Source organism: Salmo salar, chromosome ssa09, assembly GCF_905237065.1.
Source record: "Salmo salar chromosome ssa09, Ssal_v3.1, whole genome shotgun sequence".
Taxonomy (NCBI): Eukaryota; Metazoa; Chordata; class Actinopteri; order Salmoniformes; family Salmonidae; genus Salmo; species Salmo salar.
In genome coordinates, this window is record NC_059450.1 from 64,049,277 (window position 1) to 64,170,441 (window position 121,165).

Consider the following 121,165-nt stretch of genomic DNA (forward strand, 5'->3'; position numbering starts at 1 on the left):
TGGAGCCACTCGGGAAGTTTGTCTCGCAGGTAGCAGATCAGTGGCATGTTTTCCTCTTCTTTTAATAGAACACAATTATTCCTTCGCCCCCTGTTTTCTCTTCCAGATGCTCTATTTTCTTTGTAGCATATGCTATTGTTTCCATGGCATCTGTCAATAAGTTTTCCATGGATAGGATTCGCCCCTCTGCCTCAACCATAAACGCGGGGCGACTGGACATCTTGTTGTTGATGTCAGGCAAAGCATTTTCCAGGATTGTCACCTTGCCCCCTATCGCACTGAGCTGAGAGTTAATGGCATCTAATTTAATGTTGAGTTCTGTACGTTGGGATCTCAGCTCAGAAAGGATGTCTTCGACAGTGCGAGGTTGGCATTCGTTGGGCCTCGGGGGGGGAACGGGTCCTCTTGCTCCTGGCTAATGGTGCTAGCTTTTTCTGAAGCTAGCTGCTTCTTGGATGCTTTTTCCGTCGCTAATGCTTGAGTCCGGGTAAAAATGTCACCTGTAATGTCGCCTTTTGTAGCCGCCATGACTTTTTGACTAAAGCTAAAGGAGTTTAAACTTGAAGTGGAGGTAAGATTAGGAATTGGAAACTACTTGTGCGGAGCTCTTAGTTCATGCGGCCATCTCGTTCAAGGGTCACGTGATCCCCCCCCAAAACCTATTTTCTTACATTTCTCGATTACACAGTGATCATTCAAACAAATAATTTGCAACATCTGAAAGCCAGGCTGGCTCACCAAGCAGATACTCATGATTTTCCCAGTGTAGTCGTCAGGGGCGAAGATGGTCCCCATCACCATGGGATCCAGGTACTCTGTCACTACAGACCTGTCCGAGAACTGGGCTGGGTTCACTATGCTGATCTTCTCCTTCCCATGATCCTACAACACAATAGGAACTGAGTTATAACCTTTGATCACTGTTACCAAACAAGGGCAACCATATTTTAGGTTCACATGACACTATTCAGACCCGTTGACTTTTTCCACATTTTGTTACGTTATAACCTTATTCTAAAATTGATTAAATAAAAAATGTCCTTTACAATCTACACACAATACACCATAATGACAAAGGGAAGAGTTTTTAAAAACATTTCTTGGAAAAATGTGTTAAACAGAAATATTCAGACCCTTTGCTATGAGACTTGAAATTGAGCTCCGGTGCATCCTGTTTCTATTGATCATCCTTGAGATGTTTCTACAACTTGATTGGAGTCGACCTGTGGTAAATTCAATTGATTGGACATGATTTGGAAAGGCACACACTGAAATTGGTATGCCTCAAAAAGAAAACGAATGAAGAACATAAGTATCCTGTCAAGGTCAACCCTTCACCACTTGCATAGCTTTGAGTAGTGGATGAGAGATTAGATGATAATTTAGTTGGTATTGTTATGATATAACCTCCAGCCTTCTCCCAGTGCCAGACTGCTGTCCTTCTGCACATCAAACTGGAGTCGTTGAGTGTCAGTTTCTCCACAGCACTGCAGAGGGCACTGTAGTGTGACTGGTCAATAGAATACAACCCTGGATGTAGCACATTCGCGTCAGAATGCAGACACCTTCTACTACTGTATGTTTGTTTATAAAATACAGCTTATTGACGCTGTGTAAATGTTTTGTTTCAATTATTATGTTGATTTTTCAAGGTTGCTGCAGCACCCTCAACACCCCTATTTCCCGCAGCTATGGGGGTATTCATGGCACCTATCAAAACCAAGTGATGAGGTGAGCCATATCATACAACTAAATGCATGATTATCTGTGTGATCCATGGGTATGGATATGGCAGTGCACATGAGACCTGTAATTTCCAGAAGCCTGTCAGCCAAGGTGCTTTTCCTATGGTCAATGTGAGCAATGATGCTGACATTTCTGATCCTCTCCACTGGGAACTTTGACATATCTATGACATAACAAAGTTACTGTAGTTACAATAAAGGACAAGACTTTATAAAAGAATGGACACTGCATGCACGCTGTCCGTTTGCAATGTGGAGTGCCTTACTTTGTCAGCCTGTGTACTGAGCATATTGGTGGTGTTGTGTGTGCAGAAAACAGGTGCTCTCTAAATCCATCGTTGCCTGAACCCAACGTTGAATTGCAGAGAATTCTTCTTTGGGCAAGAAATTAGCGTTTGAATCAGTAACGTTTCCTCTCACCACCTCTAAAAGCCAGAAGGTTGAATAAAATAATATTTGTATGCACTTTACCGGTTGTCAGTGTTGTTGGTCCTTTTGGCGGTAGGAATGTAAGACAATATATCCACAGGAAAGTATAATTACAACACATTTTCAAAGCCATGTTTGTGCATTTCTCTGCGCACAAGTTAAAAATTACTTGCAGGAGACATGCATACTTGCCCAGTTCGTGATTACATGGATCCGCGCATGCTTCAGAGGATATGCATGAACAGTGCTTTGACAAGTTTATGTAATTATAATTTCCTGTGTATATATTGTCTCACATTTCTACCGCCAAAAGGACCAACAGCACGGACAACCAGTAAAGTACATATAAATATAATCGTATTCAACATTCTGGCTTGTTGAGGTCGTGAGAGTAAACTTTCCTGATTCAAACTCTAGTTTCTGCCGGAACGCCGGGTTTCTAGGCAACATACATCGGTGTCTAATGCCAGTGCAAGCTGCAAACTGTAACAGCTCTGGCTCCTTCATCTTGTTCGATTAAAGTCCCAAAATATGCCTTTGGAAAATCGTTCTATACCCTTCAGGATTTATTAGACAGTTGCATGTTAGTTACTGCTAGCTAATAAATTCGTTACAAAGCTGTAGTACATTGACATTTAACTAGCCAATTTCACGCCGCAGACCTAGTCTAATCGTGTCAACCTTAGCTACATTTCTTTACATTTCAATCACAATGTGGGAATTCTAAGCGGTGTGACGAAAAATCCGATATAAATAACTGTGCCTAACGGTGATCTTCAGCTAACAAAAAAAAACATGCACTGTAGACGGTCAGGGCATAGCAAAGTTGGGGTTTTAGGTTACTAACAATGCATCATGGGAAATGTAGTTTGGCACCTGTTGCTCTTAAAGGGGCCCTCTGGTGGTAGTGATTTTCAATATTGCAAAAACATGATTTGTGCTTTTATTATGAGAAAATTATAAAGAGTGGAAACAGCTTGAGTGGGATAGCACAAAAACAGGAACAATTTAGTTACACTCACTAACACACTAGATAGCATAAAACAATCTAGGTTATAACAACTGGGCCAGGGTCAGAATAAAATGTGCCCCCATTTCAGGAAGATTGCTTCATCCTCGTTGAAGAGCAAGAATGCCTTGTGGCTTTTCCGAGACTCTTTCAGGTTAGAGTTATGTCTTCACTGACCTGGATAAAGCCCTCAGCCTAAATTTCCACAGGAATATTTCAAACATGGTCATAAAGCCAGATAGGCGACTGGCACGTCTTGTGAAAACTGACAGTGTACCTTTCTTGTGTAGGGCCCACACATCTGACAGTTCCAATTATCCTCTGGGATGAGTTTGACACCTAATCAAAGCCTTAGAAAAACATCGAAATGCAACCCAGAAAAGGGGAGATGGCTGATTTGTCAACAGAAAATGGGGTATTTGTTGTTTATTTTTGTAACCAGTAGTGAACCTTGGTAGGAGCAGTCTATTATTGAGTTAAAGGGTGATGACAGATGTTCAAATATGCTCCTATACAGTATTGTGTAGCAGCCTATACTATGAATGGTGCTGTTCCTAGGCTATTCCATTATTTCCCACATGGTGGCCCCCTGCACAGATGACAAGAATAGGAGGGTGGAAAAATCATTGCCATGGCAACATAAGACAGCAGCCCACGCATACTGAGTAGGTCCCCAGAATAATGTTCAGATAAGAAATCAAATAAAATATCTGTCCACCGCCTTCATCTCTGACCAATATCCAATGAAACCACTTGAAGGCTGCGAGTGGTGCATGCGAATATGTGCGTGTGCCTCTTTCTCACGTTGACAACTCTATTACGAGTCTCCTTCCTTGTCAAGTGTGGATATATAAAGGCCAGTTGTACTGTGTTTTTCTTGGTATTCTACCAATATGAAAATGCTAAGCTTTTTCATAACCAGTTCATTTCCAACTCGTTAATTGTAATAATCAATTAGCTCAATGGGTTGCAGATGGATCCATGTTTTTCAGTGCCAGTACGCTCATTAAGATTTCGATTAATTTGATAAAATAACAAAATTATGCTTTAGACTACCTGTCACAAGTGAATTATTCTATATTTATTAATTTCCCATGCTTTATGAATGGACTCGTTTTAATTTGTTGGCCAACTGCCCAATAACTCAGTCAAGACACTGAGGTAACAATCTTATTTCACAAAGTTGGATTCAAACAAAGGTTCTGATCTCTAATGCAGTACCACCGACTAGACAGGACTGGGGGGAAAATGTGGTTGATTTACAGTACCAGTCAAAAACTTGGACTCACCTTCTCATTCAAGGTTTTTCTTTATTTTTACTATTTTCTACATTGTAAAATAATAGTGAAGTCATCAAAACTCTGAAATAACACATATGGAATTATGCAGTAACCAAAAAAGTGTTAATCAAATCCAAATATATTTTAGATTCTTCAAAGTAGCTGCCCTTTGCCTTGACGACAGCTTTGCACACACTTGGCATTCTCTCAACCAGCTTCATGAGGAATGCTTTTCCAACAGTCTTGAAGGAGTTCCCACATATGCTGAGCACTTGTTCGATGCTTTTCTTTCACTCTGCGGTTCAACTCATTCCAAACCATCTCAATTGGGTTGAGGTCGGGTGATTGTGGAGGCCAGGTCATCTGATGCAGCACTCCATCACTCTCCTTCTTGGTCAAATAGCCCTTACACAGCCTGGAGGTGTTTTGGGTCATTGTCCTGTTGAAAAACAAACAGTCCCACTAAGCGCAAACCAGATGGGATGGTGTATCACTGCAGTTTGCTGTGGTAGCCATGCTGGTTAAGAGTGCCTTGAATTCTAAATACATCACTGACATTGTCACCAGCAAAGCACCCCCACACCATCACACCTTCATGGTGGAAAACACACATGCGGAGATCATCCGTTCACCTACTCTGCGTCTCACAAAGACAGCTGTTGGAACCAAAAATCCTTTTAGTAGTGGTTTCCTTGCAGCAATTCGACCATGAAGGCCTGATTCATGCAGTGTCCTCTGAACAGTTGATGTTGAGATGTGTCTGTTACTTGAACTCTGTGAAGCATTTATTTGGCCTGCAATCTGAGGTGCAGTTAACTCTAATTAACTTATCCTCTGCAGCAAAGGTAACTCTGGGTTTTTCTTTCCTGTGGCGGTCCTCATGAGAGCCAGTTTCATCATAGCGCTTTTCATAGCGCTTGTCATCAAATGTATTTATAAAGCCCTTTTTACATCTGCAGATGTCACAAAGTGCTATACAGAAATCCAGCCTAAAACACCAAAAAGCAAGCAATGCAGATGTAGAAGCACGGTGGCTAGGAAAAACTCTAGAGAGGAACCAGTCTCTGAGGGGTGGCCAGTCCTCTTCTGGCTGTGCCGGGTGGAAATTATAAGAGTACATGGCCATCAAGGCCAGATTGTTGGCGACTGCACTTGAAGAAACATTCAAAGTTCTTGAAATGTTCCCTATTGACTGACCTTCAGGCCTTAAAGTAATGATGGGCTGTTGTTTCTCTTTGCTTATTTGAGCTGTTCTTGTCATAATATGAACTTGGTCTTTTACCAAATATGTCTATCTTCTGTGTACTACCCCTACCTTGTCACACCACAACTAGTTAGCTCAAACGCATTAAGAAGGAAAGAAATTCCCCAAGGCACCCCAGTTAATTGAAGTGCATTCCAGGTACCTCATGAAGCTGGTTGAGAGAATGCCAAGAGTGTGCAAAGCTGTCATCAAGGCAAAGGGTGGCTACTTTGAAGAATCTCAAATATAAAATATGTTTTGATTTGTTTAACTTCTTTTGGTTACTACATGATTCCATATGTGTTATTTCATAGTTTTGATGTCTTCACTAATTTCTACAATGTAGAAAATAGTACAAATAAAGAAAAACCCTTGAATGAGTAGGTGTGTCCTTTTGACTGGTACTGTATTTCATTCACACAACTAATAGCAGTTTAAAGCTACAGATGTATTTCCCAAGGCCACTGATGAGTCCTCATTGTAGACAGTCTCAACTCATTCTTGCCTCCAATAGTTTCAAAATATTGCCTCAATACTTTACAGTGATGTAGGACAGGACAGGATGAGATTTAATGTCTCCAAGGGGGAAATTCTCTTACAAAAGAGACACTGTACATTGCACACTCACCATAATATATACTGTATATTGCACATTACCCTTATCATTCACATTGTACACTTTCATATAGCCACATGCATAATACATTGCACTTTCCCTTATTCTTAGGTTTACTTATTGCTGTTTAGGTATTTGATGGACATGGGAATGAGGGAGCGCTTATACCTGTGTAATACCCTTGTTTGAACCAGGTATTGAGTTTATTTGTTATAATTAATTGGTATTATATTTAAAAGATGATTGAATTGCTCCTAAACTGTAATGTTGTTAATGCATTATGCTTTTTGAAGAAATATTTATTTAATGTATAAGTGAATAGTTTGTTTTACTTTGAAGTTTAAGTTTTGACCAATAAGGTCGCTTGTTAAGTTGTGGCCAATGGGAGTTGACCTGGCTAACGGGAGGCCTAGGAAAAAAGAGAGGGAAAAAAGACATTGATGAAAGGATGGACGTGTTATCTTGGGACGGTTGGTAAAGAAAAGTTATAAAAGAAGACGACAGAACTAGAACAAAACCCATACCTACTAAGACATGAAGGGAAATGCATGTTTTATTTTATAAAAGAGTTGTTATAATTTTGTTAAAACTTAGTAAAGACTGAAGCTACCGTCTCGTCGTGGAGGTATTTACCAGCCTAGAGGTTAGCCTAGCATCGAGTGACACCGGGAGATAATGGCTTGGGAAGCTTAACGAGTTCGTGTTCCCATGGGATAGCGGTTATGGCTAAGGAGTACTGTCTGCATGGGTAGCTGTGCTTGCCTTGGACTTTGTGAGGAAACCTGCATGGAACTGCCATACTTCGCTGAGGGAATATCGACCAAGCAGTGAGTAACCACAACGTGAGGTGCTTCTGGATGTTTTTGGGTGTCATCAATTTTTTGAGCTCCAACGCGCACCAACGGTTTATTTATTTAAGCAAACTTTAAATAATTTGGACACGTTGTGCACGACTCATTGGGGTTTATTCTTTTTTATTTCTTTTGATGTTGTGTCTGAACATGTATTTGTGTTTGAAAATGTTTTAATACACATATGGAACGTTATGTATGTTGCCTTGGTGGAGTCAATGCATGGGATGGTTTATCCTGATTCAATAACAGAAACCTATAATCATTTCATCTGAAGTTAATACCCTATTGTCATAACCCTAGATAGTTTACAATAGGAATTCTTATTGGAGATGTCCTTCTCACCTAACATCCCATGCTGCTGAGATACTCTGCATAAGTTAATATTGTGAGAGTCATTCGAGCCTGGTGAGAGGGTTACACCTGTTCAGCTTACATGTAGGGACTCTACAGGGTCTGTCTGAGGGGAGGAGGGACCCTATAGCGTCTGTCTGAGGGGAGGAGGGACCCTATAGCGTCTGTCTGAGAGGAGGAGGGACCCTATAGCGTCTGTCTGAGGGGAGGAGGGACCCTATAGCGTCTGTCTGAGAGGAGGAGGGACCCTATAGTGTCTGTCTGAGAGGAGGAGGGACCCTATAGTGTCTGTCTGAGGGGAGGAGGGACCCTATAGTGTCTGTCTGAGAGGAGGAGGGACCCTATAGCGTCTGTCTGAGAGGAGGAGGGACCCTATAGCGTCTGTCTGAGGGGATGAGGGACCCTATAGCGTCTGTCTGAGAGGAGGAGGGACCCTATAGCGTCTGTCTGAGGGGAGGAGGGACCCTATAGCGTCTGTCTGAGGGGAGGAGGGACCCTATAGCGTCTGTCTGAGAGGAGGAGGGACCCTATAGCGTCTGTCTGAGAGGAGGAGGGACCCTATAGTGTCTGTCTGAGGGGAGGAGGGACCCTATAGTGTCTGTCTGAGAGGAGGAGGGACCCTATAGCGTCTGTCTGAGGGGAGGAGGGACCCTATAGCGTCTGTCTGAGGGGAGGAGGGACCCTATAGCGTCTGTCTGAGAGGAGGAGGGACCCTATAGCGTCTGTCTGAGAGGAGGAGGGACCCTATAGTGTCTGTCTGAGGGGAGGAGGGACCCTATAGTGTCTGTCTGAGAGGAGGAGGGACCCTATAGCGTCTGTCTGAGAGGAGGAGGGACCCTATAGCGTCTGTCTGAGGGGAGGAGGGACCCTATAGCGTCTGTCTGAGAGGAGGAGGGACCCTATAGCGTCTGTCTGAGGGGAGGAGGGACCCTATAGCGTCTGTCTGAGAGGAGGAGGGACCCTATAGCGTCTGTCTGAGAGGAGGAGGGACCCTATAGCGTCTGTCTGAGGGGAGGAGGGACCCTATAGCGTCTGTCTGAGAGGAGGTACTGTTACTCAGAGTCAAGTACATGGGAGGGATCTGAAATTATTTTCTGTCTTGTCTGGTAACAGTTCATTCAAAAATAGCCTGCAGGGAAGGATGCTGCCTCACACCCATGACATTCATGGCAGTTTGTATCAGGTGGGCAATTTGAGATTTCAGTTGTACTGATAAATTGCCACACCAGACTGTGATGCCATATCTCAGGATAGTCTCTATGACCGCATGGTAAAACATGATCTTCTGGTGAACTCCAAAAACCCTGAGTCTACGTAGGAAATAGTTGGACTCTGGAGCAGACCTCCTCTACTTGGACCTTCCAGCATAGCACATTGTCCATTGTACAAATTGAACAGTGCTATGTTGGCATTGTGGTCAACTACAGACGCGTGTTCACCGACAGATTTGAGGTCAAACATCATCTCCTCTGTATTCTTTACATTAAGAATGAGATGGTGCCCATCACACCACTTGGCAAACTTTTGAATCTCTGACCTGTACACGGTCATATCAGCATCTTTATACATCAGACCAAGAATGCCAGTGTCATCAGAAAACTTGACAATATAATTATCCGAATTACTGCTGGTGCATTCATTTGTGTACAATGTGAATAAGATGGGTGCTGATGTCTCTAGACTCTGAGAGGGTACTGTTAACTCTAACCTGTTAAGTACAGCTAGTCAGGAATGAGTGGTACCACCTAATGGTGTAGGGCAGGGGTACTCAACTACTACTTGAGAAGGTCCTAGGTGGCAAAGGTCCTTATGGATATCGTCCTTTATCGGCGCTGTGGTACAGCGTAGTAACAAACATAGTCTTGTGCGACTACATCAGACCAAAGGACAAATTTCCACCAGTCTAATGTCCATTGCTCGTGTTTCTTGGCTCAAGCAAGTCTCTTCTTCTTATTGGTGTCCTTTAGTAGAGGTTTCTTTGCAGCAATTTGACCATGAAGGCCTGATTCACGCAGTCTCTTCTGAACAGTTGATGTTGAGATGTGTCTGTTACTTGAACTCTGTGAAGCATTTCTTTGGGCTGCAATTTCTGAGTCTGGTATCTCTAATGAACTTATCCTCTGCAGAGGTAACTCTGGGTCTGTCTTTCCTGTGGCGGTCCTCATGAGAGCCAGTTTCATCATAGCGCTTGATGGTTTTTGCGACTACACTTGAAGAAACTGTTGTGGTAATTATTCTAATCAAAGTAGAGAGACTTTAAGATTTCTTCAAAACAATTATAATTTATTATCGATTAATTACTGCAGTAATGGAGCTTGTCAACGACCCACCCGTAGGTGATCGGTTGAGAGCCCAACCAGCAGGACTAAGCCACAGCATTTTATAGCAAAGTCCATCCTCCTGGATGTTCATGACAAACAACAGATGAGAGAATTCTACAAAAGGTGCATTGTGATATCAAGCAACAGACAGCAAGATTTACATTGTGCCAGGTTTCTGTCTCTAGGTCATTTACTGTTTCATTTATGCAGAAATACTAATGTAACAGGACACAAGGTCCTTCCCTTAAATTATTATTAAGTCCAGTGTTCATCTTCCATATGGGATAAATAAACTGGAGATTGGGTCTACCTGGCACCGACAGACATGCACACAGACACTAATCATGGAATGGAATGTTGTCTTATCACCAAGCCATCATAAATCAACTGTCAGCGTTAAATCTCAGAGGCTCCTCTCAGTTCACACAGACAAGATAGTTCTAAGAACCCTATTCTGTTGCCTCTCAGAAAAACAGACAGTGTGAATGTACTAATGTAGGAATACATTCTAATATAAAAGTAATGTCATTAAAATAATGAAGTAATTCTACCACAAAACTTTTAAGTTCTTGAACTTTTCCGGATTGACGAATGATAGACGGTCCTTTCTCTTTGCTTATTTTTATTTATTTAACCTTTATCAAAACAGGGAGTCCCATTGAGATTAAAAATGTATTTTACAAGAGAGCCCTGTATATATATAAAAAAACAGAATAATAAATCAAACATACACATAATACAGTACCAGTCAAAAGTTTGGGCACACCTTATCATTCAAGGTTTTTTGTTTATTTTGACTATTTTCACAATTGTAGAATAATAGTCAAGACATCAAAACTATGAAATAACACATGGAATCATGTAGTAACCAAAAAAGTGTTAAACAAATCAAAATATATTTTATTTTTGAGATTCTTCAAAGGAGCCACCATTTGCCTTGATGACAGCTTTGCACACTCTTGGCATTCTCTCAACCAGCTTCATGAGGTAGTCACCTGGAATGCATTTCAATTAACAGGTGCGCCTGGTTAAAATGAACAAAAATGTATTTCTTTCCTTTTTAATGCATTTGAGCCAATCAGTTGTTGTGACAAGGTAGGTTCCAGCGCCTTCAGGTCCGCGGTCATCTGATCCGGATGATTCTTCTTCTGCCCGCGCTGTGTTTGCGCCTGGAGTTCTGATCCCCGTGATCTGTGGTGGCAGAGTTGGAGTTGGAAAAACCAAGAATAAAAATGGAGCTGTGCTAAAGGCTTCAAAAGCAAACAATAATGGTAAACGGCTAGCTACCATTTTAAATCTGGAGCTCAATGGTAAAGCAAGTGTCAATCCAAAATACACGCAGACTTTGTTTTCCAGGTGCTAAAGTCACCGACTTAATTGGAATTTTACCAGTAGTCAAAAAGCAGATTCCTGACAACAGTTGTGTTGCACGCTGGTTCAAATTACAGTATGGGAGTGAAGACTGAGGGACTCAGAAACAACTTCTTGTTGCTTGGAAACAGCTCAAAGCCATGCGGGAATAATCATTATTATTATTTTTACATTTAACCTTTATTTAACTAGGCAAGTCAGTTAAGAACAAATTCTTATTTACAATGACAGCCTACTGGGGAACAGTGGGTTAAGAGGCAGAATGACACATTTTTACCTTGTCAGCTTGGGGATTTGATCCAGCAATCTTTTGGTTACTGGCTCAACACTCTAACCACTAGGCTACCTGCCATTATCTTAGGACCAATCCCATCTCCTCGCTGTTGTGGGACTGAGAGTTTTAGTCGTATGTGGTCTTTTCATCTATGGCTCTATGGTCTTTCTAAAGACATGGGCACGTCATTTGTTGACAATAAAATGTAAGATAATACAGAAGATAGCCCTATTTGGTAAAAGACCAAGTCCATATTATGGCAAGAACAGCTCAAATAATCAAAGAGAAACACAGTCCATTCATTACTTTAAGACATGAAGGTCAGTCATTCTGGAAAACTTCAAGAACTTTGAAAGTTTCTTCAAGTGCAGTCCCAGAAACCATCCAAGCGCTATGATGAAACTGGCTCTCATGAGGACCGCCACAGGAAAGGAAGACACAGAGTTACCTCTGCTGCAGAGGATACGTTCATTAGAGTTAACTGCACCTCAGATTGCAGCGCAAATGAATGCTTCAGAGTTCAAGTAACAGACACATCTCACCATCAACTGTTCAGAGGAGACTGTGTGAATCAGACCTTAATGATCGAATGGCTGCAAGGAAACCACTACTAAAAGACACCAATAAGAAGAAGAGACTTGCTTGGTTCAAGAAACATGAGCAATGGACATTAGACCGGTGGAAATCTGTCCTTTGGTATGACAAGTCCAAATCTGAGATTTTTGATTCCAACCGCCGTGTCTTTATAAGACGAAGAGTAGGTGAGCAATGAATGGTGAATGATCTCTGCATGTGTGGTTCCCACCATGAAGCATGAAGGAGGAGGTGTGATGGTGTGCTTTGCTGGTGACACTGTCTGTGATTTATTTTTGAATTAATGGCACACTTAACCAGCATGGCTACCACAGCATCTGGTTTGCGCTTAGTGGGACTATCATTTGTTTTTCAACATGATAATGACTTAAAACACACCTCCAGGCGGTGTAAGGGCTATTTTACCAAGGAGAGTGATGGAGTGCTGCATCAGATGACCTGGCCTCCACAATCACCTGGCTTCAACCCAATTGAAATGGTTTGGGATGAGTTGGACCGCTGAGTGAAGGAAAAGCAGCCAACAAGTGCTCAGCATATGTGGGAACTCCTTCAAGACTGTTGGAAAAGCATTCCTCATGAAGCTGGTTGAGAGAATGCCAAGAGTGTGCAAAGCTGTCATCAAGGCAAAGGGTGGCTACATTGAAGAATCTAAAATGTATTTTGATTTAACACTTTTTTTGGTTACTACATGATTCCTTATGTGTTATTTAATAGTTTATGTCTTCACTATTATTTTACAATGTAGAAAATAGTACAAATAAAAACCCTTGAATGAGAAGGTGTGTCCAAACTTATGACTGGTCCTGATGTGTATAAAACAATATAATTCAGCACACAATAACAATAAAAGCAATCACATTCAATTATATAGAGGTCCTCAATCAATAATTTAAACTGCCTTAGTGTCACCAGTGAACTCTGCAGATTGTTCCACAAATTAGGTGCAAGGGTTTCAAAACAGAGGTTGCCGCATGCATGAAAACAATATCACCAAAATCCAATACAGGAAGAACCGTTGTTTGAACAATCTTTCTCCTATTTTCAAAACTGGAGGCAAGATTTATTTCAAAATAAAAACAACCTTGGATCTTAGCTTCTTAGTCAGTCTTTCTATATGCGTTACAAAGGATAACTTGTCATCAATCCAGACACCCAGGTACTTATATTGTAAAAAGCTCCATTTGTAGCGCAAATATGCAGGTCCTCAGGGTCAACATTTCGTGACCTAGAGAACAGCATGAGCTTGGTTTTTACTTGTATTTAACACTCAAAGTGATTTCTGTATTGAAATCAAAGTCATGCTGAAGTTCACGAATGGCCTGCTGCACTGAGGTGGCACAGGAATACAAAACTGTGTCATCTGCATAGAGATGAATGTTTCAAGTATTAACAGTGTTTCCTATGTCATTAATATACAAGGTGAACAATAATGGACCCATAATCGAAACCTGAGGAACACCTTTTTGAGTCTCAAGAAATTCAGATTTAACCCCATCTGTCAAGATGGCCTGAGTTCTGTCCAGAAGATAATTATTAAACCATAAACAGGCTGTATATCCCAGGCCTATTCTTGATAACTTGATAATCAACAGTGTCGAACACCTTTTGACAGGTCAATAAACATGGCAGCACAGCTCTTTTTAGCATCCAAGGAAATGACAAAATCAATACCTTTGAGCTGTTCTTGCCATAATATGGACTTGGTCTTTTACCAAATAGGGCAATCTTCTGTATACCACCTCTACTTTGTCACAACACAACTGATTGGCTCAAACGCATTAAGAAGGAAAGAAATTCCACAAATTAACTTTTAACAAGGCACACCTGTTAATTGAAATACATTCCAAGTGACTACCTCACGAAGCTGGTTGAGAGATCACCAAGAGTGTTGTAGGCAGATATTTTCTTTTCATGGCACGAGACACCTGTCTTATTCATGCCTGCCTCAGTGGACTAATCCATTGGGGTGGCTGCTGGGATCGCACACCAGTATCACCAGTGGTACATTTACCATTAATTCCCATAATTTGTAATCTATAATGTTTGTTTGGTTACGGTAATTTGTGTTATTGCATTCAATATAGTATTATTACAGTATTTTACTGTTCTCATTGTTGGAGTGGACACGTTGTTTGCAGACTGCACAATCTACGCTACACTTGTGAGGAACCAGTTTTGGTTTATTTCATTCCATTTAGGAGTTGTCAATTTATTCATTGATCAATTAATCAATGAAACAGGGGCGGAAATCGCGGGGGGGACGGGGGGGACACGACCCCCCCATCCTGGTAAAAATATGATTTGTCCCCCCCAATTGTTCACTGAAACATAACTATGTAATTTAAATAATATTAATAATACGCAATGAAAGCAATTGTGCTGATTATAGACACTTAATAGCGCGTTTTTAAGTTTCAAAAGATTGCGACCCCCCCCACCCTTTTCCTCACAATGGTTTGATCCACTGGCAAGGTAACAGAGGGGTCGTAGCCACTGTCTGAAAGGCACTCAATGAACGTAACTGACGTGAGGTTAATCCAGTCAATCGCGCACACACACTAGCTGAATATGCAGAGCTAGCGCGCAAATATGAACTATTAAGCTAGCTAGTACCTATTCCATTTATGTGGCCTCGTCAAAGATGGAATCTTTGCTATCGTCAATTTATTCCGAGATCAGCATGCAGATGATGTAAGTTAGTGCTTCAAAGTCCCTGTGATAAGGTTAGCGATAAACTGAAGTCCAAACTGAACAGAACTACACTCTCTTCTACCATTGTCTTAAATATATTTAATGGTCTCGTTGCAAAAGCTAAATTGTCACAAGGGAACTTTTATTTATTTATTTTATTTAACCCGGGTAGCAAAGATTATAGCAAACACCACTGAAACTGAATTGGTGCTCGCTAGCTTTGCAAATTCAGCTATTGTTGGAAGCCAGCCAATGTGAAACAAACTATTAAAATGACAAAAGGTTGCAGCATATGTTGTGTAAATGGTGAACTCATACAGCTGTCAACTCTTGTCATTTTAATCCGTTTCACATTTGCTAGCTACCTTTTTAGATCGAAGCCCAAATAGAATGATAAAAGATAAGATGATAGAAGCCCATCTCCTACTGTAAATAACCTACACACTGTGTGTGTGTGTAGCCAGCCAGCCAGGTAGAAAAATGGCAGAAAAATAAAAGACGGACATCAGAGTATTTTTCAGTACACCAAAACGCAAAGTAAGAACCCTAGTAGCCTAATATCTCAAAGACTAGTTGATAAAATGTTCATAAGAAAGAAATGAAATTCTAATGGAAATGTTTCACAATGATGTCATTAGGCAGAGCAGGCAACAGATGGCACACAGACAGCAGAGTTGGGGACAGATATGCAGGGACAGACTGGCAGAGACAGGGAGTCTCAGGTAAGTTTGTTGAGTCTTTGTTTGGCAACATTATGAAAGGTTCTCCATTTTTTTTACTTGTAAAATAGGAACATAATTGGAAAATGCCATGGATACCCCCACTCTCAACTTAAACTGGTGACTGAACTAAGATTTGTTAAAGGCAATGGTATTGCTGTTGTGATTAGTTGTGTAGTTTTGGGTACTGGTAGTTAGGAGTACGGTAAACACCTTATTTCTTTGGTTCCTCAATATACATTTACCATATTACAATGTAGGCTATGTGTTACAGCACTACTTTTGGTGTCCCCCTCAGGAATTGCTCTTGAGAAAATTTCATGTAATTGTCCCCCCCAAAGTTGATATCAGATTTTCGCCCCTGCAATGAAATGGATTCATAAAAGCCTTTTTACATCAGCAGATGTCACAAAGTGCTATACAGAAACCCAGCCTAAAACCACAAACAGCAAGCAATGCAGATTACATTACATTACATTTAAGTCATTTAGCAGACGCTCTTATCCAGAGCGACTTACAAATTGGTGCATTCACCTTATGATATCCAGTGGAACAACCACTTGTGCTTCCTCAGAGGTAGGGAGGCGAGCAGGCCAGAGGTGGATGAACGCAGTGCCCTTGTTTGGGTGTAGGGCCTGATCAGAGCCTGAAGGTACGGAGGTGCCGTTCCCCTCACAGCTCCGTAGGCAAGCACCATGGTCTTGTAGCAGATGCGAGCTTCAACTGGTTTTAGGTTTTCTGCCCCATTTTTGGACAAAAGGTTTCAGATTTTTGCAATGTCCTTGAAATATTCTTGATATGCTCGTCAAAAGAGAGATCAGGGTCCAGAGTAACACAGAGGTCCTTCAGTTTTATTTGAGACGATTGTACAACCATCAAGATGAATTGTCAGATCCAACAGAAGATCTCTTTGTTTCTTGGGATCTAGAACTAGCATCTCTGTTTTGTCCAAGTTTAAAATAAAAAAGAATGTGCTGCCATGTCTGAAACACAGGCTTCCAGTGTAGGCAATTTTGGGGCCTCACCATGTTTCATCGAAATGTACAGCTGTGTGTCGTCCGCATAGCAGTGAAAGTTGACATTGTGTTTCCGAATGACATCACCAAGAGGTAGAATATATAGTGAAAACAATAGTGGTCCTAAAACGGAACCTTGAGGAACGCCGAAACATACAATTGATTTGTCAGAGGACAAACCATCCACAGAGACAAACTGATATCTTTCCGACAGATGAGATCTAAACCAGGCAAGAACTTGTCCGTGTAGACCAATTAGGGTTTCTAATCACTCCAAAATAATGTGGTGATTGATGATGTCAAAAGCAGCACTAAGGTCTAGGAACACAAGGACAGATGCAGAGCCTTGGTCTGACGCCATTTAAAGGTCATTAAACCGCCTTCCCGAGTGCAGTCTCAGTGCTATGATGGGGTCTAAAACCAGACAAGCATTTCATATACATTATTTGTCTCCAGGAAGGCAGTGAGTTGCAGTGCAACAGCTTTTTCATTTTTTTGAGAGGAATGGGAGATTCGATATAGGCAATCGTTTTTTATTTTTAAACATTTTTTGAGTCAAGGTTTGTCTTTTTCAATAGATGTTTTATTACGGCCACTTTTTAGTGAGTTTGGTACACATCCTGTTGATAGGAAGCCATTTATTATGTTCAACATAGGAGGGCCAAGCACAGGAAGTACCACTTTCAGTAGTTTAGTTGGAATAGGGTCCCGTATGAAGCTTGACGGTTTAGAGGCCATGACTATTTTCATGAATGTGTCAAGAGATACAGGATTATAAAACTTGAGTGTCTCCATTGATCCTAGGTCCTGGCAGTTCTGTGCAGACTCAGGGCAGCTGAGCTTTGGAGAAATACACAGATTCAATGTGTAGACAAAAATTTGCTTTCTAATGATCATGATCTTTTCCTCAAAGAAGTTCATGAATTTATCACTGCTGAAGTGAAAGCTATCCTCTCTTGTTGAAGGCTGCTAGCTTTGCAACAGTATCAAAAATAAATGTTGGCTTGTTATTATTCTCCTCAATTAGGTTGGAAAAATAGGATGACCGAGCAGCAGTGAGGGCTCTTCGAAATTGCACTGTACTGTCTTTCTAAGCTAGTCGGAAGACTTCCAGTTGGTTGGAGCTCCATTTCCGTTCCAATTTTCTGGAAGCTTGCTTCAGGGCTCGGGTATTTTCTGTATACCAGGGAACAAATTTCTTGTGACAAATGTTTTTTTTGTTTTTAGGGGTGCGACTGCATCTAGGGTATTACACAAGGTTAAATTAAGATCCTAAGGTGGTTAACTGATTTTTGTACTCTGACGTCCTTGGGTAGGTGGAGGGAGTCTGGAAGGGCATCTAGAAATCTTTGGGTTGTCTGAAAATTTATAGCACAGCTTTTGATGATCCTTGGTTGGGGTCTGAGCAGATTATTTGTTGCGATTGCAAGCGTAATAAAATAGTGCTCCGATAGTCCAGGATTATGAGGAAAAAACATGTAGATTCTCTATATTTATTCCACAAGACAAAACTAGATCCAGGATATAACTGTGACAAGAGGTGGTCCGGAGACATGTTGGACAAAACCCTCTGAGTCGATGATGGCCCCGAAAGTCTTTTGGAATGGGTCTGTGGACTTTTCCATGTGAATATTGAAGTCACCAAAAATGTGAATATTATCTGCCATGACTACAAGGTCCGATATAGGAATTCAGGGAACTCGGTGAGGAACGCTGTATACGGCCCTGGAGGCCTGTAAACAGTAGCTATAAAAAGTGATTGAGTAGGTTGCATAGATGTTAGGAACACCTCTGCCTTTGCGGGATGATCGGGGGATATGGTCACTAGTGTAACCAGGATGAGAGGCCTCATTTAACACAGTAAATTCATCAGGCTTGAGCCATGTTTCAGTCAGGCCAATCACATCAAGATTATGATCAGTGATTAGTTAATTGACTATGACTGCCTTGGGAGTGGGGGATCTAACATTAAGTAACCCTATTTTGAGATGTGAGATATCACAATGTCTTTCAACAATGACAGGAATGAAGGTCTTTATTCCAGTGAGATTGCTAAGGCGAACACCGCCATGTTTTGTTTTGCTCCACCTAGATCGAGGCACAGACACGGTCTCAATGGGGATAGCTGAGCTGACCATTGAGTTGTGAGACTGCTGTAGAGCTCATCACTCCCTCTACTGTCTGTACTTACTGGGGACACAGACACTTTCATCCTTTCCTACACTTAAATTGCCCTTGCCTAACTATTGCATCTGCAGCTGTGCTTGCAACACGGCTATCCTCACCATTCGGTGATAGGCTTCCTGTATATTATGAGTACAGCGATTAGATGGCATAGTGTTAATGATACTACTTAGGTTTTTCGGCTGGTTAGGTCGTGTTGAACCATGAAAAAGTTCAATGAAAACAGTTGAGCGAGGAAAAAACTAAGCCATTGGTAAATGTATTAAAAGTAGAAACCAAAAGGTTTGTCAGATAGCCATTATCTTTCGATAACCACTCCGTGTGAAAGTGGGGAAAAATGTCATGCTCTGATCTGGTGGAATCATAAAATAGGCCTACCTGATTACTTCTTATCCCTTGCGCAAATAGCCTACAGCTATGTCTGTCAGGAGCTCACTGGAGCAGGAAAATCTGAGGCCCCAGAATATTTTATAAGTTTGCTAGAGCAAGCTTCAGGCCGGACCCAAGATAATAGTTGATACAATGTTTCAAGTTCCTTGCAGGCAGGCCATGCATAGCCAACGTGATATATAGGATATTTATTTTAAGTCAGAATATTTTCTACCTGCAGGCTGCAATGTTTTTATTTGTTGGCTTTATGTAGGCTATTTTTACATAGTTGGCAATGGAAGTTACTTTTAGAATTGTGATTAACCACATGATTGTGAGATATTAACCTCTCTAGGGTCGGCGGGACGAAATCGTTCCACCTACTCAACAGACAGTTGAATCCCGTGGCGCGTTATTCAAATACCTTAGAAATGCTATTACTTCAATTTCTCAAACATATGATTATTTTACACCATTTTAAAGACAAGACTCTCGTTAATCTAACCACACTGTCCGATTTCAAAAAGGCTTTACAACGAAAGCAAAACATTAGATTATGTCAGCAGAGTACCCAGCCAGAAATAATCAGACACCCATTTTTCAAGCTAGCATATAATGTCACATAAACCCAAACCACAGCTAAATGCAGCACTAACCTTTGATGATCTTCATCAGATGACAACCCTAGGACATTGTTATACAATACATGCATGTTTTGTTCAATCAAGTTCATATTTATATCAAAAAACAGCTTTTTACATTAGCATGTGACGTTCAGAACTAGCATACCCCCCGCAAACTTCCGGTGAATTTACTAAATTACTCACGATAAACGTTCACAAAAAACATAACAATTATTTTAAGAATTATAGATACAGAACTCCTCTATGCACTCGCTATGTCTGATTTTAAAATAGCTTTTCGGTGAAAGCACATTTTGCAATATTCTCAGTAGATAGCCCGGCATCACAGGGCTAGCTATTTAGACACCCACCAAGTTTAGCACTCACCAAAATCAGATTTACTATAAGAAAAATGTTATTACCTTTGCTGTCTTCGTCAGAATGCACTCCCAGGACTTCTACTTCAATAACAAATGTTGGTTTGGTTCAAAATAATCCATAGTTATGTTCAAATATCCTCTGTTTTGTTCATGCGTTCAAGACACTATCCGAATGGTAAAGAAGGGTGACGCGCACGACGCATTTCATGACAAAAAAATTCTAAATATTCCATTACCGTAATTCGAAGCATGTCAACCGCTGTTTAAAATCAATTTTTATGCCATTTTTCTCGTAAAAAAGCGATAATATTCCGACCGGGAATCTGTGTTTAGGTTCAAAGACGAAAGAAAATAAAAACATGGGGTCGACTCGTGCACGCGCCTCAGCCCATTGTCCTCTGATAGAGCACTTGCCAAAAGCGCTAATGTTTTCAGCCAGTGGCTGGAATTACATCATTCAGCTTTTTCCCGCCTTCTGAGAGCCTATGGGAGCCGTAGGAAGTTTCACGTTACAGCAAAGATCCTCAGTCTTCAATAAACAGAGTCAAGAAGCTCAAGGAATGGTCAGAGAGGGCACTTCCTGTACAGAATCTTCTCAGGTTTTTGCCTGCCATATGAGTTCTGTTATACTCACAGACACCATTCAAACAGTTTTAGAAACTTTAGGGTGTTTTCTATCCAAAGCCAATAAATATATGCATATTCTAGTTTCTGGGCAGTAGTAATAACCAGATTAAATCGGGTACGTTTTTTATCCGGCCGTGTAAATACTGCCCCCTACCCCCAACAGGTTAAAAGACTATAAATGAAAAGAAACTGTTACACGGAAATGTGCATATAAAAATCATAACTGGCATGCAGATCGGTAGAAATGGTAAGATAAATTGGCACTCCAAATGGAAAAGGTTGCCGACCCCTGGTGTAGCCTATTAGGAGCGTAACAGCAGGAGCATAACAGCAGAATCTGCTAATGCCAGCAGAAGCAGGAGGAAGAGGGTCGGGAACAGGTTTTTTCTTCTGCTTAGGCTCTCTCGATCTCTTTCTCCCTCAGTCGTTTGTGTGTCTTTATTTAATCACTGTGCTTAAAGCATCAGACAAACTCCGTAGCCTACATATAGTTCATTTTATTCAAACACAGGTTGTGTCTATATAGGGAAAAATACAAGTAAAAAAAATTCAACCAATCGATTGGTCGAACGAACAGATGACTCTAGGTCGACCAAGATTTTTAGTCGGGGACAGCCCTAAAAAGGTTGTACCCTACCTGGAGGCCATTTGACTGTATATTCTGTGTTTCTATTTCCAATTACTTTAATATGATTCTCTCCAATACTCTGGTATCTGGGTGCAAAGTGGCCCATCTGCCATGTTACTGCTCTGATAAGTTGTATGTGATTTCAGCATATGGCTCACATATAAATCTCAAAATCTATGAACCCAAAGTCATATTTTGCATATGTTGCACTACAAACCAACACAACCATGAAGTTGTGTTCTTATATTCGCCTTGGAACAATCTGTTCCTTTTAGCAAAGGCTCCAGTATTGTACAGACTGTGCTAAAAGCCTACTTGTTTATCAGGCAGTTGTACCATCTTTCAAGGCTACATACAGTACATACCTTATTAAATTCAAACCTTTCATTCAACAGCATTTCACTACTTGCATTAACATCTGCTAACCATGTGTATGTGACCAATAAAATTTGATTTGACATAGGGACAGCCTTTCAGTCGATAAGTAGAGATGAGGGGTGGAACTTTGATTGAAAACGAAACAAGCAAACACTACATCAGACTTCAAAATGTAGTCTATTGAATGAACAATGCTTGCCCTTTTTTTTATTACGCTGAATGCACTAGACTAGCAGGTTGTGAAGCTTGCCCTTTTAGTACCCTCTCGTATCCTGCAAAACTACTGCTATATTTTAGCAATAAGGCCCGAGGGATGTGGTATATGGCCAATATACCACAGCTAAGGGCTGTTCTTAGGCACGACACAACGCCCTTAGACGTGTCACGAACCGGCTTGAAGTCCGTAACAAAAAGAGAGACAACGTGGAGATTAGGAATAACAAAATATATTTATTAACTGAAATAACCTAAATACAATTAACAATGGTGTGTGTAGTCAGTAATCAGTAGTGTAAGTGAGTGGTTGCGTGCATGGATGTGATAATGAGGGGTGTTGAAAGGTGCCAAAGCAAACAGACAAAACTGCCACAACCAAAATCTAACAGTGTGTCTGCATGGAGAGAGTCTCCTCAATGAATGGGGAAGAGGTGTATTTATCCCGGGACACACCCGGGGCCAGGTGTGTCCCATGTTGCTGACGACCCCCCCCCCCATAAAACCGGGGACCAACAAGGACCCCGGAACATCATACCAGTCACACAAACAAATTCGACCCAGCCTGCGTCCCAAATTCGACCCAGTCTGCATCCCAAATTCATGAGGGGGAACGTGTTCACGCTTCCACTTGCCCCAGCCAACTTCGTCCTCCCCAGACCTCAGCAACCTTTGCGCACAGGAAGAGGAAAGAAGAAAATGAGCACAGAAGGGAACAGACAGGAGCGATAGAACAATACCAAACAAAATAAACAATGGTCAGTCACGTAGACATGCAGGAACAGGGAGCACAAGAGAGCGCATCAGCAACAAGCTCCAACAAAAATATCGTTTCAGGGTCCTTATTAAATTTTGGTAACAACCGTAAGTTTACAAAAATATCAAATGAGTCCGGGGCACGACCGAGAGGAGCGAACACTAGGTAATTCTGGATCACCGTCCTAGAGTAAACTCTCCCCTGAGAGCTGTCCTTCCCTAACCAACTGTAGCCGCTCTTGTTGCAACTTGATTTTTGCGCGCTCCAAATCCTGTTTAAATGCCAATTCATTTTCATACTTTACACGATCATGCTCTAGTTGTAACAGAAGCAGTTATTTCTGTTGTTCAAAAGACAGACTACTAGGTCTAACAGATGGGGCGGCCATTGTAACAAAACGGGGAGACGGTGAATGGTAACTTCAAGAATACCACTCCCCATCAGATTGGCTTTCAATATCAACATAACAGAATTTTTGACGTTTCACATATTTCAATCTTGTAGTGTTCAGCGATCTTCAACAGCTGTTCTTTAGTTCATAATTCTAACAGTTCCTCTGATGAAAAGCGAATTAACTCGTCTACATTAGATGCCATAGTCACAAGTAAATACAAAAAACAATCTCGCTCTTTCCCTCTGCTGAGCACACCAGACCACAAGAGAAATGACAATCACCCTGGGCACCACAGAAGATAGATATATATATGGAGCTTACCCAAAACCTACAATAACTCAACCCGAATCTTCGTGCGGATTTGCGGTGGGTAATTACACACTGTAGCCAGCTGGCAAGGAAACCCCCCCCCCCCCAAAAAAAAACACAGCAAGCAGGCAGATTCCCCCCAAGCCACGGATGTGCCCCCGAGACAACTGGTCAATCCACGGACACCACACAAAAATAACAAATAACCATGCCCAACGTATTCCAAAGTGAAACACGTCGCTAAGCCTAACAGGGGGAAAAGAAAGACTATAGCTCCGGGTAGCAAGTGTCACTGCCCTACCCAAATCTCCCACTGAGGTACACAGCCGATTGTACTCACCTCCTCGGACCGATGTCCTAATAGCGAGTACAGCAAGAGTCTCCAGCCTGGGCAGGGGCCTGGAAACTAACCAACATACTCTCTCCAATGCAGCACACAACCAACTATCCACTGCAGTGGCAAGTTTACCAAACAAACAAATGCAACCAATACTGGGACTACCAAATATTACAACTCAAAAGCTGTAACAAAAGATGCAAACAAAGCACCTACAGAGTTCTCAAATATTAACTCCACATTTTCTCCCAAACACAATACACATACTAGTAAGCCTAACGACACTAGTATTAGTCCTTCATAATGCAACAAAGTGCTATACGCCAAAATGTCCAGAAACCAACCTTATGATACCGGATGAGCCGCCACTTGTCACGAACCGGCTCGATGTCCGTAACAAAAAAGGAGACAACGTGGAGATTAGGAATAAAAAACATATTAACTGAAATAACCTAAATACAATTAACAATGGTGTGTGTAGTCAGTAATCAGTAGTGTAAGTTAGTGGTTGCTTGTCATAGGATGAAGGAGCGGACCAAAGCGCAGAGTGTGTATCATTCCACATTTTCTTTATTATAGACTCCGGACTGGGGGACGTCGCTGAAGACTCCGGACTGGGGGACGTCGCTGGAGACTCTGGACTGGGGGACGTCGCTGGAGGCTCCGGACTGTGGGCCCTCTCAGGAGGCTCCGGACTGTGGGCCCTCTCAGGAGGCTCCGGACTGTGGGCCCTCTCAGGAGGCTCCGGACTGTGGGCCCTCTCAGGAGGCTCCGGACTGTGGGCCCTCTCAGGAGGCTCCGGACTGTGGGCCCTCTCAGGAGGCTCCGGACTGTGGGCCCTCTCAGGAGGCTCCGGACTGTGGGCCCTCTCAGGAGGCTCCGGACTGTGGGCCCTCTCAGGAGGCTCCGGACTGTGGGCCCTCTCAGGAGGCTCCGGACTGTGGGCCCTCTCAGGAGGCTCCGGACTGGGCCCTCTCAGGAGGCTCCGGACTGTGGGCCCTCTCAGGAGGCTCCGGACTGTGGGCCCTCTCAGGAGGCTCCGGACTGTGGGCCCTCTCAGGAGGCTCCGGACTGTGGGCCGTCTCAGGAGGCTCCGGACTGTGGGCCGTCTCAGGAGGCTCCGGACTGTGGGCCGTCTCAGGAGGCTCCGGACTGTGGGCCCTCTCAGGAGGCTCCGGACTGTGGGCCCTCTCAGGAGGCTCCGGACTGTGGGCCGTCTCAGGAGGCTCCGGACTGTGGGCCGTCTCAGGAGGCTCCGGACTGTGGGCCGTCTCAGGAGGCTCCGGACTGTGGGCCGTCGCAGGAAGCTCCGGACTGGGAATGCACACTGGAGGCTTGATGCGTGGGGCTGGCACAGGTGGCGCCAGATTGGTGACACGCACCTCAGGGCAAGTGCGAGGAGCAGGCACAGGGTGTACCAGGCTGGATAGACTCACTGGAGTCCGGGTACGTGGGGCAGGCACAGGATATACTGGGCCGTGGAGGCATACTGGAGGTCTCGAGCGTAGAGCTGGCACAACCTGTCCTGGCTAGATGCTTACTGTCGCCCGGCAAATGCGTGGTGCTGGCACAGAGCGCACCGGGCTGTGAATGCGCACTGGCGACACAGTGCGCATCACCGCATAACACGGTGCTTGCTCGGTCACTCGCTCCCCACAGTAAGCACTGGGAGTTGGCTCAGATCTCCACCCTGTCTCTGCCAATCTCCCCGTGTGCCCCCCCAAAAAATTATTTTGGGGGCTGCCTCTCGTGCTTCCGTCGTTGCCGTGCTAGTTCCTCGTCTCGTCGCCGCTCTGCTCTCGCTGCCTCCACCTGTTCCCATGGGAGGCGATGCCATCCAACCTGGATCTCCTCCCACGTCCAGGATCCCTTGCCGTCCAGGATGTCTGCCCAGGTCCATTGCTCTAGACCATGCTGCTTGGTCCTTTGGTGGTGAGAGATTCTGTCACGGTTGTCATAGGATGAAGGAGCGGACCAAAGCGCAGCGTGTGTATCGTTCCACATTTTCTTTAACTGTGAAACTATGCAATACATACAAATAAACTGAATGAACAAAACAACAAACCGTGACGAAGAGTTACAACATACACTTACTCAAAAACAATCTCCCACAAACCCAGGTGGGAAAAACAACTACTTAAGTATGATCTCCAATTAGAGACAACGATGACCAGCTGCCTCTAATTGGAGATCATCCCAAACAAAGCCCAACATAGAAATACAAAACTAGAACATAACAACATAGAAAATCTAAACTAGAAAAAAACCCTGTCACGCCCTGACCTACTCTACCATAGAAAATAACAGCTTTCTATGGTCAGGATGTGACAATAGATGTGATAATGAGCAACCCAACCAACCCGGCTAACCCAGCCAGCCAGCCAGCCAGCCAGCCACAAAAATGCCACAACCAAAATCTAACACTGTGTCTGCATGGAGAGAGTCTCCTCAAGGAATGGGGAAGAGGAAAAGGTGTGTCCCATGTTGCTGACGATCCTCCCAGCTCCGTCCGCCGTTATCCTAATAAGGAAAACAAGAGCAAAGAGGAAGAATACGGCAGACAGAGTGGAAGGGTCGTCACAGCCGTGGTATAGTGGCCTTATACCACAAACCCCTGAGGTGCCTTATTGCTATTATAAACTGGCTACCAACGTAATTAGAGCAGTAAAAATAAATGTTTTGTTATACCCGTGATAAACGGTTTGATATGCCACGGCTATCAGCCAATCAACATTCAGGGCTCGAACCATCCAGTTTATAAATTCTCCTATATAGCCCAGGGCCGATCTCACACATCTATCTCACCCCATAGTCCATGTGCTTTGCCCTTTCTCTTACTCCTGCTGGGTAGAGCCTCATTCAAGTGGGCACACAAATTGAGAACATAGCAGACCAGGGGGAATATTGGCACAGTAGTGTATACTAGAGCTTGTGCTACATAACAGGGCGGGAGGTATCCTAGCACTTAGAGCGTTGGGCCAGTAACCGAAAGGTCGCTGGTTCAAATACCCAAGCCGACAAGGTGAAAAATATGTCTGATGTGCCCACTTAACCAGTGTTGTAGTACTTGAGTCCAGTCTCGAAACCACATATTGAGTGTCTCGGTGTCGGACTACTAATTTATTCCGGTGACCAGCAGCGGATTAAAAACTCAATGATCAGCTTCCATTCACTCAGCACATAAAACCGAGTCGCCAGGCCAAATATATACACTCCTTTCTTGAAACATTAATACAGTATCTTACTTCCCATTCCAACAAAAGAAAAACACGTTGTTTTTGCTCTGGTCTTGTGGTCTTTAATTTGCTCCAGGAGCCACGTACTACTATAGTTGAACATGAAAAACAACTAATTTCACTGCACCTATCCGGTGTATTTGACAATGAAGCATACAGTACCAGTCAAAAGTTTGGACACACCTACCCATAACATGGTTTTCTTTCATTTTACTATTTTTTACATTGTAGAATAATACGTTACATAAAAACTATGAAATAACACATATGGAATCATGTAGTAACCAACAAATCGAAATATGTTACTTTTTGAGATTCTTCAATGTAGCCACCCTTTGCCTTTACAGCTTTGCACACTCTTGTCATTCTCTCAACCAGCTTCATGAGGTAGTCACCTGGAATACATTTCAATTAACAGGTGTGCTGTGTTAAGTTAATTTGTGGAATTTCTTTCCTTCTTAATGTGTTTAAGCCAATCAGTTGTGTTGTGACAAGATAGGGGTGTGTTGTGTCTCTAGTATGACTAAATGAGATGACATGCTATTTTCAAATTGATTACCAAACGTTTAATTATTTGATTCAATTAATCAGGCACTAACTAACTCATTAGGAATCCAGGGCACCACGGAAGCATTAGCTTATATAGAGCGGTTATCTCCCGAATCCACTCTTATTAAAGACCTGAAGATCTTTTATATCAAAAGCAGTCAATCATAAAGTATTCTTTACCTTCTATCAGTCTCATCTGAATGTCCTAAAATTCTTGGTTATCTGCACAAACCCTAGCATAAATTACAAATCAGCGATATACAAACTGGCTTAATTATTTGTTTACTAACTAATCAAATCACAGAAATACATAGCAAACAAACAGTAGATATTATACATTGGGTTGCTAACAATGATACAAAGAAAAAGTCCCTAGCGGGCAAAACTGATATGACGGCTTGGTAGACAAAAGAAAAGGGATGTGCAGTTCAATAGCGGGAAACTCATAGAGGATTACTACACTCATAGAAATTGCTAATACTTTACCTGAACGACCGCTCATTCGAAAACAAATTGCAATTTATATTTATGCCCGAATGTAGTTGTCTTCTCTGTTGGAATCCGGTTCGTCTGCTGGAGAGAGTCGACAGAGTCTCTCTGGTTGCGTTTCCCCGAAAATCAAAGTATTTTGTGGTTGTTAGAATGGATACCTCAGAGTACCATTCAGAAATGTTTCTATAGAATAGTTGCTTTGGCGGTTGTCTGTATTCTCGTCCCAGGTTTACGTAATTTCTAGCTGCAGACTAGTAATTATATGTCTAAGATTTGCTCTTATTCTGTTGGGATCAATAGTCTCAGAGTTTAACCATTTCCAGCCGTGTAGCCAATGCTCCACGTGGTATAGTCTTGTCCTTTGCTGGAGTTGTAGTTTAAATGTCACCCGGCATGTTTCGGTCTTAGAAATTCAACCATTTGCAACCTTAGCTTACACCGGGGTTTGCATGGTCTGGTGTGAATTACATCAGGAGATGGGTTTTATGCGTTTCAGTAGAAAAGGGCGGTCCATGACGCCGATGTAATGTCTATGCTCATGTGGGCGTGACCCTATGTACGAGTTGTCAGCGACCGTGTTGTTATGAGAATGGCTGTAACCTTTCAACCAAATCTCCTGGTGTTTGTGCTTCAAAACGCTCAGTGGCTGTCGAGGCCTGTCAGTCACCACAGATTCTGCGTGTGGAAACGTCTTCACTACCTGCGGACTGAGACGAGGACATCTGTCTGTGATATCGCAAAGTGTTTCACCAGTGGGAGTCCTCGGGTCAGTTGTGGGACTGACGCCATTAGTGTCATTGTAAGGGGTGACAGTCCCCCACAAAGCGGAAGATGTACAGTTGAAGTCGGAAGTTTACGTACACTTAGGTTGGAGTCATTAAAACTCGTTTTTCAACCACTCCACAAATTTCTTGTTAACAAATTTTGGCAAGTCGGTTAGGACATCTACTTTGTGCATGACACAAGTTATTTTTCCAACAATTGTTTACAGACAGATTATTTCACTTATAATTCACTGTATCACAATTCTAGTGGGTCAGAAGTTTACATACACTAAGTTCACTGTGCCTTTAAACAGCTTGGAAAATTCCAGAAAATGATGTCATGGCTTTAGAAGCTTCTGATAGGCTAATTGACATCATTTGAGTCAATTGGAGGTCTACCCGTGGATGTATTTCAAGGCCTACCTTCAAACTCAATGCCTCTTTGGTTGACATCATGAGAAAATCAAAAGAACTCAGCCAAGACCTGAGAAAACAAATTGTAGATCTCCACAAGTTTGGTTCATCCTTGAGAGCAATTTCAAAACGCCTGAAGGTACCACGTTCATCTGTAAAAACAATAGTACGCAAGTATAAACACCATGGGACCACGCAGCCGTCATACCGCTCAGGAAGGAGATGTGTTTTGTCTCCTAGAGATGAATGTACTTTGGTGCGAAAAGTGCAAATCAATCCCAGAACAACAGCAAAGGACCTTGTGAAGATGCTGGAGGAAACAGGTACAAAAGTATCTATATCCACAGTAAAATGAGTCCTATGTCGACATAACCTGAAAGGCCGCTCAGCAAGGAAGAAGCCACTGCTCCAAAACCGCCATAAAAAAAGCCAGACTACGGTTTGCAACTGCACATGGGGACAAAGATCGTACTTTTTGGAGAAATGTCACTGGTCTGATGAAACAAAAATAGAACTGTTTGGCCCTAATTACCATCATTATGTTTGGAGGAAAAAGGGGGACGCTTGCAAGCCGAAGAACACCATCCCAACCGTGAAGCATGGGGGTGGCAGCATCATGCTGTGGGGGTGCTTTGCTGCAGGAGGGACTGGTGCACTTCACAAAATAGATGGCATCATGAGGCAGGAAAATGATGTGGATATATTGAAGCAACATCTCAAGACATTAGTCAGGAAGTTAAAGCTTGGTCACAAATGGGTCTTAGAAATGGACAATGACCCCAAGCATACTTCCAAAATTGTGGCAATATGGCTTAACTTTTTAGTGACGGGGCAGTATTCGGAAAATCGGATGAACGATGTGCCCAAAGTAAACTGCCTGTTACTCAGGCCCACAAGCTAGGATATGCATATACTTGGTAGCATTGGATAGAAAACACTCTGACGTTTCTAAAAATTTTAAAATAATGTCTGTGAGTATAACAGAACTGATATGTCAGGCGAAAACCCGAGGAAAATCCATCCAGGAAGTGGGATTTTTTTGATGCGAGTGGTTTTCCATTGAATGCCGATTGACTATGTAATGGGTTAGGGCCCAGATTGCAGTTCCTATGGCTTCCACTAGATGTCACCAGTCTTTAGACATGCTTTCAGGCTTGTTTTCTGAAAAACAACAGGGGCCTGGGGAATCATGCAGTACTGGTTTGCGCATGTGACTGTGTGCACGCCTTTCGTTCTTTTTCCTTTCTATTGAATACGCTTTTGTCCGGTTTAAATATTATCGATTATTTAGATAATTGACACCCCGAGGATTAGTTATATAAAACCTCTTTGGCCAAGGCAAATGGGTCTTCCAATTGGACAATGACCCCAAGCATACTTCCAAAGTTGTGGCAAAATGGCTTAAGGACAACAAAGTCAAGGTATTGGAGTGGCCATCACAAAGCCCTGACCTCAATCCTATAGAACATTGTGGGCAGAACTGAAAAAGCGTGTGCGAGCAAGGAAGCCTACAAACCTGACTCCGTTACACCAGCTCTGTCAGGAGGAATTGGCCAAAATTCACCCAACTTATTGTGGGAAGCTTGTGGAAGGCTACCCGTAACGTTTGACCCAAGTTAAACCATTTAAAGGCAATGGTAACAAATACTAATTGAGTGTATGTAAACTTCTGACCCACTGGGAATGTAATGAAAGAAATAAAAGCTTAAATAAATCATTCTCTGTACTATCATTGTCACGACACGGATGGTGGCGCCCCTCCTCGACCGGGCGGCGCTCGGCGGTCGTCGTCGTCGGCCTACTAGCTGCCATCGATCCTTTTTGTTTCACTTTCTGTTGGTTAGGTCTAGGTAGGCACGCAACTGTTTTGGTTTAGTTATTAGTAGGGGGGGTTATTTAGTCTAGCAAGGTATGTCTGTGTTTGTGCGTGATTATTTTCGTCAGGTTGTACGTCTGTGGAACAGGTGTTTTTTCCCTTCTGCCTGTGGGATTTGTGGCAGTGTGTTTTGGGCTGCGTCCCTACGCTGTGTTCAGGCTGTTTATGGGTATTTGTTTTACCTTGCCCTGCCCTACCTGTTTTTGGCAAGTGTGGATTGTTTATTAACCTGATATGGCTAGGGGGCAGTATTTTCACAGCTGGATAAAAAAACGTACCCGATTTAATCTGGTTACTACTCCTGCCCAGTAACTAGAATATGCATATAATTATTGGCTTTGGATAGAAAACACTCCAAAGTTTCTAAAACTGTTTGAATGGTGTCTGTGAGTATAACAGAACTCAAATGGCAGGTCAAAACCTGAGAGATTCCTTTACAGGAAGTGGCCTGTCTGACCATTTCTTGAACTTCTTTTCCATCTCTATCTTTTACAAAGGATCTCTGCTCTAACGTGACACTTCCTACGTCTTCCATGGGCGCTCAGAGCCCGGGAAAAACCTGAATGTCGTCATCCCAGCCCCAGGCTGAAACACATTATCGCCTTTCTCAAGTGGCCGATCAAGGGACTGTGGGCTTAGGCGCGTGCCCTGGCCGCCCCGTCTTTGTGATTTTTCCTCTGTTTGCCGAAAAGGAGATTCCCGGTCGGAATATTATCGCTTTTTACGAGATAAATTGCATAAAAATTGATTTTAAACAGCGGTTGACATGCTTCGAAGTACGGTAATGGAATATTTAGAATTTTTTTGTCACGAATTGCGCCATGCGCACGACCCTGATTTACCATTTCGGATAGTGTCTGGGACGCACGAACAAAACGCCGCTATTCGGATATAACGATGGATTATTTTGGACCAAACCAACATTTGTTATTGAAGTAGCAGTCCTGGGAGTGCATTCTGACGAAGACAACAAAAGGTAATCAAACTTTTATAATAGTAAATCTGATTTTGGTGAAGGCTAAACTTGCCGGGTGTCTAAATAGCTAGCCCGTGATGGCTGGGCTATGTACTTAGAATATTGCAAAATGTGCTTTCACCAAAAAGCTATTTTAAAATCGGACATATCGAGTGCATAGAGGAGTTCTGTATCTATAATTCTTAAAATAATTGTTATGCTTTTTGTGAACGTTTATCGTGAGTAATTTAGTAAATTGTTAGCAAATTCCCCGGAAGTTTGCGGGGGGTATGCTAGTTCTGAACGTCACATGCTAATGTAAAAAGCTGTTTTTTTATATAAATATGAACTTGATTGAATAAAACATGCATGTATTGTATAACATAATGTCCTAGGTGTGTCATCTGATGAAGATCATCAAAGGTTAGTGCTGCATTTAGCTGTCTTCTGGGTTTTTGTGACATTATATGCTAGCTTGAAAAATGGGTGTCTGATTATTTCTGGCTTGGTACTCTGCTGACATAATCTAATGTTTTGCTTTCGCTGTAAAGCCTTTTTGAAATCGGACAGTGTGGTTAGATAAAGGAGAGTCTTGTCTTTAAAATGCTGTGAAATACTCATATGTTTGAAAAATTGAAGTTTTTGTATTTTTGAGGAATTTGTAATTCGCGCCACGCCTATCATTGGATATTGGAGCAGGTGTTCCGCTAGCGGAACGTCTAGATGTAAGAGGTTAAAGACGAGTGTTCACGGACTTCTGACAGAATCACGCACCAACTGATGGAGTCAGCAGGAGCTTCAGCGCCAACCCCGTCCATGGAGGAAAGAGTTGCCCAACACTCCACCCTGCTCCACCGTCTGGGTACCGCCATGGATCAGGTGTTGGCGCGCATGGAGAGCTGGGACCGAAGCGCTCTCGGCCCCATGAACGCGGCAGGTCAACAGCCTGCGCCCCAACCAGCACCCACAGCACCCAGTACCAGTGGGGTGAAACTCGCTCCCCCCAGGGAGTACGATGGGACGGCCGCTGGGTGTAAGGGCTTCTTACTCCAGTTGGAGTTATACCTGGCGACCGTTCGTCCCTCTCCCTCGGAGGAGGAGAGCGTCAGCGTCCTCGTCTCCTGTCTCACGGGTAGGGCCCTGGAATGGGCAAATGCCGTGTGGGACAGTCCGGACTCAGCCAGGGACAACTACCCAGAGTTCAGCCGCCGTTTTCGGGCAGTGTTCGATCATCCCCGGAGGGGAGAGCGGCGGGTGAGCGGCTATTTCACCTGAGACAGGAGACGAGGAGCACGCAGGACTTTGCTCTCGAGTTCCGGACCCTGGCCGCGGGAGCTGGGTGGAATGAGAGGGCCCTTATAGATCACTACCGATGTAGTTTGAGGGAGGACGTCCGCCGGGAATTAGCCTGTCGGGACACGACCATCACCCTGGACCAACTGGTTGACCTGTCCATCCGACTGGACAATCTGCTGGCCGCCTGCGGACGTCCGACCCGGGCCCTGCTCATTCCACCCTCCAGCCCTCCTGCTCCCATGCCTATGGAGATAGGGGGGGCAGCAGCCAGGAAGACGGGAGGGGTAGTTCGCTACTGCACCTCATGTCGTCGCAGAGGGCACACTGTGGACCGGTGCTGGAGAGACTCACCCGGGAGTCCAGAAGGCAGGCAGAGCGCTCCTTTGACACCTCAGGTGAGTCAGCACCAGCCTCACCCAGAGCCCCCTGTCCGTCACATGTATGTGTCAGTGTCTTTTCCTTGTTTCTCCCCTCACTCCCGGCTTAAGGCGCTAGTCGATTCAGGCGCGGCGGGGAGTTTTATGGACCGTGGGGTCGCGGCTAAGTTAGGGATTCCTCTGGTTCAGTTGGACCAACCCTTCCCCGTGCAAGCCCTAGACAGTCGACCACTAGGGTCAGGGCTGGTCAGGGAGGTCACTGTGCCACTGGTCATGGTAATGCGGGGGGGTCATGAGGAGCGGATTAGTCTTTTCCTCATTGATTCCCCAGCGTTTCCAGTGGTTCTAGGGATTCCCTGGCTAGCCACTCACAACCCTAAGATTTCGTGGGGACAGAGGGCTCTTAAGGGGTCGTCAAATGAGTGCTCGGGCAGGTGCATAGGAGTTTCCATCGGTGCGACTACGGTGGAGACCAATTCTCCACCGTGCACATTCCCTCAGAGTATGCCGATTTGGCTATCGCCTTCAGTAAAACGAAGGCGACCCAATTACCACCTCATCGACGAGGAGACTGTGCGATAAACCTCCAGGTAGGCGCTGCACTTCCTCGTAGTCACGTTTATCCCCTGTCTCAGGAAGAAACAGCGGCTATGGAAACATACGTCACTAGGTCTTTGAGGCAGGGATACATTCGGCCATCTAACTCACCCGTCTCCTCGAGCTTCTTTTTTGTGAAGAAGAAGGAGGGAGGTCTGCGCCCGTGCATTGACTATAGAGGTCTAAATGCCATCACAGTGGGTTTCAGTTACCCACTACCTCTCATCGCATCGGCGATAGAGTCATTTCACGGGCGCGCTTCTTCACGAAATTGGATCTCAGGAGTGCATATAATTGGGTGCGTATCCGAGGAGGGGACGAGTGGAAAACTGCATTTAGTACCACATCTGGCCATTATGAGTACCTCGTCATGCCGTATGGGTTAAAGAATGCTCCCGCAGTCTTCCAATCCTTTGTGGACGAGATTCTCCGGGACCTGCTCGGTCAGGGTGTAGTGGTGTACATCGATGACATTCTGGTCTACTCCGCTACACACGCCGAGCATGTGTCTCTGGTGCGTGAAGTGCTTGGGCGACTGGTGGAGCATGACCTATACGTCAAGGCTGAGAAATGTGAGTTTTCCAAACCAGCCATCTCTTTCTTGGGGTATCGCATTTCCACATCAGGGGTAGTGATGGAATGTGACCGCATATCAGCCGTGCGTAATTGGCCGACTCCCACCACGGTGAAGGAGGTGCAGCGGTTTTTGGGATTTGCCAATTACTACCGGAGGTTTATCCGGGGCTTTGGGCAGGTGACGGCTCCCATTACCTCACTGATGAAGGGGGTCCCGGTGCGGTTGCGGTGGTCAGCGGAGGCGGACAGGGCCTTTAGTCGTCTGAAGGTTTTGTTCACCGACGCTCCAGTGCTGGCGCATCCGGATCCCTCTTTGCCCTTCTTAGTGGAGGTGGACCCGTCCGAGGCTGGGGAAGGAGCCGTGCTATCCCAGCTCTCGGGCACCCCCCCCAAGCTCCGCCCCTGCGCCTTCTTCTCTAGGAAGTTGAGTCCGGCGGAGCGTAACTATGATGTGGGGGTCAGGGAGTTGTTGGCTGTGGTCAGAGCCCTGAAGGTGTGGAGACATTGGCTTGAGGGGGCGCGTTACCCTTTTCTCATCTGGACTGACCACTGCAATCTGGAGTACATCCGGGCGGCGAGGAGACTGAACCCGCGTCAAGCCAGGTGGGCGATGGTCTTGACTAGATTTCAGTTTAACATCTCGTATATCCCAGGTTCCCGGAACACTAAGGCCGACGCACTGTCTCGTCTCCATGACGCCGAGGAACGCTCCACCGATCCCACTCCCATACTTCCAGCTTCCTGCCTGGTGGCACCGGTGGTCTGGGAGGTGGACGCGGACATCGAGTGGGCGTTACGGACGGTGCCTACTCCTCCTCAGTGTCCAGTGGGTCGTAAGTACGTTCCGCTCGGTGTTCGCGCACACGCTTCCCTCCTCGGGTCACCCAGGGGTTGAGCGGACAGTGTGTGGTCTTAGTGGTAGATACTGGTGGCCCACCTTGGTGAGGGACATGAGGCACTATGTCTCCTCCTGTTCGGTGTGCGCTCAGAGTAAGGCTCCCAGGTACCTGCCTAGAGGGAAATTACAGCCGCTCCCGGTTCCACAGCGACCATGGTCCCACCTGGCAGTGGATTTCCTGACGGATCTTCTGCCGTCTCAGGGCAACACCACGATCCTGGTCGTTGTGGACCGGTTCTCTAAGTCCTGCCGTCTGCTTCCTTTACCGGTCTTCCTACGGCCCTGCAGACCGCGGAAGCCTTATTCACCCAGGTCTTCCGACACTACGGGGTGCCCGAGGATATCGTCTCAGATCAAGGCCCCCAGTTCACGTCCCGAGTGTGGCGGGCGTTTATGGAGCGACTGGGGGTTTCGGTCAGTTTGACCTCAGGGTTTCACCCCGAAAGTAATGGGCAGGTAGAGAGGGTAAATCAGGAAGTGTGCAGGTTTCTGCGGTCCTACTGCCAGGACCGGCCAGGGGAGTGCACAAGGTTCGTGCCATGGGCCGAAATGGCTCAGAACTCTTTGCTCCACTCCTCTACCAACATGTCGCCGTTCCAATGTGTGTTGGGTAATCAGCCGGTCCTGGGGCCATGGCATCAGAGCCAGACGGAAGCCCCTGCGGTAGAGGAATGGGTTCAGCGCTCTAGGGAGACCTGGGACGCTGTTCAGGAATCCCTGGAACGAGCCAGGGAACGACAAAAGGTGAGCGCTGACCGGCGCCGCAGTGAGGCCCCCGTGTTTACCCCAGGGGAGAGAGTCTGGCTCTCGATCCGGAACCTGCCCCTCCGCCTGCCCTGCCGGAAGCTGGGTCCGCGGTTTGTGGGGCCATTTAAAGTCCTGAGGAGAATAAACGAGGTGTGTTACAGATTACAACTTCCTTCTTATTATCGCATTAACCCCTCGTTTCATGTGTCTCTCCTCAGGCCGGTGGTAGCTGGTCCGCTGCAGGAAAATGAGGTGCGGGAGGTCCCTCCACCCCCCCTGGACATCGGGGGGCCCCCAGCGTACACAGTCCGGTCCATCTTGGACTCCAGACGCCGGGCGAGGGGCCTGCAGTACCTTGTGGACTGGGAGGGGTACGGCCCGGAGGAGAGGTGCTGGGTACCGGTGGAGGACATATTGGACCCAGCGCTCATCCGGGAGTTCCACAGCCTCCATCCGGATAGTCCTCCGGGGCGTCCTCGAGGCCGGCGTTGGCGCGCTGCGGGAGCCGCGCGTCAGGGGGTGGAGTACTGTCACGACACCGACGGATGGTGGCGCCCCTCCTCGACCGGGCGGTGCTCGGCGGTCGTCGTCGCCGGCCTACTAGCTGCCATCGATCCTTTTTGTTTCACTTTCTGTTGGTTAGGTCTAGGTAGGCACGCAACTGTTTTGGTTTAGTTATTAGTAGGGGGGTTATTTAGTCTAGCAAGGTATGTCTGTGTTTGTGCGTGATTATTTTCGTCAGGTTGTACGTCTGGGGAACAGGTGTTTTTTCCCTTCTGCCTGTGGATTTTGTGGCAGTGTGTTTTGGGCTGTGTCCCTACGCTGTGTTCAGGCTGTTTATGGGTATTTGTTTTACCTTGCCCTGCCCTACCTGTTTTTGGCAAGTGTGGATTGTTTATTAAAGACGAGTGTTCACGGACTTGTGTGTCCTGCGCCTGACTTCAACCCTCCTGCTTCCTTGAGCATTCTGACAATCATTCTGACATTTTACATTTTTAAAATAAAGTGGTGATCCTAACTGACCTTAGACAGGGAATTGTTACTGGGATTAAATGTCAGGAATTGTGAAAAACTGAGTTTAAATGTAGTTGGCTAAGGTGTATGTAAACTTCCGACTTCAACTGTATGTGGGAACTCCTTCAAGACTGTTAGAAAAGTATTCCAAGTGAAGCTGGTTGAGAGAATGCCAAGAGTGTGCAAGCTGTCATCAAGGCAAAGGGTGGCTACTTTGAAGAATCTCAAATACAAAATAGATTTTCATTTGTTTAACACTTTTTTGGTTAAAACATGATTCCATATGTGTTATTTCATCGTTTTGATGTCTTCACTATTGTTATACAATGTGGAAAATAGTAAAAATAAAGAAACACTTGAATGAGTAGCTGTCTCCAAACTTTCGACTGGAACTGTGGATATAAAACAGAAACGTCCCTTTTTCAGGACCCTGTCTTTCAAAGATAATTCGTAAAAATCCAAATAACTTCAGAGGCCTGTACTCTGGAGCGGGTTCGATTTGGAGGTGGTGGGTCCGTCATGGTCTGGGGCGGGGTGTCACAGCATCATTGGACTGAGGTTGTCGTCATTGCAGGCAATCTCAATGCTGTGCATTACAGGGAAGGCATCCTCCTCCCTCATGTGGTACCCTTCCTGCAGGCTCATCCTGACATGACCCTCCAGCTTGACAATGCCACCAGCCATACTGCCGATCTCAATCTCATTGAGCACGTCTGAGACCTGTTGGATCGGAGGGTGAGAGCTAGGGCCATTCCCCCCAGAAATGTCCGGGAACTTGCAGGTGCCTTGGTGAAAGAGTAAGGTAACATCTCACAGCAAGAACTGGAAAATCTGGTGCAGTCCATGAGGAGGAGATGCACTGCAGTACTTAATGCAGCTGGTGGCCACACCAGATACTGTTACTTTTGATTTTGACCCCCTCTTTGTTCATGGACACATTATTTAATTTGTTAGTCACATGTCTGTGCAACTTGTTCAGTTCATGTCTCAGTATTTGAATCTTCTTATGTTCATACAAATATTTACATATGTGAAGTTTGCTGAAAATAAACACAGTTGACAGTGAGAGGACGTTTCTTTTTTTGTTTAGTTTATATACTTTTTATTTTTGTATGGCTAAAGTCAGCAACAACTATTTGTATTACCCAAACATTTTATATTTAAAGCCCTCTATGTTTTTGAGAGGTGAAAGTTGGTTCAGAGAAGCCACTTTTTAAAAAAAAAGTAAGTATTCCAACCAGTACAATGCTTCTTTAGAGAGAGAGAGAGAGATGTTTCAGAGAAGTGATTGCAGGGTCCTGCAACTGCCTAATGTTTTGAATAAATACCATTAGTTTCCCAGCCAACAAGTGTTTTCTTCCCTATCCCCTGACATTTGAACCCGGCTGGCCAGTGCCTAAAATCTTAAATTCAATCCCTGGTTCCATCCCTATTGAGACTTTGATGATTGCCTTGTTGAACAGCAGTGTACTACTATTGATCATTTCCAGCAATCAATTGTCTTACATAACTAATATCAAGCCATACTGATATTACTCATACATAGTATTTTACAGTTATGTAACCTAAGCATTAGATCCCACTGTAGCACCTAGTTTCACACGATGTGGTGATTCAGTCATCATCTGATCTCATCATATCAGTTTACCACAAGCAGATGTTGATAGTCATAGGTTCATTCTAATTATAGCCAGAAGACAATATTCTATCTAATCAGCATTGCTAGTTGAGCATTGCATGAAGAATTCATGATGCATACTTCAGTTTTACAACGAGGGTTCTATTTTTAGCTCAGGAGATACAGTAGTTGCCTCATTTGGAAGGATAATCAAAGCCATGATGATATTGGCTAGAAAACATGACATTTTCTTGGATATAAAGTCTTTGCCTTTGAATGGGAGAACTGGAATGTTACAAAAAGATGCAAAATCAATGAAAGACTTGTGTAGTTGCCTGTCTGGCATGAAATGGTAGCAATTATGCCATAGCGGTGTGCTTCTTTCCAAATTTGAGCTTTTTACATCTAACAGAATTTGATGTGTGTCGTGTTGAGGTAAATGCATGTCATTAACACAATGCTGTGGATGGAAAGCTGCGTGTCCACAGTAATCATACATTGGCATGGCGAGCTGTGACAGTGCTCTGTAATGACATTTTAATTAAAGCTGTAATGAATACTGATGGTCGCGGCTGACAGTGGATAACCGACACTGCTATCCAGAGACAGATCTTTGTCAAGATTACAGCCCCCCCATTCCATTATATCTCATTTTGAGCTATCCGCCATTTCTAATCCAGACTCTATCTAATAAACTGTGGATAAGAGATCTGCAGAGGAAAGAAAGTAATATAAGGGATGTGAATAGAAGTATAGAAGACAACTGGGAAGTGTTGTATTTCATCAGATGACAGTGTGTTTTATCTATCTATAGGTCGACTGTGGTATTCTGAGCACACATGGGATTTAGCCTACAGTTGGTAAAAACTTCAAACTCAGGCTAGAGATCAAGATGTTCATTTCCTCTTCAGCTTACATAAAAGGGCAATGCGCACACAGCTACTATTTGATTTCTGCCAAGTAGACCATGAAGTAATCTCTCTCCTCCAATGTCTGGAATGGATAGGCTCTGTATAATCACATTTATTGGAAGAAAAATAATAGTCTTGATTACAGGTTCCTGTTACCGGTGTCAACACAGCTGTGGATTAGATCTGGCTCTGTTGAGTGTGCACACCGTCTGCTGTTCATTTCTCAGTAATTGCTCAAGGGGAAACGTGCAGCTACAGACTGTGGTGTGACTGACAAGTTAAGAGGCAGAATGCTTAGTGCTTCATGACCCGTGCTGCTAAACATCTGCCACCATTGCACTATTGAAATATACATTAAATAGGTTTTTGTCAAATGCTCTAGTTATTCCACACAAGACTGACCCACATAGGGAATTTCAGCTCTTAATAATGGATGGTTTCTTCTAATTATAAACTAAATTCAAGAGATATTCTATATCTAGGTCTACATGTTCTCACTTATCATCCACTGGCAAATAGAATCGTGACCACGTAGCTCTGATTGGTGGGTTTCACCTCAGCTTCCTTCCTGAGAGAGTGACTCTAGGATCTTCTGAGTGACTGGAGCTCTTCTAAAGTGAAGTTGCACACTGTACTGTTGGCATGGCAACTGCCAGGCTTGTCAGTGACATGACTAGAATTACCCCTGTGGTTTACTAACCTGAGTTTTGGTTTTCTGTTCTAAGGGTTACTAAAACCCAAATAGGATAGGATATTAAATGTTTTGTGTGAGGAACTTCTACAAATCAACATACAATCAACAAATACAGTTTAAGTCAGAAGTTTACATACACCTTAGCCAACTACATTTAAACTAAATTTTTCACAATTCCTGACATTTAATCCCAGTAAAAATTCCCTGTCTTAGGTCAGTTAGGATCACCACTTAATTTTAAGAATGTGAAATGTCAGAATAATAGTAGAGAGAATGATTTATTTAAGCTTTTATTTATTTAATTACATTCCCAGTGGGTCAGAAGTTTACATACACTCAATTAGTATTTGGTAGCATTGCCTTTAAATGGTTTAACTTGGGTCAAATGTTTCGGGTAGCCTTTCACAAGCTTCCCACAATAAGTTGGGTGAATTTTGGCCCATTCCTCCCGACAGAGCTGGTGTAACTGAGTCAGGTTTGTAGGCCTCCTTGCTCGCACATGCTTTTTCAGTTCTGCCCACACATTTTCTATAGGATTGAGGTCAGGGCTTTGTGATGGCCACTCTAATACCTTGACTTTGCCACAACTTTGGAAGTATGCTTGGGGTCATTGTCCATTTGGAAGACCCATTTGCGACTCGTTTTACTGTGGATATAGATACTTTTGTACTTGTTTCCTCCAGCATGTTCACCAGGTCCTTTGCTGCTGTTCTTGGATTGATTTGCACTTTTTGCACCAAAGTACGTTCACCTCTAGGAGACAGAACGCGTCTCCTTCCTGAGTGGTATGAGGGCTGCGTGGTCCCATGGTGTTTATACTTGCATACTATTGTTTGTACAGATGAACGTGGTACCTTCAGGCGTTTGGAAATTGCTCCCAAGGATGAACCAGACTTGTGGAGGTCTACAATTTGTTTTCTGAGGGCTGAGTTCTTTTGATTTTCCCATGATTTCAAGCAAAGAGGCACTGAGTTTGAAGGTAGGCCTTGAAATACATCCACAGGTACACCTCCAATTGACTCAAATGATGTCAATTAGCCTATCAGAAGCTTCTAAAGCCATGACATTATTTTCTGGAATTTTCCAAGCTGTTTAAAGACACAGTCAACTTAGTGTATGTAAACTTCTGACCCACTGGAATTGTGATACGATGAATTATAAGTGAAATAATCTGTCTAAACAATTGTTGGAAAAATGACTTGTGTCATGCACAAAGTAGATGTCCTAACCGACTTGCCAAAGCTATAGTTCGTTAACAAGAAATTTGTGGAGTGGTTGAAAAACGTGTTTTAATGACTCCAACCTAAGTGTTTATTTAAACTTCCGACTTCAACTGTTCATACGCATATATCTATGTAGGCCTACTGATTATGGTTTAGGGAAAGGGAAAGTGGGATACCTAGTCAGTTGTCCAACTGAATGTGTTCAACTGAAATGTGTCTTCTGCATTTAACCAAACCCCTCTGAATCAGAGAGGTGCGGTGGGCTTTCTTAATCGACATCCACGTCTTCGGCGCCCGGGGAACAGTAGGTTAACTCAAAGAACTTAAGATAAGTCTGATCATATTCACTAGAATATGAATTGTAAAGCACTGACCACTTTGAAGTCACCTGTCTCATCAGTCCCTAATCTCAAACTCCATTAAGAACCAGAGTATGATATGAAGTATGTTGGACACCTGGCATCGGCAGGGAAATGGCCTCTGCTAGGATCCTGTTTGGCTCTTGTCAGACAGCTGAGCATAGGCCATCTGGACTGGCGTGGGCTTCAGAGCTAGACCCATATGGACAGATCATGCCATCCATGCAAGATGCCAAGTCCAAAGGCATGTCAGCGATCATAGTCTCTTATGACCTTGGTCTTTTAAATTTGACGAAGATCGGGCCATATTTACTTTTCCCTTTGTGAATGAATAGTTACATTTAAAATTATCCATCATTTTCATACATTAACAGTCGCACTGTCCTGTAATATTGCATTATTGTGCTGGTTAAAAAAATGTCTACCACAATTACCAAACAACAGCAATACAGTTAACTTTCAACAATAAGTGACTGAATGTGAATGAAATGATACCGTTTTGCACATGAAATGTGACCCATGTCAGTCTTGTCTTACAGCTATTTCAGACAATGAGGGATGCATACAGAGCTCAGAAAGTTTATTTACCCTTACAGCGACCACTATCAATATCTACTTGCATGATGACAACCAACTGCTTTGGTGTAGCAGACCTCAGTGGTCCTCTGCTCAGAACAACTTATTATGGTCACTGGTCAGTGACACAGTACTAAACTTGGCAAGGTTGCTTTGTTCTGTAATTATAAACGCATCATCTAACATCCATAGTGTAACATCTTAAGTATGGGTCAGAGTATTCATTTTCTACACTCTGCTGCTCCTCAAGGGCACATTTTGTACATTGGAAAGATTGCAGGGTATCATGATGTCGATGTCTTAAAAATGTCAGATGAAATATGAGTGATAAGAGGGCATTCGTTTTTGGTGAGACATGGTGCCATGTTTATTATTTCGTGGCACGGATACTCTTTGTCCAGACAAGGTCTTCTTAATTGTTCATATTCTTAGCCTTTGTACCATCATGGAAAGCTTAGCTGTTAAAAAAGGGAAATCCCTTCTTTCTATGGTTACCAAGGAAACTGTTTACAGAGGCTATTTTCTCCTCAAACATTTTTTCATAGAAAACACAGATTCAGAGTGCAGTGAATCAGCAAGCACAAACACACTGATTTGATTAATATTCTTACAAATCCATATAATGTTATTTTATAATAGTCAATTGAAACGTTGTATGATCTTATTTCCCTCTCAACCATACATAGAGTTTACAAAACATTAGGAACACCAGCTCGTTCCATGACATACCAGGTGAATCCAGGTGAAAGCCATTATCCCTTATTGATGTCACTTGTTAAATCCACTTCAATCAGTGTAGATGAAGGGGAGGATACAGGTTAATTAAGGATTTTTAAGCCTTGAGTCAATTGAGACATGGATTGTGTATGTGTGCCATTCAGAGGGTGAATGGGCATGACAAAAGAAAGTGCCTTTGAACGGGGTATGGTAGTAGGTGCTAGGCTCACCCGTTTGAGTGTGACAAGAACTGCAACGCTGCTGGGTTTTTCATGCTCATCAGTATCAAGAATGGTCCACCACTCAAAGGACAGTGTATAGTTCAATGAGGTTTATTTTTTGTGCCTTTTTATAATGTTTAGAAAAGGTGAAAATCAGTGATGGCAAGAAATACCTATCCATGTTTCCAGCTAGCATGTCACTGAAAAGTGTAGGTATAACTATGTGTTATTATTGTAAGTTAATTTCTATGGAAGTGCACCACCCAAGGAATGTCACACTGACAGTAAAGGGTCATATTTAAATGAGAAAGTGCCACAGCATGATATATGGGAAGTGTTTACATCATCTTTGATCAGAGTCCATGTCCACATTGAGAGATTGAGGAGCGCACTTTTTTTAGGTATTTTTTAGCCGAGACCTTTGACGTCACCTTTTATGACATCTGTTTAGCCTAGCTAAAGGATTGTAATGGCTAATATGATGCTCCATTAGCCGTTACAGGATAGGTAGGCGAGGCGTCATACCCATAGGGGGCATAGGTGCATGTGCCCCTCAGATTTTGTCCTGTAAAAAAAGTAACATATATACTGTATAACTTTTGACTGGTACTATATATATACAGTACGAGTCAACATTTTGGACACACCTACTCATTCAAGTTTTTTAAAATTGTTTTACTATTTTCTATATTGGAATGCAGTCTTAAAGGAGTTCCCACATATGCTGAGCACTTGTTGGCTGCTTTTCCTTCACACTGCGGTCCAACTCATCCCAAACCATCTCAATTGGGTTGAGGTAGGGTGATTGTGGAGGCCAGTTCATCTGATGCAGCACTCCATCACTCTCCTTCTTGGTCAAATAGCCCTTACACAGCCTGGAGGTGTGTTGGGACATTGTCCTGCTGAAAAAACAAATGATAGTCTGTAACGCCAGAGCCGCCCGCCTGTCCGGAGCCGCCAGAGCTGCCCGCCTGTCCGGAGCCGCCAGGGTCGCCCGCCAGTCCTCCGGCGCAGCCAGGGGCGCCACCTAAGTGGGCCAAGCCGAAGGTGGAGTGGGGCCCACGTTCCGCACCAGAGCCACCGCCGTAAGGAAGGCCCACCCGGACCCTCCCCTTTAGAGTCAGGTTTTGCGGCCGGAGTCCGCACATTTGGGGGGGTACTGTAACGCTCTGGCCATAGAGAGGGTTTTTTGTTCTCTATTTTTGGTTAGGCCAGGGTGTGACATGGGTGGGCATTCTATGTTCCGTTTTCTATGTTGGTGTATTACTTTGTTTCGGCCGTGTATGGCTCTCAATCAGGAACAGCTGTAGATCGTTGTTGCTGATTGAGAGTCATACATACATGTTTTTCCTTTGGGGTTTGTGGGTGAATATGTTTTCTGTTTAGTTTTCTAACCTGACAGAACTGTTGCTGGTCGTTTTTTGGTTTATTTTGTAAGTGTTCATTCGGTCCGCTGCACCTTGGTCTCATTTTGATGACAGCCGTTACAGATTCACCCACCGTAAACGGACCAAGCAGCGTGAGAGGAAGGAGCAGAGGGTTCAGGATTCCTGGACATGGGAGGAATTACTGGACGGAAAGGGACCATGGAGTCAAGCTGGGGAATATCGCCGCCCAAAAGAGGAGCTGGAGGCAGCGAAAGCTGAGAGGCGGTGGTATGAGGCAAGGGAGCGCAACAGGCATGAGAGGCAGCCCCCCCAAAACATTTGGGGGGGGCACACGGGAAGTGTGGCAGAGCCAGGATGGAATTCTGGGCCAACTTCCCGTGCTTACAGGAGGCAGCGTAGTACTGGTCAGGCACCGTGTTATGCGGTAAAGCGCACGGTGTCCCCAGTACGCCTTGATAGCCCGGAGCGCTACATGCCAGCCCCCCGCAAGTGCCATGTGAGAGTGGGCATCGAGCCAGGACGGATTGTGCCAGCTCAGCGCGTCTGGTCTCCAGTGCGCCGTTTCGGTCCAGGCTATCCTGCGCCGGCTTTGCGCACTGTGTCTCCAGGGCGCTGGGAGGGCTCAGTTCGTCCTATGCCTGCGCTCTGCCCTGCCGGGCTAGAGTGGCCATTCAGCCTGGAGTAGGGGTGTCAAGCCTACGCACCAGAACTCCAGTGTTCCCCCACAGCCCGGTCTATCCTGTGCCTCCTCCTCGGACCAGGCCTCCAGTGGGTCTCCCCAGCCTGGTCTATACTGTGCCTCCTCCTCGGACCAGGCCTCCAGTGGGTCTCCCCAGCCTGGTGAGTCCGGTGCCTGTGCCCAGAGCCAGGCCTCCTGCATGTCTCCCCAGCCTGGTGAATCCTGTGCCAGAGCCGCCCGCCAGTCCAGAGCCGCCAGAGCCGCCCGCCGCCCGCCTGTCCGGAGCCGCCAGAGCCGCCCGCCTGTCCGGAGCCACCAGAGTCGCCCGCCAGCCGGGCACAGCCAGAGTCGTCGGGCGCAGCCAGGGTCACCCGCCAGTCCTCCGGCGCAGCCAGGGGCACCACCTAAGTGGGCCAAGCCGAAGGTGGAGCGGGGCCCACGTTCCGCACCAGAGCCACCGCCGTAAGGAAGGCCCACCCGGACCCTCCCCTTTAGAGTCAGGTTTTGCGGCCGGAGTCCACACATTTGGGGTGGGGGGGGTACTGTAACGCTCTGGCCATAGAGAGGGTTTTTTGTTCTCTATTTTTGGTTAGGCCAGGGTGTGACATGGGTGGGCGTTCTATGTTCCGTTTTCTATGTTGGTGTATTACTTTGTTTCGGCCGTGTATGGCTCTCAATCAGGAACAGCTGTAGATCGTTGTTGCTGATTGAGAGTCATACATAGGCAGCCTGTTTTTCCTTTGGGGTTTGTGGGTGAATATGTGACAGAACTGTTGCTGGTCGTTTTTTGGTTTATTTTGTAAGTGTTCATTCGGTCCATAAAATCTTTCAAGATGAACACATCCTCCGCTGCACCTTGGTCTCATTTTGACGACAGCCGTTACATAGTCCCACTAAGAGCAAACCAGATGGGATGGCGTATCGCTGCAGAATACTGTGGTAGCCATGTTGGTTAAGTGTGCCTTGAGTTCTAAATAAATCACCAATAGTGTCACCAGCAAAGCACCATCACACCTCCTCCTCCATGCTTCACGGTGGGAACCACACATGCTGAGATCATCCATTAACCTACTCTGCGTCTCACAAAGACACAGCGTTTGGAACAGATTTCCACTGGTCTAATGTCCATTGCTCGTGTTTCTTGGCCCTAGAAAATCTCTTATTTTTATTGGTGTCCTTTAGTAGTGGTTTCTTTGCAGCAATTCAACCAGGAAGGCCTGATTCACGCAGTCTCATCTGAACAGTTGATGTTGAGATGTGTTTGTTACTTTAACTCTGTGAAGCATTTATTTGGGCTGCAATCTGAAGTGCAGTTAATTCTAACACAACTGATTGGCTGAACGCAATAAGAAGGAAAGAAATTCCACAAATTAACTTTTAAGAAGGCACACCTGTTAATTGAAATGCATTCCAGGTGACTACCTCATGAAGCTTCTTGAGAGAATGCCAGAAGTGTGCAAAGCTGTCATCAAGGCAAAGGGTGGCTACTTTGAAAAATCTCAAATATAAATTATCTTTTGATTTGTTTAACACTTTTTTTAGTTACAACACGATTCCATATGTGTTTTTTCATAATTGTGATGTCTTCACTATTATTCTACAATGTAGAAAATAGTAAAAATAAAGAAAAACCCTTGAATGAGTAGGTGTTCTAAAACTATTGACCGGTAGTGTATATATATGCATGTCTACATGCTTATGAACTGTATTATTTAATGTTGTTTCGCTGTAATACTACTAGCAATTTTATGAAGTTGCCTTTAGCTAGGCCATATAGGTTCCTAATCTCCCAACTTCATAACTAACTACAAAGAAGCCATTTCAGGCTATCAATGAAGTTAGAGTAGCTAGCTTGATTATTTTAGCTGACATGTCTTCTGGCATGTTTTTTTAGACTTTAGAAAAGCAAGTAATATCTAAATGTACTAAATAAGACTCACATTCCTTTAACTCTTAAAGATTAGCCACCTTTTTTCAATTTTCGCCTGAAATGACAAACATCTAACTGGCTTTAGCTCAGGCCATGAAGCAAGGATATGCATATTATTGGTACTATTTGAAAGGAAACACTTAAGTTTATGGAAATGTGAAAAGGATGTCGTAGAATATAACACAATAGATCTGGTAAAAGATAATACAAAGAAAAAAAAAACGTTATTTTGTATTTGTTTTTGTACCATCATCTTTGAAATGCAAGAGAAAGGCCATAATGTATTATTCCAACCCAGGTGCAATATAGATTTTGGCCACTATATGGCGTAAGTGTATGTGCAAAGTTTTAGACTGATCCAATGAATCATTTCATTTCTGTAAAAATGTTATATCAAGACCGCCCAAATGTGCCTAATTTGTTTATTAATAACTTTTGATGTTCAAAATTGTGCACTCTCCTCAAACAATAGCATGGTATTCTTTCACTGTAAAAGCTACTGTAAATTGGACAGTGCAGGTAGATTAACAGGAATTTAAGCTTTCTGCCAATATCAGATATGTCTATGTCCTGGGAAATGTTCTTGTTACTTACAACCTCTCAACCGTCCTGTGGAAGGGACACTGATCCCAAAGAAGAATATTTTACCCAGATTTTAACAGAGATGCAGAGAAACAAAATAAACACCATTCAGAAGGATACAGACAGCTCAGGGGGAATCCTTAGACATGCAGAAAAATTGAAAATGTTTTATTTACGTAGAATTAAGCATATTGACTATGGCTCTAAATTGCAGGGAAAAAGCTGTTTCATGTGTTTGAAAAATGCTAAATTCTCCAAACACCCCTAATCATCCTCATGTACTTTGTGCCTCTCAGATTTTTGGGGTGCATGACGCCCCTAATAGGTAAGCCTACTGTTTGTCGTAGCACAAATCATTTTAGATCAACCTTAATTTGGCGATGGATTTAATTTTTCAAAATGTATTTTAATAAGAGTCTTTTCTAAATTCAAATGGACCACCTGCAGCTGGACACTGACATTTTAGAAGATCCATCTATGGCCGAATCGAGAACGAAGATAGTATCGCCAAGTTAAGGTTGTGTGGAGCGCATTCTGCCTCAGAAATTCAATGTCTTTCCGGATATTGATATAAAAAAAAAAACTATTACTTAACTAGGCAAGTAAAGAACACATTTGTATTTTACAATGACGGCCTACCCCGGCCTAACCCGGACAACGCTGGGCCAATTGTGTGCCACCCTATGGGACTCCCGATCACAGCAGGCTGTGATACAGCCCGGTATCGAACCAGGGTCTGTAATGATGTCTCTAGTACTGAGATGCAATGCCTTAGACCACTGCGCCACTCGGGAGCCCGAGATATGAAGTCAGGACTTTCTTTGTCATTTCAGTCAAAGATACTACTACACCAAGAAATAGGTGAAAATGTCACCCTGAAGTTGCAATGTCATAGCTTTTTTATCATTATCCAAACTTTGGTAAATCATTCCTTAACGATTTTAGAAATGAAATGTCAAATGTCAAAGAGCAATTCTAGAAATGACATCTATTTGTAATGAATTTCAGGAAAATAAAACATTTCATTAACATTTTTGTAAAACTTTCCCCTACATCAAATGAACAAACCCAGTGGTGATTTGCATGATGGGAGAAACGGGTACTTCTAGAGAATCCCATCGAGCCACCAGGAGTCACTGAGGGCGGTAGCATGGGAGTATGACAATGAGAACCTGTCACTCATGATGAAGCTTGGGGGCTGTCACGTGCTAGGGGTCAGCTTTGTCTCACCAACGTCTCTAGCAAAGGGGAGACCCAGATGGGTAGGCAGCCACTGAGTGACAGTGTGCATCGGTAATCATATTCATGTGGACAAGAGCATCTTCTGAAAGATGAGGAATCCACCAGTATTCTCCATGGAACACACCTTAGTCACTGTGGTAAGCTTTATCCGGTGCAAAGGACAGCCTTTTCTGAAAGTCTTAAGGGTGCCACTATGCAGCATATAATTGACGAATTCAGGATTGCGCTGGATAAATTACTGGAATTAGTACACTTGATTGGGGAGAGAAGGGTCTTGTTGGGCTAAGTTTGTGTCCATGTGTTATTTCAAAGAGTCCCTCCCTTTTTAAGGTGGTTAAGGGGTGCTATTTAGGAACTTTTGTCTTTAGGCCAGATTGAGGTGGATAGTCAATCAATTTGTAACTCTTCTCCTGACATTGTAGATGTGGAAGTTCATTTTTAGCCTATTCTCTTTTTCCTCATGTATACACAATGGTGAAACTGAACTCCCCGAACAGGTTTACACAGAGTGATGTTTATTCTAGATGGCCAACACTTGAAAGCTATCAGCTAAAAGACTTTCCAGTTCCAATCCAATCTCCAACTCTGCCGTCTGTCTCGCTATCACTTGCCATCACCAGTGTTGGGGGAGTAGTGAACTACAGTGCATTTGGAAAGTATTGAGACCCCTTGACTTTTTCCACACTTTGTTACATTAGTCTTATTCTAAAATGACAAAGAAAAAAACATTTTTTAAATTTTTGCAAATGTATAAAAAAATACTTTTTAACATCCCATTTACATAAGTATTCAGACCCTTTAGTTAGTACTTAGTTGAAGCCTTGAATCTATTCTTGAATCTATTCTTCCGTGCCCAGAAACCTGCTCCTTTTACTCTCTGTTCCGAACGCACTAGATGACCAGTTCTTATACCCTTTAGCCGTACCCTCATCCTACTCCTCCTCTGTTCCTCTGGTGATGTAGAGGTTAATCCAGGCCCTGCAGTGCCTTGCTCCACTCCTATTCCCCAGGCGTACTCATTTGTTGACATCTGTAAATGCAAAAGCCTTGGTTTCATGCATGTAAACATTAGAAGCCTCCTCTCTAAGTTTGTTTTATTCACTGCTTTAGCACACTCTGCCAACCCAGGTGTCCTAGCCGTGTCTGAATCCTGGCTTAGGAAGGCCACCAAAATTTCCATCCCTAACTATAACATTTTCCGACAAGATAGAACTGCCTAAACTGGTACATGCTTAACACCCCGGCCATCCTACAATCTAAGCTAGATGTCCTCAATCTCACACAAATGATCAATGAACCTACCAGGTACAACCCCAAATCCGTAAACATGGGCACCCTCATAGATATCATCCTAACCAACCTGCCCTCCAAATACAACTCTGCTGTCTTCAATCAGGATCTCAGCGATCACTGCCTCATTGCCTGCATCCGTAATGGGTTTGCGGTCCAACGACCACCCCTCATCACTGTCAAACGCTCCCTAAAACACTTCAGCGAGCAGACCTTTCTAATAGACCTGGCCCGGGTATCATGGAAGGATATTGACCTCATTCCGTCAGTAGAGGATGCCTAGTTATTCTTTTAAAGTGCTTTCCTCACCATCTTAAATAAGCATGCCCCATTAAAAAAAATGTAGAACCAGGAACAGATATAGCCCTTGGTTCACTCCAGACCTGACTGCCCTTGACCAGCACAAAAACATCCTGTGGTGTACTGCATTAGCATCGAATAGCCCCCGCGATATACAACTTTTCAGGGAAGTTAGGAACCAATATACACAGGCAGTTAGGAAAGCAAAGGCTAGCTTTTTCAAACAGAACTTTGCATCCTGTAGCACAAACTCCAAAAAGGTCTGGGACACTGTAAAGTCCATGGAGAATAAGAGCACCTCCTCCCAGCTGCCCACTGCACTGAGGCTAGGAAACACTGTCACCACCGATAAATCCACGATTAATTGAGAATTTCAAAAAGCATTTTTATACAGCCGGCCATGCTTTCCACCTGGCTACCCCTACCCCGGTCTACAGCCCTGCACCCCCCACAGCAACTTGCCTAAGCCTCCCCCATTTCTCCTTCACCGAAATCCAGATAGCCGATGTTCTGAAAGAGCTACAAAGGTCCTGGGCGCTCTGGAGCAGGTTTTCATCAAGGATCTCTCTGTACTTTGCTCCATTCATCTTTAACTCGACCCTAACTAGTCTCCCAGTCCCTGCCACTGAAAATCTTCCCCACAGCATGATGCTGCCACCACCATACTTCACCGTAGGGATGGTGCCAGGTTTTCACGAGACGTGGTGCTTGGCATTCAGGCCGAAGAGTTCAATCTTGGTTTCATCAGACCAGAGAATCTTGTTTTTCATGGTCTAAGAGTCATTAGGTGCCTTTTGGCAAACTCCAAGCGGGATGTCATGTGCCTTTTACTGAGGAGTGGCTCCCGTCTGGCCACTCTACCATAAAGGCCTGATTGGTGGAGTGCTTCAATCTCCACAGAGGAACTCTGGAGCTCTATCAGAGTGACCATCGGGTTCTTGGTCACCTTCCTGACCAAGGCCCTTCTCCACTGATCGCTCAGTTTGGCCAGGTGGATAGTTCTAGGAAGGGTCCAAACTTCTTCCATTTAATAATGATGGAGGGCACTGTAATCTTGTGGACCTTCAATACTGCAGACATTTTTTGGTACCCTTTCCCAGATCTGTGCCTCTACACAATCCTGTCTCGGAGCTCTACAGACAATTATTTCGACCTCATGGCTTGTTTTTTTGCTCTGACATGCACTGTCAACTGTGGGGCCTTATATAGACAGGTGTGTGCCTTTCCAGATCATGTCCAATCAATTTCATTTACCACAGATGAACTCCAATCAAGTTGTAGAAATATCTCAAGGATGATTAATGGAAACAGGATGGATCTGAGCTCAATTTCGAGTCTCATAGCAAAGGGTCTGAATAATTATGTAAATAAGGTATTTCTGTTGTTTATTTGTAATACATTTTCAAAATTGTCCAAAAACCTGTTTTCGCTTTGTCATTATGGTGTATTGTGTGTGGATTGATGAGGATTTTTTTTATTTAATCCATTTTAGAACAAGGCTGTAACAAAATGTGGAAAAAGTCCAGGGGTCTGAATACTTTCCGAATGTACTGTATTGTATGTCATGTGAACTTAAAATATGGTAGCCCTTTTTGGTAACAGTGTTCACAAAGGTTATAACTCTCCTATTGTGTTGGAGGAAGGAGAAGATCAGCATAGTGAACCCAGCCTAGTTCTCGGACAGGTCTGTAGTGACAGAGTACCTGGATCCCATGGTGATGGGACTATCTTCTTACTTACGTAAATAAGGTATTTTATTTTTTGTTATTTATTCATAAATTTGCTACAATTTCTGAAAACCTGTTTTTGCTTAGTCATTATGGGTTATTGTGTGTAGATTGATGAGGATCACACAAATGTTCCATTTGCAGAAAAAGCTAATTTTTCAAAAATGTTCTGCACAAATTTCTTTACATCCCTGTTAGTGAGTATTTCTCCTTTGCCAAGAAAATCCATCCACCTGACAGGTGTGGTATATCAAGAAGCTGATTAAACGGCATGATCATTACACAGGTGCACCTTGTGCTGGGGAAAATAAAAGGCCACTCTAAAATGTGAAGTTTTGTCACACAACACAATTCCATAGATGTCTCAAGTTTTGAGGGATTATGCAATTGGTATGCTGACTGCAGGAATGTCCACCAGTGCTGTTGCCAGAGAATGTAATGTTCATTTCTCTACCATAAGCCGACGCCAATATTGTTTTAGAGAATTTGGTAGTACGTCCAACCGGCCTCACAACCGCAGACCACGTGTATGGCGTCGTGTGGGCGAGTGGTTTGCTGATGTCATCGTTGTGAACAATGTGCCCCATGGTGGCGGTGGGGTTATGGTATGAGCAGGCATAAGCTAAGGACAACCAACACAATTGCATTTTATTGATGGCAGTTTGAATGCTCAGAGATACCGTGACGAGATCCTGAGGTCCATTTTGAGGCCCATTTCTTTTAAAGTATCGGTGACCAACAGATGCATATCTGTATTCCCAGTCATGTGAAATCCATAGATTAGGGCCTAATGAATTTATTTGAATTGACTGATTTCCTCATATATGAACTGTAACTCAGTCAAATCTTAAAAATTGTTGCATGTTGCTTTTACATTTCTGTTCAGTATAATTCATCCATGACATCCCGATCAATGGAGAAGCAGTGGAGAGAAATCAAAAGACCCAAATGTATAATTCATTAATGGAATACTTTAATCAGATATTCTCTGTCTTTTTAGTTTGCCGCTATGGAAAGAATTACAATTGGAGTTTGTAGAAAATAGAAGCTGTTTGGGTAGGAATGTCAGGTGGATTTCTATGGGTATGTATACCGTCATATTCAAATACGTGAAAAAGATATTGGGGGTCAAAATGATTCCAAATTACCAGACCATTTGGAAAATTAGGGTAAAAAATGTATATATATATTTTTTTGATTCTACGTCAATGTATAACAATAGCTTATGGACAGTTAAGTACATTGAATACTGACGGCCCCATTGCATCTTTCACATCACTTTTCAAGTCAAACAATCCAGAGACTGTAGAATGGCAGTGTCATACAGACTATGGTGGTGAGACTACTCAAATAAATACATGACTATACAGTCTAAACTACTGTATAGTCACATATGAATAAATGAATTAACGCTGGTGCTTCTCAGCAGAGTATATTGGCACCCCCCTACAACACAACGTCAAACACTCGCATGCACCATCTTCCAAAGCACAAATACATTCCATATTTACACAATGTTGTGACAATTTCATCCGTAAATTTTTTTTTTATTGCTTTGACATTTCATCAGATGAACCATGAGGCGTCCTTATAAAGGCTAATATAATCTGAACAGCACATTACTCATTCTACCCCCATGTCCAATCTGATGAGTAAAACTGTTGGTAAACTGCAATGGTGCCAGGATCCCTTCTTTTGGCCATGAAGTCATGTTGCTGTAGCAAACACTGCGCATCGCATCCACACACTCATCCCAACATTTCTCAAGCAATTTGAACCGAGACTGAAGCTTCTTTTCACCTGTATGCATTAATGACATTTCATTTGACAGATCACAACATGCAAACGAATAAAAAAATAATAACAGTAAACTTGGATTCCCATGAGATATCACAGTGGAACATCTGTAATTAGATCGATATGACTTTTCAGACAAAGTTCTCAAATGATATGATATCAGCCTTTTAGATTTGATATTGGATTAGACTAGAGGTGATGACTGAGAGAGGAGTGCCGCATTGTATCACATAACACTCTTTCCTGAATGTGTGTTATAGGAAGATTTTTATAACACAATTTAGTGGTAATTTGTCAGACAAACTAAATAGCAAAACAATTGAAATTGTTGTCTACGGCACCAATTTTGGCAATAGTAGAAGTAAGTATTCATGAAAATGCTCACTTCAATAGTTAATAATACATGCAAAAAATCTCGAGACAGGCGATTTGTTAAGACTTCGTTTTACGTATAATGTCTATGCACAATATCTAACATTTGAAAAAAATTGTAACTGCAAGGTGAATAACAAACATACAGTATGTAAACATGAAATGTTGCATGTCAACATCTGTAACGATACGCATTCATAGCTAGTGCCCTAAGTTTTCCCTGACCATGTGACCGTGAAAGACTCCGGGCCTTATACAGTACATAACCATTGAAACAGTTGATGGTGAGCAAATTGGTAGAAAATGTACATTATTTAACACATAAACTTAGGAAACATAAACATGATATAACTTCATATAAATGTAAACAATTGTTATAATAATGTGTAGACACTGGTGCAATTTTATTTTGAAGCATTTGTGGGTGTTTGGTCCATAGGGTCTTTGATCAGCACCCAATTACCTGTGAAATATGGCTAAATTGATCTGAGGATTTAGAACAGGCTAGCACCATTGTAGCAATCAAACAACGCATCCTATTGATGCCACTTCATACAAAGCCTGTTCATGACAAAATAAGTTGCATTCATTTCTGGGTGCTCAATAATCTTCATCAACAAGGTCAGTGTGACAGTGTACATAACTAGCATAGATGTTGGGTGACATTTCTCTCTCTCGCAAACACGCCTGTATTTTTCTTGTGTTATTTAATTGACATAAGCTGTCTCCAATCAGTCAGTCAATGTCTGGTTGTGCGTGTGTGTTTGGTGGGGGGATCGCCTAAGCCAGGGGAGGCATAGCTCTGCGAATCTTAATCTCACAAAGCCTATTATTTGCCAGCGAATACTATTTGTAGATCAGTGATTATACACCTCACTTTGCTCAAGCTGATCCTCTCCAACGGACTCAGAAGTTGTAGCTAAACATTTGTAAATTAGGGACAGTTAAAGGGGAGAGTCAATGAAACCAGACATGGAAGTATACTGTAGCACCGACCGGGACTCAAACCTCAGTGAATGAAAAGCATGTAAATGTGCAACACATTTTAATGCTCTGATATACATGTATATCGTAAAATAATCTGCAGGAACACCCCCCCTCGAGCTTCCCAATGGTTCCGTCATGGACACCTCTTCATGCTTGTAGTAACTTTTGAATGTGGGTCAAAAGGAAAATGAAAGTATTATCAGAGTTTTTTCGCCCCCGCCTACTGGAGTCCTCCTTGCTAGCAAGCGGGAGCGACACCTGTAGGCAGTGTCCTTCGCTCTCGCCTGCTGAACACCTGCCCTCACCGTTCTTAACAGAACTGCGGGAAAACAGTGCCATTTGGCACAGCAGCAGACGGGAGGCTAGGGCGACACTGTGTGCTAGCTAACCAGCTAGCTTGCTAGTTAGCGACACTATGTGCTAGCTACCACACTGTGTCGCTCGCGCCTGCTGTGTACCGGAGAAAACCGTGCCCGACAGGCGTGGGGTAGGACACTGTCTACTGGTCATCCCTGCCACCCGCTAGCACAGCAGATGGGAGGCTAGGGTGACACTGTATACTAGCTAGCTTAATATTTAGCGACATCTTGTGCTAGCTAGCTAGCACACAGTGTCGCCCCCACCTCCCACCTGCTGTGTCCCGGAGTCCTCCTTAGGACTAGCTGGCTAAGCTAGCACACAATGTCCTTCGCTCCGGCCTGCTGAACACCTGACCTCGCCGTCGTTAACAGAACTGCGGGAAAACAGTGCCCTTCTTCTGGGGTTTATCGGCGGCTGGCATCCAACATTATTGTGCATTAACGCCACCTACTGTACTGGAGCTCCTCCGCCTTCCGCCTGTCCTAACTTAAAAATTGATGAATAGAAGTATAAAGGGGAAAAATTGCACTCTTCTTTTTTTGCACAGTTCAGAATGTTTTGCATGAGGAAAACGGCACCTGCCGCCAATGTAGAATGGACAATCATCCAAATATAATTTTATCAACTTGAAACACCCTTACACAGTGATGAGCAGAACAGAGAGAGGACTGCGATGGCTTGTCGAAGTGAAACACCAACTACTTCATACAGAAGTGTGGTGAGCTTTCAGCGCCTTTGTTGAAGCACCTTAGTCAGCGACAACAGCCTTGAGTCTTCTTGGGACATCTGTATTTGGGGAGTTTCTCCCATTCTTCTCTGCAGATCCTCTCAAGCTGTCACGCCCTGACTTTAGAGCCTTTTTATTCTATGTTTTGGTTAGGTCAGGGTGTGACTAGGGTTGGGTACTCTAGTTTTTGTATTTCTATGTTGGCCGGGTATGGTGTGACTAGGGTGGGTACTCTAGTTTTTGTATTTCTATGTCGGCTGGACATGGGACGGAATCACCTTTGGGGGGGGGGTGATGAAAGATGATGAACCCAAACCACGCTGCGCCTTGGTCCAACTATTCTTCCGATGACGTTTGTTACAGAAGATCCCACCACCCACGGACCAAGCAGCGTGCCCAGGAGGAGCAGGGATCCTGGGCCTGGGAGGTTAAGCCAGTAGTGGAGGACATCCTGGACATGTGACGAGATCATGGCAGGAGACAGAAGCCTGCCATGGAAGCAGGCGGAGGCAGCGAGGGAGCTACAACGACGAGACCGGGGTTCGCGGCCACGAAGGAAGCCCGAGAGGCAGCCTCAAAAAAAAAAATTGGGGGGGCCACACGGGGTGGTCGGCGGAGCAAAGGTGTGAACCAGAGCCAATCTGGGAGAGGAAGGTGAACTTGGAGGGGAGTGAATCAGAGACAGTTAAGGAGTTGATGGGGAAATTGGAGGAGAGAGTTATGAGAGAGCTGTTGTGTTGGTGCATGAGGCACGACATTCGCCCTAAGGAGCGTGTCCTCAGTTTAATGCCACCTGAGTCAGCTCTCTGTACTCGTCCTGAGGAACGTGCTAGCCGTCTGGTGAAGACTGTGCCGGCACCACGCACCAGGTCTCCAGTACGCCTCCCCAGCCCTGCACATCCTGTTCCAGATCTCCGCAGTCGCTTTGAGGAGAGTGTTATCGTTCCGGTACAATGTGTGCCGGTTCGACGCACCGTGTCTCCAGTGCGCCTCCACAGCCCGGTACGTCCTGTGCCAGCTCCCCGCACTTGCAGTGTGAAGGTTGTCATCTGTCCAGGACACATTGTGCCAGCTCTACGCTCCAGACCTCCAGTGCGCTTCCACAGCCCGGTACGTCCTGTGCCAGCTCCACGCACCAGGCCTCCTGTGCGTCTCCCCAGCCCAGGACGTCCTGTGCCAGCTCCACGCACCAAGCCTCCAGCGACGGTCGGCAGTCCAGAGCCTCCGGCGACGGTTACAATCGGCAGTCCAGAGCCTCCGGCGACAGTTTCCAGTCCAGAGCTTTCGGCAACAGTTCCCAGTCCAGAGCTTCCGGCGACAGTTCACAGTCCGGAACCTCCGGCGACGGTCCACAGTCCGGAACCTCCGGAGACGGTCCACAGTCCGGAACCTCCTGTGACGGTCCACAGTCCGGAACCTCCTGTGACGGTCCACAGTCCAGAGCCTCCAGCGGGGGTTCCCAGTCCGGAGCCTCCAGCGGGGGTTCCCAGTCCGGAGCCTCCAGCGGGGGTTCCCAGTCCGGAGCCTCCAGCGGGGGTTCCCAGTCCGGAGCCTCCGGCAACGATCCACGGTCAGGGGTCCTCGGCAACGATCCACGGTCAGGGGTCCTCCGCTGACGATCCACGGTCCGGAGTCCCCGGCAACGATCTACGGTCCGGTTCCTCCGGTGACGCTCCACGGTCCGGAGCCTCCGGCGATGATCCACGGTTCGGTTCCACGGAAGCGGAGGGATCCGCGAGCGGAGCGGGGTCTACGTCCCGAACCGGAGCTGCCACCGAGGCTAGATGCCCACCCGGACCCTCCCCCATAGAGTCAGGTTTTGCGGCCGGAGTCCGCACCTTTTGGGGGGGGGGGGGATACTGTCACACCCTGACCTTAGAGAGCCTTTTTATTATCTTTTTTGGTTAGGTCAGTGTGTGACTAGGGTGGGTACTCTAGCCGGGTATGGTTCCCAATCAGAGGCAATTGTCTATCGTTGTCTCTGATTGGGGATCATATTTAGGCAGCCTTTCCCACCTGTTGTTTGTGGGATCTTGACTTTGTATTGTTGCTTTTAAACCCTACAAGGCTGTACGTTTCGTTGGTTTCTGTTTTCTTGTTTTGTTGCTGGTTCACCTTAATAAAAGATGATGAACCCAAACCACTCTGCGCCTTGGTCCGACCATTCTTCCAACGACGTTCGTTACACAAGCTCTGTCAGGTTGGATGGGGAGCAGCTATTTTCTGGTCTCTCCAGAGATGTTCGATCTGTTTCAAGTCCGGGCTCTGGCTGGGCCACTCAAGGACATTCAGAGACTTGTCCCGAAGCCACTCCTGCTTGTCTTGCCTATGTGCTTAGGGTCGTTGTCCTGTTGGAAGGTGAAACTTCGCCCCAGTCTGAGGTCCTGGGTGCTCTGGAGCAGGTTTTCATCAAGGATCTCTCTGTACTTTGCTCCGTTCATCTTTCCCTCGATCCTGACTAGTCTCCCAGTCCCTGCCGCTGAAAAACATCCCCACAGCATGGTGCTGTCACCACCATGGGTCACATGGTGAAGGTTCTACAGTTGACATGCACTGACCTTTTATAGACAGGTGTGTGCCTTTCCAAATCATGTCCAATAAATTGAATTTACCACAGGTGGACTCCAATCGAGTTGCAGAAACATCTCTAGGATGATAAATGGAAACAGGATGTACCTGAGCTCAATTTCGAATCTCATAGCAAAGGTTCTGAATACTTATGTCAATAAGGTATTTTTGTTTTTTATTTTAATAAATGAGCAAAAATGTATAAAAATGTATTTTAGGGTATTGTGTGTAGATTGCTGAGGATGGGGTCTGAATACTTTTCGAAGGCACTGTACTTAGTCTGAGCCAAATGACTACACAGGACATCTGAGATGGTGAGATGCGTGGCTGAGGCTACGGACCTGTCCGTGTCTGACTGACTGTCAGACTTCCCTGTCTGCTACCATGATTCTCCCTCCACTGAGATCATTGATGCTCCCACCCTCCCTCAAACACTTCAATCAACCCCTTCATCCATTCCATTTTAAGGCTACACAATGGAAATAAGTCAGACCTTTTTGTGTTATCCCTGTCATGTTTTTAAATGTATGTACTGTGGGTAAATGTTTTTTTTTTTTTACTGGCAAATAAAATCAATTAATCAATCATTACACAGTATCGTAAATCAACACACAAAAAACATTGTTTGTTTTGCTTATGTTGATATTTTGTTTAACAAAATAATATACTACATTGCAATAAAACATAAGCATTTAAATATTTTCACCTTTTTTTGTATTGGCTTGTATAGAAAAAGATAACTTTATACATAATTGAGAAATACTGAGAAATATTACATACTTAGCCCACAAAAAAACAAAACAAAATAAGATGAAATATAAAAAAAATAAGATTTTCTAAAACTTTGACTAAAATAAACATCTCGAGGTTCCTTTTATAAACTTTTCAATGGTCAATAAAACATAAGCACACAAAATAAATGTATTGTTCACTGATTATATCACGAAACACACAAAAGTCATGATTATACATTTATGCTGTATTTACAAAGGCCAGTTCTTTCCAAAAGCACTGCAGAAAGTGGTGTAGAAAAAACAGGAAAGAGAGGGACACAAAGCAATCCAGGGCTTGTCTGTCTTGTACCAACGAACCAAGAGTTAGCAGATACCAGTCGTATTTGCTAAGTCTTTTAGTCCCGTAATTCGGATATATTACAATGCAGGAGGGAGAGGCCTCTAGGTTGAGGGCACCATATCCTTTATATAAGGTTCTCTGTTTAAGTATGTGGCCCAATAGACTAAGTTGAAGCTGCTAAACAGGACCGGGAACATAATCCTCGAAATCCTATCGATTTTGCTCACACTGTTGAAAGTCTTCTTTGGGTCTGCTTTGCCACCCACCTTGCCAACCGCCATGTTGGGGTCAGCAGCGCCGCCCTTGGCGATGGTGGACAACCCAGAGTCTTTGGTGATGTTGGGTGCATAGTTGGCCACCGCCACGGCGTACGCGTTGTTCTTCTTCATGGCGGAGGCCTTCTCTTTTTTCTGTGGAAAGAGCCAAAGTTAGTAGCTAGCAGTCATCAGACGGACCTGTCACTTCCGGCTAGCATGTGTTCCAGACAGACCTAGATGATGAATACACCCAGGGGAGGTTCTTAATAATAATTAATGGGATCTGGGATAGGGTAATGCATCAATCTAAATGCAGAGAAGTGGCAGAATGAATGCCAGCCGGGTCTTGGATGTGCTGTTGAGCACCATACTGTCAACATTTTAGCAGAGAATTACTATGTGACTAGCCTGGTTGCCGTCTCTGTTCAGCTATTACATTCCACTCCTTGCCACTCCTGTCATTTGCCAATAAGACTGGCCTTTCTGCAATCGTCAAATATGAACATTCTATCATTAATGAGCTCGAGGAGATCAGAGGATTTGATCCTGATTCGATAACCCTCACAGCTGTCATCCAATCACAATGTTTATGCAAATTAGACTGATAGGCAAAAGCTGTAACTTAATTCATACATTTGATTGGAAACCTTCTTACATTCTGATGTTATACATTTTATTGTAAACATAAACATTGGGCGCGGAGAGAATAGACGATTCGCGTTTGTTGCATTATTACCACCAGCCAATGTGATCACATCATACCAGAGAAGCTCTCGCCATTCAAACTTCTCTGCCAGTTCATTGTAAACACTGTAAAGGTTCTTCTTTCCTCTAATATATATATATAAACTATATTGCTACTTCTGGGACACTCATTGGGCTAGGCTACTGGTTCAAGAGCTATAAGCTTATGGAGAGAGATGCCAGTGGAGATGCCAGCGGAGATGCATAAACTGGCCAAGAAGAGAAGAGTGAAGACCGAGATGTGTAAATTAGAAGTTGGGCTATTAATCCACCATACGTATGTAAGCTTATATATTGGGTCTAGCCTAAACCTACTACATTGAATGTAAGTCAGAGACAAAACAATATTTTTGTCTGACGCACGTTTTGTGCCAATGAATTGAAGTTGAACATCGTTAAATGCGTCAGTTTAATGAAATGTGGAATAAAAAAGGATAGTGCCAAAGCCTATTTAATGAAACCCTGTCTGTTGACGTAGGCAACAGATTGCAAAGTAGGGAATCCCCGATTCCCCACTGAGTTCCTTTTTTGGAAATGGCAAGTTCACTTTCTCATCCATAAACGCATATGAAGTGCAAGTGCGCTGTCCAGCAGCACCACATCAGCAGGATGGAGGGCCTTTTTGTTAGGAGAGACGTCTAACGTGGAATCGCTAAAATAATGATTATGATCACATTTACTCAATTGAAATATGTGGCCTATAGGGACACATATACAGTACATTTTGGCAGCTAAGCACGAGTGATCAGTATCGTCTTATTGTCAAGACATGATGTAGAAATATCTTCACGCCAAAAATAAAAACCACCTAGCTTCCGTCATAGACTCAATTGAATGAAAAACAATTAAGAATTACAGGGGGCAGTTTGAATAAACTAATCCTGTGCAAATCTTCCTCTGGAATAAGGCACATACTACTATAATAATGACATAACCAACATCTCTAGTAGGCCTAAGGTCTCTCTCTCCCACCTTTAAACTTTACTTGTCAAATTCTAGGTTACATTATATTAGCATTATACTATAATGTAGCCTAGGCCTACTTTCTGAGAGACTACAGCCAAGATTTGAAGGTGAACCTAGGTTTAAATATGTTTTTAGAAAATGAGAAATGTGATTTGCGCTTTGATTGATGGGTCCTTTTAGTGCTGTGTGTGTGTGTGAGTTCGCTAATTCTCTCTGTCCATTCAGAAAGTTTCCTAAAGTAGCCTGTCTAGACTACATATATCAAAATTGTAAAAAGTGAAGCAAGTCATGATCAGCATCTGTGCAAGTAATAGGGCTGGGAAGTATGCCGTATTTGACTATTTGCAGCACATGCAACAATTTTATAAAAATAACATTTATTTCACCTTTATTTAACCAGGTAGGCCAGTTGAGAACAAGTTCTCATTTACAACTGCGACCTGGCCAAGATAGAGCAAAGCAGTGCGACACAAACAACACAAAGTTACACATGGGATAAACAAAAGTACAGTCAATATCACAATAGAAAAGTCTATATACCAGTGAAATATACCTGCTGGAGCGCGTGCTACGGGTGGGTGCTGCTATGGTGACCAGTGAGCTGAGATAAGGCGGGGCTTTACCTAGCAAAGACTTATAGATGACCTGGAGCCAGTGGGTTTGGCGACAAATATGAAGTGAGGGCCAGCCAACGAAAGCATACAGGTCGCAGTGGTGGGTAGCATATGGGGCTTTGGTGACAAAACGGATGGCACTGTGATAGACTACATCCAATTTGCTGAGTAGAGTGTTGGAGGCTATTTTGTAAAGTGCCCACTATTATCTTCTAACTATAGAATTTGAATAATCATGATTTTTCCATGATTCCAACAGTTCCAAGTGTTTTGATCTAAATTGCAAGTGAAATCGCAATTGCAACATTCGGTTAAAAATATGGCCTCGGAATTATCTCAAATGAGTGCATAAAATACATAATAATAATGTATGAAAATGCAGATTTTTGGAGGGGGTTAAAGTTGAATGAACAGTATAAAACAATCAGAATGGAGAGAGACGCATTGAAATCACTTAGAATGTATGACCATCCTAGGGTCATGCACTACTCATAAAGAAAATGTAGGACTTTTATTATTCAAAACCATAAAATACAGTCATACCGTGAAAAAATGTAAAAATACTGTGATATGATATTTTGGCCAGCACTAGTGAGGAATGATGACAGGTGCCAGTTTTGCGTTTCTTTCCTCATTAATGGGATGCAACTGAACCAAACGTAGCTTGATTGAATCTTGTAGGATAATATTTTCCACATCATTATTTCCTCTCTAGCTACTTTTAACAACATGATATTGCATTGACACTGCCTTCTCACAAAGAAATGGCTACAGCAGGCTGTAACTCAAACAGGAAGTACCAGTGTACCAGTGATGTGCTCAATACGGAAGTGGTCCGATGAAGCGGATGCTAAGCTACAGGACTGTTACGCTAGCACAGACTTGAATTTGTTCCGGGATTCATCCGATTACATTGAGGAGTTTACCACATCAGTCACCGGCTTCATTAATATCTGCATCGACGACATCGTCCCCACAATGACCCTACGTGCATATCTCAACCAGAAGCCATGGATTACAGGCAAGATCCGCACTGAGCTAAAGGCTAGAGCTGTTGCTTTCAAGGATCGGGACTCTGCCGACGAGCCATTAAACAGTCAAAACATCAATACAGGACTAAAATCAAATCCTACAAACTGGCTCTCACACTCGTCTGATGTAGCAGAGCTTGCAAACTTTCACGGATTACAAAGCGAAACCTATAGCCGTGAGCTGCCCAGAGCCTACCAGATGAGCTAAATTCCTGTGAGTAAGACCATTAAACAGGTTAACATTCACAAGGCTGTGGGGCCAGATGGATTACCAGGAAGCGTACTCCGAGTGTACTTTCAACCTCTCCCTGACCCAGTCTGTAATACCTACATGTTTGAAGCAAACCACAATAGTCCCTGTGCCCAAGAATGCCAAGGTAACCTGTCTAAAGAACTATCGCCCCGTAGCAGTCATATATATGTAGCCATGAAATGCTTTGAAAGACTGGTCATGGCTCACATCAACCCCATCATCCCAGACACCCTGGACCCACTCCAATGCGCATTCCACCCCAGCAGATCCACAGATGACGCAATCTTTATTGCACTCCACAATGCCCTCTCCCACCTGGAAAAGAGGAGCACCTACGTGAGAATGCTGTTCATTGACTATAGCTTAGCATTCAACACCATAGTGCCCTCCAAGCTCATCACTAAGCTCAGGACACTGGGACTGAAAACCTCCCTCTGCAACTGGATCCTGGACTTCCTGATGGGCTGCCCTCAGGTGATGAGGGTAGGGAACAATACATCCACCATTCTGACCCACAACACGGGGGCCCTCAGGGGTGCGTGCTTAGTCCCCTACTGTACTCCCTGTTCACCCACGACTGGGTGTTTGCGCATGACTCCAGCACCATCATTAAGTTTGCTGATGACACGATGGTGGTTGGCCTGATCACAGACGACGATGAGACAGCCTATAGGGAGGTGGTCAGTGACCTGGCAGTGTGGTGCCAGGACAACAATCTCCCCCTCAACATCAGCATAACAAAGGAGATGATTGCGGACGACAGGAAACAGAGGGCCGAGCCCGCCCCCATCCCCATCGACAGGGCTGTAGTGGAGCGGGTCGAGAACTTCAAGTTCCTCTGTGTCCACATCACTAAGGAATTATCATGGTCCACACATACCAACAGCACCCCACAAACAACACAAAAACAAAACACCCACTATACAACACATTCCCTAATGTGATCAACATATGTTTTCCAAATTTTGGCAAACAATTCTGTTTTTTGTTTACATTTATAATATACAAAATCCAACAGTATGCAGCTAGTTAGTTCAGTCCTCTAGTTTGTTATTGAGGGTGAATGATGACTATACATTATTTTTTACAGCAAAACATTATCGGATATTGATCACCAATATTTACATTTCCCAACAGACATAATCGTGGAAATGGATGGATATAAATTCCTAGACACAATGAAATGATAGCCCATATATCATCCCAAAATCGTGGCAGTTTATCACAGGACCACAGCATACAGAATGTAAAGGGTTCCTTTGTGCCTTATTTCATCTCTAACGGAGATGTGACATTTCTGGGTGCATTATATGCATTCTGGCAGGAGTGTAGTAAGTCCTATGAATTATCTTAAATTGCATTAGTTTATGTCTTAGGTTGTAGAGGCAGGTATGAACATTTTAACATATCTGTGACCAATGGTTCTCCTCAATTTCTTCCTTTAGATCTGTTTCCCATTTCTTTTCCTTATAGGTTCTGAACCATCAGGTAGAGTTTCAATCAACCCTTGATATAACTTGGCAATCAACTTCTCTGGCATAGCAGCTTCTTTCAGTATTTGTCTTAGGTTCATCCAGATTATGTTGAAGCGCTTGAACAAGATTTCTGAGTTGTAAGAATTTAAAGAAATCGTCCGTGGATAATCCAAATCGGTAGAGATCCCTCATAATACACATGCTCAAAATGTATGATGCCACTTTGGAACCACGACTTAAAGGTGTTGTCACATCTGGAGGTAAGGTGTGGTTATTCCAAATAGGGGTGCCTGGTGATATTTGTGCTTTCCACCTCATGAATTTGTGTAGATTTTCCCAAAAATGAATGGGATTGAGAATCATTGGATTGTCTGTTTTTGTCTTCAATGCCTTGGACCCGAAGTAGTGAGTATACAAAAATATAAAGGCAACATGCAACAATTTCAAAGATTTTACTGAGTTACTGTCACGGACTCCCCCGGTACTGCTGCTCATTCCGTGTACCAGCTCCGGAGGTCCAAGTCACCGGCCTCTAGGCGTCACTGAACTGTTTCATTATGCACACCTGGTTCCCATTCCCCCGGATTAGTAATTGTATATACTGTATGTGCCCTCTGTTCACCATTGTTTTGTCGGTTATTGATCCCATGTCCTTTAGTCTGTGAGTACCTGTGATTTGTTATTTCGGCTTTCGTGCTGCGTGTATTGTGCACTTGTTATTACGGGTCTCGTCCGTGTATGGTTGTGCATTTGTTATTATGGGTCTCACCCCATGCAGTGTATTGTGGGTCTCGTCCCGTGTATTTAATAGAGCTTTTATCTCGCTCTTTTGTTTGGGTTACATCCCTGTGTTTTTGTATACGTGTTTGTTTTGGGCTTCTTCTCTGTGCATTTTCATGGCATGTTGTATATTTTGGGTGGAGTATTAAAAACCCCCCTATTACGAATTCCTGCGCTTGTCTCCAATCATTTATACAACGTGACAGTTACCGTTCATTTAAGGGAATCAGTCAATTGAAATTAATTCATTAGGCCCTAATCTATGGAATTCATATGACTGGGAATACATATATGCATCTGTTGGTCACAGATACTTAAAAAAAAACGTAGGGGAGTGAGTATCTGGTGTGACCACCATTTGACTCATGCAGCGCGACAAATCTCCTCTGCATAGAGTTGATCAGGCTGTTGATTGTGGCCTGTGGAATGTTGTCCCACTCTTCAATGGCTGTGCGAAGTTCCTGGAACACACTGTCATATACGTCGATCCAGAGTATTCCAAACATGCTCAGTGGGTGACATGTCTGGTGAGTATGCAGGCCATGGAAGAACTAGGACATTTTCAGCTTCCAGGAATTGTGTACAGATCCTTGCGACATGGGGCTGTGCATTATAATGCTGAAACATGAGGTGATGGCGGCGGATGAATGGCATGACAATGGGCCTCAGGATCTCGTCACGGTATCTCTGTGCATTCAAACTGTTATCGCTAAAATGCAATTGTGTTCGTTGTCCGTAGCTTATGGCTGCCCATAGCTTAACTTCACTAGGGTAGGGAGCAGCATTCGGAATTCTGGATGAAAAGCTTGCCCAAATTAAACTGCCTGCTACTCAGGTCCAGACGCTAGGATATGCATATAATAGATTTGGATAGAAAACACTCTAAAGTTTCCAAAACTGTTAAAATAATGTCTGTGAGTATAACAGAACTGATATGGCAGCGAAAACCTGAGGAAAATCCATCCACGAAGTACTATTATTTTGAAAGGCTGTTTTTCCATTGAAAGCCTGTCCACCATACAAAGACCTAGGACCCAGTTCACGATCTCTATGGCTTCTTCTACATGTGGCCAGTCTTTAGGCATTGTTTCAGGCTTTTACTCTGAAAAATGAGGGAGATACAGCACTTTCAATGAGAGGACAGTGGAAATTTCCAGACATGAGTCCAGCACGTGATCGGGAGCGCGCCTTTCTTGTTTCTCCTTTTCTATTGACGAAGCTTTTGTCCGGTTGAAATATTATTGATTATTTATGACAAAAACAACCTGAGGATTGATTTCAAACATCGTTTGACATGTTTCTGCGAAACTGGATGTTGAGAGCGCGCTTTGTGCCTTTGGATTACTGAACTAAACACACCAACAAAACAGAGGTTTTTGGACATAATGAGGGATATTATCGTACAAAATGAACATTTATTGTGTAACATGGAGTCCTGGGAGTGCCACCAGATGAAGATCATCAAAGGTTAGTGATTAATTTAATCTCTATTTCTGACTTTTGTGAGTCCTCTCCTTGGCTGGAAAATGTCTGTATGGTTTCTTGTGGCTAGGTGCTGTCCTAACATAATCGCATAGTGTGCTTTCGCCATAAAGCCTTTTTGAAATCGGACACTGTGGTTGGATTAACAAGAAGTTTATCTTTAAAATGGTGTATAATACTTGTATGTTTGAGGAATTTTAATTATGGGATTTCTGTTGTTTGAATTTGGCGCCCTGCAATTTCACTGGCTGTTGTCGAGGTGGGACGCTAGCGTCCCAATGATACCAGAGAGGTTAACTCACCATTCATCCGTGAAGAGCACACTGCTCCAGAGTTCCAGTGGCCATCACAGGTGAGCATTTGCCCACTGAAGTCTGTTACGACGCTGAACTGCTGTCAGGTCAAGACTCTGGTGAGGACGACGAGCACGCAGATGAGCTTCCCTGAGACGGTTTCTGACAGTTTGTCCAGACATTTTTCGGTTGGCAAACACACAGTTTCATCAGCTGTCTGGGTGGCTGGTCTCAGACGATCCCGCAGGTGAAGAAGCCGGATGTGGAGGTCCTGGGCTGGTGTGGTTACACGGGGTCTGCAGTTGTGAGGCCGGTTGGACATACTGCCAAATTCTCTAAAACAACGTTGGAGGCGGCGTATGGTAGAGAAATGAATATTCAATTCTCTGGCAACCACACTGGTGGACATTCCTGCAGTCAGCATGCCAATTGCACACTCCCTCAAAACTTGAGACATCTGTGGCATTGTGTTGTGTGATAAAACTGCACATTTTAGAGTGGCCTTTTATTGTCCCCAGCACAAGGTGCACCTGTGCAATGATCATGCTGTTTAATCAGCTTCTTGATATGCCACACCTGTCAGGTGGATGGATTATCTTGGCAAAGGAGAAATGCTCACTAACAGGGCTGTCCCCAATAACAACAAAAATCTTGGTTGAAATGTTTAAACTTATCTTTCCATATATAGACAGACACACATGTGTTTGAATAAAACCAACTACATATGCACTGAGCTTGTTTGATGCTTGAAGCACACTGTTTGATTAAATAATTAAGACACAAATGACTCAAGAAAGAGCCCAATGTCGCAGCCGGCCGTGACCGGTAGACCCATGAGGCGGCGCACAATTGACTCAGCGTCGTCCGGGTTAGGGGAGGGTTTGGCCGGCCGGGATGTCCTTGTCCCATCACGCTCTAGCAACTCCTGTGGTGCGACATTGTGTCAAGAAGCAATGTGGCATGGCGTGGTCGTGTTTTGGAGGACGTACGGCTCTTGACCTTCGCCTCTCCCGAGTCCGTACAGGAGTTGCAGTGATGGGACAAGGCTGTAACTACCAATTGGATATCCCGAAAATTGGGGAGAACAAGGGGTAAAAAAAAAGAAAGAGCCCAATGGTTACACTGTGTTAACAAAAATTACAACAAGTGCCTGTGTGGTATGTTGTCTCGATCTCCACCCTACTGCAGCAAAAAGGCACCACAGCACAGCAAGTGTTTTATTGCGCTGTCTGCGCTGAAGCTGCATCATAATTTCATCCATTTAGAATCTTACTTGTTCTGACTGAAAAGTTCTGTTACCAAAATCCCTAATTTGTTTAGGAAAAACAGTCCCTATTCCCTCAACCCTTGCTCTCTCAACGTGAAACATGTAAGCATCGTATGCATGTGATCAATAGGGCCTGACCTATAGCGTATCATAATCACATCAATAAATTGGTTATGATAGCAAAATGGATGTGGAGGACTTGAAAAAGAAACTCGAAACGGGCGAATGTTACTGGTTGCTCAGGAGGGAAAGGGGAAGTCAGATCTGTGGAAGACATTGGAAACTACTGGAGATCAAGAAACAATAGGGTATTGGAGCAAGCATTGAGTGATTGAGTATTATGTGTGCCAAACAGTTGCTGTTAGATTACAATATTTAAAAAAATTCTGACCATTTGGAACAGCATAAACAACACTAAATAAATAAGTGTACCAGACAGTCTGTTCTATAGAAGAAGAAAAAAAAATATATAAAGCCTTTATTACAGCAGACTAAAAACAGTTGCATGCTTTCGTGAATTGCGTTTTATTGTTTAGGCTAATTATTCAAAGCTCCATTTGTTATTTTATTTTAAAACGAAAATTCTTGATTGTATTTCAATGCATCAATGTCTCCTATACTGTGTGATGGCATGAACGAATGAATGATTGATTGATACAGTAGCCTATATATTGAAATATAGGACAAAGTAAGGAGCTCTTAGGCCTACAGCTCAATGGTGGTTATACAAGATTACCATACAAAGCCTACTCATGATAACGACATGACTTATTGTTATAATGATGATCATAATAATAATAATTGTAATAATAACAAAATAAGGAGATTAAGAAAAAGGAGGGTATAGGAGTGAGAGTTGCGTGCATATGCATAATAAACAGGTGCTGTTAGATTACAATATTATTTTTTCTGCCTGTTTGTAACAGTGTAAACAACACTAAATGCATTATAAATTATTCCAGTCTGTTCTAATGGAAAACAATTCTAAAGCCTTTATTACAGCATAGCAAAGATTAAAAACAGCCAAATCTGTGAAATTACTTTATCTGATATTTTTCAGTTGCTTGAGGGTTGGTGCTCACGGGATCAGCAGGCTATTAAACACTCAAACAGGCAACATAAGCAAGATCTGTCTTATTTCTGTAGATATATATGGATGATTTATAAAGCCAGGCACATTTAACAGTTAGGCTATTGATTACAGACCTAATTAAGTTGGGGTTTGCTCTCTCCTCAATTTTCTTAGACAGTTAGGCTAAGCCCTATTCGCATGGGACTACTATTACTTGAGAACATTGGTTATGTATTTATTACCACAGACGTCCGTTATTCCAGAGGACGATTCGGAAGGGATTCGTTTTTTTACAGCCTCCTATAATTCTTTCTTTTTTTCCAATAAATTGACAGTTATGACGGAAACCTGGAGGTTTTTTTCTAGCCGTGAAAATATTTTAACACGTCCAGGCGATAGCAGGGCTACACTGATAACTTGAACTTGGTTCCCAAATTTCTAAACCATACCATCCATCTTTGGTATTGTGTAGCCATAATATTTGAATTGAGGAAGTGTGATCATAATCATTAGGATATTTTAGCAATCCGTAGTATACGTCCCAAATGCCTCCCAACCTTCAGATGTGAGCTAAACAGTGCACTTGCATTTGAGATGCGTTGTAAGGCTATTGATGCGCAAGTAAGTGTATGCTGTTTGCAATCTATTAACAGCAAGGGGTTACATTAAATAGGCGCAAAAAAATGTACTGATGCGTTTGGCAATATTCAATTCACACCCACGAAATATATGAACAAAAACATTCACTGTGAAAGTTGATACATGTAGGCCCTTCGTAGGCTATGCGCAGCACTTCATTCAATTTATCGAATCAGTTATTGTTTTCTTGCTCAAACCATGAGCATCACCTGTCAAACTCCAATATTTCTCTCAAAACACAGGGATGTCGATTCGCACGGTACTAGTATTATCAGAAGACCTTGGAGTTCGCCCCCAAAAAACTGTAGGTTATTCTGTCTGGAATTGTTACTCTCCTACCATCTCCTGACATGGCAGATTCGGACGTGACTAAAATGACAGATGTGGTGTTTAGCGCTTGTGCACATAATTGCATTACCTGACCACCCCCAGTAAATCTAATCCCGACGAATAGGGGTTAAAGCAAGGGCTGTTCCCTCGTCTCTACTGCTGTTGCCTCTGCCGCATTGTTGCCTCAATCCCAATGTACTGGTTCATTTTGCTATTATGAACATAGCAACATAGGGAAAGGCGCCAATTCTACGGCGCATTGAAGATTATGTTTCACAACCCCGGACAGCGACCATATCCAACACCGGATAAAGCGCATTTGTTATAAAATAATATTACATTTATTCGTGTTGCACCATTATTTTGACATAATACAACCATATACAATTTCAGTATCACGTTTTAGAGTGATGACCATGCCATCCCCGTGGCCTCCGCAATGGACTAGTCCACTGAGACGGGTGCGAATCAGACAGGTGTCTTGTGCACCATTAAAAAAATAATAATAATTGCGACTGCTCAACTAAAGAAATCTCGGTCGACCAACAGCCTATCGACCGGTGGACTAAATGGGGTCAACCCTAATTTGTTTACATCCCTGTTAGTGAGCAATGCTCCTTTGCCAAGATAACCCATCCATCTGACAGGTGTGGCATATCAAGAATCTGATTAAACCGCATTATCATTACACGGGTGCACCTTGTGTTTGGGACAATAAAAGGCCAATCTAAAATGTGCAGTTTTGTCACACAACACAATGCCACATATGTCTCAAGTTTAGAGGAAGCGTCCAATTGGCATGCTGACTTGCAGGAATGTACACCAGAGCTGTTGCCAGAGAATTTAACATTCATTTTTCTACCATAAGTCCAACCCTGAGTGGCACAGCGGTCTAAGGCACTGCATCTCAGTACGAGAGGCATCACTACAGACTCTGGTTTGATTCCAGGCTGTATCTCAACCGACCGTGATTGGGAGTCCCATAGGGCGGCGCACAATTGGCCCAGCATCGTCCGGGTTAGGGTTTGGCCGGGGTAGGCAGTCATTGTCAATAACAATTTGTTCTTAACTGACTTGCCTAGTTAAATAAAGCTTAAATTAAAAAAAACTCACAACTACAGACCACATGTACAGTTGAAGTTGGAAGTTTACATACACCTTAGCCAAATACATTTAAACTCAGTTTTTCACAATCCCTGTTTTAGGTCAGTTAGGATCACCACTTTATTTTAAGAATGTGAAATGTCAGAATAATAGTAGAGAGAATGATTTATTTCAGCTTTTATTTCTTTCATCACATTCCCAGTGGGTCAGAAATGTATATACACTCAATTAGTATTTGGTAGCATTGCCTTTAAATTGTCTAGTTTGGGTCAAATGTTTCGGGTAGCCTTTCACTAGCTTCCCACAATAAGTTGGATGAATTTTGGCCCATTCCTCCTGACAGAGCTGGTGTAACTGAATCAGGTTTGTAGGCCTCCTTATTCGCACATGCTTCTTCAGTTCTGCCCACAAATTTTCTATGGGATTGAGGTCAGGGCTTTGTGATGGCCACTCCAATACCTTGACTTTATTGTCCTTAAGCCATTTTTCCACAACTTTGGAAGTATGCTTGGGGTCATTGTCCATTTGGAAGACCCATTTGCGACCAAGCTTTAAATTCCTGACTGATGTCTTGAGATATTACGTAAATATATCCACATAATTTTCCTTGCTCATGATGCCATCTATTTTGTGAAGTGCACCAGTCCCTCCTGCAGCAAAGCACCCCCACAACATGATGCTGCCACCCCCGTGCTTCATGGTTAGGATGGTGTTCTTCAGCTTGCAAGCCCCCCCCTTTTTCCTCCAAACATAATGATGGTCTTGATAGTCAAACAGTTCTATTTTTGGTTCATCAGACCGGAGGATATTTCTCCAAAAAGTACGATCTTTGTCCCCATGTGCAGTTGCAAACCGTAGTCTGGCTTTTTTTATGGTGGTTTTGGAGCAGTGGCTTCTTCCTTGCTGAGTGGCCTTTCAGGTTATGTCGACATAGGACTCGCTTTACTGTGGATATAGATACTTTTGTACCTGTTTCCTCCGGCATCTTCACAAGGTCCTTTGCTATTGTTCTGGGATTGATTTGCACTTTTTGCACAAAAGTACGTTCATCTCTAGGAGACAGAACCCATCTCCTTCCTGAGCAGTATGACGGCTGCGTGTGTTTATACTTGCGTACTATTGTTTGTACAGATGAATGTGGTACCTTCAGGCGTTTGGAAATTGCTCCCAAGGATGAACCAGACTTGTGGAGGTCTACAATTTGTTTTCTGAGGTCTTGGCTGATTTCTTTTGATTTTCCCATGATGAGGTACTAAGTTTGAAGGTAGGCCTTGAAATACATCCAAAGTGATACAGTGAATTATAAGTGAAATAATCTGTCTGTAAACAATTGTTGGAAAAATGACTTGTGTCATGCACAAAGTAGATGTCCTAACCGAATTGCCAAAACCATAGTTTGTTAACAAGAAATTTGTGGAGTGGTTGAAAAACAAGTTTTAATGACTTCAACCTAAGTGTGTGTAAACTTCCAACTTTAACTGTATGGTGTTGTGTGGGCGAGCGGTTTGTTGATGTCAACGTTGTGAACAGAGTGCCCCATGGTGGCGGTGGGGTTATAGTATGGGCAGGCATAAGCTACGGAGAACAAACACAATTGCATTTTATCGATTGCAATTTGAATGCACAAAAATACCGTGATGAGATCCTGAGGCCCATTTTTTGTTGTTATCTGTGACCAACAGATGCATATCTGTATTCCCAATCGTGAAATCCATAGATTAGGGCCTAATGAATTCATTTCAATTGATTGATTTCCTCATATGAACTGTAACTCAGTAAAATCAATTAAATTGTTTAGGGCTGACCCCAATTAGTCGACTGGTCGATTGTTTGGTCATTAGGCTGTTGGTCGACAAAGATTGTTTTAGTCGAGCAGTAACAAATAAATATATATTTGCGCCCATCTCAGTAAACTAATTCATTGCTGAGGCGTAGACTAAAAGCCAATTTATGCCTGATTCTAAAATGTGGTCGCATATATTTGCGCTCCATATGGAGTGTGTGACGCAATTGCCAAATCAACCTCTGTACCTCATCACCATGTGCCTCCCAAATGTTGTAACAATGCGGAGGGCTCTGTATAGCTCCGCATTGACATGATTGTTTGACGGTAGGTGGAGGCGGTACATCCTGTATAAACACAAACTCACTTCCTTGACAACAGCCCTGCACTGCTCCGCGAAGCCAAAGAAGTATGAATGCCCTGACTTCAGCTGAGGCCATATCACTATAAATGCTGCATGGCCAATGCAGATGTCGGATTGACCGTGCGCCCAGATGCACAATGCACTTCTCTCTCCAGAATGCACTGTCTCCTGCCAATTTGTGCACATTCGCCGTTTCATAACTTAATTGTGTGGATTGTTTGTGTTTGATTGTTAGTGTATATCAATTTCCCATGACATGAGTAGTACATTTACCATTAATTCCTATAATTTCTAATGTACAATGTTTGTTACCTTGGTTACGGTTATTTATTTTAATACATTAAATATTATTATTCCAGTCTTCCTGTTCTCATTGTCTGAGTGCACACATTGTTTGCAGAGTGCATAACCTATACTACAGTTGTGAAAAACAAGTTTTGGTTTATTTAATTCCATTTACGAGTTCTGTCAATTTAGTCATTGTCTTTAGTTTGGAGCGCTCCTGTCAATGTTGTGTAAGGACGCGCATGCATAGAAGTAGACCCATAGGCTACCTGGCCTGCGCGCAAATGTAGGCATATAAATGTGTTCATTTGGGGATCTGATGGTGTGTCTGATTGGCTTAACGCACCACCACTAATGACCTGTGGAGCTTCTCAAAGTAATGTTTTCTTCACCGCGTTTTTACATCCATTGAGAATTATAATAGTTCCTCAATGTATTTGAAAAATCGTTCCAGCTCCCTCCCTTTCGATAACCACAGCATGAAAGGGAAAAATGTCATGCTCTGATCCAGTGGACACGTCATAAAATAGGCTTCTTATCAGTGCAAGACTTGGATTGAAATAGGTTTCGGTACTCATTTTGGGTGCTTATATTCTATAAGAGGAACAGGAGCTCAAGCAGTAGAACATTAGAGGTGCTGGTACTCAGCTCTGGTGAGCTCCTGCCCAAGCCAAGCACTGCTTCTTATCCCTTGCGCAAATAGCCTACAGCTGTGTCTGTCCCGAGCTCACTGGTGCAGGAAACTCTGAAGGTCCAGAATATTTCAAACAATGTTGCATGTTTTGATTAACCACATGACAATGATTTTGAGATATGAAGAGTTATTATGAATTAAATTCAACTGTTTCACGAAAATGTGCATATGAAAACCATAACTGGCACGCAGATCGGTAGAAATGGTGAGATAATGGGCCTCCCGAGTGGCACAGTGGTGTTCTATCCCAGGCTGTGTCACAGCTGGCTGTGACTGGGTGACCCATGAGGCGGTGCACAATTGGCCCAGTGTCGTTCGGGTTAGGGGAGGGTTTGGCCGCCGTGATTCCCTTGTCCCATCGCGCTCTAGCGAATCCTTGTGGTGAGCCGGTCGCCTGCAAGCTGATTTCGGTCGCTAGCTGGACGGTGTTTCCTCCGGAAGCAGTGTGTCGAGAAGCATTGTGGCTTGGCAGGGTCGTGTTTCGGAGGACGCATGGCTCTCGACCTCGCCTCTCCCGAGTACGTATGGGAAATTTCAGTGATGGGACAAGACTAACTACCAATTAGGGGAAAAAAGGGGTAAAAGTACAATACATTTTTCAAAATAAATGGTAAGATAAATTGCCATTCCACATGAGAAAGGCTGCGAACTCCTCAGGTAGCCTATTACCGGCAACTTCAGGGGATTAATGGCAGAATCTGCGAAAGCCAGCACAAGAGGGAGAAGTGTTGGGTCAGGTTAAGGTTATTTTTTAAATACATTTTTTATGGTTATCTAGATCTCTAGCGCCCTCTTGAGGCATCAAACTGTAAGCTTAAAGCATCAGACAAGCTCAATGCATTTAGTTCATTTTATTAAAACACAGGGTGTGTCTATATATGGAAAGATACACGTTTGAAAATGTCGAGCAATAGATTGCTCGAAACAACTTTTGGTCACCAAGATTTTTTTTTTTTGGGACAGAAACAATTGCCAAATCAACATTTGTATATTTTCAAAATTCATGTTGATCTTTTTCAATATTCCTACATGAATATAAAACAAAAGTTATTGAAATCAAAATACTACACATATTATGCATAATATGCTTTGTAGCACCTATGGAGTCTTAAAGCAGGCCAACTTTGATAATAATTTTTCAATTATGCTTTTAGATTCCAATGTCCAATATATGTCAACAATACTTCCTCTGAAGGACTCTTCTATATTTCGTGAAAATCTCAAAATCACGTTCTTTTTTTTGTTTAGGTTTCGTGAGGTCCCACTGGGCACACACTGGTTGAATCAACGTTGTTTCCACAACATTTCAGTGAAATGACGTTGAACCAACGTGGAATAGAAGTTGAATTGACGTATGTGCCCAGTTGGGAATCACTCACGAACTGCTGCTTTCCATTCTACCGACCTAGCCACTGTAATTTCCCAATCAATTCAGCTGTCATACTGAAGGTTAGCGGTAAATGGTTAGTGATTCTCTGATCAAAAGTATTATATGATAAGTATTTTCATTTACTTTTATTACTGAAATATCCAGTATATTTAAATATGCTTTTTAAAGATGAATATGGACATTCTGAGGGATGTATTCAAACTAAGCCCCAACCGTTCCACTTCACTTTTTAGAGTTTTTGTTGTGGTGTCTAACTAATGAACTGACGCAAAGTGTGTCACAGCAAATGTTTATTACCCCCACAAAGTCTGATTCATTTCAAACTGATCTTCCCACACAGATAGTATTTTTCACTGTATGACTCTTTCACAGTTTCCCTCTCCATATGTTATTTTCTGTAATCTCAACCCATTTATCTTGGCTATGCTTCATGGGGTCCCAATTTACTCTGCCTCCCTGAACATAAAGTAAAAAAAAGCCTGTGACCTTCTGTGTTTGTATCGCCATATTGTTTTCTCTGACCTGTTCGGTTGTAGGCAACTATATGTGTGTTTATACATTCATTACGTAAATCCGTTCATATGCACATGGTCTTCGATCTCCAGTATTGCCTATGGCTGTCGCACAGGGAACAACCTGAATGCTGATGCAAACACAACACATTCTGAGGCCCTCTGGTTGGAAATCATATGGAAATGGGTTGCCGCCATCAAAACAAAAAGATCACTATGGATTCTCTCTGAAAATGCTGCATGTCAGGCAATCGGAGGGGGATATGCTTCCATTACCTTGTCATTCACAATGCTCTTCCCATCCCAGGCCCAGCCGCGCTTTGTGAAGTAGTTGACTGTGGCAAACTCAATGAGGGCGGAGAAGACAAAGGCATAGCAGACAGCGATGAACCAGTCCATGGCCGTAGCGTAGGCCACCTTGGGGAGGGAGTTACGAGCACTTATACTCAGGGTGGTCATTGTCAGCACAGTGGTTACACCTAGGGGAACAGCAAACAGTTTCAGTTTGGTCAGTTTCCTTAGATTATAATTCAATCATTTTAAGTACCTTTATCGACAGATACCATGTACAGCCAAGTAATTACATTCTGGTTAGCAAAGAAGCGTAGGTGTATAGTAATAACATGGTATAACGGCGACTTAATATACAGTGTTACTATTTTATGTAACATATTGTACAAAAGGCTGTGGAGAAATAGTAGTTATCATAGTGCTGTAGAATAGATCGAAGTTCATCATATGTAGCTGTAGCTCCGCACACCTGTGAAGTGGAGCAGAGCATGCTGGGCGATCTCCAGCTCCTGTGTTTTCCTCACTAGTTAGCCAGTGTGCATCCTGGCTGATATGTAAATGTAGGTACATATTCGAGTCGCAACAAAATTGAATATAATGTTGCAGATATGGTTCCGAATGACACAATTTGTGACCTGTTTCAGGAAACTATGCGTATGTCGTGGGTCACTGCTTTACAGGAGAGCTGTTTGAACGTAAACCTTTCTTTTTTTATCAAAATGTGTTTTTTGGCAGAAATGCCTTTTCGAACATGTGAACTTTCATGTGCCTTAATAACAAACTTGTATGCCATCTGTACATAGGAATACACATTTTTAATTACGAGCCTCGTTGGTTTAGCCAAAGAAAAAGGCAACAACCTTCCCGCTAGCCATGATTGGCTGAGATAATGAGTGGGCTGGACATGCCGAGAGATGAGTTTGGATTGGTCTGCCATATAGCACGCTTCTGTCTATTTGAGCTGGTCAGTATGTCTAGGTAATTATGTCTAACGTATATTAAATCTGCATAAGTGTTGATCTCCAATTTAAGGACTGAGTTTTATCGAGAAGGAGATGGAGAAACCACCTGTCTCCGGATTACATCTTCAAACTAAGGGCAACGATGTCATCCGACAGGATACACGTCCAACCATGAATGATGTATGTATGTTTCTGATATTACATGTTTCTTATTTTGACAGAAACAGCCATTTGCTTGGCTTGGCCATTTGCTTGGCTAGCTATAGCCTAATGTTAGCAAGCTAACATTGAACCTGGTTGGTTAGCTACCTGCAGATTCATGCAGGGTAGTAATGTCATGAGTTGTCATTATGGTTCATTGTTTACCTAGTTAGCTAGCTAACGTTAGCTGGCTGGCTCGCTAGCTAACATTACGTGTATGACCTTATTATTCATATCTCAGAGCCATTTGCTTAGCTAGCTAAGATTGAACCTGGTTGGATAGCTACCTGCAGCTTCATTTTTATTTTTTATTTCACCTTTATTTAACCAGGTAGGCTAGTTGAGAACAAGTTCTCATTTACAACTGCAACCTGGCCAAGATAAAGCAAAGCAGTGCGACACAAACAACAGAGTTACACATGGAATAAACAAACATACAGTCAATAATTCAATAGAAAGAAAAGTCTATATACAGTGTGTGCAAATGAGGTAAGATAAGGCAATAAATAGGCTATAGCGGTGAAATAATTACAATTTAGCAATTAAACACTGGAGTGATAGATGTGCAGGAGATGAATGTGCATGTAGAGATACTGGGGTGCAAAGGAGCAAAACAGTTTTATGAGGGTATGTTTGGCAGAATGAGGATGCTTTGTTGCGAAACAGGAAGTCGATTCTAGATTTCATGCAGTGTAGTAACGTCATGAGTTGGGATTATGCTTCATTGTTAACATAGCTAGCTAGTTAGCTAGATTTCTTAACCTGTTGGGGGTAGGGGGCAGTATTGACACGGCCGGATAAAAAACGTACCCGATTTAATCTGGTTACTACTCCTGCCCAGTAACTAGAATATGCATATAATTATTGGCTTTGGATAGAAAACACCCTAAAGTTTCTAAAACTGTTTGAATGGTGTCTGTGAGTATAACAGAACTCATATGGCAGGCAAAAACCTGAGAAGATTCCTTACAGGAAGTGCCCTCTCTGACAAGATCTTGTTCTTCTTGTCTCTGTTTATTGAAGACTGAGGATCTTTGCTGTAACGTGACAATTCCTACGGCTCCCATAGGCTCTCAGAGCCCGGGAAAAAGCTGAATGATATCGAGGCAGCCCCAGGCTGAAACACATTTGCACTTTTGGCAAGTGGCCGATCAGAGGACAATGGGCTTAGGCGCGTGCACGAGTCGACCCCGTGCTTTATTTTCTTTCGTCTTTTTACCTAAACGCAGATTCCCGGTCGGAATATTATCGCTTTTTTACGAGAAAAATGGCATAAAAATTTATTTTAAACAGCGGTTGACATGCTTCGAAGTACGGTAATGGAATATTTAGAATTTTTTTGTCACGAAATGCGCCGTGCTCGTCACCCTTCTTAACCCTTTGGATAGTGTCTTGAACGCACGAACAAAACGCTGCTGTTTGGATATAACTATGGATTATTTGGGACCAAACCAACATTTGTTATTGAAGTAGAAGTCCTGGGAGTGCATTCTGACGAAGAACACCAAAGGTAATCAAACTTTTCTAATAGTAAATCGGAGTTTGGTGAAGGCTAAACTTGCTGGGTGTCTAAATAGCTAGCCCTGTGATGCCGGGCTATCTACTTAGAATATTGCAAAATGTGCTTTCACCAAAAAGCTATTTTAAAATCGGACATATCGAGTGCATAGAGGAGTTCTGTATCTATAATTCTTAAAATAATTGTTATGCTTTTTGTGAACGTTTATCGTGAGTAATTTAGTAAATTCCCCGGAAGTTTGCGGGGGGTATGCTAGTTCTGAACGTCACATGCTAATGTAAAAAGCTGGTTTTTGATATAAATATGAACTTGATTGAACAAAACATGCATGTATTGTATAACATAATGTCCTAGGTGTGTCATCTGATGAAGATCATCAAAGGTTAGTGCTGCATTTAGCTGTCTTCTGGGTTTTTGTGACATTATATGCTAGCTTGAAAAATGGGTGTCTGATTATTTCTGGCTTGGTACTCTGCTGACATAATCTAATGTTTTGCTTTCGCTGTAAAGCCTTTTTGAAATCGGACAGTGTGGTTAGATAAAGGAGAGTCTTGTCTTTAAAATGCTGTGAAATAGTCATATGTTTGAAAAATTGAAGTTTTTGTATTTTTGAGGAATTTGTCATTCGCGCCACGCCTATCATTGGATATTGGAGCAGGTGTTCCGCTAGCGGAACGTCTAGATGTAAGAGGCTAAACGACACCGTTGTAAATCAGTTTTCGCTCTCTTGCGCCTGACTTCTTTGCCGCCAGTACGCACCTCATTACACCAGCAGCACAGTTAGTCACCAACGCTCTGGATAACACGAAAACAGCCTAACCAGCTCTGCTATGGCGAGTAAAATGGTCAGAGTTGGGTGTTCTCTCAGTATGTGTCTGGAAGTAGCTAGCAAGCTAGCCAATGTTAGTCAGTTAGCTTGGGTGCTTGACTGCCGGATCAACGTTCGGATCAACACTACTCATCGGCCAGAGCATCCGGTGTGCGCTCTGAATGCGAAACACTCTGAATTTACGAACGGTCCATCTGACAGCACAGTTGCAGTCACCATTGCTCTGGATAACATAACAGCCTAACCAGCTCTGTTAGGGAGAGTAACGTTCAGTGAGCTGTTCTCTCTTACTTAGATGTCTGGAAGTAACTAGCAAGTTAACTTGCGTGCTTGACTGCTGTTAAGAGATGGGTGGGGCTAAAGCTTAAGAGGGTGTGAACAATGCTGAATGGGTGTAGACAAAGAATAGTTATTCAATAGTAGTACAAAAACATTCAAAGGCCATTTTCTCAAAAGTGAGTTTACAAGTTTATCAACTTTCGAAGCAAAATTCCTTTCACATTGTTCATCAACTGTAGAGTATGATATTCCATTTTGTAGCTCTATAAGTCTCTACTTTTATTCAATTAAAAAAACATAATTTTAAATGTTTCTACATAAGATGGTCGGTCACATTTCATGCGTACAACATCTAAAGACCTGCATCACTATACTGAGAGCTTTTCAATTTCTAAAAATATGTATTTGGGCGTTTTTGGAGCATTTGTTCAGGCTTTTTCACAGCCCCCTTACTGCACAGCGAGTATGAAAAAGTGAATCGGTGGTTTCTCAAAAACAAGTGAAATCGTAAAAAAAGTGTCTGGATGCCATTTACATCAAACATGAAGTAAAAACATTGTCTCTGCAAATAAGAGATGACACTGTATTTACTCAAATTGTATTTTTAGAACTAAGGTTGAGAATAAATGCTTGAATTTCTTTAACCAATTTTTTTTCTTATCTGTAGAAAAAACATGAATTCGCTGCCCACTTCGCCGATGGTATACTATCTGTGGCACTGAAATATGAGGAGACTTAAAGGGACATAGAGAGTAATAAACCAACCAACTCCCCCTTTTCAGAGCAAACCCAATCCTATCTAGAAATGTCCTGGTCCTTTAAAGCTGGTTACACAACTACGTCCAATTCTACCGTGAACACATCGGGATGGTTGTTGGCGGTGCTGCATACACACTAACATACAGTACTAACACCCTCAAAAGTGTATGCCAGGCTAGCACAGCCTCCATTCAGTGTTACCAAACCAATCTACCAGTAAAGCCTGGAACAGATATTCCACCATAAACGGGATAAAAAAAAGGTAACTTGTAAAAGGTCGTTATTACAAAACCTAAATTATTTGTATGTATAATTTGTATTAAGCGGAAAACATGATACTTATCATACAGTAACTGCTAAAATGAACCTATTTTTTCACTAGTTGGAGTTATGTGGCCTTTAGAGTCATACAGCTCCAGGGTACATTTTTAACTGCCATCTTCAGTCAAAAGTTGCTTGCTTTGTTTACATGATTCATTCAGAAAGGTTATTCACACCAGAAGTTGCTGACTTTATTGTGTAATGTGCTTATTCTTTATATAATATATTGTGTTTATCATGTGTGAATGGTAATCATCTCTGCAGTGATATGACTGTGCTGTGCATGTTTTCAAATGACCAAATAAAATCTGTCAATCAATGTCTGCCCATGTGTATAGAGCATATTTCTGCAGTCTATGTAGTCCGTGGGGGAATATTAACACAATGAGCCCCACCATTGTGCCAGCGTGATTTAGGACTTCTAACCCCTTTTAAACTTTGTATTTGAGCTACATTCTGGGTTGCACCATTGGATTTGTCTATTTCTTCTTATTAACGTGGAGCTGAACTCGAGCGGCGTTTGTGAGACGAGGGCGGATCCCGAAGGGGCTGGGTCTTTTTCACAAAATCGTCTGTAGCATCAGAATGGTTTGAGCTTCAAACTATTAAAAGCGAAGACTCTCACGAACACCCACTTGTAACATGTTTTGCTCTATGAAGCTCACAAGCTACACAGGAGTCATTAGAAGGTCAGGTGTTTTTCTACATAGAAGATCATAGGATATCCCGGGATAAAGTGTCTATAATACTGTAATAAGCTCACATAGTTGCTGTCACAAACTCCACACAGTTGTCACTGACAAGTTGAATATCAATTTCCCACTGATCAAACAATTTCTGTACTTAGAGAATTCATATAAATTCATTTTAATCAGGTTTTTGTTAACTTCATCGGGGTAGGGGGCAGTATTTTGACGTCCGGATGAAAAGCGTGCCCGTAGTAAACTGCCTGCTACTCAGGCTCAGAAGGTAGGATATGCATATTATTAGTAGATTTGGATAGACAACACTCTGAAGTTTCTAAAACTGTTTGAATGATGTCTGTGAGTATAACAGAACTCATATGGCAGGCAAAAACCTGAGAAGAAATCCAACCAGGAAGTGTGGAAATCTGAGGTTTGTGGTTTTTCAAGTGATTCCCTATCCAGTATACAGTGTCAATGGGGTCATTTTACACTTCCTAAGGCTTCCACTAGATGTCAACAGTCTTTAGAACGTTGTTTCATGCTTCTAATGTGAATGGGGGGAGAATAAGAGCCATTGGAATCAGATGACTGAGAAAATGGCATGAGCTCAATCGCGCGCACTCACATGAGAGTTCGCTTTGTTCCTTTTCATTTCTGAAGACAGAGGAATCGTCTGGTTGGAATATTATGGACGATTTATGATAAAAACATCCTAATGATTGATTCTATACATCGTTTGACATGTTTCTAAGAACTGTAATATAACTTTTTTGACTTTTTGTCTGAAATCACTGCGCAAGCACAGTGGATTTGGATTACTCGACTGAACGCACGAACAAAATGGAGGTATTTATTCTTGAACTGGGATTCCTGGGAGTGCATTCCGATGAAGATCATCAAAGGTAAGTGAATATTTATAACGTAATTTTTGTCATTTCTGTTGACTCCAAAATGGCGGGTATCTGTATGGCTTGTTTTGATATCCGAGCGCTGTACACAGATTATTGCAAAGTTTGCTTTCGCCGTAAAGCTTTTTTGAAATCTGACACAGCGGTTGCATTAAGGAGAAGTGTATCTATAATTCTTTGAATAACAGTTGAATATTTTATCAACGTTTATGATGAGTATTACTGTAAATTGATGTGCTCATTCACCGGAAGTTTTGGTAGGCAAAACATTTCTGAACATTACACGCCGATGTAAAATGGGTTTTGTGGATATAAATATGAACTTTATCGAGCAAAACATACATGTATTGTGTAACATGAAGTCCTATGAGTGCCATCTGATAAAGATCATTAATTTTAGCTGTATTTCTGTTTTTTGTGACGCCTCTCCTTGCTTGGAAAATGGCTGTGTGGTTTTTCTTGTCTAGGCGCTGTCCTAACATAATCTAATGTTATGTTTCGCCGTAAAGCCTTTTTGAAATCGGACAATGTGGTTGGATTAACGAGAAGTGTATCTTTAAAATGGGATATAATAGTTGTATGTTTGAGAAATTTGAATTATGAGATTTTTGTTGTTTTGAATTTGCCGCCCTGCTATTTCACTGGCTGTTGAATAGTGTGTCCCGCAGGTGGGACGCTAGCGTCCCACATACCCCAGAGAGGTTTTAAGGCAGGCCTTATTTCTTTTGACATTTGTCAATAAAACTCATGAATGCAACTGTTTATGTCAAATTGTTTTGTGTTCTACCTGTAGCCCTGGTTGTCCTGAAAAGAAAATGGTAAAACACTTCATTGTGAGGCTAAATATAAGGGCTGGACATGTAGATAAATGAAAGTCAGATAAATGAAAACGCCTATTTTCGCTGGGGTCTGGCATTGGCAACCAAACAACCCCCTGCTTTTCGTAAACAGGCTAAGTTCTCATCACACTATTAAGCTAGCCCTCCTCTTGGCCCCTAGCACTAAATTCAATTACCTTGCTATGGCAGAACAAACACTCACTTGGCTTTTCAGGCTGTCGCACAGGATCACATTGGAACAAGTGTTGCTCATTCATTACACAGTAATACAAACAGCTATACCGCAGAGTGGGTCGGAAAACAGGCAAACGGATACACAGGGCACATCTTCAAGGCTCCTGGCACCACAGAGCAACACTGAACTGCAATTAGGCGGTCTGCATGACATGATAACTTGCCACTACTATGTCACCAATGCAGGACCAAGCCAAAATAAGACCGGGAGGGAGAGAGAAAGAGATATAGTGAGACAGGGTAAGAAGAGGACCAATGCTTGGGTAAGTAAAAAAAATGGTGGGAGAAAGCAGGAGAGATATGGACAGAGCAAAAGGGTTACACAAATCCTCTCAAACTTTTGTGCATATCTCCCTTTGACATCAAAGCAGGATAGGTGGCCCTATACTCACCAAACACAGTCCTAGCTGGCACGGACTCTCTGTTCAGCCAGAAGGACACTTGGGAGAGGATGACAGTCATGATGCATGGTAGATAGGTCTGGATCACAAAGTAGCCAATCTTCCGCTTCAAATGGAAATGTGCCGTCATGACAGTGTATTCGCCTGCAGAGAGAATGAGTGCTTCATTAACTTATACTGCCCAAACTAGAGTACCACTCTTTAAAGGGTAGCCATATTCATTCACGTACAATTATATTTGTTTTTTCACCAGTTCACATTTATCACTAGGCGAATTCATAATAATATGGATGTGGACACCTTGGGTTTGATATGCAATGTTAGAAAAATGGTGTACTTTTCAGATTTCAAACAAGGCCAATTGAATTAAGCATTGCACATGGCAACTGTATAACCACATCTGAAAACTAAAGCGCATCCGAGGACATTAAATAATGCCAATGACGCAACAGCATACACAACTTGTAATGGGAGAATATCTAAAAAAGAATCCAAGATTAGAGATGAGTAGAGAAAGATGTGTGTTACCCATGGCAACAGAACAGAGACATATATCTCATTTGTTGTGATTCTGCAATAAAGGCCTTGATACTGCCACTTGGCAGAAGGAAAGCGTGATTTTTTTTCGGGCTAATCGCAAAATATTTTGTATCCCTGTTATTCAAGAGCACTTACAGTATTGCCTGCTTTAGACCCATTTAGAGGGAGTCTTAATGCTTTCCACAACAGGTGGAAAATGTGGGATCATATGGACCCTTGACTAAGTGCTTGAGGATCTGGCCTATGCAGGTGATCTCGCTATTCTTGCAACTTGACATGTGGACGTGCAGGAAAAAACTCAGAAGTTGGCAGACCGCACAAATGGCAGGACTCAACATCAACATTCAAAAGACAAAAACCATTATGGTGATCACCAAAACCAACATCAACAACCCTGCTGTGGAAGAGGTGGATGAGTTCATTTGTCTTGGGAGAAAGATGACCAAGGATGGCAATTCCATGAGCAACGTGATCACCATATTAAGACCAGTATGGAGAGCCAAGAACATCAGACTATCACTCAAAATCTGCATCTTCAAAAGCAATGTCCTCAGAGGTGGATGGAGGTATGTACGTAACCCTCCTGCCACAGCCAGGGTTGGCAGTGCCAGAGACATGGATCTCACCCTTCACCCCTGGCTGAAGATGAAGACCACAGATTGGGTTGTTGCTCTTCTGTCCAACAGGGGCGGGTGGAGGTGTGTGGACTTCACTACCTGGCCTCAGCTTGGGGAGGATATAAAGAAGCACAGCCGGATACTGATCCTGGGCCACCAAGGATGGGAAATACTGAAGATACAAATCTCACCCTCCAACTCCGGTGGTGGCCTGGAGACGGTGGTGGTGAGGGACTTGCAATGTTCTAAAGCGGCAGATGGGAGGTGGCTAGCCTGCCTTCCCCTATAGCTTGTTAAATCAGCCACATTTGATGGGGAATGGAGTAGACCAGGGGAAGGATGCCTTCCCAGCAGATGAGCAATACACTCTCATTACAGAATGAGGCAGGAGACATAGGGCAGCGCTGACATAGCCCTCTGTTGGTGTAAATGAAGATGGAGAGCCTGGTTCTAGATCGCTTCAGCCTCCTGTCGGCACTGATGATGCCAGCACGCCTCCACTTGAGATGCACATTTTCATGAATTCATTAAAATGTACAAATATGAACTTTGAGTTATTTTGTCATTTCCGGTCCACTCATTTGCTTTGGAAAACACCCCCGTCCTCTCTGTGACTCAATGTAAAAATACAACAAAATTAAATGATTTTCTAAAACAATTTAGCTGTTATGTTTGTGGCCCGATGCAAGATGTCCCTCACACTCAAGCCTCAGAATACAGTTAGTCGTGCCAAACGACCTAGTTTACCGCAACGGTACACTACACACTGACATGGTACTAATGAATGATTAATTTAAACACAATCAGCAAATATGTAGGGGATAGTAAAACGAAGGGATTCAGTGACGGGGGCTCCTCCGTATTTCACTTGGACAACGCTCTTAGTGGCACTTAAGCCCAGGAATTCAATCTTTTAAGCACTGCACTTTCAGACCAGTGGCATATGACTGAATCATTTAGTTGAGATCGTAGGGCTTTCTCCTCAATGAAAACAGATTACAAATTCCCATTGGATGTTAAAACACCCAACAGTAATTTTCTCTACATCGTTGGAATGTTGACTTATGGGTAGTAATGGATAGTGGCACTAAACCCGGGAGTGTGTGATGTCTAAGTGTCACGCCCTGACCATAGAGAGCCCTTGGTTCTCTATGGTGTAGTAGGTCAGGGCGTGACTAGGGGGTGTTCTAGTTTACATTTTCTATGTTGGTGTTTTTGTATGGTTCCAATTAGAGGCAGCTGGTAATCGTTGCCTCTAATTGGGGATCATATTGAGGTAGCCATTTCTCCCACTTGTGTTTGTAGGATATTGTGTGTTTGTGTTAGTGTGTTTGGGCACCACGTCTTCACGTTCTCTGTAAGTTTTGTGGTTTTGTTTCTAGTTTCACTTTGTATAAAAAAGATGTGGAACTCAATGCACGCTGCGCCTTGGTCCGCTCATTTTGAAGTGCGTGACAGAATATCCCACCACGCAAGGACCAAGCAGCGTGCCATGGAGGAGAAGGTGTTTTGGACATGGGAGGAAATCATGGGAGAACACGAGACCCTTCCTTGGTGGGAGTCGCCATGGAGCATGGAAGGACAGCGACAGATGCCGGGGACCACAGCCACAGAAACCCCAAGATTTCTTTTGGGGGGGGGGGCACATGGAACTGGTGGTCGAGCAGCGGAGAGTGCCAGAACCTGTTTGGGAGTCGGAGGAGGAATTCGATGAAAGATTACGGAGAGAGGTGGTAGCGATGAGAGTGTTGCAGCACAGTGCACCTCCCCAGTCTGGTACCTCCTGTGCCTGCTCCCCACACTCGCCCTGAAGTCCGTGTCACCAGTCCGGTGCCACCTGTGCCGGCTCCAGACACCAGGCCTCCGGTGCACCTCCCCAGTCCAGTACGTCCTGTGCCTGCTCCCCGCACTCGCCCTGAAATGCGTGTCATTAGTCCGGTGAAACCTGTGCCGGCTCCACGCACTAGGCCTCCAGTGCGCCTCCCCAGTCCAGAACCTCCGGCGACGGTCCACCGTCCGGAACCTCCAGCGTTGGTCCACGGTCCGGAACCTCCAGCGACGGTCCACGGTCCGGAACCTCCAGCGACGGTCCACGGTCCGGAACCTCCAGCGACGGTCCACGGTCCGGAGCCTTCTGTGACGGTCAACGGCCCGGAGCTTCCAGTGGCGGTGTCCAGTCCCGCTCCATGTCGGGAGCCTTCCTCTGCGCCGATGCCCAGTCCAGGCACGGCGTCCAGTCCAGCTCCAGGGCAGGAGCCTTCCTCTGCACCGGTGGCCAGTCCAGGCACGGCGTCCAGTCCCGCTCCAGGGCAGGAGCCTTCCTCTGCGCCGGTGGCCAGTCCAGGCACGGCATCCAGTCCCGCTCCATGGCAGGAGCCTTCCTCTGCGCCGGTGCCCAGTCCAGGCACGGCGTCCAACCCAGCTCCATGGCCGGAGCCCTCCTTTGCGCCGTGCCTGCTTCAGCACGGCGCGATGGCTGGATCCGGGGTCTGGGCGGGGGCTATGACCTGCACCGGAGCCGCCACCGACACTAATCACCCACCCTACCCTCCCCATTTGGTTTTAGGTTTTGCGGCCGGAGTCCGCACCTTTGGGGGGGGGTACTGTCATGCCCTGACCATAGAGAGCCCTTGGTTCTCTATGGTGTAGTTGGTCAGGGCGTGACTAGGGGGTGTTCTAGTATATTTTCTATGTTGGTGTTTTTGTATGGTTCCCAATTAGAGGCAGCTGGTAATCGTTGCCTCTAATTGGGGATCATATTTAGGTAGCCATTTCTCCCACTTGTGTTTGTGGGATATTGTGTGTTTGTGTTAGTGTGTTTGGGCACTACGTCTTCACGTTCTTTGTTTTTAGTTTCACTTTGTATTAAAAAGAGGTGGAACTCAATGCACACTGCGCCTTGGTCCGCTCATTTTGAAGTATGTGACACTAAGTGAAGGGGAAGAAGAAGAAGAAGGGAAGGAAGGAGGGGGGAAAGGAGGGATGACAGAGGAGGAGAATAGATCCACGCTGCATAGAACCAGACTGACCTGGTCATGAAGATCCTCGAGAGTGTTTCAAACATGTAATGACTTGTGTGACGAGAGTGCTCCCCAGAGACGCATGCAGAGACATGCAGAGGGAGGGCAGATACTAATCATTGAAGACCACTACATTGGCCACCGTATTGATCCGTTTTGCTGCCAAAGGTCATGGTGACAAGACAATCCATGCCATGCCACATAGCTGGAGCGTATCCCGCATTTCTCTGAGGTTTCTCTATGGCTTCTCTGTGGCTATAAATGACTATTATTCTGTATTTTCCTAGGAGCTTTTGGCATTTTTCAAAGCAGCCAACATCTCCCTAGTATATTTTGCTTTTATTTCAATGGTGGAGCTCAGTCAAGAAATGTAATGTAATAAAAAACATATAATTCCACGGTGCCTTCTGCTTTCCCTCAATATTACACATATTTTGTAACACCCCTAAAATCAGATGAAAAACTGCATTTCGAAAGGTCAAAATGCTCAATATTGACAAACAACCTGTTCGCCATACAGCTAAAACGAGCCTGTATGTCTCTTGGTGGAGTGTATGTGTCACTGTTGGATGGCTCTCCTTACGCTAAGGACTCCCCTCCAACCCCTTTGTTGACAGCTTTTTTTTCTCCATCTGTTCCTATACACAGACTTTTCCTTCCCTTTTTTACTGTGTGTTTGTTTCACAGCCCAGAACACAGCATTTCTTCCCCATTTATCGCTCTGGTGCACTTCTGTGAGACAAGGCTCCTCTTGTGTCTTACGATGGCTCCAAAATAAGACCAGCAGCAGCAGTACAGCTCAGGAATAAGGAGGCGGCCCTCCTTTCAGAACGGAGCTCCCCTGTGTGTCTGAGTGAATGGCAGCTCCTACAGCTGTGCTTCTGCTTCCTCTCCAACCGACAGAGTAGAACAGGAGTGTTCCCCTCTTGCCTCCCGTAGGAAGCTGTGCACCTGTGTCTCCGAAGCCTTTATAGTTCGATTGGTTCAAGGTAAAGTGAAGAGTCTCTTGATTCAACAGTCAAAGCAGAATCGGTTGTTGTTTTGTGCAGTTGGTTCCCTAGTCAGACTAGTCGCAGCTCTTACAAATAAGCTCATCAGACATGCAGTTACTGTATCTCCAGCTGAGAGGACTGTTTCAGTATGAGAGGACAGGGACTGAACATTCTTTCAGCCTCTGTTATCCACAGGCTGGGTCAACTAATAGTGTTTCGAAACCTGGGTTTCTAGTACTCTTGGGGAGACTTGGCCTATCCACAGTGGGGTCTTTGGAGGATTTCATAAGAATCTAGGCCTAGTCCTTAGTTGCAAAAGAGGGGGTTCTTTGGGATGAGTGAGATGTAATTGGGGGATTTAGTAACCAAAACGGGTTGAGAACCACTGAACAAACATATGCAGCCAGCAGTGACATGCACTAAACGTTGGCCAACTACAAAGTGATGTTGAATAAATTCCTATACATGCTCACTGTCCTTCACATGTACTCTGATTTAGTTTATTTTCACTTTGTTGCATTTTGTGGCAGAGATGGGATCCAGGCCTGCAGGGGGAGCATGTGCTTATCTAATTGAGTGAATAACCAAGTGAAATACCGTTTTTTCTTTTCTTTTTTCGCTTTGGTAGTCTTTTCACAAGAATGTGGGAAAATTTCACAACTCAGTACAAAACTCAAAACAGATTATCAAAAAGGCAATTTAAAAAAAACGTTAAGCACATTTCAAATCACTAAGTACAACACACAAAATCACACAGTAACTTTTTCAGCAAACCTAATCAGTGTTACATCTAGAAATACCTTTCATATAAAGTAATTGCCTTTCACAATGCAATGCTCACAATACTTTTTATATGATTCTCTTGTCATTTGTTTAAATACATTTGACCATCACTTAATCCATCTGCGCTTAATGGTTAATCACTTAACCGTTTGGTAAACCTATAGATTTTAAACTGGTTTGTCTACTATATATGGATTTTGAGAACTACAGACATAAAATATGTGTTTGTAAAGTATAAACATCTAAATGACATGTATGATACATGATAACCATACCTAATGACTACTTGTTATTGCTAATTGATTTCACATAGTGGTAACCACAATTGGTGACCATATAAAACGGTGTGTGTACACTTGCACTTTCTTTCAACATGGAGCAGGATAGACAGCAAGGGAGAGGAAGAAATCAAAGAGCTTATGGACAAGCGGCCCGTCAGAGCGGTGGGCATAGGTACCATCAAAGAGGTCAAAGAGGTGGGCATAGGCCCCATCAAAGGGGTCAAAGACATAGACATCAGAGAGAGCGAGGCAGAGAACAGGGAACTGTTGTGTCTAATGAAGTCCGGGCCATCATCGTTGACCATGTTGTAAACAGAGGCCTTACCACGGCAAAGGCTGCCAGATTAGTTCACCCCAATCTGAAAAGATTGACCGTCAATTTGATTATGAGAACATGTCGCCAAGAAAACGGTTAAGTCTGCAGGATATGTACTATGCTTTACCATTACATTTACAGTAAATTACATATTGTAATGCATGTAAATTCACAAAACATATTACAGTATTCTTACAGTGTGATCTACTGACAGTATACTCTGTTCTACCATCAGAATTGACAGAAAACCCCATAGTGGTGGCCGTGGCCGTGTGCTGACCGACCAGCAGGAGTGGGCAGTGGTGGAAATAGTGAGGGCCAGGAATGAAATAAGACTGTCTGAAATAAAGCAGGCCATTGAGGAGAACGATGACACCTTTGCCAATGTGGCATCCATCAGCCTACCAACAATCGCCTGCCTTTTGAAGAGGCACCAGGTATCTCTGAAACACATTTACTTGGTGCCTTTTGAGAGAAACAACGACTGGGTGAAACAATTGCGGGCCGAGTATGTTCAGGTACATCACTATATACTACTGTATTACTGTTACTATTAATGCACATGCTACTTCACAATATCATATTGGAACTATACTGTAAAAATAACTAACCAAAATATATTTTTAGAGGGTGATGGTGCTTGATGCTGCTGTGAACCATCACAAGTATATCTTTGTTGATGAAGCGGGCTTCAACCTGGCCAAAATTCGACGCTGTGAGTGGAACCTCATCGTCCAACGAGCGATCGTCCAAGTGCCTGGACAACGTGGGGGAAACATCTCCATGAGCGACACAATCTCTGAAGATGGTGTGGTAGGACGTAGGCCATTACTTGGATTCTACAACGCTGCACAACTCATTGTGTTTCTCAATTGAATTAAGCAGGTCTGTCACAGTGAAGGGGTCACCTATGTCATTGTCTGGGACAATGTCTGGTTCCATCATGCAGAGGTGGTTCAGGCATGGTTTCGGGCCCATCCCCAATTCCCCGATTCGTGACACTATACCTGCCCCCATACTCTCATTTGTTTTCAGCATGGTGGAAGGTGTACGAAAGCCATCCCCATGAGCGCGCCACTCTCCTTCTGGCCATGGATGAGGCATGCAACGACATCAATGCAAGCTTGGTGCATGAATAATGAGGACATTCATTGTGATGTGGATGAGATTTTATGGCCAAATGTTTAAGACAGGCTTGATGCAAATTAATGAGTGCTAAACATTGTTTTATTTTGATTCATTACATTTTTTAAATTGAATTTCTTATTCATTTTTTGTTGTTGCATGAACGATTGTAGAGGATGTCTTCGTTGATCACACCCTTGATTACACATCGGATAGATATTATGGGAAATATAGATTATCTGTACATTTTGTTGGGTAATTTAAGTGCATGTGAAAACTGTAATCTACTGTAATTTACAGTACTGTAGCATATTACTTTCAACACTTCTAAGGATGATTTCAAACACGTACTATCTTCCATTGTTTGCTTTTGGATTAACTTGTCGTTAAAACGACTAAATTGAAAAGATATCATTATGTTGTGTTTTGGGATTAAACCAATATTCTTATTACATTTCACAAACTTATATTTTGAATCAGTGGTTGTGTGGTGATGTTTACAATCCAAATTAATGCACACTGACAGGTTTAGAATGAAAGACTGGCTGCGTTACAAGTGTGACCAGTTTGGAGTTTTGTACTAAGAGTTGTGAAAATGTACCACATACGTGTGGAAATAGTACCAAAGCGATTTAAAAAAAAAACCGGTAATATCCTGAGTTTACCTGTGCTGGACTTGATGGTTTCTTGGCCTACTGTTTGGCCGAGCAGGTCGTACTGGTTCAAACGGGAGCTCTCTCCTTCCACCACCACAGAATCGGCAGGCTTACTGGTCCAAACATAAGTAACCTCTGACATTGTATAGGCATCTAAGATCACAAAAAGAGTAAGGGTAACACCATCAGTGTGGCATTTGAAAATAGGGCAGTGATTCATTGTCATTTCTGATCATTTAAGAGAAACGTGTATATTACGTCACTGAACTGTTTAAGGGTTGTATAATTTCCGACAAAAAATCTACTCCAGATGCTTATCTCAATGACTGTTGTACATTTTGTTCTCATTACATTTTGTTAGGCAACTGAAAGAAAATTACTATTGACTTAAGAAATTAACACCTAGTATAAATTATATAGGATCTAAATCACACCATATTAGTGTGTATATAATATACAGTACCAGTCAAAAGTTTAGACACCTGCTCATTCAAGAGTGTGCAAAGCTGTCATCAAGGCAAAGGGTGGCTACTTTGAATAATCTAAAATATTAAATATATTTTGATTTGTTTAACACTTTTTTGGTTACAACATGATTCCATACGTGTTAATTCACAGTTTTGATATCTCCACTGTTATTATACAATGCAGAAAATAGTAAATATAAAGAAAACCCCCTGAATAGGTAGGCGTGTCCAAACTTTAGATAGGTACTGTATATACTGAGTATACAAAACATTAAGAACACCTGCTCTTTTCATGACATTGACTGACCAGGTGAATCCAGGTGAAAGCTATGATCCCTTATTGATGTCACTTGTTCAGTCCACTTCAGTCAGTGTAGGTGAAGGGGAGGAGACAGGTTAAAAAAGGACTTGAGACAATTGAGACATGGATCGTGTATGTGTGCCATTCAGAGGGTGAATAGGCAAGACAAAATATTTAAGTGCTTTTGAACGGGGTATGTTAGTAGGTGTCAAGGTTCTGGTTTGTGTCAAGAACTGCAACGCTGCTTGACAGTTTCCCGTGTGTGTCAAGAATGGTCCACCACCCAAAGGACATCCAGCCAACTTGACACAACTGTGGGAAGCATTGGAGTCAACATGAGCCAGCATCCCTGTGGAACGCCTTCGATACCTTGAAGAGTCCATGCCCTGACAAATTGAGGTTGTTCTGAGGGCAAAAGGGGTTGCAACTCAATGTTAGGAAGGTGTACCTAATGTTTGGTATATATACTCAGTGTATATAGAAATGTCTTATCCTCTTGATATCTGTGTCTCTGTATAAAACACCCACGATAAGGAAGATGTGATGGTTTTGGCAGAAAGCCACTTCTGCCAAAGCCATCGCATCTTCCTAATCGTGGGTGTTTTATACAGAGACACAGATATCAAGAGGATAACACATTTCATATAGTAAACATTGACAAACAGTGAGTCATCAATGCCATTAGGGAATCATATTCTCTCCCTGCGAGTCTTGCTGCGCCATGAAAACACTTAACATATTAATTCATCTTGACATTTAAAGTAAGGCTTGTATTATTAATTGGTTATTGGCAATGGATGAGTTTCCCCCTATAGTCGATTGACGCAGCCATGCGTCAATCAATAAACATAATACAAAAATCCCCATCAAAATCCGTCTGTTTAAGTTAGAGATAGGTTCAATCCTGCACATCCGCCTATGTCGGCCTTCCACATCTGCAGTGGAAAGTGGCAGAGCTACAGTGCTGTTTGGCAGACTAAGAGGCATCCTGAAAATCGGTCTACTCACAAACAAACGTCTGCAGCGTCTGAACGGTTTGGCCCACAAGCCCCACGGGACTCGTCTTAAGTCAGTACCGCCGATTTGACAACTTCTGTCTATAGCATTCATTATGGAAAGGGGAGACACTCACAAACACAATGGTGTTCTACGAAACCCACAAGTGTATCAATGTAACTCAGTACTGGTTTCTAAAATGAATGGAAGTATGGACATACACTAAAAAACCTTCTTTATGATTTATTTTTTGACTGTCTGTTTTGCCATTTATGAATGTGTTATTCAATTCGTTTCTATGGCTACAGCAGTAAAAGACAAATTCAATATTGTATCAAATTGTATATTTTTTTTAAACCTGCATGGGGCCTAAAATAAAAAATAAAATAGCTAAATGATCCATGGTATGACCATCTTAAAACTATTTCATATGTTAGCTTAGTAGAACCCCCCCCTCCCACAGGCTTAGACTTTTAGCTTTTAGGGGTTAATAGGTCAAACATTTTACAGCCAGTGGATGGCTTGCAGTGTACTTCACAACATGCAATGTCACATACTGACTCACTAAGCTTTTTTTTTGTTGCTTTTAAGGGCTGAAGCATTTGGCCCCATTTCTTTGTTATGGTTATCGAAACGATTCAACACCCTCAGCGGTTATGCAATGATTATTGCTGTAACTGGTGGAAGTTTGTAGCAGCAGAAACCAAATCTATTCTTATCCTTGTGTCTTTCCTGGTCTTGATTCTCCTGTTTTGTTTGTTATGGTGTGGGATTTTATAAAGGGTTTAGGCTCAAATCAAATGAAGTAAAGAAATGATATTCTGCCTCTTGGAAATGACAAAATGTGATGGTGTTGTTGACATGGAGGAGAGCGAGGAGCAGCGCTGAATGACACCAAAAACAAAGGTCACAGTGGTGATTAATTCAAAGCTGGTGGCCGCAACTACAGTACCAGTCAAAAGTTTGGACACACCTACAGTACTCATTGCAAGGATTTTCTTTATTTTGACTATTTTCTACATTGTACAATAATAGTGAAGACATCAAAACTATGAAATAACACATATGGAATCATGTAGTAACCAAACAAGTGTTAAACAAATCAAAATATATTTTCTATTCGAGATTCTTCAAAGTAGCCACCCTTTGCCTTGATGACAGCATTGCACACGCTTAGCATTCTCTCAACCAGCTTCATGAGGTAGTCACCTGGAATGCATTCCAGGTAACAGGTGTGCCTTGTTAAAAGTGAATTTGTGGAATTTCTTTCCTTCTTAATGTGTTTGAGCCAATCAGTTGTGTTGTGACAAGGTATGGATGGTATACAGAAGATAGCCCTATTTTATAAAAGACCAAGTCCATATTATGGCAAGAACAGCTCAAATAAGCAAAGAGAAACAACAGTCCATTACTACCTTAAGACATGAAGGTCAGTCAATACAAAAAATGTCAAGAACTTTGAAAGTTTCTTCAAGTGCAGTCGCAAAAAACATCAAGCGCTATGATGAAACTGGCTCACAAGGACCGCCACAGGAAAGGAAGACCCAGAGTTACCACTACTGCAGCGGATATGTTCATTAGAGTTAACTGCACCTCAGATTGCAGCCCAAATAAATGCTTCACAGAGATCAAGTAACAGACACATCTCAACATCAACTGTTCAGAGGAGACTGCGTGAATCACGCCTTCATGGTCTAATTGCTGCAAAGAAACCACTACTAAAGGACACCAATAATAAGAAGAGACTTGCTTGGGCCAAGAAACACGAGCACTGGACATTAGAACGGTAAAAATCTGTCCTTTGGTCTGATGAGTCCAATTTTAGATTTTTGGTTCCAACCGCCGTGTCTTTGTAGGTGAACGGATGATCTCCGCATGCTGGTGATCATCCATTCTGGTGACACTGTCAGTGATTTATTTAGAATTCAAGGCAGACTTAACCAGCATGGCTACCACAGCATTCTGCAGCTATACGCCATCCCATCTGGTTTGCACTAGGTGGGACTGTCATTTGTTTTTCTACAGGATAATGACCCAACACACTTTCAGGCTGTGTAAGGGCTATTTGACCAAGAAGGAGAGTGATGGAGTGCTGCTTCAGATGACCTGGCCTCCACATTCACCCAACCTCAACCCAACTGAGATGGTTTGGGATGAGTTGGACCGCAGAATGAAGAAAAAGCAGCCAACAAGTGCTCCGCATATGTGGGAACTCCTTCAAGACTGTTGGAAAAGCATTCCAGGTGAAGCTAGTTGAGATAATGCCAAGATTGTGCAAAGTTGCTACTTTGAAGAATCTCAAATATAAAATATATTTTGATTTGTTTAACATTTTTGGTTACTACATGATTCCATATGTGTTATTTCATAGTTTTGATGTCTTCACTATTATTCTACAATGTAGACAATAGTATAAAGAAAGAAAACCCTGCAATGAGTAGGTGTGTCCAAACTTTTGACTGGTACTGTACATTTATGCTATTGATTTGAAATTCTGCAGGATCAAATCTCTTGAGATGCATCATCTCGTTTTCAAGTGTCCAAATGAAAAACACTAAACAAAAAAAACTATACTTAGTAACAAGAATAATATGGCAACTACTGTCTAATAATTATACAAATGAAATAATCATAATAAAAAAACTACAAATAGGCCTACAACTAATAAAAATACTGCTACAACTACTGATACAACTAATAAAATGAACTACTTATATACTGTATACATACATATATTCATACCCCTTGACTTATTCCACATTTTGTTGTGTCTCACCCATCGGCATACAATACCCCACTTATTGACATTGAAATCTCATTTACAGAAGTATTCACAACACTGAGTCAACACATGTTCGAATCACCTTTGGCAGCGATTACAGCTGTGAGTCTTTCTGGGTAAGTCTAAGAGCTTTGCGCGTCTGAATTGTACAATATTTGCACATTATTCTTTTTAAAATTCTTCAAGCTCTGTCAAGTTGGTTGTTGATCATTGCTAGTCAGCCATTTTCAAGTCTTGCCATAGATTTTCAAGCCAATTTAAGTCAAAACTGTAACTCGGTCACTCGGGGAACATTCAAAGTCATCTTGGTAATATAACGAGTGCGCTGAGAGTCGGGAAGCAAGTACAGGGAGTGAGTGTTTTAATAAATAAACAAAACAATAAACACGAAACACAAACAACGCAACGACATGAGTCAATAACACCTGAGGAAAGAACCAAGGGGAGTGACAGATATAGGTGTAAGGTTCTGCTTTTCTTTTCTTAGTCAACCTTGTGTTCTTTTTCTTTGTGTTCTTGAACGTAGCCCTGTTTCTTTGTGTTCTGGAACATAGCCCTGTCTTTCATTTTTGTTCATTAATTTCACCTGTGTTCGTTTCACACCTGGTCTCATCCGCTCCCTATTTAGTTCAGTTCTTTTTGTTTGTATGGTTGTGGGGTATTGTTTTCTGTAATGAATGCTCAGGGAGAAAAAGGTGTAGATTCACGCGCAGAGCGTGGCAGATGTTTATTAAGCCTTTGCAGAAGGCAGAAATCGTGGTCACAGGCAGGCAATGGTCAAACACAGGTAGGTAGTCAAAAACAAACATACCTCACAACCATAAAAAAAACCCAGAAAGAACTGAATAAGGAGCTGATGAGACCAGGTGTGAAACGAACACAGGTGAAATCAATGAACAAAAATGAAAGACAGGGCTAAGTTCAAGAACGCAAAAAAAAAAAACACAAGGTTGACTAAGAAAAGAAAAGCTGAACCTTACAATAGGGAAGATAATCAAGGAGGTGATGGAGTCCAGGTGAGTGTCATGAGGCTCTGGGGCGCTTGACGATGGTGACAGGTGTGCGGGATAATCAGCAGCCTGATGACCTAGAGGCTGGAGAGGGAGTATACGTGACAGGTAAGCTACTCCAGTCTATATTTGGCCATGTGTTTTAAGTTATTGTCCTGCTGAAAGGTGAATTTGTCTCCTAGTGTCTATTGGAAAGTAGACTGAACCAGGTTTTCCTTTAGGATTTTGCCTGTGCTTAGCTCTATTCCATTTGTTTTTATCCTAAAAAACAAATTAGTCTTTGCCGATGACAAGCATATCCTTAACATGATACAGCCACAAAAATATGGAGTGGGACATAAAGTTATTTTCTTTATCACATTTTTTTGCAGTTTTACTTTAGTGTCTTATTGCAAACATTTGGAATATTTTTGTATTCTGTACAGGCTTCCTTCTTTTCACTTGGTCATTGAGATTAGTATTGTGAAGTAACTACAATGTTGTTGACCCATCCTCGGCTTTCTCCTATCACGGCCATTAAACTCTGTTTTAACTGTTTTAATGTCACCATTGGCGGTGAAATCCTTGAGCGATTTCATTTCTCTCCAGCAACTGAGTTAGGAAGGACGCCTGTATCTTTGTAGTGACTAGGTGTATTGATACACCATCTAAAGTGTAATGAATAACTTCACCATGCTCAAAGGGACATTCAATGTTTTCTTTTTTTCTACCATCTACCAATAGGTGACCTTCTTTGTTAGTCATTGCAATTGTTTGAAATTCACTGCTCGACTGAGGGACCTTACAATTATTTGTATATGTGGAGTACAGAGATGAGGTAGCCATTCAAACACTATTTTTGAACACAGAATGAGTCCAACTTATTATTTAACTTAAGCAATTGTTTACTCCTGAACTTATTTAGGTTTTCCATAACAAAGGGGTTGAATACTTATTGACTCAAGATATTTCAGCTTTACATTTTTTATTAATTTGTAAACATTTCTAAAAACACAATTCCACTTTGACATTATTGAGGTATTGTGTGTAGGCCAGTGACACAAAATCTAAATTGAATCCATTTTAAATTTAGGCTGTTACACAACAAAGTGTGGAAAAGTTAAGGGGTGTAAATACATTCGGAAGGCTCTGTATTATCCATAGGAGGATGCTTTTGGATTTCTAGTTTTAGTTTTACTGGTGTTTCTTAATTTTCTGTAGGACTCCCAATCAATTGGATCTTTAGTTCTACGGTACTTAGCACAGGCTTTATCCCTTTCTCTCAACAGATCTATTAAGTCAGACCTGGCAACATATGACACATGACCTATTGAGCAACTCCAACTAGACATTTGATTCCTGCATGCATTTCAAATCACACTTCCTTTTCATGAGAGTCATACCCTGCCGCCCTCAGTGACCCTGTGTGTCTCTGCACTTGTCAATCATGCATTACTCACAGCTGCCAAACTTCAGGGGACATGAGTGGAAGTCCATGGGGAAATCTTCCAGATGCATAGGACACTCCGCGTGAACCGTCAACCTAGATACAACACACGCGGGGCACAATGCGTCACTGTAACATCCAAAAACACACGCACATTCGTGCCGACCAAACTGTGCAGGCATACACCCTTTTCACTTTGTTATTTTCTGCACTGTTCCATCAAATACGGTTGATGTGAACCAGTATGCAATAGTTACGGCTATTACATCGTGTTTGGTAGTGTCAGAATGAACAACCAATGGAGTTGTACAAAACAAGCATGAGAGCCTCTTTTTAATCTAAACTAAGGTGCAATCAGTAATAAACCAGAGTTGATGGAAACCAAAGCTATAGAGATAGAGAATGCTTATAGGGCACACATACTATGAGCATCCCCCAGATTTATAGTGGGCTATTTCTGAAATATATTGCACTGTGTGCAGTGGAGATGCTCTCTATCTATATCAGTTCCAGCCTAAAGGACCTGACAATGCTCTTTTCCTAAGTGATTCCATTCAAATGGCCTCTGACTGGGCAATGCTTTCATCTGTATTCTACAGGGACTCACTTGTCAAAATAATGTCCCCCGTCATTGGCACTGAGTGAGTCAAATATCGCAATAAATAACATAATTATTGATTTAGGGGGGTTACTGCGGCAAAGGGAGGCGTACACTGAGACTGGTTCGATGAGGAGAAACAAGGGGATACGTGCTACATGCAATGTGTGTCATGCATTCAAATGAAATTTGTTTGGGTTGAGGGTGACGTTGGGGGAGACTGGGTACGGTGGTCATACTTTTGACTGTGTGTTTTGGTTCCACATAAATTGAAAGAACAAGCTAAACCTGCTACAGTAATAATATTTCATTCAACTTCATTAATAATTTCTAACACTAATTCAAATAGTTTGGTTTGAGCTGTACTTGCCTCATGGTGTAAAGTAAGGTGCCGTCGTCTTGAATCCTCAGTAGTTTATTGGGCATGGTCATGTTGTGAGCTACCGACTTCTTCCCGTTATGGAAGAACGTGTCCGGAGTCCATATTTTACTGGCCATCAAGTTGTTCAGCCGCAGTATGTCCATTGGCCCGTCGAATTTCAACCTCTCGTCTTTCCAGCTTTGCCGGAAGAACACGTCTATCGTGTATTCCTGTGGGCAGAAGTAACATTGTTGTTGTCAACAATCAGCAATCATCCACAGGTGACGATTACAGACAATAAAACCCTGAACCGTAAGTTCACTTAAAAAAAAGATATATATAAAAATGTTTTATTGCAAATTATTTCTGCACTGTGAATATGAACCTTGCACCTTCACCTAAAAATGGCACAATATCTTCTGTTGTACCAACTGCCTTTCTGAACCTTCCTTAGCTGTCAGTCCATACTATATTACAATTGCCCTGAAAGTTTGCCTAGCCGTTTGTGTTGGGCCAGTAACCTTAATATCACTGGTTCAAATCCCCGAGCCGACGAGGTGAAAAATCTGTCGATGTGCCCTTGAGCAAGGGGTCTGTTAAATTATTCAAATGTAAACGGATAAATCACAAGCAGCACCTAGTGAGAGGCTGTGAAAACAGCCTGTAATGAAGCTTAGGTGGATGGCACCCTTTCTCTCTGTCTTATCCCCTCCAGACAATGCAGCCCCTATAACATCCATTACTGACTCACTGCTCCTCCTGCATACACTTGGGCCTGCCATTAATCCACACCGAATGGGAGTTTTATGTTTTTTCTTTAGAGCGGAGCAGCCTATACAAGGTGAGGTCCCTGGTGTTAGTGCCATGTACCTATCCTGCTTATCCAACCCCACTACTTGATCTAGCAGCCCTGGAGAAGTGGCGCCATGAGATACAGTGCTGATGTAGAACAATCTCTCTCTCTCTCTCCTCCTGCTTCTCCCTTCATTCTCCAAAGGATGCCTGGCTTGTTACAGCCTCCGGGGCAAAGGGTATTGAAAGAGGTGTGCATGTGTGCTTACTAGCTGTGTTCAAAATCATATGAGCTGGAATGAAAAACATGCCTTAGGTGTGAGCACATCACAGCTTATGAGACCACATGGGCAATGAAAACAGTCAATTCATCATTTTACCTTCAGCCACTAGCGATTTGATGGCAACAACAGATAACAATATTCTGTGCTTTATCAAAGTAGATTTGCACCTCATGTAGTCCACTGGACTCAGTATGGAAATCCCAAAGATTGCTATGTGGCGTTATCAATCATGTCTACAAGCTACCATCAACCATGCACACATTAAACGATCATACTGATCGTCTCCCTAGGTGTTTAAGGCATGGCTTTGCATCAAGACGATCGTACACATCTTAAGTTAACGCTCCTTACCACGACATGGGACACACTCGCCTAGTGAATACTTAATGGAAACTTATGCCTAATGTATAGGTTGCTTTTAGGGGTGATAGGTTTTGAATTCTGCATTGCTCTTCAAATATCATAATTGTTTCATAGATAACAGTTGATTCGTAGTTGTTGGAGCCAATTTGGGTGCATCTTATATTACGGTAATATTCAGGCAATTACACTCCCGGCCACACAGACAACATATACAGAACAAACACACAGGCCAAAACGGCTCCTACAATAATGTTCATTTAAAAAATGGCTCATGTGGGATATTGCCATTTTTAAAATGGGACTGTGAGTGTGGAATGAAAAATCGGTGTGTGTATTTTCTTGAATACAAGCCCAAGATAAATGAAGAAGTGACTTGAATAACGAGTCGATTTTTTTGTAATTTTTTTTATAATTCATAAGACAAAACTGTTGAAGGAATAGGCACGGCTCCGAGTGGAAAAAGAGAACACATCTCTCTCTATAGTAAGACTGCTAAAGGTGTTGCCGTGAAGAGAAAACGATGTATAGGGATGAGCTCCAGGGAAGAAGAAAGAAGGGACAATTCTGCCTTTGAAAAGAAACTAAGAAAACAACATCAAAAGAAGAGAATGAAAGGAGTCCAGACAGTGAAATAGCACTCAGGATGAAGAAGGGTAGAACAATGTAGCAAAGGTAGCAACACAATGGGAATAAATCACATGTGCGCCTTATCGCTCCTTTTCTCTCTCCCTCATTCTTCCAGAACCTGACTTAAACATGTCCCTTGAACAGTGAAATTGAATAGGGGATGCAAGCTGGAGCATTGGCTACAGAGATCTTAAGTCTGCTGTGGAGGAAAGCGAAGGGGAAAGATTTTGAGGTTTTGAAAGGTAACAAGGTGTGATGCCTAGCCAGAGAAGAGAAAGAGAGGAGCGGATGGATTGTCCGGGGGAAGAGAGAGGGAGAGAGGGGTCTCTTGGCTATGTTTGAAGCCAGGGCCCTTTGAAGACGATCAGGGGAGCCCTAATCTTAAGGCGTCAGTGTTAGGGGGGGCTTTGGTGCTCCACTAGAGCCAGGCAAAGCTGCTTGGAACAAACACCAGGGTCCTATTCATTTGGCACCAAACTGAAGAAAATGGACGGAAACAGAAAGGGGCAAATGGAATCCATCCAATGAGAAATGCTTGTTTTCATTTTCAGTTGCAAAATGTTTTGATATGGTGTGCCCTAATGAATACGACCAGGACTAAGAGATCCAAATAAGCGACAGAAAGGAAAATGGTGCAGAATGGTGTCATGGTTTTGCAACAAAACAGTAAACAAAATACCTGAAATGGCAAAATCAGAATTGGGTTTTTCTACGTTCTTGTGTAGTAATTAAGAGCTCTGTTGTGTGGTACCATGGCTTCGGTGGTGTTTTACAATAAAGAAACGTAAGTGTTTACCTCAAACCATTCTTACAACAGTATAATATTATAGTAAAACACCACAGAAACAATTTATAAGAACCAATTTGGTCCATTCCTGTCATATCTTGTTTATCATAATTGTGTTGTCATGGTAATAAATTGCAGAGATTTCTACATAGTGGTACATTTAATGTGGTCAGGTTAAACTAATTTCCCTACATGCTTGCTTCACACTATAGGGTAGACCAAAACTGTACTGTGCTGGCCTGCATACTTTTCCATTCACATTGCCCATTCCAGCACAGTTACAGCAACTATGGTGAATGTGTAACCAGCCCAGCCCAGTACAGCTTGGCTTGGTTCAGCCTAGTTTGGCTCAGTGTGGTAACAGGGTACTTGTAAGATTAGAATGTGGTCTCACCATGTCTGTATCTGAAACTGGGCCAAAGCTGGTGACGTAGACATTGGTATTCACCTCTGTTACACGATCTGAAAAACATAATAACAGGGAGGATTAAAATAGAACAAACGAAGGCGGATCACGAGACCATTTCTTCCTCGCTGAACATGAATAAACAGATCTATTACTAGACACTTCAGTATGAATTACCGAAGCTCATATTTTGAGTGGCACTTCCCTGCGTTGCAGTAAAACAACACTTCAATTTTTACTCCTAACGACACCATCCTGTCAGGCCTACCTCTGTTCAGAGCTAGAGAAAACAGCACACACATTTTTGGTTTCTCTCCTGGGCACCTCTTTCATTAAGTTAATCTCTTATACGCTTGGGTAATTTCTTAAAAAAGCTTTCAGGCTTTTCAAGTATCCTCTGCTGCACACACACAGCAACTCACACACAGTAACTCACACAGACACTAACTCGTGTATTCTAAAGAGGTTCTCATTAGCCTAAAATAAAGTGCTCTCATGCAAGGCGACTCGGCGAGCGAGAGCAGGCCCAGTACGCTCACCGCGCTCTGTTCACTGCGTTTGCTGACAAATGACACAGAGACGTGTAATGGATATGCTTATTATTTATGAACTAGTACATATCGAGAGGAACAGACGGCTCGTTGGGTAATGTGTGCAATACATTTAGCAATACATACACTGGATTGCACTATAAAATAGGTGTTTAAAAAGGTCCAATGCAGCCATTTTGATCTCAATATCAAATTATTTCTGGGTAACAATTAAGTACCTCACTATGATAGTTTTCAATTAAAATGGCCAAAAAGAAAGAAAAACTGCTTAGCAAAGAGCAATTTCTCCAGGAATAGTTTAGCTAGGACTGTCTAAGCGGGGAGGGGAAAATGTGAAATGAGCTGTTATTGGCAGAGAGGTTGGAAACTCTCTTCTTTTTGGTCTATCAACACATTTACAGCATGGTGATGTCACCATGGAAGGCCAAAACTCCATTGCACAAATTGTTTGGTCAATAGGCTGTTGGTCAACCGAGATTTCTTTAGTCGAGCAGTAGCAAAAACATATATAATAATCATGGTGTACAAGACAGCTGTCTGATTCACACCTGTCTGAGAGGACTGATTGGTGTTGAGTACAATGCAGCTGAGGCAGCAGCGGAGTTAGGAGACGAAAACAGCACTTGAATCAATTGTCTAAGAAAAGTGAGAAGAGAGAGAAACTCCAACTTCACTAGGTCTATAATCAATAGCCTAACTGTTAAATGTGCCTGGCTTTATAAATCATCCATGTACTGTACACAGTTGAAGTCGGAAGTTTACATACACCTTAGCCAAATACATTTAAACTCAGTTTTCCACAATTCCTGACATTTAATCCGAGTAAAAATTCCCTGTTTTAGGTCAGTTAGGATCACCACTTAATTTAAGAATTTGAAATGTCGGAATAATAGTAGAGAGTGATCTATTTCAGCTTTTATTTCTTTCATCACATTCCCAGTGGGTCAGAAGTTTACATACACTCAATTAGTATTTGGTAGCATTGCCTTTAAATGGTTGAACTTGGGTCAAACGTTTCAGGTAGCCTTCCACAAGCTTCCCACAATAAGTTGGTTGAATTTTGGCCCATTCCTCCTGACAGAGCTGGTGTAACTGAGTCAGGTTTGTAGGCCTCCTTGCTCGCACATGCTTTTTCAGTTCTGCCCACACGTTTTCTATAGGATTGAGGTCAGGGCGTTGTGCTGGCCACTCCAATACCTTGACTTGGTTGTCCTTCAGCCATTTTGCCACAACTTTGGAAGTATGCTTGGGGTCATTGTCCATTTGGAAGACCCATTTGCGACCAAGCTTTGACTTCCTGACTGATGTCTTGAGATGTTTCTTCAATATATCCACATAATTTTCCTTGCTCATGATGCCATCTATTTTGTGAAGTGCACCAGTCCCACCTGCAGCAAAGCACCCCCACAACATGAAGCACCCCCGTGCTTCATGGTTGGGATGTTGTTCTTCGGCTTGCAAGCCTCCCCCTTTTTCCTCCAAATATATCAATGGTCATTATGGCCAAACAGTTCTATTTTTGTTTCATCAGACCAGAGGACATTTCTCCAAAAAGTACGATCGTGGTCCCCATGTGCAGTTGCAAACCGTAGTCTGGATTTTTTTATGGCGGTTTTGGAACAGTGGCTTCTTCCTTGCAGAGCGGCCTTTCAGGTTATGTCGATATAGGACTCATTTTACTGTGGATATAGATATTTTTGCACCTGTTTCCTCCAACATCTTCACAAGGTCCTTTGCTGTTGTTCTGGGATTGATTTGCACTTTTAGCGCCAAAGTACATTCACCTCTAGGAGACAGAACACATCTCCTTCCTGAGCAGTATGACGGCTGCATGGTCCCATGGTGTTTATACTTGTGTACTATTGTTTGCACAGATGAACGTGGTACCTTCAGGCGTTTGGAAATTGCTCCCAAGCATGAACCAGACTTGTGGAGGTCTACAATTTGTTTTCTGAGGTCTTGGCTGATTTCTTTAGATTTTCCCATGATGTCAAGCAAAGAGGCACTGAGTTTGAAGGTAGGCCTTGAAATACATCCACAGGAACACCTCCAATTTGCTCAAATGATGTCAAGTAGCCTATCAGAAGCTTCTAAAGCCATGACATCTTTTTCTGGAATTTTCCAAGCTGCTTAAAGGCACAGTCAACTTAGTGTATGTAAACTTCTGACCCACTGGAATTGTGATACAGTGAATTATAAGTGAAATAATCTGTCGGTATACCATTGTTGGAAAAATGACTTATGTCATTCACAAAGTAGATGTCCTAACCGACGGGCCAAAACTATAGTTTCTTAACAAGAAATGTGTGTAGTGGTTGAAAAACAAGTTTTAATGACTCCAACCTAAGTGTATGTAAACTTCCGACTTCAACTGTATCTACAGAAATAAGACAGATCCTGCTTCTGTTGCCCGTTTGAGTGTTTGTTTTAATACCCTACTGATTCTGTGAGCACCAAGCCTCATGCAACCACATGTCGGATAAACAACTTCACAAATTCGTCTGTTTCTAATCTAATCTTTGCTATGCTGTAATAACAGCTTTACATTTTTTTGTGTTAGACCAGCCTCTCTGGTATTATTTATATTTTAATTTATTGTTGTTTACACTATTCCAAATTGTCCATTTTTTTATATATATTTTTTTATAATAATAATCCTCCCTTTTCCTTGATCTCCTTATTATTATTATTATTATAATGATCATCATTATAACAATAAGTAATGTCGTTATCATTAGTATGCTCTGTATGGTATCCTTGTATAACCACCATTGAGCTGTAGGCCTAAGAGCGCATCCTGTTTAGTCTTAATACCGTAACTTACTATATTTCAATACTTACAGTATATAGGCTACTGTATCAATCAATCATTTTAGTTCATGTCATCACACAGTATGAGTCATTCATGATTTTAAATGCAATCAAGCGTTTTTGTTTTAAAATAAAATAACAAAGCGACCATTGAATAATTAGCGTAAACAATAAATAGGCCTAAACCATTCCACTTCGGAAATTGCATTCACAAATGAATGCAACTTTATTTGGTCTTTGCTGTAATAAAGGCTTTACAAAAATACGTTACAACAGACACTCTGGTACGCTTATAATATATTTATTGTTATTTACATTGTTTCAAACAGTTATATTGTAATCTAAGAGCAACTGTTTGGCACACATAATATGCACACAGCACTTGCTCCTTACCTTCTTTTTCTTGATCTCCAGAATTTTCCACAACTAATCAAATTTATTCCACACATCTGACTTCCCCTTTACCTCCTGAGCAACCAGTAAGCATTCCCCTGTTTCAAGTTTATTTGTCACGTCCTCTGCATCCATTTTGCTGTCACGTGTAATTGTTCAGAGTTTGTTATAACCAATTTATTGATGCAATTACAGGAATGATTTTCGAAAAAAAATGGTGGATTTCGGGAACATAACTTTTCAGTCAGAAATGGCTGTAATTATGTTGCAGCTTCAGCAACACGGAATGCGTGATACACCCTGTTGATGTTCTGTGGTGTTCTCTGAAGCAGGGATGAGAGAGAGGCCGAGTGCTAGTCACACAGTCACTCGCTGTCTTTTTTTTAACACAGCGCAGCAAGTCTGAGCCAGGCTCGGCACAATCAAATCAATTGCGGTCATCAGTCCGGGCTCTGGCTGGGCCACTCAAGGACATTCAGAGATTTGTCCCGAAGCCACTACTGCGTTGTCTTGGCTGTGTACTTAGGGTCGTTGTCCTGTTGGAAGGTGAACCTTCACCCCAGTCTGAGGTCATGAGAGCTCTGGAGCAGGTTTTCTTCAAGGAGCTCTCTGTACTTTGCTTCGTTCATCTTTGTCTCGATCCAGACTAGTCTTCCAGTCCCTGCCGATGATAAACATCCCCACAGCATGATTTTGCCACCACCATGCTTCACCATAGGTATTTGTTTTTACTTAACCTTTATTTAACAAGGCAAGTCTTAAGAACAAATTCGTATTTTACAATGACGGCCTGCCCACCCCTAACCCGGATGACACTGGGGCAATTGTGCGCCGCCCTATGGGACCCCCGATCACGGCCAGTTGTGATACAGCCCGGGATCTAACCAGGGTCTGTAGTGATGCTTCTAGCACACAGAGATGCAATGCCTTAGAACGCTACGCCACTCGGGTGCCAGGTTTCCTCCAGACGTGACGCTTGGCATTCAGGCCAAAGAGTTCAATATCGGTTTCATCAGACCAGAGAATCTTGTTTCTAATGGTCTGAGAGTCTTTAGGTGCCTTTTGGTAAACTCCAAGCGGACTGTCATGTGCCTTTTAATGAGGAGTGGCTTCCGTTTGGCCACTCTACCACAAAGGCCTGATTGGTGGAATTCTGCAGAGATAGTTTTCCTGGAAGGTTCTTCCATCTCCACAGAGGAACTCTAGAGCTCTATCAGAGTGACCATGGGTCCTTGGTCACCTCCCTGACCAAGGCCCTTCTCCCCCGATTGCTCAGTTTGGCTGGCCGGCCAGCTCTAGGAAGTGTCTTGGTGGTTCCAAACTTCTTCCATTTAAGAATGATGGAGGCCACTGTGTTCTTGGGGACCTTAAATGCTGCAGAAATGTTTTGGTACCCTTCCCCAGAACAGTGCCTCGACACAATCCTGTCTCGGAGCTCTACGGACAATTCATTCGACCTCATGGCTTGGTTTTTGCTCTGACATGCACTGTCAACTGCGGGACCTTATATGGACAGGCGTGCCTTTCCAAATCATGTCCAATCAATTGAATTTACCACAGGTGAACTCCAATCAAGTTGTAGAAACACATCAAGGATGATCAATGAAAAAAGGAGCTCAATATCGAGTCTCATAGCAAAGGGTCTGAATACTTATGTAAATAAGGTATATCTGTTTTACATTTTTTATAAATTTGCAAAAATTCCAAAAAATGTTTTCACTTTGTCATTATGGGGTATTGTGTTTAAATTGCTGAGGAGTTTTTTTTTTTTTATGTAACCAAGTTTAGAATACGGCTGTAATGTAACAAAATGTGGAAAAAGTCAAAGGGTCTGAATACTTTCCGAATGCATATGTGTGGATGAAAACACCTTGTTGTGTGCAGACTCACACTAGATGAATAAATACACTAGATATGTAGAAATGTTAAATATGACTCCACTGACAGTGACCCTGATGTAGCCCATTCTAATGCACTGTTTTAATGTGAGACCTTTACAATACAATAATACCATGTTTTAACCTGTGGATAGAGATCCTATAATACACTGCTCTATGATTCTATGGTCAAGCCTACAGTCAATAACACCATAGAACTAAATCATGAAAAAAAATAGCAGCAGCCTGTTCATAGTTAATGGAAAAGTAAACCAAATCATGAAGAAAAAAAATTACTGTTACGTACAAATAATGTATACTTCATACAAAGGAGCGGAGGCCCTTGAGGACAAATCACTTATTTATTATTTAGAAAAGAATCCAGAAAAAAATGTACTGAGTTACGTAGAAAATGATGCATACTTAGTACAAAGAAGTGGCTCTTGGGGATAAATCACTTCTTTTATTATTTAGAAAAGAAACCAGAGTGCATTTGAAGCCTGAGGATGTCAGGCCACTTTTATTTATAGCATCAAGTAATGTAGGTTCCCTTCTTCAGCTCAGATGGACCAAAGCGAGTGGTCTTGTCAAGTTCCCTTAGCTTGTCATTTATATGCGTTTAGACTTCCGACCGAGCTATCAAATGTCTAACTAAACTACAGTAAACAAGCAAACTCAATATATGAGTGCACTATTTATAGTTCAATACAAAAACCGTATATATAAAGTGAGATATTGTTCCTTCAATTAACGTGGAACATGGCTATGTGAGACAGAGAGTTCAAGAAATACAGCACAGATAAAGGGGGTGACAATCACACCCGGTCTCCACTTTTTTATATGAAGCACAACAACATTTACAAGAAAGCATGTATATGACCTGCCCGCAAGGCAAACTTACATATCCTCCAATACCTAATATACTGTAGCTGCTCTAAATGACATGAATAGTCTCTCAACACTGTACTGAAAAGGAGGAAAAACGCGCATTAGTTAGGAGCGTCAGGAAATCAAGAGTTTCCCTAGGTGCACATGTGTTGGGGTTGGTGCGTTTCTGACCCTCGTATAGACCAGTCAACAGCTACGCCTGGTTAAACAATCAGACTGGAAACCCAGAAGATTAAAGGTGCAGGTTTGCAGGTTATTCTGCCGCTGCTGCTTCTGCTGCTGGGTTGTGTAGTTCTCAAATAAAGACAACAACAGAACACACATGCAGTTTCTGTTTAAACAATTGGTGATGAAGTTGTTTTGGCTAGGGGGTATGGTACATTTGAAAGAAAACCTGGACACAAAGCAAAGAGAACTCTTGGGGGGAAACTCTAGGGGGAAAATGCAATGCACTTTCTAAAAACAAAAGTGAAGACCGACACTATTAATATGCAACACAAAAATATTCTGTTATTCATCGGAAGTCAAATGCGTCTCTGGCATCTAACATTTGTCGAACAGATGGCAAAACAAATGCAGCATAGGCATCAAATAGTACTTTCTTCATAAGCCACTAAATTTTGGGTTGCAGAAGTCTGCGGATGATTCAGTACCTCTAGGCATGGAGAATTGTTTTTTTTTTCCATAGAGAAAGTATGTCAGTGCTTCTATACCATACTGCCATCCAGGCAACCCTTTCCCCAAGCCAAAAACAAAGACTATCACCCATATGGCAGATACTAGTTTTGAGCTGATGGCCCCCTGAATCTCAACTTAAATGTAAAATGGCACCAGATTCTGTGGGAGGCCCGTGCTCTGGGGCCACCTGGAAATGAGACAGGATGGATAGAGGATGGAGCAATGGAGGGAGAGGTGGGTGGATGGTGGAGGGAGGAAGAGGCATCTTCTCATGATGGAAGGAGATTCTTTCATAGCCATACAATGAAGACGCTTCGACAAATAATTGTATGAATCGTAGTGGTACGATCTCACAAAGACACTACACTTCAAGCGAGGACTATTCGGCACTATCATACCACTTCTTCTCAGTGCTTCTAAATATCACATTTGATTGTAAAAAAAATTGATTTTCTTTCTCCAGGTCAGTTGCTACTAATCCATCCCATAATCCTCCATCATTGATTCATGGGCTGTGCTGTTTATCATCATCACACCATTATGTCAGTAATACCTTCTTTTACTGGACCTAGACTAGCCAATTAAACTAAACTCCAGGAATTTACAATGGATTTGAGCGGCGCCTAGTGTGGGCGAACTGGAGCTCCGATGTCACATAATATAAACATCAGTGCCAACAGAATAGCCCATAACTACACACATTGTTCTATGTAATTGCGGGCTATTCTTGGGTGCTGAAATCAGCCGTTTTTGATAAAAAAGCTCAAGTCCGCCCACACTAGTCGCCAATCAGCTATATCGTAAATCGTGGAGTCGAGTTTAGTCGGCTAGACCTAGGCACACATTCACCTTCAGCTCGATCAATACTTTCCTCTAGAGGGCAACATAATCATTAGGCGGAGGTTTATGCTGACCAAGTGTTTATCCTTTTATGAGCTTGTTAAAGGCTAGAACACACGCACATACTCAGACGCGTGCAGGCGCGCACACACATTGACCCACACGTACGCATGCACACACACAGGGTAAAGTGTCAAGGCGGTGAAAGATCACTCCAGTGTCTAGCTAGCCACTAGCCCTATACGGAGTTCTTTGCTGGTACATGGAAAGAACCTGTGGGGGTGGTGGTCAGCAATGAGATGTCTGATACTGTACATCAACCAATATCCATGATGATGCCTGAGGGCCGGTGTTCCATCACATAACGCTTCCCCCGTCAGAACGCGTCCCCCCCCCCCCCCCACCCCCACAGATCTCAGATTGGCAGAGTGAGATTTTGGCACTAAACTGTGAGAATACACCTCAATCAATTTCAAAAACTGAAGGAGCAGCATGTTCAACCAATTTAGTTACTGTGGTTAGATGGATAGATAGCTATGAAACATGAACCATTTGTGATTTCATGCACAAATTATACAAAACATGGATGTAGCAGCATCACCACAAGTATTCAGGAGCATGGTAGCAGGTTACTGGTATCTCGGTTGACATTAGCAATGTTGAAATGTGGACATTACATGTTGTCGTACCTCTAAAGAGAGAGCCGTCAAACGTCTGGTGAGTCTGAGTGTCCTAAATGCATTACTAAAACCACCTCAATCAAACAAGTATGTCATAAATGTTTGTTGAAATTCATGTACGTCAGAGTTGGTGGTTTGTGTCTTTTTATTCATCTTTTTTTATTTATGTTGGGCATTATGTCCCAGCCAATGTCATGTCTAGTTTAGTGGATCCATGTCTGTGAAATGTTAAGTCTATTTTCGATTGTCTAAAGAAACTACAATCACCATTCAGATATCATTGCTAAAATTGCAGTGAAAGCTAACGAGACTGAGAGAATAATGAGGTAAACACATCCCCAGTCCAGGCCAGAGCAGACGATGACGTCTGATATTGATGATGGATGTGTGCTGGGTCGGGGTCCAATGTCAAAGTGCACAGGTCAAAGTTTACTGAGGAGGAGGACTGAAAGCAACCAAGGTTATTCCGACAGATACAACTATAAATCAAGGGTTAAGACATAATGGGCCAAAATGACGGGCAGGTGATTTGCCCTATTTGCGCAGGAGAACAGAATTGACAAACAAATAATGAGAATGCTATACTGTACAGACTGTATGTCCACCTCAGACAGACAGAAATATATATGTTAAGGACCCAAGTGCAGATTATATATCATAAATCAAAATACTCTCCTCAATTCTCATCAGCTTTTAATTGTTATTACAGCTAATGGTCAAACCAAAGTATATTCGATGATAGCACATTCTGTGTAGGTTTACTGTACAACCCATTTATAAATTTGGCTTGCTACACCAACGCAAAACTACTTGTCATTCTGTGCAATACAATTTCCTCACCGTTTTAAAATGCCCCAGTGATTCCCATTTAGTTTATTGGATAATATCCTTGATCTACACCTAGTACTAAAATATAGTTTATGATCTGTTGTCACATTTACAGAATTGAGTTGATGGTTGCTGGGTGTGTAGATGAATATAGAATGTCTTAATGGGTTTGAGCATGGTGCCGACGTCAAGGGTTGAGGGTTTGATTCTGAATTCAGGAGCTTTGGATGCCTACCAATACGAGTTTGGAGGATAAGGAGCATATCTACCATCATCAAATCAACGCCCATTCATTTCTGATTGGATATATTCTCCTATTTCCAGGCATAAGGGTAATCACAGATTGATGGAGTGGACTGCGCTGATCTCTCCTTTTTTAAAGCGTGTCTTTGTGTCTACTGAAGGTTCCTAAATAGACCGTCCTGCCACACCACGGAGGGTCACTTGTTTTCCCAGGTGCTAGTGTGCTAGTGCAGCAAATAGCCCGCTTGATAAGGCGCCAGCCAATATCTTGATACTGTGGATTGAAAACAGCTGTAATATAACAGGGCAGTTTCCTAATAAAGTGTTAAGGGAACCTTTTTCTCTGTATGGTAGTGGTCTGTAGCTGAACTACCTTGTGTTATTGTGTACTGCAACAATTACAGTATTCACATGCTGTTGCCTCTGGGGAAAAGCTATTGAAACGTTGTCTCCTGCTGACTAGACGACACTACCTTTACTAAACAGGACTGCATACCAAATGACACCCTATTCAATTTATTGTAGACTACTTTTGACCAGGGCCTATAGGGCTCTGGTCAAAAGTAGTGCACTGTGCAGAGAATAGGATGCCATTTGGGACACAGATTTATACTGAGGATTTGGAATAACAAGCTCACTGATGACCGATATGTTCATGTGGTTTCATGTGCAGCACCACTAAATGTCATGAGAAAATATTGCCTGAACTGCGTTTCGCTGCTCCACACAAATTTAAGCTGCACTCTACACGATTTATGGTTGCACTATCTTTCACATTACAAGACACAAGTAGAAGCATTGCTGGCAGTATTTGTTCTGCATGCTGACTGTGAGGAATATGAAATACTGTGAGGAATACTTCCACTAAGATTCACTGAACCTGACAGGAAAACGAATCAAATGAAGCCAACAGAGTTAGTCATCACAATCTGTGATGTGAATTTATACCATGTGTTTCTAAAATGTTTGTCCACAAACTGGAATCGTATTCATAAAGTGTTTCAGAGAAGTGCAGATCTATGATCAGGTCACCCCTGTCCATATAATCTGTTCTTTATTATGTCAAATATAAAACTAATCCTAGATCAGCACTCATACTCTGAGACCCTTTATGAATACAGGCCTAAGCTTGTTTTGTCATGGAAAATGAAGCCAAGAGAGATTCCTTACCCCCAAGGCCGGGTCGAAGGCGATTATCATAGCCATCTAGAAGTCTGTCGAGGATCCGTGTGAAGAGAGTGATGTTGTTCTTGAAGGCATCTGTTGTAGGATCAGCAATGACTGGCCTTGGAGACAGACAAGAGTGTCAGATTGACAAGGCCTTTGCACAGTTATTCCAGAGGGAATGAAAGAGAGAAGATCAAGAAAAAAAGGTAATAGAACACACACACACATCTCCCCCTTTCTCAAGCATTCTCCCAGATGACCCATTTCAATGCTGAACATTTGTGTGCCATCTGATCTTGGAGCAAAAACACAATTTAATATACAAATGTGACCCATTTCCGGGAAGCCAGGCATATGACGCACGTCAGTACTTTACAGGAGAGGCTTCTGTAGGTAATACTTTGCCAAAAAAATGCATTTCGATTTGTATTTTATTTTAAACGACTTCTGGAACATGTGAGCTTTCATGTACGTTAATACAAACTTGTACACCATCTGTAAATATGAATAAAATTGTAAAATTACGAGCCTAGTTGGTTTAGCCACATAAAAAAAGTCAGGAACCTTCCCGCTAGCCATGATTGGCTGAGATAATGGATGGGCTGGACATGCCCAGAGATGAGTTTGGATTGGTCTGCCATGTAGCTGACTTCTGTTTATAACATGAGTTGCTCAGTGTGTGTAGATAATCCTCGCTACCAAGGCTTTAAAAAAATATATATATATAACGTTAACCATGGAAAGCTGCGAAAGTGTTACTACTGCTCTCAACAACATTGCTGCCCTAAATTTTGCAGGCACCATTGACAAAGATCAGTGGGAAAAAAAGTTATGACTTCCTGCACACGGTGTGAACCGGAGTAACTTGACACAACGTGCCAAACAAGCGCTCATACATGTGTACAGGTAAGAGTCTAGCTACATTTTCAGACATCACAAGTTTGACATTTTTTCTGAAAGTTGTTTTCATTGCAAGTTAAAGTATACTGTTAGCTAGCTATAGAATGTTTGCTTGCTGGCTCGCTAGCTAATGTTACATGTATGATCAGTGTAGTAATATTTTTTTTATCTCAGATATTGATTTGCATTTCTAGTTATAGCCTAATGTTAGCTAGCTAGCTAACATTGAACCTAGTTGGTTAGCTTTAGCTACCTGCAGATTCATACTACAGCGTTTCATGCATGGTGGCTAGCTATGGCAATATGTTTGTACTGTAGCTATGGGTTGAGATTATGGCTAATTGATTAGCTCGCTAGCTACATGTCTAAAAAAAATACTCCACGTCGCCAGATGGTTAGATGACCCACCAAGTTAGCCACGTGTACAGGGATGATTACGGCCATCTATTGTATTTCATGAACATGTCTAGACAATAGTCACCCATCCACTTAGCTAGATGTGGCTGGTGGGGGTTATAGAGTTTATTTCACATGACCCATCAATTTAGACAAGTGTGTCTGGGTAAGCATCATCTAACAATTATACAATATTTTTATCTGCACACGTTCTATTTTTTTTATATTTTTACTATGCAAATATGCACGTAACCATTTCACTGTACTGTTTCACCTTCTGCATCATGTGCATGTGACAAATAAACAATTTTATTTGATGTACTTTGTGTTTACCAGAGACCCTAATGTGAAAAACAACATGACCTGCACCAAAGTCAGATTAGGATATAGGCCAAGGACTAGTTAAAGGGTATTTTTACAACTACTTTTTGCTACTACTTTCACCACTTCTAGTCTTGAGATCTTTGGCTGTTTAATACACTACCTTACTCACTTTGTTTAGCACATGGCCTCACTAAGTCTTAAGAGGGTCTGAACGATGCTGAATAGATGTAGACAAACAAGAGCTCTCCATTAGATGTACCAAAACATTCAAGGCACATTTTCTCAAGTGAGTTTACAAGTTTATCAGCTTTCAAACCAGAATTCGTTTCCCATTGTTCCTCAACTGTAGTGTGTGATATACAATTTTGTAGTTCGGAGTCTCTACTTTTATCCAATGTAAAAAAATAAAAAATATCATTTAAAATGTTGCAACTGTACATAAAACCGAATTGAGGTTGTGGGTCACAAATGTCATCGGATTCATGAATCCAATAAGCGGAAGAGGCGTGTTTGAATGAAATGCACGTGTTTGATATTGATCATTTATTGGTTAATCAATTGACTGACATTGGTTTCTTGATTTGATTTGTGTGCTAATATCAGTCCACAAGCTATATTCGTGAACGCTGTTGGCACAGTGAGTCAAGCGCAACGTGCCAAAAATATTGCAACCACGAGACTTCCTAGTCCATTTGAGAATTACACTACGTGACTACGATATGCTGTCACAAAATAAAGCGCATGCCCCAATATGTGTAGATTACAAGCATGTTTATTTGTGGAGAAACTGTATAGGCTGTAGGCTACTGATACGGTACAATGGTCATACAGTACAAGGTCCCACTTTACGAAGTGTCCCAATATGTAGTTACATCGGTAAAATGGAGAACTGAGTGATCACACGGAATGTCATTCCTTGAGCATTGAAATGAAGTGCTATTTGCGTGTTCGTGACCCACGCTCTGATGATAAACATATTTTACAGAGTGTGGCTATAGCGATGAGCACTTCTCCATGGCATCATGAAAAGTGGCTATACTTCATCGCCACCCATAGGAACCTAATCCGATAATTACCCCCACTTCATTGATTTCAAAAAGACCCCCGTGTCGACAAAAGCCTGCTGTTCACTATCCTAAATACATAGGCTATACCTATAAAGTAGGCTACTAAAGCACGTCGAATCCCAACATTGTGTTATTGTAGTCTACAAAACTAAAGGAATACGATTAGGAAAAAATATGAATTCAATTACAAACTCTAGTGGTACGCTATACGTTCAGTTTTACTTTGTAATGTGACAAAACATAATTGATACATTTTTATTATTCAAGGTAACGACTTACCTCGTTTGCCAGACGACCGTCAACGAGAGGCAGATGAACAGACAGTGAAAAATGTAGTCTCTATTCCTCATAGCTGCATGTAGCCTACACCTACACAGCAGGGAAGACAATAATGAATGGAGGTCTATTTCTAGGTCTATTTGTACGGGAATTAATTCAAATTGCCAACTCAGAATGAACTCAGAGAATAAATACCCAGAAAGGCCTACAGTACTACTGGAAATACATCATTTGGACCCGCAGAGGAAAAACGTACATTACATTAATATTTACATCATGTTTTCTAGGGGGACTGCAATTAGTATTGATTGACACATAACATGCCTGTGTTGAATGATAATTCATTTCCACTGCCTAACAGAACATTTAGCGTGTAGTGGTGAACGAGTTCAAAAGCGCAGTGAACGAGTTCAACCACAGATCTGAAATCCCTTGCTTCTGTGCAGAAATGTTTGAGGGATATCCCCACTGAGATAAACTCTACATGATATCTAGGCTAGGCTACTCCTGGCTACTTATCGGCGGAGACAGACAGGAACTGTATCAAATCATTCTCATCACAAAACGACTTTTCATCAGCGAGGAGACTCACCTGGAATGCAGGGTGTAGCCTAATTGAAGCAATTATCAGCACAGAAATGGAGCCAGATGTGAAAGTTGAACCCAGTGGAACCACTACGGTGTACTGTCAAGATGGAATAAGCGTGCACGCGTATAACAAGAGCGAGCCTTATAAATTCAAAACACCAATAATTACAGTTGTGGCTAATTATGCACTTAATGTCTTTATCCTTTCCTTGACATCACTGACGTTCCGCGTCTAACATTTTCCCATTCTGTTTCCATTTCAGTTTAGCTGCTGAAAAGGAAGAACACACGCTCCGAGCCGCGACAATCTCCCCCCCTCTCTCTCTCTCTCTCTCTCTCTCGCACACACACGCACACACACACACACACACACACACACACACACACACACACACACACACACACACACACACACACACACTAAACTACATGGTTAAAGACGGAAATAACGGGTCCTAAAGATAGTTAGTTGTATCCACTCAATGTTTTTAAACAGATGTAACAATTTTGCAATGAACACATGTAATTAGTCGGCTAAAGTTGAGGAATATTTGCTTATACATTTAAAATGAACATTACCGTAATCTTCATCTAATGGCATAATACTGTGTTATCTGTAATAATACCGGGTTATTGTATACACTGCATGGCATTTTGTTCATTCTTTAGAGCTCTAAGAAAGATTACACCACAGTTGTAGGCCAGCTGTAACCACT

At 42.7% G+C, this 121,165-nt stretch overlaps 1 protein-coding gene across 1 annotated transcript; it reads right to left on the reverse strand.

Annotated features, from left to right (window-relative positions):
• Window positions 1-59,138: 59,138 nt before the first annotated feature.
• On the reverse strand, window positions 59,139-120,756 carry LOC106611612 (gamma-aminobutyric acid receptor subunit alpha-2). The gene is made up of 10 exons (XM_014212000.2): window positions 120,454-120,756; window positions 119,862-119,951; window positions 116,899-117,014; window positions 105,928-105,995; window positions 102,690-102,910; window positions 101,735-101,817; window positions 94,749-94,892; window positions 86,401-86,553; window positions 78,457-78,659; window positions 59,139-61,255 (listed from the first exon to the last, which is right to left on the reverse strand). The coding sequence occupies exons 2-10, from the start codon at window positions 119,930-119,932 to the stop codon at window positions 60,947-60,949; spliced, it is 1,368 nt and encodes a 455-aa protein (XP_014067475.1). The 5' UTR covers window positions 119,933-119,951; window positions 120,454-120,756; the 3' UTR covers window positions 59,139-60,946.
• Between the last annotated feature and the right edge of the window lie 409 nt (window positions 120,757-121,165).

Bases quoted from the DNA above. Each gene is read 5' to 3' on its own strand.
- LOC106611612 (XM_014212000.2), bottom strand. From the start codon at position 119,932: ATGAGGAATAGAGACTACATTTTTCACTGTCTGTTCATCTGCCTCTCG. The intron at 86,554-94,748 runs GTAAACTCAGGA...TTCTCTCTGCAG, and splicing joins AACCATCAAGTCCAGCACAG to GCGAATACACTGTCATGACG. The intron at 78,660-86,400 runs GTGAGTATAGGG...CTGTTCCCCTAG, and splicing joins GCCAGCTAGGACTGTGTTTG to GTGTAACCACTGTGCTGACA.